At 39.6% G+C, this 102,768-nt stretch overlaps 1 protein-coding gene across 1 annotated transcript; it reads right to left on the minus strand.

Annotated features, from left to right (window-relative positions):
- Nucleotides 1–14,415: 14,415 nt before the first annotated feature.
- On the minus strand, nt 14,416–85,473 carry elfn2b (extracellular leucine-rich repeat and fibronectin type III domain containing 2b). Its single transcript, XM_075454359.1, has 4 exons — nt 85,364–85,473; nt 60,296–60,500; nt 24,741–25,408; nt 14,416–24,396 (listed from the first exon to the last, which is right to left on the minus strand). The coding sequence occupies exons 3-4, from the start codon at nt 25,080–25,082 to the stop codon at nt 21,886–21,888; spliced, it is 2,853 nt and encodes a 950-aa protein (XP_075310474.1). The 5' UTR covers nt 25,083–25,408; nt 60,296–60,500; nt 85,364–85,473; the 3' UTR covers nt 14,416–21,885.
- Between the last annotated feature and the right edge of the window lie 17,295 nt (nt 85,474–102,768).

Below are 102,768 nucleotides of genomic sequence, written 5' to 3' on the forward strand. Positions count from 1 at the left end.
AGTGGACACATGCTAAACTACCTAGTTTTAATCTTGTTGTTTCTTCAGAGTCTGAGAGTCAGACATGGCATTGTTGATGAAGCGTCTCGCTGGCACAGTCATGTACTTTCCTTTGCTAATGACCTCAGTGTGCATAGCTTAGACAAGAGGAACTGCCACTGGGTAAATGTACACAGGGATTGGAGCAAAGCTCTTGGGTATGTGAATGCCTGCTGGTGATTACTCGGGGCATGGTGTTCAGAAGCCTAGGTTTCTGTGGAGGCTGATCTGAGGTCTAACATTGCTATGCTTCAGTTAACAGCTCCGAATCCCTGACGCATGTTTTTGTTCTTTTTAGGTGCTGAGATTGCATGGCTGCAACAAAATGACTGTGTTGGTTTTGATGAGTGTGACTGCAGTTGTTTGGACTCAGAATCTGATGGATCACTGAAAACAAACGAAGCTGGGGGTGTACATGTCTTTAACCTCACATAAAAACACAACACCAATAACATGCTGAATCATACCATTGTCATCTTTCCTGCATTTATTCCTTTTGTTATCGTCATCTACAAACACATCATTTTGAATTACCCCCACGGGGGATTCTATCTATCATATCCACCAGGGATTGTGTCACCAACTGTTATTTGCTGTGACAAGAGCAGCAGCTACTTGATAAACATATCAAAAGAACCAGGGATTTCATAGGGCCTGGTGCTTCTATTCTTCTTAAGTGTAATTTGAGTCTGAATGTAATGGTCCTTATACAGTAAATAGAGTACCTGTATATGCTTCCTCTTGCCACCAGAGCAACCTTTGCAAAAGTTAAATGCAGGAACTTGCAGAGACAGTTACATGAAAGGCTCAAGCTCACTATATCTGAACATGGCAGCAGCAGTATCATGAGCGGGAATAACTTGTTGTGTTCCAGTCAAATTTGACTGATTTATAAATATTAATTCCAGTTTTAACCGACTAGTGTCCAACTTCACACTGTCTTTCGCCGAGATCACGCAAAATCGTGACAGTTATCATTAAGTAACCAGGATTTAGGAGAAGAATGAGCAAAGGCTAAAACTGAATTTAATTCAGGAAGATGACAAACCATTCACAGACCCTCGTACAAGTGTGGCCTCACTCTTTAAGGAGCCCTTTAAGGATCACATGTGTTGACTCTGTGTGGGGCTCTTGATAATGAACAGTGAAGGTGCATTAGTAGAAGATGAAACAGAGTGAAAGTCATTTTCTAGAGTCAAACTGACTGATCCATTGCATTTGTAAATGATATCAGGTCAAAAACACATTCATTCACATTTAATGTGAATTCCAGTCTAAACAATACCTACTTTATAGTCTTATTTCCAGAAAGAAGGACAGCGACAGATCATTTTGTTTTAAGCAAATACAGTAGTAGATAATTAAGTTAAGTTAAGTTCATTTCCAAGGGTCTCAATAAAATATCTGTGATGTTAATGAGCTTTTGACAAAATGCCACTGAGACAAAGTAATACACAGCTGAATGTAAACTAGTCATTCCAAACTCAAAAACCTGGTGGTCAGGTTTATATCGAGTCTCCCACTTGGCAGTCGGTCGTGTAGCTCCGTCTTCTGACTGCCAATCGCAGACACTGTGGCTCATTAAACGTCACAGTCAAAATGTTACAATTTGACGAAATGCTGTGACACTGTGTAAATCTATGTTGTTATTTTTTGTGTTCAGTGGAACGAAAAAGCAGCTGGAGTTGTGTCTGTGGACACAAACAAATATATATTTACGCGATTGCATCACATTTTTCGCCTGAGACTGTGTTGGGAAGTTGGCCACACATTACACTCAATAAACAAAGAGCTTACCGTAAGAGAGGATGTAAAGTACCTAACGTAGGAGATCGGATATAGATGATAAATACATAACTTGCAGTTTCACTTGCAATTTCATTCTTAAAAAGAAAGGTAGTGTTCTCTGTAATCATTTCAGCACTGACAGGTAAAATACATACAGTAAGTAACCCATAAACTGCAAAACATGCAGGATGATAGAATTAGAGTGTAGATTTTATTACTAAATCATTAACATGTTAAGAGTTACTGAAAATTGCCCTCATTTGCAAATTCTATAAACTGAGCTCTTTTATCCTTAGAGTCTGAGGGCCAATGTAATGATGGGTGCTGTTCTGTGCAGCTGACAACTAGGCAATTTGCGTGTGACACTGATTTCATTGTGATAGCTCAACGGTGATGTCTGAGCTGTCTGGAAATCTGAACAGTTCACTGAATGAATATATTCAGACCAACGTGGTCACAAACAAAGCGACAAGGTTGTGCTATGTCTAATTTGTTGAGTCACTTGTAGTACCAAATATATACACTCAAGCACAGAAAAAAAAAACATTATTTCACAAGGTTTTTCTTTGAAAGGTTACATATTAAGGTTACCCTCCATAGAATTAAAAAAAAGAATCTTTGCTGAATCTCTCGGGTGCACTGGCAGTCTTAACTCCAAATGAATGAAAGTCAAATCCAATGAAAAACTGACACAGAGACACATGAAAGTACAAGCTTGCACAGCAGGCTACTGTGATTTCTCCTCGCGTCCTTCTTTCATTATATTGATTCCATGTATCTAATCATCGTTTGCAAAAACACGGTATTTACCTCACACGCGCAATCAACTGACTCAAATTTTGCAAAGAATACACACGCTTGCATAATCAAGTAGAATTATGAACAAATGTGTCCAAAACACATTCAATATTCACCACATGCCATTTATATTCAAGCACAATGAATAAAACATCTGGCAGAATCTTGAATGCATCACTCTGCATTAAAAATGCAGAGGATCCTTCCAACAGGTTTTTAATGAGCCTGATTGGCTGGAGGAGGCATGTGAGTGAGTGCTCATTAGAGCCATCTTATTAGAAGGCCTAAGCTGTATTTCATGAAGTCTTTATATTCAAGCACTGCCATCATTGAACAATCAACATCTCTATTGTGCTGTTGTTGACAGCCAAAGGACCCCATGTGATCATCAGTCGTAGTAAGAACAAAGAAAATACGTGACAATTAAATTCACTATAGAGGACAGCTGCATAATTAAAGCAAGCAGTCTTTTTTTATTATTATTTCAAGACAAAAGACAAAACATTAATAGGAAATCATTAGGATTTCCTATTTTTTCCTCTTTAAATTGCTGCTTTATGCTGTTCTTTTAAATGCCTTGTCTTTATGTAAAGCACATTGAGTTACCTGTGGTATGAAATGCGCTATTTACATAAATAAAGATGCCTTTCCTTGCCTTGCCTAGGAAACTGAACTGCGGTTGCATGGAAATAAAAGAAAACATTACATGTGGGTAGCATAATCAATTACTGCATATAAACTTTATTTCACTTTACATTAAAAATGTCCATTAAAACTGCCCCCGTGTTACATGAAACTGCCCCCCCCCCACCCCACACACATTGTATTGGGTGTCACTTTCCTTTATATTAGACACCTTAGGATTCCATTTCTTGATAGATTTAATCTACACATAAATTACATACGGCTCCTCATTAGAGCATAAATGAACGACAATATTAAATTATAATGCAAGGTTAGTAGGTCCGACATGATGTCATGGCACACTTGCAGTGAACCAGGATCATCATTTGTTATTAACTCAAGGATGTTTAATCACTACTGTGCCGTATTGCTGACCTAACTGCAAGCCATCACGTATTCTAAACAAGCTTGTCAATAGAGCAATGAAGACAGGCCTTATTTAATACTCAGAGGAGAATTTGCCCAGTTTCCCTCCATTGCTCTATTGTTCCCTTGACTACATGCTCAGGAGGTCTGCTTGATAAAATCTGCTCTGGTCCCCGTCTCATCTGAACACCTCAGAACAAAAATTACACTGATTACAGGTAATCTGAGTTGACAGGCACTGAAGGAAACAAAGACGAAGTGCTTCAGGGCAACTTCACACATAACCTGACGTGAAGAGCCAGTAGCGACAGAAGTCTGCTCATGTCACCAGCGCTTGGCCAAAAAAACAGGCCTCAAATACACCGCAAAGACCACGTACAACTCCCAAGAAGGACGTACCATTCGCACCTAAACAAGAAGACGAAACTCCTTAGTGCAGAGGGAGACCAAAGTCAATTTATGGTATTCAACAAGAAAAAACAGAAGATTGCACAAAAGATGAAAATAGAGCTCTGTTTGCTTATCATTACACCACTGTGGTTTTTCCACCATAGAAGTTTGCGTATATTTCGAGGATATTGGCTAGATAGAGTGGCGTTAGCAGGACTTGGCCTGTTGGTTGTGGAAGAAGACAGGAAGAAGCAGAAATGAAAAATGAGGAGAAAACAACAGTGAATGGGTAGGAATAATGGGTTCTCCACTTACGGTGAACAGCAAATCAAAATGATCTCTCTCTCACTGACAGCTCTAATGCAGATTCAATAAGCTGAAATGGCTGAAAAATAGAGGCAGAGGAAATGGTGCATTACACACCAAAAAGACGAGAGGGACAAACCTTCAGTGATGTTCCAGAGGGATGCCGACATAGCTTGGAACCAGAAAAACTGACTGCTGGTATAGCTTCCACATTTCCAGCTCTTTGCTAAACACCCGAACGCATATGAGAAGAGACCATGTAAGGAGTGATGAACATAGGAGAGATAAGTAAGGATTAAGGGATGGGGAGGTTTAAAATGTGAAAGAGGGTAAAAGAAAAGGGATGAGGAGACGTTTTAATGAGCATTAATAGTTTTATAATCACAAAGTGATTCCTGACATGGTTTTTATGTGGGAGCTTGGATGACACATAATATTCTTAGTAATTATATAGGTGCCATGGAAGATTTTTAAATCCTTACCAGCAGTGTCTGACAGAGTTGTAATTTTGTTAGAAAGAACACTGCAGACAGAAACTGTTCATGCACTTGCTGGAATATTGTAAGAGAATGTTGGTGTGTATCTACATTATTTCAAAAGTGCAACTTGAAGCATGAATGCTAATCCCTTATGTCATGAGGTCCAGTTGCTCAGCAGCAAAAATCTGGGTCACCAAACCCCACGGAGCTCCCTTTGTGTTTTATGTAAAAGTAACTGTAACAAAGTGTAGACTAATGCATATTGAGGTAATCAGTTCTAAACTTGCTCAAATGCATTTTTGCTTTCTGCAATCTAAGTGCGTTTTCTGCCCAGTCTTCTCAACACTCCATGAATGCCGATGTGGACAACCTGCAAACCTAAGTTGGATTTATGGTCGAAACTACACGTCAGATGGTCAAATCGTATCGAATCCCACTCCTCCGACACCTTTTCAAGTTGGACAGGAGGTGTCTTTTTCACTCATAATCAGTGGCTTTTTGAAACTGACAATTTGACAGTCACACCCACTTCACAGCGTTAAGTGAGAAAGGAACTCTACTGCACTTCAATCATATTTGTGGCAATTTTCCACCATGAAATCCAAAGCAACACTTTCAGTATCTCCCTAGAGAGATTTGCTGAATGTTGTGTGGTTATTCCTGTATGTAAATTATATTACACCAACTCCTCCATCTGTGGTCTGCTTTTCATACCATAATTAGATAGCTTGTCTTAAGAAACAGTGATGTTAATGTTGGATATAGTTTTTTAAATTCAGATATCCTCAAGCTGCAGCACAGGTTTCAGTGGTTTGCAGCCAAGGTGAGGTTGCTCCCATAAAGCAGTTATATGAAGCATTTAGTGACCAGTGGCAGCAGTTTCAGCAGAATCAATTTACTATATAGCATTCAATCTCCTAACTTAAAGACATTGAGTAATGCCCACACAAATCTATCTTCTCTTATGACTTACCACTTTATGATAGAAAAGGAAAATTAAAGGGGACATATTATGGGAAAAAAATCGCTTTTTTTTCTGTTCTTGGGAGCATATATTTGGGTGTCTGAACTCCTCCCAGAAAACAACTGTGGCATTGTTTTCAGTGCCCCTTTGTTTGAAAGTTCCTCATTTAGGGAGCCATTCTGATTTTCATTAAAAAAAAATATGACACTTGTCAAGAATTAGAAAATTGTGCCATATTGAAATAAGAAACATATACATAATGTATAGAAAAACAAACATTTACAAAAGAAAAATTAGCAAAATTATGTCCAGTAATGTGCAAATGGACAGTGTAAATATAACTATTAAATACTCAATGATTAAGGGGGAATTATGGTTTGATAGTAAGGACAGCTATACATGTTAATCAGAAAGCAGTAGGCTATGTCTAGTCAAACTTGCATGTTTTCTCCAGTCGGAAGTCTCAATCGATCTGGAGAAGAAGCCAAAGGTTAAATGTTAAGTCAGGCAAACTAATACTGGGCCAAGTTTAAGTTGGAAAAAAAAACAAACAAAAAAAAAACACAACTGTCCCTAATTTCTTTTCGTGTGCTCTGATTTAAGCATTTTTATTACTTTTTTGCATACACAGATGTATCTGCATAACATGTACCGGTAAGTGGTGGAGTTTTTCCATCACAAGGAACGCTATGGTTTTGGTGGTTCGACTCAGCACAGCACAGAGGATTACACACAAGTTCCTTTGGAGAAGGATGAGGTTGAAGCTGTTGAAACAGACATGACTTAGAAAAACCCATTAGAGTAGTCTTTAATTTTTTAAGGTTTGCCATGTAAAGTAAGGGAATACCAAACACTTGTGCTCGCCTTTTGTTAAATTAGCAGCCTTGTCTGCTTGCACTTCTTAAAGGTGGGGTCTAAAATCTTGGAAAAACGGTTCCTGCAAGCTATATTTTTGAAAATACACAACCTTGCCTCTCCCTTCAGCCCACCCCTCGAAACCACGCCTTCAAAACACATGAACGAGTCACGAGTCTGTGAACGCGCAGGGGGGGGGGGGGGGGGGGGTGAGGGGGGCTGACGGTTGATTGGCATGTCAGAATCCAATAGAAGTAACTCTCATCATTACTTCTATTGGTCAGACATTTCCTCTTGCTACACCCTCTACAATGGACTAAAAGATTTCGTTTTTTTTTCCAAACATTCTATTTTAGTGGGTGCAATGGGGTCGTGAGGAGGTTTTCAGACAATATGATAAAAAATGCTCCAGAAAACATCACAGACCCCACCATTAAGTTTGTTCCACAAGCCTCCTACTGCGGGGTGTTCTGTCCTTAGGAGCAGGAATCTGCTACAAAATCCATCGCCCAGGTGATTTTACTTGCTCACCCAACTTACATCTTGCCAGATTAGATGTTGGAGGGTGGGATGGGGGGGATTAAAATCAATACTGTTCTCCCAAAATACTGCCAGTGTACCAGTGTATTTGACACTCCTATGTTGAGATAAAAAAAGTTATTTAATATCACGTTAATAGAGTTCTCTTTTATACATCTGATGTTTAAAGAAGACATTCTGTGCCCTTTTATTCGCACGCTGACACAATTTCCTGAGGTGTTTATGAAATGTCAGTGACATACTTTTGTGAAAATAATACAGTACAGCAACTAATTTTCCAACCATTAAGTTAAAGAAATTTGGAACAGAGCAGTTATTTGAAATGCATTGACTGGCCGTGAGAAATCCCCCAAATGTTGTAGGAGACAGCTTAGAGAGGAACATGTGCAGTCCCTCCAACTAAGATTATTGTTCATATCTGCAGAAAGGTCTCAGAGGAAGGCCTACCTAAAATCTGATTTAGTCAGATTTCTTGCCCATAGGGAAATTAAAAGAAGAAAAATGCAAAGAAACATCTGTCCATTCCCTTTTTCTTAGTTTTTATGCACTGGAAAAATCGTCAAGTCATGATGTACAGTATTGCTTAATTTTAACCATCACACATCATATCATGCTGAAAATGTTAAAAAAATAGCATTTAGCAAAAAAAAAACATTTAACATTTCGCTATAATACATTCAACAAAAAATTTGGCATTTGAACAAGAGGAAGTAGCTATCCACCTTTTTCTCCAATTTCCTTCACCATCTCCCCAGAATAAACTCTTTCAGACTCCGAAGAGTTTCAAGGGAGAATGGAATAGAATATCATTCATGAATTACAAAGTGCTGTTGATGAATATTAATGTGACCTTTTCCCCCGTGAATACGCCTGATAAATTGTTTACTGTACACGTACCACGCATTAAAATTTAAAAGTCAGTTTGAGCAGAAAAGTGTGGATGTGACACATCATTCTCACAAGTCTTCAGTAATGTAACTTAAAGCGGTACTATGCAACTTTCAGTAATACGGGGTTTGTTTACCATGCAATACACACCCCAAAGCTGTAGGGGGAGCTCCGTAGAAAATAAGGCGACAGTCTAGCCATATTATATATTACTACTCTAGAAGCTAACCGCATTCAATTTAGCCGTCGACAGCTAATGGAGAGAGGTGTGTCTTATCAGGCTCCCTGGCTCGGCTCAGAGCCCTTTAGACCTGCCGTGAAGCAGTAGTTCTCGGCTCTCGTGTGTCGCGAGACTTCCAGAGGTAAACAAAGCACGCGGCGCCACAGGCAAAGTTGCAAGCGCTGTTTCGGGCTAGGGCCACCAGATGGAGATGGAAATGTCACCGTTTTCATCAGAACGGGTCAGCCAAGCAATCTGATGATTGCCAAGCAATTTTATGACCATGAAAAAGTTGCATAGTGCCGCTTTAAATAAATATCTTTGGTTGCTTTACCTCTGGACTCAAGAAGTATTGTCATCTGTTTTTCCTCATTTCAGAACAGAAGATTTGCTGTAGAATGACCCGAAGCCAATAACCCAATGGCTCTACTTAGTACAAAAGACTTAGTTTTTAAAGATCAATGATAAATTTCGCTGGATACTAACATTAATAACCTATTAACCATGCTATGGGACAGCATGAATTATATAAAAAAAATAACTACTGACACTCATTGCTTTATTTAGTGAAGGGAGTCATAAAACTCCAAAGTCTCTGCGACCCGTCCGAGTTTGGCTTGTGGAGGCAACAGGTTCAGGAGGGAAACCCAGACATCCCTCTCCCCAGCCACTCTCTCCAACTCCTGCCGGGGGAATCCGAGGCATTCCCAAACCTAATGGGATATATAATCACTCCAGGGTGTTCTGGGTCTGGCCTTGGCCTCCTAACAATTAGACATGCCCATTAAAGCCTCCAAATGGAGGTGATCAGGAGGCGCCCTAATTAGATACCCGTATCACTCTACCCTTAACTTCTTCTGGATGGTCGAGCTCCTCACGCTATCTGAGCCCAATCACCCTCTGAAGGAAGCTAATTTCAGTCGCTTGTATTCACGACCTCATTCTTTTGGTCACACCCAGATCTCACAACCATAGGTAAGGGTTGGAACGAAGATGAACAAGTAAATTGAAAGCTTAGAATTTTGGCTAAGCTCCCTCTTCACAACAACAGACCGGCAAATCCGTCTCCATCTCCCACTCCATCAAAGCTAATTTTCATCAGCAACTTCATGACTTACTCTTTTCCCAAGAGTGATACAACTGCTGATGGAAATTTGCTATCAGAGAACAAGAGTTTTGACTCCTGAATTTGATGTTGTGTGGAGATAAACATGAAGAGAGGCGAGATGATCCCACACTGAGCTGGGCCAGTGACGTAAGACAACCCTGCAAATCTTAATGGCTTACTTGAAATTTTTCAGACCAAGTTGGCCCCAAACAAAGTAACAGTTGAAAGTTGTGGTTTTCCAAGTTTTTGAATTGGGTTGCACTTCAAACACCCAAATAAATGCTCTAAAATGTGGAAAAAGTGATGTCATTTTTGTACAGCAACTGCGGTAATCTAAACATTTTTAGTCTTCTTAATGCAAAATACACACACACACACACACACATTCATATAATGTTGCAATGCTACTCATATAATTTTCTCTTTGAAAAGGATGAAATTTAAATGTGTATGGCTCAGTTAATAGCAACAAATGCACATGTATTTACTAATAAACACAAGTCCAGATTTGATTAGTGTGTGTACTAAAGAAAGTTGTGGTCAAACTGAGAAGAATACTGTAGTTCTCACATTCTCTGGTCAACAGAAAAATGGTGAGTTTTAGGTCCTCCCTGTTCTATCTTTGTCATTATAGTTTGATCAGTTTTTCTGACTTTTTAGACATGCACATTGTATGCACATGAGAAATACACTCTCACATTGTAGTACCACAATGACAAATATTATAGAACAGGATAAAATGTTAGTAAAATGAGAATGGATAGGTCAGGGTTAATCCATCCCCCTAATCCTGAGGCGATAAAGGGCTCAACATGTATGCTTTGGAGTTATGGATATTTAGAAATATGGACTGTTTCTAAAGCTGCCAAGTTTGGCTTAAACAGTCCTCAGTAGGGAGGTTAAAGCAACAATGACTAGAGGATAAAAAAGGGGGGGGGGTATTCATAGAGAGAAAGAAATGAAGAGGGTGAGTGATGAAAAACAGGAGGAAAGGGACAATGTGAAAGAGCAATTTTGGCAGACACAGAAAGGGAAATTATTTTCTTTCATAATAGAAGGATAGAAAAAAACAATGAGGGCAAGGGATAGAGAGAAAAAAGGGAGGAGTAGGATAAAGGGGGAAAAGATGATAAATGATGTCATGCAGTCAGAAACAGACAGAGACAGATAGCTCGACTGTACAGGCAGATCTTGCAGCCTTCAGCCACAACATTTGAGATGATGTAAAGGTTTTTTTGCACCTTGTGCATTAGGATTTATTTTACCGGGCTAACCGGGCCAGAAACTGAAAAGTCAAACATTATGACCATCCCTGACTAACGCGCTGCTGGTCCTCTGTGTGCTGCACATAAACAGTTATGATGCAGACTTCAGGCACAGCCTTTTCTCATGCCTCATCTGATTTGTGCAATGAAGCTCTGACATCCCCATTCGGCTGTATGGTAGTGAAAGGTGGCAAACTTTTAAATCACTTTCTTACGTTCAAATGGAATGAAATAACATAAAATAATAAAAAGTATTATTATTGATGTCTAAGAAAAGCCATCTCTATGTTTATAAATCCAATGAAAACCATATTTGAGATTTGTAATAAAAAAACTCAGTAATCGAAGCTCTTATCCACTGAATCGGAATGGGGAGGCTGGTCTGAATTCATCTCTTATTAACTTTAGTAGAAGAGCAAAGTTATTGAGAAGTTCCTCCTCTTATCAGATAGCTTCAGTATTTTCCACATTTCATATTGATCCCCATCCGTCAGGGAAGAAGACTAAATGTCCACATCACAGTTTTCCATCCCTCCTTCTATCCTGTGTTGTGGACATTTATACAGCTAATGTGCAAATCTGCAACCCCCTCTTTAGCCATTCTGTGAAAGATCAGCAGGGGATCCTTCAGCAATACCCACAGATGCTGTCGGTAAACAGAGGGGTAGGTGTTGCATCACCAGATCCACACTGATAAATAAAGAGACTTTCCTGGTCAGACTCTGGTCCTTTAAATGAAAACAAATGTATTCTGGGATGAAGGATAAGACTTTAGACAAAGCACAGAGTTGGCTTAAACGTCACTTCCTTATTGTCGTGTCAAAAAGAGGGGTGTGTAAACCTTAGTCTATGGTCACCCTTGTCACCTTTGTTGGCATGAACCAAAAGTGATATCCCAACCGCACGTGCTCTGTGTTCTTTGGTGTCGTTTCAGCCGGTCATACACCTCCACGTTGTTAAAACCTGGCACTCATGGGACTGCAGGCACGTTTCCAGAGTGAATGAGGTAGATACACAAGTGTGTGAGTATGTCTGTCTCTACAAGGACCTCTTCAATCCATCAGTGCGGGGTATGGGAATTCCCAAAGCCACAGGAATTGTGGAGACTGCGGAATTGTTAGAACAGATGAGAAGTTCTGCAGCACACTGTGGAAAAACTGTCACTGTTACCTTGTACTTCTGTACCTCTGCTGCTATTGCAGCGGGATTGCAATGAATTCTGCTCGGTGGTTACGTCTGTTGTTTGTGTTGACATCACAGTTCCTGTGTGCAATAAGGCCTGCATCGAAAGCGCAAATGTTTGTGTAAGGTTCTGTAAGTTATCACACATTTCTAATGTAAAAGAAACATTCTAAAAAATATCTTGATTTTAGTGTTTGCCAGTAGTTTTAATGTCTCTTGTCAGTTCTACGGGAGATGATACCGCAATATTAAAGTGTTTCTTGAAAAATACAAGCATTAACAAATGCTGCTTGCATTAGCTACAATTTTGCATAGGCCTAAATGACCTCAAATATATTCAGATTTTTACACAAAGAACTAGATAAAAATTACACGAACCACACACTTTCTTTAGAGGACTTTAGGTCTTTTTGAAGAGCAGTGGCTTTCTTTTTGCAGCAATGCCATGCATGCTATGTTGTTTAGTACATAAGGAAAATAGCAATGGTGACAATTGGGAATTTTCATCCGATAGAACACAGTCTGGCTGACTTTGGACAGGCTGAGTCCAAGCCTTACATAGATTATTTTGTAATGTTTTCCAGCCCGATCAGCGGCATTAGCTCATTCTGAGGTCATTACAATTCTCCTTTGCTCATAGGTTGCAGTTGAAGAGGAGCCAAATTCAAACTGTAGGCAGGGGGCTGGCAAATTTAGATCAAAGAGAGCTTTAATGAAACTTATAAACAAAGATGCTGTGGAGGAGGGAATCAAAAACTGAAAAATATGCAACATAATTCGAACAAGAAGCAAGCAGAATTAGTTTTAGGGAAAAAAAAGGGGAAAGAAAAGAAGCTATAGCAAACCAGCAGAGGAACAAACTATCAGGGATGACGAGGACCATGGGCAAAGGAAACCGAGTTATATAAACTCTGGACAAGATAATGACTAATGTACACAACACAGGTGTAACACAAACACGTACGGTACACAGGAGCTTGCAAAACAATAGAAGAACAAAAAAAACAAGACTAAAACGAATAAAACCAGGAGAACTTAGCAAAAGTAAGCGACAGACACCATAGAATATGAGAGGCACACTCCCACAAGCATGATGTGAAAATCAAACTTTGATAGATCCCTGTTCTTTTAACAAGGTACGTGGCCCACTCACACCTGATAGCCACCCCAGCACAGTGACTCCACTGTTATTTTACCTTTCAATTAGCTATTTTTCCTCTCACAGAAATGTATGTAGGATATACAGTATATATAAATAGATAGATATATATCTATACATATATATATATTCTATTGAATTATTTTCCTCACAAAAAAAGTTTTGGTTCAATTTATGCAGAAATATATTCACTTTTCAAGCAGCAATGTATCTTTCAGTGATTCACGTTTATAATCATGCAGCTCAGGTTCTAAAGTTCTCATTATGTCTGTTACAGAAATGTATCAGACATCTCTTGTTCAGAATTTCCCTGGTCTGAATCTTGGCTGGTGCCTTTCTGTGGTAAGTTTGCATGTTCTGCCCATGCATGAGTGGATTCTCTCTCAGTACTCCAGGTTCTTCCTCCCACCGTCCAATAAGATGTGAATTAGGATAATTGGTGATTCTAAACTGACCCTAGGAGTGAGTGTGGACGTGCATGGTTGTTTGTCTCCAGGGTGTACATCACAACCCTGAATTGGATGAAGTGGGTGAAAAAAACGGAAATGGATGTATGGATGACCTCTTGTTCAATATTGTGCAACGTTCCTTTATGTGTTACACCACAGAAAACTCCTGCCTTGAATGTTATTAATAATTCACAACATTATCGATTAAACAACGAGGGTGTCCTCTTTAAAAGCCTTTCGATAAAATCTTCTTCTTTATACTTGTGTTTACAGATTTTGTATGTGGCTTATGAATATAGTTTGTGGAGTTCATAGTTTTGCTCATTAACTTGATTAAGAGTGTCTTTTTTCCCAACTGACTGTACTGTTGTGTTGCTGTTTTCCTGTCTTTAGACATCAAACTTGGCACAAATACAATCCATTCTGTTCACAAAAGGTAATCAACCAGCATTTTGAGTGCTAGCAAACCACACATTCCCAGGTGTCTTTGCCTTTGGGTTCAGAAGAATTCTCTAATTAAATTTGTGTGCTCACCAAAGTGTTGCTCATAATAAACCAAGACGGCTAACTCTCAATGGTAATGCGGCTGAGGAGGACGTCCCTTTTATCTTCCTGAGTCATCAAGCTTCACCTTTTTCTGCTTTTTGAGTGGCCATTTGCACCTGTGGGCCTTCAATACCGAAGGGATTTAGGAGAGAGCTGGCGGCTCAGATTTTTTGCAGGAACGACTGAATGAGATGGCCTGTCCAATGGATGCAGTAGCACATTTGCAGAATAGCATATGCACAAACAAAACTCTTTCACCCATTACATTCACACATACATATCAGCATCATCCATTTTAGAAAATTAAAGATACCTTAAACATATCCGTTTTTGGATTATTTTTTTATAACAAATTTATTGCAAATATATAAATAGATCTTTTGTACAGAAAATGCAAAGGGAAAAATGTCAATATCAGCAACAGATAAATAAATAAAAGCAGGAAGCCAAGATTTGTGTCTATTTAAACCATTGTCTTGTTCGTCCCTTTTGGTCTCTAAACACTAACAGAGATGAAACCAGAGGGGCAAGTGCCATTCGATTTGAATAGAACACAAGTACAGGACTTTTGACTTGATACACTTCAACTCTTGTTTTTTTAAAGACAAAAAAAATTGCAAATGTCACAAAAATGTCCAAATAGGAACCAAAATCCCACGATAACGATATAAGAATTTGATCCGGCTCTCTAGGTTTGATTCAGACACCTCGTGTTAGCACCTCTGTGATTACTCAGTATATTACTTGGTTTTGATCATAAATACTACCATGAAGGGGCTCTTGGTGCTTTTTCTATCCATATTTAGCTGGCGTAACCTTTTAAACCACCTGAAGCGTCTAATCTCAAAATGCTTTTCGAAATGGAAATAACACGAGTTGATACAATCAAAACAAAATTTGCCAGCATGGCAAAAGGAATGCAAAGGAGTAACAACTTAAACACTGTATATATTTCAAATTAGCACTTGACTTTACATAACTTTATCTTCTGGCTTTTGTAACACAGTGCTCATTAACAAATGGAAAATTGTATCACCAGCATCTGAGGAATTAGAGCTCAGCAAAGGTCTAATCCCTGATTACTTACTGAGGAGCTTTTAACAACCGCAATCATGACTTAGTAACTGCAAGACTGACTTAGGGTTCTGTGATCATATCATTCTAATAGTTGAAGCTGAATCGTGTTCTAAAAAATGAAAGTTGAATGCTTGTGTTGCTGCAAGAACAAGATACTATTATCTCATGAACAGATTTGTCAGACATCTACTTTCCTCAGCAAGTCGAGAGTGCCTTGTCTTCTCTGCCATCTGTGTGCCAACTGACAGACATGTTTGGAAGCTGCAGAGTTCTAAATCTCTGGCACTTGCATGGCCAATCATTTTGCTCCAAGGCTACAGAACTGGATTGTGTGTTTGGAATAAAAATGAATGCCCCGCCACTGCTATCTGTGAGATCAGAAAAGATGAACAGCCATCTAGCCGATTGGCCTCTGACGCTGAGAGTCATCTGGTCTTGCCACAGTGGGACCTTTTAGCAAGTTTCACTGCACTGGAGCTAGGGTTGGAGTAATGGGAGCTCAGAATTTAAAATCAGCTTCCAGCAATAATAAAGAACATTTGCCTTATCTGATTACAGTGCAGTTTTACATAGTTAGAAATAAATTATTCCAGAAACTGGCTGCTTAATAAAGCATGGCAAAGTTGACAAGCTGATGACCAGAATTTGCCCAGAGGTCAATGCATTTGAGTTTCTCTGTGTAATTGACACGGGGAGACCAGTTCTTTAGGTTTTGATTATGGCTGGGCCACAAATATCTCAGTTGGTGAGTGTCAATATTTTTGCTGCAGGACGTAAAACATGGCTTGGTCCTTATAGTATATATACTGCATGAACCAAAACGCAATAACTGATGTATCAATCGAGCAGCAGTAGGTGTTACAAACAAGTTATGGGATGTACGTTTGTCTCGCTTTCTCCTCCCTCCCTGGCTGTGCTCTGTCTGCTGTGTGTGTTGAATAAAAAATTTAATTGTCACTATTTTCATGCGGTCACAAGGCCCACACACAGCCCAGTCATCTCTTGTTTTCCAATCAAGTGCAGTCAAAACACTGAATAATAAAAGATGGAGGATAAAAGACTGCTCTTCAGAAGCGGCCAAATATGAGATGACTTCAATTAAGTGGCTGGAAAAAGAGGCCAGCAGGCTCTAAGACCAGGAAAGGAGGAATAAAAATCACTTATTTGGCTAACAGTGAGAGGTCCGACGCTGAGAGACGAGCTGCTGATGCTGGATTAATTATCTACTGACTGACTGATGGATTGAGATTAGGTTCAAACCACTAGGGTAACCACTGTGCGTGAGCCTGTGTCACTTTAGCACGTCCCTCTGATGTTTTGATATGTTTTGATCAGGATAAAATGGCCGAATTTACAGGAAGAAAAGAGCCACAAACTGTGATATGGCCCCTGCCTCAAGCTAAAAAGACGGCTTCTCATTTCTGCCACAGAGAACAATCTGTGTAAACTGGTGTGCAGATGGATGTAAGTGACCACCAGCTTCAAATATGTTTGCTTCTTCTTTGCACTGCACACTTCCTCAGCCTGTGGCTGAAAGATATTGATACAATCATCCAAATGAAAATCTGTTGGCAAGAATGTAAATATAAAACATCACAGATAGAAAGAGAAAAAAAAACAAACAGCAAAAAACTAGTTGTTCAAATCAAAGGTACTTGAAAAAACTGTACCTCAGCCCCTACAGTTTTTTTGTTTTGTTTTCAATATACGTCCACTCATTGTACACAACAATATATTTTTGTCTCTCAAAAAATACAGGGGATCATGCAAATATAACAGCTTTTCTTTTATGTAGTACACTAAGTTAAGCTTTCTCAGTTCTTAAACCTTTATAACATACATTACTGCAAGTACTTTAAGTCAATCCCTTGATTCCCAGTAATCACCCCCACCCTCAAAAAACCCAAACAAATCAAACAAAGACAAACCAAAAATAGAAAAGCACACAGACATATCAAGAGATCAGGCTGAGTATAAAACATCCATAGAAGCTTGTTTTACCTTAGAATTTTTTTTTTTTTTCTTTTGACTAGTATACAAAATTCACAGATATTTCACAGATTAAGTCCTTTGTCCCATCTTTGGAAACTGGGTCCAATCAGGTGGCAAACCTTCGCCCAACTTGGCTCACTGGAGGGATTTTCAAATGCTCTTCTGCTCAGAAACCCTGATTTGGAGGTAACTTGCAGAGCCCAATGCCTTTTGATAACGAGGTTTAACTGCTCCCAACATAAACAAACTGTTAGATTTTGCCTACGAGTTCTTGGCAGTCAGCAGGGAAACTCTGGCAGTGCTGGGCAAGTCAGAGCTGTATGAAGAACGACCGAGAAATCAGTCACACCACGGCATGTTTCATTTGTCTCAACTGACTTCTTTTTTCATTACTGAGATAAATAGAGCTTCCTATTAGAGCAACACAAACAAAAAAAGGCATCATTCTATCCCACAAGCCCTTCTGTGGCTATTATGAAAAGACACACAGTTTCCATTAATCAAATTTGGCACATTACCCACACAGGCTAATCTCCCACACAGTCCGCTAATAGACTTAACAGACTATTAGACAAAAGGTCTGAAGATACCAAATGAAAGGCTTTGTAGCCCATTGTCAGCGCAATACCTGCTAGTCACCTACCCTTACAGGAAGTGTAAATGAAATACTTTAAACTATGTTTTATCTAAGGGAATGCATCATTTCATCCATAGTATGTTTAACTTTGCCCATGATTTCACATTTTTCATCACAGCTGTCCGCCTGTATTCAGCCAGAACTCCACTTATTGCTCTTTTTCCTGAGGACTGTGCTCATTACCTGCCCAAGAGGAGAAGAGTCACTTTAGTTTGGTCAGTGTCTGACTCACTCTGACTCACATTTGCATACTCCGCTTTAATCTTCTACTCTAGCTGGATGTGTGCTTGTGTTTTGTGAAGTGGAATAGAAGAAGAATTTGTACAAGTTCTCTAACATGCCACACTTTTATGTGTGTGGACACATTCTTAGGTTACAATTAAAAGATGGAGATGGCTTTTCTACAATCAGTCACTTTTAGTCAAAGTGCACGGTGTCTAATTGAAGCATTTGACTTGAGGTACTGATTATGTGAGACCTCAGCAACTGTTTTAACCTGGCCCAGACTGAACACAACGTCTATGGGTTACAGTGACATGGAAGAAACTGAAAAAAATGACTTGTGATTCTTAGTAATATACCAACATAGCCAGCCACTGACAAAAGGATTAAATATTTATAGCACAGTAGATGGCTTTCTTGTGTCTCGCTTTCCTGTGGCTCTCAGACAAACAAGAGGGATGGCGCTCCAAAAAGGTCCATCCATCTCTGAGCAAGCCAACCTTCAAGGGCCTCAGTGAGAGTGAAGGCAGAGAAGGAAGAGTTTTTTTCATTGTTTTTTTTCTTTTCCATATGGGTGATACAAATTCCTAAAAAATGTTTTAGCGAGAACCCGAAAAGTGACAATTGCAGATAGCTGTATAAGTTGCATCCTTAATCATCGAGCAACAGAAAAGCACCCCTTATGTATTAAGACTAATTAACACCGCAGTTTAGTTTGAAACAGCAATTAGGGTATTGCAAGCAGTAATAACACATCAGAGTATAATTTGAGTCCTTCTTGCGTTAATGTTTATATTGTACTGTTTTATTCTGTATATTCTTTTAGAAAATGCATGCAAGTAAATTGTGTAAACTAGTTCTTAACTATTTCTTTTTTTGCCTTTTTTTTTTGCTTTAAAATTAAGTGATGAGACACAAGTACAGCAGTAGCTCTGACGTGGTGAATTATCAGAATGACACGTTGATTTATACCGATAAATATCTCACCCTCACTTTGTCCATTCAAACAAAAGCTTTCAATGAATTCTGAGCAGAAGAGCAGCTGAGCATCACCTGAAAGTCTGTTTCCTGAAAAACACACTGATGTGTTGAAAATGTTAATAAAAATAGAAAATGTATGAGATTAAAGTCAGTCTTGAATATAGTGACAAACAGTATTTTCTGTCACATTATATTTTGTCAGGTAGATGAACATGAATGGCTGTTGAAGTGATGACCATGTAGACATTACTGAACGTTTGCTGTTGTATTTCATTTCAGTGTCCACCTCTGTAAAGTTGTCATGGCAGTTGAGAGTGTGGGGAGTGGGACGCACCAAGTTCTTTCCATGGGATTATTCTCTTAAAGTACAAAGAAAAAGTACTTTTTTTTTTTTCATTTCATCCGATTTGGTCAAAGTCTTGCATGATCCTTTGGAAACTTTGTAATTTCAGATGACTGGAGTGCAGTGGATGAGTTAAATGTTCCAAGACTGTATTCCAGGTTTACCACATGCTGACCTATCAGAGAAAGAAGGCGGATGAGGCGGCACATCGCAGATAAGCTTTGACTAAAAGACTACAGCAAAGATCTGTATTTTTATTTATTTATTCATTTATTTTTTTTTTTTGTTGTTGACCTAATTCTCACAACTGAACACTGAACAAAGAGATGACAACTCTAACCTCAACTGTAACCACACATCTTAATAAAAGTGGGGTAAAAAAAAAGGTAGAAGTAAACATAAAAAATCAAATAAAAACAGGGATGAAGAAATACATAGATCAGTGTAGAAATACATAAAACATACTTTGCATATTTCTTGTTCAACTTGCATTTCTTCACGAGAATGAATAACACTAAAAATCTGTCTAAAAAAAGAAAAAAACGAACAAAAAGTAAGAAGGGTTTATATGTGTAATACAGACCCATGTGCTGCCTGCAAGACAAATCATTTCTAATGCTCCTCACTGAATGAAACAGAGCAGATTTTTTTTCAGTACCCTGCTCACAACAGAACTTCAACACATTAGTCCTGTGAGAGCAGCAGAGGTGGTGGAAAGTGCATGAAAGTGTGGATCAGAAGAGAGTTTCATTTGTCCCTCACATTAAACAAGATGGCCGTAAACTAAAGATACGAAGCAATGGCAACGATTTCAATTTTCACATTTTTAGGGAAAAATTCCACTGCGGCCAAAATGCTGGCCAATGACACTTTCATTTAGGTATATGACAAGTCGATCATTTTAATAGAGAGGGTGAAAAGAGTCCAGATAATTTCATATAGTAGAGATCATGTGATGGCTGTTAGCAAGAAGCATTACAGAGTTCTTCAATCATGTGATGTCCAGACTGTGAGGACAATACAATAAACATCATGAACACGTATGACATCTGTACATTTGTACATGCCATTAATAATCTACTATTGTTCAGACTCAGACAACCAATTCATTTAAGTTAATTTGGCCATATACAATATAATCTGACAAGGCATGCCAACACCTGCTTACAATGACCACTGTGTACCAGACGCCACAAAAACAGTCATGAGGCATTAAGTGCAAGCGGACATGCCTGTCACAAGTTGATTAATTAAGTTATCAATTATAGACAACAGTAGCATTTCCAGAGCAGAAGAGACACATTGGCAGTAATCAGAATTGTCCTTTCGCACTGTGCCTCATTCGGTTTAAATGTTGGAGAAAGGATTTGGAATGTACTTCGGTACTTCTAATGAATGAAGACAATGGAATTCCCCACAGCTGGCTTGTAAGGTTTGCTCTGGCTGTAAATAACTATTTGTATCCCCATGAGCGCTTTTTCTTTTATACCTGCTCCCCAGGCTTTTCTATTCATTTTCATTGTTGTTTTTTCTTCTTTGATTTCTGTCACCTGGCTTTTTTAGTGAGGACATAAAATAAACTAATCCTTCACCTTATTTCGTATAAAATCAATGATATTATCACACACTTTCTGGTAAGTGGCACTTGAGGGATGATTCAGTTGCCCTCTGTAGTGCATCACACTGTGATCTCAGTTCTGATCAGTATCTAGGCAAATGTTGTTTAGGACTGTTTGGTTTATTTGAAGGACCACCTTCTTCACTCACTTCAGTCACTGAACCATACAAATGTGTTCATGTGTTTAACATCTTGGATTAAATCACAGCTATGTCCCATCTCAATCTCTCACCTATAATTTCCTTATGCTCCATAATCTAAAACCCCCCTGAACTGTTTTATCATTGTTACTTTCTCTACAATTTTTACCTTTCTTTCTCTGTAACAAATACTTTTGAGTGGCAAAAAGCTCAGCCTCAAGGACGGTGTAAGGTAAGAGGAGAACATACACACTGTTCTGTAAATCACTGTTGTCATTCATAACAGAGCACTGATCCCATCGTGTCATAGATGCCCATCACTTGAAAGCCAAACAGATCCCAGTGGACACTGCAGAAGGATGCAGAACCCAACTGAAAACAGAAAACCTCTTGGATCAAACAAGTTTCAAGCTTGAGGTGAAACATGGCACTGATAAAAACGGTCCTTAGGATCACTAAAAATGATCGTTTAAAAGAGTACTGAATTAAACAGTTGGCATTTGTATAATAAGTGAAAGCCACAAACACAAAATAAGAATGAGAAAAGTCATACCATGAAGTGTAAAATAAAACACCGTAATGACACTCCAATCCCAGGCACAGTTACACAGAGTTTGCTTTTAGCACAATATTCTGTACACCTAGCATGCCAAAAAACAGAAGAGAAAAACAAAAGAAAAAATTCAAAAGAAAAACAATAGACAAAAACAAAGAGAACCCAAAGGCAATAATTTGTCCTACATTTTTTTTTTTTCCTATGTACTTAAATTGGTTTATCTGGCCTCAAAGCCAATCAGGAAAAGAAGGAGCTAAACTTTTTTTCCTTCATTGCTCAGTTTTGGTCCCAAGTCACAGCTTCTGCTGAGCAGACACACCTTTCCAGTAATCAAGAATGTCATGCAGGTCCTCACCTTTAGCAAACTGCACCTTTTTTCGAAGGGCATTTCCAGCTGTAACATAACAGGCCTCGTCACGCGGGCCTTTCCGATATGGACGGAAACGCTCCCAGATCCGCAGTGAGCTCTCCGAGGAGTACTCCGGGCTAGAGGAGTATCCAGAGTAACTGGAGTGTTGGCGGGCAGGCGAAAGCTGGGAATAAGACGCTGCATCCCTGCGGGAGCGTGTCAGGGGTTTTAGGAAAGATACTCTCTGGGCTGGGGAGCCCTGGTGGGACCCTTCGTAGTAGAGAGCTGGGACGGAGTGGCGGTGCTCCGAGCAGTGGTAGTCTTGCTGCACCTCCAGCTGCTGCTGCTGCTGCTGCTGTTGTTGTATTTGTTGTTGTTGATGATAGTGATGTGACTTCTGGGCGTCCTGATGTTGAGCACCAACACCACCACTGTCGCAACCACCACCACCCCCTCCACCACAGCTTCCACTCCCCACTAAAGGGAGCCTCTCCAGAGGCTCCCCACAGCCCACGGGACTGGCTCGGTCCGCGTACTGCTGCTGATTGCAGGCATCTGGGCTTCTTGGTTCTGGAACATCGAGACTATACACTCTAGCTCCTCCGCGTTCCCTGTCTCGGCCCATAGAGCTACACGATGTGGTGCTGCTTTGTTTCTTGACAGCATTTACCATAACCACAGCTGCATCTGCACTCATCTGTCGCTGAATGGGACGCACAGCGGTGGCTGGAGGAGGGTGCCTGTAGGGGGGAGTAACAACAAAACCACCACCACTGATCCCTGGACGCTCAGAGAGAGGGGCATTTAAGGCAGGAAGTGGGGGAGGAGGGGGTATTTTGTTTGGAACAATGACCTGACATGTCTCTGTCACCCCTGGGGAAAGCGGGATTAGGCCTCGAGTAAGGGAGGATGTGATGGTGGGAGGAGGGGAGGTAGGATTGGAGGATGCTGTGGGGTTAGTTGAGGCGCCAGAGGCAGCAACTGCTGCTGCATCCAGTTTCAGTGCATCAATGCAGTTGTTAATGATCTGGTTAACCTTGTCCACCTCCATGGCAATGGTGGAGATCTCTGAAGCAGAGCCATGTCCATCATCATCTGAGTCATCACCGAGATCAGTTTCATCATCATCTCTCAAGTTTTCCCCCCTCATGCCTCCATGTCCACCATCTCCCACTCTCTCCATTCCTCCTCCGCCAGTTCTCACATCCATATAGTTTCCTTTACTTGCAGCCATGGCTTCTGAGAAGGCAGTGGCCATCTTTTCCACTTGAGGAATAGAAGAAAGTCTTGAGGAGGTGGTGTTAGCTGAGTGGAGCATTCCCGAGCTTGAAGATGTGGAAAGTTTTCCTCCATGGTGGTGCTGATACTGGTGATGTTCTCTGGACTGCTCCTGAAGTTTGTGGACTGCTGATGGATCATTTGCTACTGCTGCTGCCACCTCTGGCCCATAGCGCATTTCCAGGATAGTTTTCTTAACGCAGATGGACTTCTTCTTCTCATCATGCATCCGCTTCTTACGTAGACAATAGTAGACAATTCCTAAAACAATGAGCATGCCAAAAAGGCAGCCCACAATGGTCATTATGTAGTGAGTAGTGGTGGAGGGTGTGGGGAGCATATCATCCTGATTTTGACCCCGAGTTGAAAACTGGAGGCAGGTGTGGTTATAACGTTGAGAATTGCGTATAGAAGCTACACAGAAGGTGTAATTGTTGTGAGGTTTGAGCATGTTGAGAGTGATCATCTCTTTCTTATTCTTCAAATTCATGATATCAGACACATATGTGTGATTGTACTGTGTTAAAATGTACATTTTGCTGTAAGGACTTGGAATCTTCACAAGGAGAGAAGCCGTTGACAAAGAGACATGATGAAGCTTGATGCTGGGACTGTAGCTGTCTTCACTAGATGAGGAAGAGGTGGTGGCGTGGTGGTATGGAACAACACCACCAAACATGTCTGGTCCAATCCCAGAAGGTCCGTCCAGATCTGGTGGGAGAGAGGTCATTCCTGGAATCATCACGCCGTCCCGGCAGTGATGGTACAGAATGGTTTTGGCATTTCGACCAGCATGGCCAGCTGCAACAGGACTCAGTAAGGGGTAGCCAAACATTTCCCGGGGCGTCTCACACTGCAGGCGGTCATAAGTCTGTGAGACGTTGTTGAAGAACTCCAACCAGGTTAAGAAGCTATAAAGATCACAGCCGCAGTGGAACGGATTTGCAGCCAGTTCACACACCATTAAGCGATTGAGAACTGTGAATGTAGATGGGTCTATGCGCGTAAGTTTGTTGGATGACAGGTCAATGCTGCTCAGGCTGGGGCACTCCCAGAATGCATTGCTAGCAATAACCTCAATGAGGTTGTGCTGCAGGAAGAGGCACTGCATGCGACCGAGCCCTCTCATCATACCCTCAGTTAAATTTGTCAACTTGTTGTAACCCAACTGAAGAACCTGTGAGAAACACAAAGCAGTATTATGATAATTTGATCTTTTTTCTTTTACACTTCAAACCTTGACTCATATAACTCATGATTTACACATCTGCTTGTACAATTTGAATTCACCTTAATGGCTGATAGTTACTGTATGTCATGCTGCATCAGATTTTTTCTCTTTTTAATGAACATTTCACAAGTTAATAAAAATGAACAAGATATTATTTACGAATGCATACTTAATTTACCTTTCATCTAGTTCACAGGGAAAAACTACAAGTTGTTTGTGATAAAAAATAGTCTTAATTTGCTATATTCTTGTGTGTAACAAATAGCTTCAAGGATCAATTTCCTCATCACCTGTAGATTGGCTTGTCCTGCAAAGGCTCCATCTTCGATATAGCTGATTTCATTCTTGGTAAGATTAAGGTCGGTCAAGTTGGTGAAGCGGTACATTGAACTGAAAAGCACAGCTTTCAGCTTGTTCTCATTCAATCTCAAGTCATGGACCGTGTTGTTGATGTGTTGCGGAATGGTCTCATAGGGCGGCTGGTTCTGACTGCATATAGCCAGCCAAACGTAGCCTTTGTCTCCTTCAATGAGCCAGCAGTCTCCATTGACCGTGTCAGAGAAATAGGAGAAGAATAGGAGGGAGGGAAGAATAAGAGGGAGGAGAGTAGAGGTGGAGTAAGCACCCTGCATGATGCCAGTGGAAAGAAAAGACAGGAAAGGGGGGGGGCTATTGGGAAAGATGTTGGAGCAGTATGAGAAGGAGGGTGTGTTTTCAGCAGAAAGGGAAGCAACAAAAGTTGCGAGGAAAAATTTCCAAAGAGGAAATGGGTCTGGGTTGGGTGTTGAAAAAGGGCTAAGGCTTCACAATGCCAGTCTCAGCATCATGGTTATTAGCAGGGGAGCCATGTTAAGTCATATCCTGTTGAACTGCAAGGGAAGGGAACAATTTGTCTTCATACTCTTTCTGTAGGCTCCCCTTGTGTCTGAGGATGGACCCTTGGAATGGTCTGTAGGATCTGTAAAAGAAACAGAATGAAAGAAATGTAAGACAAAATGTCTTATGACAGTTATGCCATATATTGTTTGAAAAAAGGCAAATTTAGGAATTAACTTTAAAAGTAATCTCAGAAAATCTTGATTCATGCAGGAATGACTTTTATAAAGTTCAGGTCAACACTATATCACCTTAGAATGCAGTCACTTTTCCCAAAAAAAGTCCTCCCTCGAGCCTATTCCATGACACTTAATTCATTCTCCATTCCTTTACCTCATAAGACTATGAAATCAAGCTTCAACTGATGCCTACAGTTTAGATTTTGGACCTATCAAAACATCCTCAGTCCTGAGAGGGCCTTTATATTCTGAAGATACAAAGTGCAGCATGAGTCACCCAAATCCACAGTTATTCTTTCTCACGACACCATCATGCCAAAACCTAAGCTCTCTAGCCCATCTGCATGTCATTTCAATAGCAGTCAAGCATTTACATACATATGAAAGGGATTAGTTGCCTGTTGCATCATGACAAACATTATACGCTTGCCTGCACCTTTGCAGGGAAACACATACTTATAATTACACGCACAGCACAAAAAATTGCACATTCAAATGGACATTCTGTATGTTCTCAGACAAAACCGTGCATGAGTACACATAAACGATAAATCACAAGTTTGTCCCTGTCTTACAGTATGCAAGCATGCACTCAGGTGCATCTATAGGTGAAGTGAACACGCTAGTGTATCTTTATGATGCTACACAAAGCAGTTTGTCGATCTAGTCTCTCATCTCGTGTTTTTCATCCCACACCTCCTCTACTGCACAACCTCTCGATGTCCCTCACCATTCCATGAAATGCAACAGAGAAAATACATCCCTGTTTCTCTGAAGAACAGGCCTAATATCTTCCCCGCGCTCCAGATTCAGACTTCTCTCTAATTCCAGCAAAGAATTGAACTCATTATAGCTTATTCTGGTCTGTGTTCCCCAGAGGTGAAAGCAAAGAATCAGGTCCAACTTCTTTTTCATTGGGCTTATTACTTCTGGAAAATAATATGTGAATCTTGTGTAAAATGCTACATTATCCTGCATCCATCAAACTTAGACATGTGCACATGGGATGTGACACAGAAGCATATAGAGAAATAGAACATATTCAGTTCTGATTGTCCTTGCCACCCTTTGCCCGTGATGAATGAACTACATTATATGGCCATACATGTAAGGTATGTAGAAAACAAACATTTCTATTAGACAATTTAAAGGAGAGCTTACTTTGGCAAGCTGTAGATAAACATCAGCCATGGTTGTTTTTTCTATGCTATTTATTTGATATACGGACCATGTAACTTTTTTTTAATTCTGCGGGTTATAGGGCAATAAAAAAACGATGTGAATCACAATTTAATTCTGATCACTTTTGCGAGTCTACAAATTTCCAAAGTCATTTGCTGTTTTAACAACAGGTGGTCTAGTAAACAGAGGGCCAGCATCTTTTATCATTCGCCTCTGGTGTGCTAACTCTTATCACACAATACAAATCACTCAGAGAAACTCTTTTGCAATTTTCCACAACATCTGCCTTAACTGCAGTCAGTTCAGTTTGCAAAGAACACAAAGTCTTTGTGGGTACAGTTCAGTTGTGACTGACATACTTGGAAAATCTACCAGTTGCACACACTGTCTTTCACTGACAGACAATAAGTTCTGCTTTTCATCTGTTCCACTGCTCTCTAGTGGAAGAAAAGCGGCCCGTCACGAGTCTGTTTTGGGACACCCTCTTGCAATTCACTGTCTTGCTCTCTCGTCTGAGGTTTATCCCCTCCACGTGAGACATGATCCCATTTGGTGCTCTACATAGTGAAACCCAAAGGGTTCGCATGGGGGAGGCAGGAGACACATGAGTGCGTGTTTAGGAATGTGATTACATAATTAGGAAAACGGGACATGCTGCAATACCTGCCTCAAAGGGACAACACATACTCTTAACAGTGATCCATTTGTAACTGTGAAAATGTAGGACTCAGCATCAGGCTTTCACTTCCTTTGCTGTGTCCTGACATTGAAAGACATGATTTTGAAGTAATTTGATAATCCCTACAATGCTACTTTCTGGGCATTGGAAAATGTTACAGTCATTCATGTAAATTATAAAGTAATTCATGAAATTCAAAAAACACAAAGGTTTTTGCTTGAAGACATGTTGATAAGCTCCAGTACACACAGTATAGTCTGCCACATCTTGCATCTAAACATGGGGTCTGATTGTAGGTCACATTCACAGAGGCACTCCAATTCTAGGAACAAGGAAACAGGTACTACAAGCTCGAGATAGTAAGTGATTCATTATCTTTAAACTTCAGGGGTGGTCCAGAGGGAGAATCCCTATTTCCACACTACCAAGGAATTGAAACATATTTATTATTTTTGCGCATGGGGAAGTTTTGCTTTAAGCTCTCATTTCTGACCAAACATCCTTTGTGATGCTTTCACGCTTTCTTTTTCCCATATTTGTGTTCCTTTACATGAGAGGGAGTAAGACACAAATCCAGACAGTAGTTTGGAACAGCTGCCATGATTATTCTGTAGGCTAAGGCTTATTCTTTGCTGTTACAGTTGCAGTCATAATTTAGATTTCATGGAATCTTGTAATCCAAGTACGCTACATACTTTGTGCCTTTTTTTTTTTCACCGGATGTCATCTTTCATTATATTAAGTACTTTAATCAGTTGTCTTTTCTTAACACTCCATAGTTTGGACAGCATATATACTATAATTACTGTAGCAGCTAAGCTCAGCAGGTTAATTTCCTTAGCTGCATTATCCACTGCCAGGCTCCACCACACAGCTTTAGTAAAAATGACATCATGTACACCCCCTCAATATACTGCTATAGAGTTGTGTTTGAGAAGCACTGTATGATAAGTGAAAAATCAAATCAATATAAAGGTTCTACTACAAGAGGTAGAGTGTCTCAATTATGCTATTTTGTGACCATATGTCTCTACGTGTTACTTTGATAACAAACGTGACATTTCTCTATAAAGAGTTTAATATTAACATTAAGCTAAATATTTAGAAATTAGAATGGATAGGTCATGACAAAACTGATGAAAGGGGAGGAGTGAGAGGAAAGACTTTAGAGCCATAGTTGGACCCAACAACCCTAATAGAGCAACCTCAGTCATATAAAGACTCTGCGGCTCAGGTACATAACTTTTCTGCCCTTGACCTCGCCAACATAATATGGGATAGAAAAGAGGGGTGGTAGGTTCCCTTTTGGTCAGTTTGCTAACAAGAGGGATGGCATTCCCCTCCCCCACTAAAACTGTGTCCTGACTGTAGGTGTGTGAACCACTTTCACCTCAAAATACATGAGAGGAAACAGATATAATCAAATTTCAATACTGTAGCCTTATCCAGTTACATGTTCTACCTTACACAAAGAGGATACAAGAGGAGGTTCAGACTGTTAATCAGACTAGATGAAATGAAACAGACCAGATCCAGAACTATGCAAATCTTTGTCTCGTGTACACTGGAACTTAATGCTTTAAATATAACCTAAAGTTTAAACCACAATATATAACTAAATGTCCTACAAACATTATAGTAACCAGCTATTGCATGTTGTGTGATCCCTTTGGTGGATTTAAGCTCGGAAGTCTGTCAACATGCTAATTTGGTTCACTTAAAAACTTCATGAGTTGTGTGAACTTTGTGCAGTAGCTTTAAAGTTAGAACTGCTCCAGTTTATAGACTCTGAAGTGGTCTAAAAACCGTGGAACTCCCTTGTAGCTATAAAACTTCAAACGGTCTATGGTTTATATCTGTGTGGAAAACGTGCCTCATAAATCGTAGGTACTAAAAAAACATTTCACTACATGTGTTTTCCTAACCCATTCTTAGAAAATGCATAACAGAACATATAAACCAAAACTCGGTAATTGCACTAATTCAGATCCTTGTTCAAATAAAACAGTTGCACAAGTTGTTCAATGTCAACTTTGTAAATCTTTTTGATTTTGCGAGGTACACATTACACATGGACATACACACCGCAGCCCCATTCTTTTATGCGACACAGATCTGGGTTACTCGGTGTTAAAGCGCCTATTGATGCTCTTTGTTGCCATAGAAACACTTCTAGGATTGACAGTGCCAATTTGATCTAAAGCTAAAAGAATAGAATGTTGTTGCTATTTGCATCAAATCAGTATGTCTCTTCTGCTCCATTACCCACAACTATAAATCTCTCCTCCATGAATTCTAATAGCATTCAATGAACACTGACTGTGACAGGTGCTCGATTTGGAGGGGTTCCATATCTAATCTGAACTATTACCAAAAGGACTTTTGGACCCAGGCCACTGTCAGCCTGAATGTAACTTCATTGGCTGTGACCTCTTGCGCCTCTGGCTGCGTACAGTGCTGTCACTTTAAATTGTATCACCTGTGGATTATTTGTGCTCATCTGTGTGACATGCTAAAACAAGCAAAGAAGCACAATTGTTCATGTGAAACATGCAGGGCAAACGCGCACAGTGCCTCTAATTTAATTTGCCCTCAAAACCTGTGTGTGATCAGTGGGTGATTTACTCGGGCAGGAACTCATCACACAATCAGACAGGGAGCCTCTGCATTGTACATGTTTTCCAAGGGCTAAGAGAGCACTAAAGCATTATCTAAGACCAGAAAAAGTCAAAAATAGGAATCAATTTGAAAGTATTTCTTGGATGACTCATTTGATAATAATGAACTCGTTTATAAGCAGCTTGTAAAATAAACGATATTGAACTGTATTGCATCATTTAGTTTGCTTTTTTCGAAATGTTTTGCTGAAGGCAGATTTGAAATCAGTGGAACCTTCGCACATTTTTTTGGCTTAACGAAATAATGTGAAGTAGCAAATATCTATGATGGAAAAATAAATTTTTTCTTTAAACCAAAAACGGCTTCATTTAGTATATAATCTCTTTGTTAAATGATTGTTACATTTTCATTGCATTAGATCTGTTTATATCTGTTTGGCCAGTGGCTCCTTCAGCATGAAAAAAAGTCCATATTACTGCCATGAAAGGCCCACAGAAGAAGAGTACGACTCAGAGCAACAAGTCCTCCACCTGCAATGGTCTTATAGGCCGTAGAATCCTCATATGGAGGAGGGATGATTGGATGGAGGAGCTAAGCACTGCGCTCTCAGCCATGAAAATTGCATGACATGAGTTGGAGACCGGTATACATTCTGTCAATAACACAACACTTTAGTAAAACACTGATTTCATAGGGTTAGAAAACAATCATGGTTAGGGCTGATAGGTATTTCTTTTACAACCCAACCATTGCCCTCTTGGATGAGATTTTGCTTGTTACCATGGTTACATGTAAGTACAGCGTGCTATGACAAAGAGTTGTCACTTTCTGGTTGACTTTAGAAAATAGCATCACTTAGCAAGGGTTAGAAATCAAAACTACTTGGGTACTGTTAGAAAATGGTTTGACTCATGAACACTAAAAGTTGCGTTTTTTTTTTTTTTAAATGGACCGTCAGTATTACTGTAGCTGTATCTGCCCGCAGAGGAAATGCCAAATGGGGTAGGGAAGGAGTACAGTCTTGTTCAGAGGGCAACAGAGAAAAAAGTGGACTAATCGGCAGCAGTTGAGGATACACATTTTGAGAAGTGATGGATTGCCCTAATCATATTATGCAAGAACATGCAACACCATACAAATCAAAGAAGTGACAAGGACAAGAGGCAAAGTAATTTCAGGATAGGCAAAGCCACAAAACAAGAATAAACACTGCTGTAGCTTTTCACGGATGGAAATCAGCGATTAAAAACCAAGGTATACATGTTATATGTTGCTAGATAGAGGATGGACAGTTTTCAAAATGTTGTATAATACCCACATATTTCTATAAAGTGGATGAGACTATTTTTCTTTTTTTGTGTTCACATCCATGTGGAGCTCCTTTAGGCCACTAAATATTGTCAATATGTAATCTAGAAATAGAACAAAACATAAAAGTATAAGCACGGACGGAATCTAGATAGAGTTGACACCTGTTGGTAAGTGAAAAAAAAAATAAAATAAGGGAACTCATTCACTGGCTCCCGACCTAAGCACCCAATCACATGTCCTGCCAGGCACTCGACAGGGTTTCAAATAAGGTTTGACAGTCTCATTGGGTAAAATGCCAATAATATATCTGTTGAGGTTGGAGCTGTTGGTGATCCATGCCAATACTTGATTATTTTGGCAGGTGCAGAGAATTCTGCCCGTCAGCAGCTTATTTCCCAACCAACACTGTCTTAAATGACCGTAGAAGGATGTGTTTGTATAAACTGTGATTACCGTACAGAAAGCAGCCATTCACAAAGTGGTTTTAGAGAGAGCACAAAGCATTAAATTCTGTCAAGCAAATAAACACAATAGTGTTGGATACATAGTGGCTTGATTAGCTGAAAATATTTTTTCCCCATTATATTTACCATGTTTTGCCACAACTTGTTTTTTTTTTTGAGAGCAAACCAAACACCTCCTCATTTTTCCACCATTTTCATCAAACTGAATTGCTTTTATTCGTTCCACCATGAGTCAGAAGACCTTAGACAGACATAAAAGACTAATTTCAAGTGGGTGTACCAAAGAATTTGTGTGTTGATTTTTAAGAAAGGCAACAAAGAAAAGAGAGATAGAAAGTAAACAAAAGAGGGGGTGAAGACACCTAAACTAATTTACTCTTTATTTTAGTGTGTTTCTATTCTTAGGCCAAATTTGTTCCTTATTTCCTTATCCACCTGAACCTTAATCCCATAACCCTCATGAGTGCCCACAGGCTCACGCCATGGCTTTGAATACATTTTTATTTACTACAGTCATTTAGTTCTGACTCACGTCACCATGGTAACCATTCCAAAGTGGCCTGATGGGGTGTTTAGTATGTTACTGAGTGACTTAAGATGGCAAAAGAATACTGGAGCTCTCAACAGATTAAAAACACTGACACCTTCATTTCACCTAACTCTCTCTGATGCTATTCAGTATCAAATCTTTGCTTTATCCATATATATTTTAATTACAGCTCTTTTAGATCAGACTTATAGGATAGTGTACACCATCATAGGCTGCACTCACACAAACACACACAAAGACTAAGATGTGTGCGTACCTTACCGCAGTGGATACGTGAATATAGCAGAAAGAGTTTCAGTCACAGGAGTTAACATTAATCTGAAGACGTGTGTGTTCGGTGTGGCCTTGAAGACTTGTATAACCCCAAGAGTTTTATTGTCTAAAGACAATAATCTACTGAAACCCCTCACTCTCTGTGCACCTTCCTTTTTCTCTATATCTACATCCTTCTATCCTCCCACTTTTACTCTTCTTCAACTGGTTTTTATCTGTCAACTCCTCTAATCCCTCCACAACCCTTGATATCTGTTCCTGTCTCCTATGTTCCTTTGGTATGTTGCTTTCTCAGAATTCTTGTATCACTTTTCTTTCCATCAGTTTGCACTGATGTTGTACTTCGCTTTTGTCCAGGCCAGTTCCCAGGAGTGCAGTCAGTGTAGTGTGGAGAGGTTGGGGAAGTGAGCAAAACCCTCTTTCCTCTCCACTTCACACAGGGCTTAGGTATGAGACAAACACAACTACAGGCACGGACGAGGCTCCTCTGAGAGCTTAACCTTGTGTAAGTCTGAGTGGAACAGATGATTTCTCAGTGGCCATAGGAAGAACCTTCTAAAAGCAGCAGTGCAACTTTGCTAAGCCCTGTTCAACAAAATGCTGCTGGTTCAGTCCTGGCAGAATTTAAAGATATGGATTTACTGTCCAAATTGTGCTCCCACAGATACATTTTTCTATACATATGAAACAGCAAAAATAGGAATTTAGGTGATCTCCCCTTCATTTCTAAGTCTTGAGCAGCTATTTGTTGCTCAAGTAGGGCAGAGAAATGTAGAAAGATATAAATAAATTAGGAAGCTGAGACAGGCAAAGCAGAAAGAGAGGAGAAGAAGTGAGAAAGGGCAATGGAAGAGACAGCTAGAACAGAAATGATGAGGGGCTGCGTTTGATCAGTGATTCCCTCACAATCTCCTTATTCACATCCACAAAGAGCAGAGACAAAGTCACTGCTGCAACATAAATCATGAAGCACTTTAAAATTATGTGGAGGATCCAGGCTGAAAAAAAAAAAAAAAAAAAGACAGCCTTGAAGAAATGAATGAAAATGTGGAGGAAAAATGGTATAACTACCTCTCTCAGGTTTGATCTATAATTCATATTTTTTACCATTGTGTGCTATCAAGATCTTTTCAACATCTCACCTTTTTTATGTCAATCTCACTTTTCAACATCCCTTATGACCATAACGCTGTGTTTGTATCTGTAACTGTTTGTCAGTGTGCGATGTTTAGCCCACTGTCATCTGTAGCTGCTCATGCATGACATCATATCCATTTCTTGAATGCCTCGCAGGAAGAAGTAGTGATGCAGTGAAGCATGGAGGAGGGGTCCAAAGGTCTCGGGACTAAATGGTGCAGAGCACCTTAGTAGCCCTCCAACTGACCGCTATATTACAGCTACTGACATACTTTTTTTTCTGTATCTAGAATGACCCGGGGGCAGGCCTAGGGATGTGGCTCCATGGTGTGACTTGGACCTGTAAGATGAGGGGGTGGTTGGAAAGTTTTCAGCAGAAGAAGCAGGGTAGATACCACCCAGAGACTGGGTTAAAGCCAGGGGGATGCATGTTCAAATTCAAGCACAGTTATGGCAACCATGTGGAAAGAAGAAGATTATTTCCCTGCTCGAGGCTAGGATTTGGAGAAAAGCTGCAGTGAGAAGGAGAACATGTGTGGCTGGAACTGGAGCCGGGGGAAAACAGAAGCTTGTGGATGTGCACTAGATGAGGGCAGTGGAGATAATTCTGTGATTGGGTCAGTGAAATGTCAAAGATTACAGCCTGGACAATTATGCCATGGAGTGCATTTCTTTGATCAGTTTACGGATTAACAAAACTAACAAAAGCTGTCAGTTAAAGTGCGCAGGGCTTACAGTACAGCTCAATAGACCCGATTTTGGCCAAATGAAAATTATTTCGGGGAATAGATAAAACAAAACTCCAATCTGGTAGGATTTATAGCACTCTGGATAATTTCAAAATTGCATGGCAGGGTGTAAGATACAAATGGATATGGCATACAAGGAACTTTATAACCAATTGGCTTGGTCATCATCATCAAATGGCAAGTATGGTTTGGGACTGGGAGATCTAGACCTATAAATTGGCTAAAGCCAACCAACAGGACATAAAGGTGTTCAATAACCTGCCAAAAGTCTGTTATCGTAGGCCTGGATGTGGAAATCGCAGATGAGAGCAACATCAAGAAGGAACACTAGATGCTCAAAAAATGCCAAGGGCTGAAAGTGAAGGTTTAAAAGATGTGGGAAGTTCCGACAACAGTGGCAACAGTGGTAATCAGAGCACTCAGGAATGAGTCTGTGATGAAATCTGAGCCATACTCGTAGAAAACACTTCATCAGGAAGAGCCTGATTACAGCAGACGACAGCCTTATGCTAATAATGCTAACACGTCCTCATTTTCAACCATCTTTCAAATATCCAATAGGGAAAAAAATTGAATTATTTAATTTAATTTTAATTGAATTGTTTCCACGTGCCAAACTGAATTTATGCTTGCAACACAAACAAATTTACTTCATCATATAAATGTGCATATTCTTTTTCTGTGCACAACAATGTATATTACATCACTGATTTTCTTCCCCGGTAAACTATTACCCGGTGTTGAAATCTGAAACAAGGTTTATCAAATCTGTATGTAAGCCCTGCGTACTAGTTACAAAATTCCAGTTTCAGACTTAGAGTAAAAGAACACAACTTAAGCCAAAGTGCAGATCAAAACCCAGCACATTTGCTGCGATCAGCGTATCTGTTATCCTGCGGCCTATCCATTTGCACAAGTGCTGCCATAGCAACAATTTATCAGCGTTTGAAGTGACAGCACATTAATTTTTTGATCACAGAGGAGCACGAGGTCTAATGATGCATAAAATGATGGTATAGTAGAGATAGAGAAGCAGAGAGTCAGAATGAGAGTGATATGGAGAGCAAAGGAAACTCTGATTGGTGGAATAAATGAACTCTTGGGAATCATTGACTATCGACCATTTCTGTTATTTAAGGAATGAAGACATTTGGATGTTGTACTAAATGAACAAACTTTTACACAAAAATTGTAAGACTGACTACAAATCTACTTTGAAAAGCAAAGTCCATTACTCAGAGGTTATGGGAGTCATGAATATTAACGGTTAACTGTATCTTTGAACTCGAATGTTAGTAGGTCTTCATTTGACAAAAAGGTCAAAATGAAGATAAGACATGTTTCTAGATTTGTTTTTGTTTTTTCTTGGCTTACTTATTTAGCTCTGTGGGTTGGGGTTCTAATTTTGACCAATTGTTATGCCATCAGTGAGTTCTCAGATTGAAATAGCACATTTACCAAATGGACACACCGGGATCGCTTCATAATCAAAAGAAATAAACAGGAGTAAATGCATTGAAAGTGCAAATATCTCTCTTTTTTCTAGTGTGTCTCTCTCTGATTACATTTTCATGTTGCAGTCAAACTCACTCCATATCAACAGTCAGCCTATAATAGTTGGACATTTTGGCAAAGCTTTAGCTCTGAAATATTTCAACAGCAAGAAGAAGTTTGGAAACACGTAACTCCCACAAAAACAAGCTCATCCACTGTAGTATGCACAGATAAGGGGAGACGATACCTGATCTCGGCAAAGTCAACAACAAAAATGAACACAAAGGCAGAGGTGCATGTATGAGACGTGAAAATTCAAGGAAGACGGACTAAATAATAAATCTGTACTAATTAAACCTGCATTATGGATATTCAGTTGTGCTTATAATCACCACTTTCTATGTTAGATCACCAAATATTCCCGCTGCCACTATATGTTACTGCCTTTTAATGCATTTCTGTACATGCACGCACACTTTGTAACAGTTTATTCACCAAAAGTGCAAATACAGAAAGAACAAAAGGAGCTGCAATGTGTTAAGGTGGTGCAACTTCACTCCCAGCTTCAGACCTCATAGGCTTTATTTGACTGAACAATAGGATGAAAGATTAGAACAGAGCAAAACTGGTTGAAACATATTAATGTGGCTTTTATGTAGGGATGTTTATTGAAGATTAACGTTTTCATTTTTCACATTAAGAAGAAATCTTGAATCAAAAAGGTAGTTCATCGTTCTTTTCAAATACAAAGAAGGGGGCAAGGAAGATGTAATGTTACGAAGCCCCTGCCTTAAAACATGCAGTACATGTCCTGGCTGGTATTTTGCGTCATCTATTTTTCAGCACCACACTGCAAAGCATGAAGGGAAATTTCTGCACTGTACAGTAAGTCTCTCACTTGAACACATTTACTGTCAGACCCCGGGTTTTCATAAGAGGCACTGAGAACACAAGATAGTTATTCCCTTCAATATTGAACTTGACAATGCCTGGAACAGTGCTCTGCCTTATTTTTCTTCATTCATCATACTCCTGCCAAGTTCAGGGAGCACATGAAGTTTTTTTGTTCTTTTGTTTTTTTGCAGAAAAAAAAGATAAAACATGTGCTCCATTTCCTCACTCTTTTTCTTCAGAGGAACTGGCTTTTTCAGCTTCCTCACTGAGACTTAGATAAGAAGATCAATACCACTCTCATGTCTGCACAAGTAAATATGAGGGCACAGCCTCAAGCCGGTTAGCTTAGCTTTGCAGAAAAACACCCAAAACTGACAGAGTTAGGCTGATTGTATCCAAAACTAAAAGAGAATAATACCTCTCAGCAACCAAAAAAACTCACCAATTATAGAGCCCTGCTCACGCTCGGCTTACTGTATGGCTGAGACCCCTTGGTGTAACAGTTAGCATAATTTCTTAAATAAGCTGGATAAAGACTGGGAAAGGGTTAAGTCAGTGCAGTGGTTTCTGATCCAAATGGTGGCATTTTGTGCAGCTTTTTTAACCAAGGTACTTCAGTTTGGAACCAAGATGTTTCCAATCCCAGGTTATATTCAGACAATGAAACAACACGAATTTTAATGAAACATTTTTGTCAATTCTTGGTTGAGTTTTTGCAAATAAAAACTACTTTGTTATGGTAAGAAATAAATCATGGCTGAGGCTAAAACGTATCCTTTCTACCCCCGCCCTCCCCTCCATCATGATACTTAGCAGCTGCTTTCAATGCCTCTTGGAACATGAACATGATGACATCTAAATCATAAGCAAAAACAGGAGTGGTACTTGGGGAGATGGATAAGCATAATCTTGAAAAACAATTCCTGCCAGTCATTCGGTGCGTTGGATGATGGGTCGTGTAACTGTGCTCCACACAAACTGGATGAAAAGTGAATGCTCCAGATTTAGAAACAGTTAAATTTTTAATGTCGTAATTTTCAAGAACAGCCATTTCATTTTTTCTTTTATTCCTTTTTATTTGGACAGCTATTTCAACTTGCCGACAGCTATCCTACCAAGTAGTAGGGTATACAGTATTTAAAAAAAAAAATTCCCAGCTACTGATTCACATTATCATCAAATAAGTCGGCAGTGAATCTAAGCAGTGACTCATGGTTAATGATAATGGAGATGGCACTAACTGTCTGTGGCCCCAGATGGATGGCTTTTCATACAGAAGCACATGGGTCAGCTGAAGCAAACACTGGTTTAGACAACTGAGTGATACATGCTGCCACGTGCAAAGATAAAAAGAATACATTGTTTTATTCATTTATGTTCTCTTCTTACTGGCCAGGTAATGATTTTATGCACAAATGTGAGGCACTGACGTCGACAGTGTGATGGAAGGACTGCCTTCAGGTCCTTTCATTTTATGAATAAAATCATTTCATCCCAGTTTCGACTTTTCTGCTTTCATTTGCCAGTTTGAAGTTTTAATCTCGAGTTTTTTGTTTTTTTTACAGTGCCATTGCAAAATTACAAGTATAGTGCCCTTTTCTAGAAAGGAAAAAAGATTCCAACGAAGCCATTTCCAGCAAAAATAAAATAAATGGGTAGGTACTTTTTGATACAATATTCCCATAAATGTCCTTGCACATGTACACAAGAGCATTCTTTCTGTCAGGAAGCAGGTGTGCATTCCTCAAGGCAAAATATTAGATGCTCCAAAGAGATCAAACTGACAGTAATGAAACGATGCAAGCAAACTAGATTGTATATGTGTGTGGGTGTGTGTACGCTTGCTTTTGAGCATCTCCTTGTGCTCCAACAGTATGCACAGTACACAGCTCGTATAAGAACATCTGAGCCTCTGCAGAGCGTTTAAATGCAGCCGCGCGCAGTACAGTGTGTAGGTGCTCATATATGCGAGTGTAGATTTTCCATGCACAGATTTTGAGCTGCACTGTGTTTTGCCATGATTCCACTATGATTGTTTTCATAGGGGGTGAGGCTAACAAACCGTCTGCAGAGCTAAACTAGGCCACTGCCTGGCTCCGGGCAAATAAGAGATGGAGAGACACAGAGGGGGAGAAGTGAAGAGAGTGAGATTGAGGGAAGACAAGGAGGTAACAAAGATATTGCATAACAATATAATATAACAGAAGGGGCACCTTACATGTTATTGTGACTCACAGATTGATCGTAATATCATGTCACATCAGACAGGTTGAGGCGTCCTTGGGAGAGACGGAGCCAGCGCATTGCCCCAAATATGGTCATCGGTGTGTGAATGTAAACAAAAGATCACTGTGTATACCTTGTGCAAATATATAATAATAAGAAGAAGGGCTGCGTTTGTGTGAATGAGTGTCAGAGCTTTATAACTTTGAAACTTTAGGTGTGCACATTCAACTTTTTCCCTTATATTTCCCTAGTTTATTCTCAATGAGGCCCAAATGTAGTATCACTGTGCTATCACTGATCACTGTGTGATACCCAGTGAGGTGATAATGACTCATGGTATTGGATGTTGCCTGGTTTTGTGTGTGTTTTTTTTTTCCAGCACTAAGGAATATTTTTTGATAATTGATGGTGGATGATTGCAAAATCAGCATAACATTAAGTCATTTCCTTCTGTAAATGATGTTCTCACAAACCCTAATGATGAACTGGACCCTCTCTTGTTGTGCTTTTTTCTTGTTTTGTTTTAGTGTGCAACATTTAGAAGGATCCTATTGTATACAAGATAATATATTTCTTATAATCATTTTGTGTAAAGTCAAAAGAAAGCCAGATTGCTGTTTTGTCACCTTGTAGTGGCCCCTTAAAATCTACAGATGGTGCGCGTCCTCCTCCACAGAGTCTGGCATGGAGCACAACCATATTTTTTATAGTGCTGAGCAGATAAACCAAACTCTGGCTCTAGAAATAACCACATTTCTTTGTTTGTCTATTCATTTTTCCAACCTTTTTTGGTGGCCACCACAGGTTCCCCCACATGCTTACAAGGGCCATTACGTACGATTATTTGTGAAGATGCTGTATATTCACTGCAATGGGATACTATGCATGAAGCTAACTCCTTATGTTCTACCACAAGACAAACCAAAAGAACAATGTGTCATAACTTGCAATAATTGTACTTTTGATCTTACTTTTGAGTATTTAACAAACTGTAATGCTAACTCATTTAGCGCATTCGCTATTTAGTTGCCAACTTCCAAAAACAGCAAATGCAAAAATGAAGATCCCATATTTTTTGTTATAAAAACAGATTTCAAGTTTCAATAAATTGTCATGCTATTAAGTTAGGATGTGAATGTGGTAGGACATACAGAAGGGAAATATGGAGGCATGGGAAAATGGAGATACGGGGATGAGAACAGAGAACCGGGCTTGATAGAGAGAGAACAAAGGGAACCAGAAATATAATGAACCGAGATAGATAATGTTATGAAATGCCCTGTTGCCTGTTAAATCTCTTTGACACATAGAGAAATGGTGAGAGAGAAAGAATTACTGTGTGTAAGAAACATGGACAGTGAGAAAAAAACTTTCTGTTCTGTTGTCAGGAACATTCGTCCTCATCAGCAACCCAGAGACTGAGTCAATAACAAGAAACAAGTCAGACCGGGATGCAGTCTTTAAGGGAGTAAAAGCATCCAGTGGAGAGTTGGAGACTACTAGAGAGTGATTACTTAAAGAAATGTCTCATAAAATTATGATTTAGTAGTCAATTTATATGAATAAGAAAACAAAAAACATACCAATCGCAGGCTGGTCGTACGACCACATTTTATGCCAATGATTAGAACCTCATTTGGGAGTAACTCTTTAAACCTCTGTCACCTCCCTGCTATTGAAAGCAGACATCATACCAAGATACAAAAAGCTCACTAAGAAACGTGTGTGTTTAAGCTGTGCCAGGTTGCTGCTGACAGGTTGACATACTTGGGTCAAACCACAAATATCTTTTCAGGAAAAAGGAAAAACAACACATGCTACTTCTGAAACGCCATGGTGGAACAGTTATGGTTTGCTTTTTCCATGCCGCCTGAAGTTTAGATTCTGCTTGGAGCTTTCAACAGGACAATACAACTGCACGTCTCAAAAACAAGGAATGGAGTGCCCATGTCCAAGATTTGAATCCCACTATATATATATATATATATATATATATATATATATATATATAAAATAAATAATAATATATATAAGAAATAAACCTTTGTCATCATTTTCGATTCTGAATAAAACAATCTTTTTATCTATTAAGACAATGAAATTCTTTTTTTTCTGAATTGAAAAACCGAATAGCAAGAACTCTTCAGAGCTCTGATTTTTCTTTTGAGCGAGGCTGCGTATGCGATGCTATTGGACCTTAAACGAGTAACGGCGTCGGATCTGTGTAGAATTTCTTTGAGCCTTTTGGTGAGTTGACTTCCCCACTTAGAAATATGTATGTTACGTCTAAATAATCATGGAATTGAAAGAAAGTTTTATGTAGGTGTAATCAAAGACTTTAATCAGTAGTCAGATGCTGGAGAGCAGCAGTGTAAAACACCTACATGCAAATTATTTTGGCTAATAGAGAGGCATGGTAGCTTCTAAAGGCCATGGGTGTGCTAAATAAATAGAAATATATATACACATATTATGTAAATACAAATTATACATATATAAACACAATCTAAATAAATCACAAATGTAAAAAAAATTGATGAAAAGAGGGGCTAAATATGCGAAAGATAACAAGTTAGTAAAAAAGGAGAGGGAGAGATAAGAGGGAGCTTTTGGTTCTTGCTTCTTTCCTCCTTATTTTCTCACTAATGTCATACTCTTAACTCCATTTTCATAGATTGGATCTCTTAGAAGTCACAAAACAAAGGGGGGAAAGCAGAGAAGCCAACTGCAGAGAACAAAAGTGGAGGGTGTGGAGACGGAGATAAGTGCATGTCGAAAGCAGCAACACTGTTGGTTAACCGTCAAACATGCAAGCATTTACAAACAACTCTGGAGAGGAGAGGGATAAAAAAGACACATTCTTATTATGGTCTTTGTGTTCTTGTGAAAGTCGAGGGGTGGGGAATCAGACACATACAACACTCTAAGCTCGTCTGGCCCTATTTAATGTGCTCCACATAAAACAGTAAGGAGCTCTTTAATAAACACACACACACACACACACACACACACACACACACACACACACACACACACAGATTCTCAGATTTACAGACAGGCAGAGGCTTAAACACCCAGTGCAGAATTTATAGTCAAATCAACATGATGACTTTCCAAATGAATACATAAGTAAGTTTACTCTTGTTGACATGTTCAATAAATTAATTCTTTCACACAGGCAATCAGCCTCACCTTAAACCTAAAGCGCCAGCTTATACTGCCAGGAACAATGAATCACAGAATGTCTAATGACAATTGCTGTCTGTTAATGTGTGCTCACAATCTGTATTTTTACATCCGCACACCCACACAGATGTGGCTAGCAGCCTTGCAGTTATTCAACTGTGAAAGACAATGAGGACGGTTTAAATCAGACCAGGGTTAGTGAAGCAGGGGCGTTCAGGTGCTGACGCTTGTACAGAAAGGAAGAGCTGGGTGGGTACATGAGGTTGATGCAAATACTGCAAAACAGAAATTGTCAATCAAATGAGAAACAAACAGCATATCTAATCATTTTCCATCCACCACAGATGTCACAGATGGCTTGAGCCTTTCAAAGCCCAGTCTCACAAAAAAAATGTATAATAGCTATGTATATCCACATGTCCAAAATGTAATAGCAGCACAACTAAGGCTCAGAAACTGAGAGCTGAAAACACTTTTTATTAGATGTTGATTTGCAAAAGCACTGACGTGAACCCGTAACCATTTATTCATTGATAATTAGGCCTAATCATTTATCTTTTTAACCTTGACCTAAACTATCAATTCATATCTAAACCTATCCATGTTTTTTTTAATGCCTAACCTTAAACAACCATCACTGAGAATGAAGCCAAAAAGTGAAAAGTTGTTGGACAATATTGGATCAGGCGAGTCTCGAACTTGGTTCTGCTGCATGTGTATTGCCAATATCAACCACCTCCTACTACCTCAACATGTAAAAGTTGTTCAATTCTACTGTTTCATCCATCTATCCATCAAACCATTTTCTGCACTTAATCCATTTCAGTGTCGCGGGGGGCTGGAGCCGAGCCCAGCTGCCACTGGGCGAGAGGAAGGGTACATCCAGTCCATCGCCATTATGCTAAATGTAAGTATGTTACAAGTTGCAAAGAAAAACCTAGGCATTGAATGTTCATGGGGCCTTGGAAATTAGGTAAATGTATACTTTTTGAGCAGGCTTAACAGTTTAACATACAGCACAATGTACAGATTGTCAAAACGCACACAGGTATTTAAAGATTTTGTAGGCCTTTATTGAGAAACTGCTACATTTTGCCCTGTGGTGCAACTGAATGTACAGATCCTGCCTTTCATCAACATGTAGTCACCAGTAACTCTAAACTGTCTTGAATAGGACTTAAAGCAGCAATAGAATGCTGACTTTTTAGACCACAGCTGTTGATTGTCACTTCAATATATGTAAATCATAGGTGATAAAAAGAGTAAGAAAGAAGAGGGGAAGCACAGGTGATTACAGTGCACTGCATCTGTTTTAACATGAGCTTGGTATACACAATACTGCAATGCACTTTTAAGGTTAAAACTCTCTTGAACTGCAGATGCCTTTTGCAAAGTTAACAGTGTCACATTTGTGTCCTCATCCCAGAAACTCTGCTTGCTCTTTTTCCTGCTGTCCTTCCCAATGTCCCCAAAGGACAACTCCCCGCAGCTAAGTGTATTATCTCGCACTGCTGGAGTTTTAACTAAGTGCCACTTCCTCCAATTAGCATTCTTAAAACGACAACATTTGTCAACTGCGATTGCAGAGTTTGGAAGATCGCAGGCATGGACTACACCGCAACCAAGATTACATGCATTTGAGAGTCAGAATGCATCAGTGCTCTTTCAGCACCTGTCTTCCCCCAAGGAGCAACAAGCACTGCTTCATTTTCTCTATCATGTCGAGAGCCAAGACCGCTCAACACTCTACACAGACAATCAAGTAGCACTCGTAGCTTTTCTTCAGGGTCAGTTTGTGAACACAAAGAGCCTAACACTGAAGCATTATGACATTTTCTGCATTCCTAAACACAGATATACCGTGCTGTCACAACAAACCCTCTTCCGCTTCCTGGGAACTATCACGAACATCTAGCTGAACATCAGCTCCCTCATCAAGAAAGCCCAGCAGAGGATGTACTTCCTGCGGCAGGACAATGGTGGCGCACTTCTACTCCTCCATCATTGAGTCCATCCTCACCTCTTCCATCACCATCTGGTACGCAGCTGCCACCGCCAAGGACAAGGGCAGACTGGAGCGTGTCAATCGGTCTGCAGAGAAGGTGATTGGCTGCAATCTTACATCTCTCCAGGACCTGAACGCCTCCAAGACTTTGAGGCGGACAGGGAAGATTGTGGCTGATCCCTCGCACCCCAGTCACAAACTCTTTCAGACACTCCCCTCTGGCAGGAGGCTGCGGTCAATCAGGACCAAAACCTCACGCCACAAGAACAGTTTCTTCCCATCCGCTACTAGCCTTGTCAACAAGGCCCGGAGCCCTCCTTGACACTGACTCTCTCCTTCTCCCCTTTCAGACCTACAAGCTACATTAACGTAGCATCTTAAGACTTTCTGCGTTACATTAACGCACAGTCTCTATTTGTATATATTTCTAGATTCTGTATATATATCTATATTGTCTGCACCAACTACAACGAGCCAAATTCCTTGTAAGTGCAAACCTACTTGGCAATAAACTCGATTCTGATTATATCCTCACTTCAGCTCAACAGACAGACCTTGAGCTTGGTGTCAGTTTCTGCTGTTAAGTATGTTAATTATGAAGCGTATTTTATAGATTGTTTATCAATAAGGTTAGTAGTTTTTTTTTATTTTAGTTATTTAGTTATTTTTTTTCCGATTTATTTGTGTTTGTGAACTATTTCAAACTGTGGTGGGCAGAAATGTGTAAAAATGTGCGACTCAAACCTGACTCTCCAAGGTAAGAGTCTTTAGAGGTTACATTAGTATCAGGAATGAATGAAATCTTTTGTCCGGAAACGAACCGTACTGTGAAAAAGAGCACTGTGTGAAAGCACTTGTTCTGCTATATCTGAGACTGAAAACTTGCAATCACTGTCAGTCTACTGTGAGGAGTGAAACACTACGGTAATCTGACACATCTGCGCTGATCAGTTCAGAGCACTGTGACAGTGATTGGAAGTTTTCAGCCCCGGATACAGCAGATACAGCCGAACAAATGCTATTTTTCTTATTTTTATTCCAGAACATGGCTTGTATCTGACGATTGAACAAGAATTTCACGTATCCAGATCCTGAGGTTTTCATGCAATGTTACTCCATTCACCAACTAAGTCTTCTTTTTATGACGGCTTGTTTGGTCTTGACCTGACCTCACTTGGTTTGGTCTGAGAAGATCTGTGAATGCGAATGAAAGATCTATACGCCTACATTTTCCAAAGTTTGATTAAAGAGTCTTGAGACGGTGCAAATAAATAGTTTTCTCTCAGTCTTTCTGAATTAAACTGTCCTGAAGGATTTAACCCCCCCGCTCCAATTAATCTATAAAAATCACTGTCTGCAGCAGCTTTAAATCTAAACAAGAGGGGGAAATTAAAGAATGTGGGTGGGATTATTGATTTATAGAAAATAAAAAAAATGTTGCACTTTATGTTCGTCAATGCATTTTATAATATTCTATGTAAATATTCCACAGATTATTTCAGAGATGTATGCAGACACAAAACATATACTGTATATATTTACTGTAAAAATCAGTAACAGACACATACACAGAGAGCTGAACTTTACCTTGTCCACAACACCTTTTGATAGGTTGTCAGACTGCGGGTGCACCACCTGTTGCTGGGTTGAAAGGTCAAGTTTCCCTGTTGTGAGATGGAAGAGATGCCGGCTGCGTGGAAGCAGCACACACCTGTGATTTAAGCCTTAGCTTTAGTGAAAACAATAGACTGGCATGTGAAGCACTGGGCATTGTCCCTGCCGCATGGCAACGCTTAGTCTTGTGCTGGAAATAAATTTTAATTGAATATTAATGAAAATATCTAATTTGATATTTATTTTCTATGTCTGTATTAAGATGTAATAGGCATGGTGTCTTTCATTAAGCACACTGTAAGGTTTCAGATACAAAATAGAAATTATTCAGGCTTCTTATCATAGAGCAGAATAAACATTTCTACATTATACATCTTAATTACAGCTATTGAATGACCAAAATTATAAAATAATCTTGCTGCAGAGTCCAAAGAGAAATCCTAACAGCTAGACAAAGTTCCAGAGAATGGACACCTCCCAGGTTTGTTGATCAATCTGCTTAATCAGGCGTAAGATTCACTGAACCGGCCTGTAATTTTTCACCTTATCATTTAGTGATGCATTTGTCTCAGAGGATTGAGTTCATTAGTTAATTAGAACCTCACTGCATGTGAAAATGAATTAACTATTGCTTTGACTGAAGTTGTGGGTCAGCTGACTTTCCAACAGCCGGGGTCTTGATCTACAAGCCAACAGAGGAGCAGCACTCATCTCATCACAGCTGCAGATGCTGCTCGTTTTTTAATTCATGAGTGTAGCATGTGAGGTCAAAGGCCAAAAAGTTACATTCTTAGCCGGTCACCCTGAATCTGCTTTGCACTACAGAGGAGGTACTGGCGTGCTAAAACCATTGCTGCAAAGGGTTGTTTTTGAAAGGTAATACAGATGACCAAAAACTTACATACTTAGTTGCATATTTTGCATTAAGACAATGCTGCTGATGTAATTGCAGCTGCACTACTCTCCGTTTAGATCTGGATTGTGCCCAAGTTTCAAAGTAATAGGAAAGTGGAGACTGTCAACCATCTAAAGCATGTTTCTTTTTGTTTGTTGTAATTATTGCAATGCCTTGAATTCATTGCTTATTTGCCGGCATTGATGCACCTAATTAAGTTCAATGGTAACCTATAATAACACTATAAACCTGTGCTAGTAGTGGAAAGCACTATATTGTTCAGATGATTATAAAATCTAAAACCCACATTGTTAAATTGCCTTACTATGTCATCACATTATTTACAAATTAAAGAGTGAAAGTTATGCAACAAAAGATATAGTGTCAGCACACTGCACGCACAAACACAAAACTAAACTGGAATTTATAGATAGTGAAATGCATTTTATAATATTGCTATAATGTATGCTTCTGGAAATAAACAGAATCTATAGATATGAGATGGTGTTTCAATAGCCTCATTGTTCCTCAGCGGGCTGGAGATATTCAGAGCGCAAGATCTGCTGAAGACAAAAACATATGGCTAAACATACTCAAACAAAGACACAGTTCTCCTGAGTGCCAAGAATTTCCTTTCCCTTGCATGTTCCATTATTATCTTTGCATGATTTACTGCGCTGTAAAAAAAAAAGTTCTGTACACATCTTACAGCTCTGCCACAGTGTGCGTATTTCAACTGCTCAGCTGGTCATCTGATCTATTTCAGACTCGCCAAAAGCTGCCGACCAAAGTAAGTCAAGTTTCAAATCTGTGTCCCAATAGGGGGGGGTGGTCTCATTTTGGGAGTCTCCTTTTTTTCTGTGGATTAGAGACAGGGCAGAGTGTGTTGTCTTTGATGTCGGGCATAATCATCTATGATCGGGCAGATGATGTGATATTCTCCTTTATCTCCCCAACTCTTTCCATTCCATGGCTGAAGCTCCCTTGCATACATCCTGCATGCACCCTGAGTGTCTGATCAATGCTTTTGTTAATGTTGTTGGTTTGATGTAGCTCTGAGGTGAAAATGCTCAGAAATGGTCCTAAAAGCTTGATAAGTTAGCCTGCTTTACCTGCTTTAGAAGTTCTCAGTAATTTACAGAGATTTATCTGTATAATGGAAAATCCGGCTATGACTGAGAACAAAGTTTATACAAGAGACCCCACCCCCAATAAGGGTGTTGTATCACTGCAATGTCATTTCTGAAACACGGTGTGTGATTTCTTACACATATGTTTACTAAAACAGGACATTGTTGACAGTCAGAAAGCAGGAGCATGAAATAAACACTAAAGAGAGACTGAAACTGTAGTGTATACAGGTGTGCAAACCCAAACAATTGGTGTTATGATGTATTATAGATTGTAGTGAATAGGAAGTAGTTGAACTCCCAGATCTACCTTGCATCAGAAAGGTGATGGGGTGAAAACTAGGCTATGGGAAAGAAAACAGAAGCTTTGAAAGGATAAAAAGAAAGTGGAAACCAGAGCAAACGAGCAGAATATAGAAAAAGCCTGTGATTAAAAGAAAAAAAAAGTGCCATGAGGGAAGAGGGACAGAGAGATGTGGTTCATAAAGAAAGAGAGAAAAAGGAGGAAGGAGAGGCGAGAAGAGTCAGGCGACAAAGGAGGGATGTTGTGGAAAGCAAATAGCTGTTTTCAAGATGACACTGGAGGACAGATGACAAAAACAAGCCTCATTATAGCTTGCGTTATCCCCTATGCTGCGTTGGAAGTTTTAGAGGCTGTCATCATCACTTTACCTGCCTTCCTGTCAGCGTGGTGAGGGTAAACTATACTCCAGTAATTAGGTCTGTTTTTATCCTGTCTTTCTCTTTTCTCCTCGACATCCTCTGGCGACCTATTGCAGGGGAACCAACTGACTATCTATCCCTATCTATCTATCTATCTATCTATCTATCTATCTATCTATCTATCTGTCTCACTATTTCTCTACCTCTATCAGTGGGCGCCAGTATTTTTTTGTTATGTGCATGTAGGCATATCATCAGCATATGGTCTGTGATCAGGCCGACTCAGAAGACGGCTGAAAGAACAATGCCTTTGGAGTGGAGAACAATGGTTTCATACATTGCTGGCTGCAACAGTAATGATCACTGCCACATTCCCGCTGTTCTGTAAGCCAAGTGTGCCTCACACACATAAATAGAAGTGAAATTCACAGCTTTTACCAGAAGTGCGCTGTAACGAAAGAAACACATTTGGTCTAATGGAGGTGGCTGCATTTCACAGATTTAATATGAAAGAAAAATGTAAGTGTCCCCCGAAGTTCCTCAGTATTCTCCCCTAAAATCAAATCAAGAATTGACAATTTCTCAACCTGTGCTCATCTAATTCAGAAAAAAACCTCCGTATTTTGCATGAATGTATTACTTATGAACCACTTTATTTACCTCTTAAGGATCCAAATAGATCAAACCTTTGAGAAGTATTCTATGGGCCTCGGTCTACCAGAAATGATAGAATAATAACCTTTTTCCACATGTCCAAAATGACATAGTTTGACAATCCAAAATTGTGAGATGACGTTTTTTTGGGGGGCGTTTCTTTTGCACTTTGCTACAGCTTCTTTTTCAGTGTCATTGCTTCGGAGGCAACCATTACTGTAGCAAGCAGCAACTATTTACTAACTATGTACTATGCTAGGTGGAAAGGCTGCTCTCATTCCAGGCTACCTACATAGTATAACCCTGACATGGTTCCCAAGTTTAAAATAACACAAGGCTAAGTCTCAGACGACACACCATTCCTCATTTAGTGCTCCAGTTTCATCTTCTTGGCAATGTGTGTGTGTGTGTGTGTGTGTGTGTGTGTGTGTGTGCGTGTGTGCGCGCGTGTGTGTGTGTGTGTGTGTGTGTGTGTGTGTGTGTGTGTGTGTGTGTGTGTGTGTGTGTGTGCTGATAGGTGGTGTGCATCTTAATTGAGACCCCGCCACAGAATTTATGACCCAGTAAAAACTTATCCCACTGTACTAAAAATAATGTTTATCCAAACTTTTTTTAAAGGCACATTTGCTTACTTGAGTGGAAGGCTGCAGCAGTGAGTGACATGAAAAACAGCCCAGAGAAAAAGCATCACTCAGAAGCAGAACTCAATAAGCGGTGCCTCAGTTTAGTTCTTCACAGAGCTCGACATTTTCTCGTCAGCACATTCGAGGCTGGCACTTGTACCCTGAGCTGAAATGCTTGTTTGTTTACTGAGCACAGCAAACCTGCTTCTTGTATTATTTAAGATTTTGCAAGTAACAAGCTTACAAGTAACAAGCCTCCCTAAATGAAACGGACATCAGTATGGAGGAGTTTTTGCAGCTTGAATCGGAAACTGTTTTCTAAACTCATCTAATTGTAAGTTTTAGATTAAGCTGCTTTTTGTTTATTAAAAATGGGTCAGATAAACCAGCAGTGCATCAAATATCTGAATCCCAGCATGAACACCCTTTCATTGCAGTTTCACATGCATATGGATACATCATAGTGCAGACACTATAGTGCAAAAGAGGCTGAACACTGGCTTGGCATTTTTGGGATGCAGAGGTTTGAAAAAGGAGAAATTATGTAAAAGTTGCTCAATTACTGGTGGAATGAGTGACAATAGGTATCCATGCAACACAATTTCATCATTCATCTCACATAAATTTGGGTTAAATTTGTCCAATGAATAAAATTTGAAGACATCTAGGCTTAGCCAAAGCATTCACATTTAGCCAATATATTTCACTGTGACTAGCATATTATCTCTTTAACTTTAATTCAAATTGATATTTCACGAAATGAGACCTTATTAACACTTATTAGAGAATGTAATTACAAAAATAGAAAATGAATACATCTTATTATATCATAAATCAATGGTTTCAAATGTACGATGTGATCGGCAATCGACTGATCCTCCAACAATCTGTGTTCGGCCTTCTTTGGGTCTGACTTGACTGATATGATGAAAACCAACAGTAATTATAGCAGAGAAGCCCAGAGGTGCAGTCTGTTTTGTCAAGCCCTTCTGATTCCTATAGAGGATTTAAATGTCATGAAAGCAGATCAGAACAGTCTTGCTACTGTTCTGCAAAATCCCTCTATGTGGGCCGTTCATTTTCTGAGTGCGCAAGAAGTCAGTGGGCCTTTATGGTCGTGCTCACCGAGATCTCCAAGCGCACACCCACATCTCCCACCTACCTTCCTTCTTTTTTTCCTGACAGGAGTGTATATTAAAGTTTACATGGACCAAGAAATATCATAGCACTCATAAAATATACATGGGAGACTCAAAGTAAAAACACAAACGTACACGCATGTGTAATTCCCTGCTGCCACGTACCGTATCTGCCCGAGATACAAAATGAATTCCGAAGAAAACCCAAGCTGAGTGTGGAAGCACCAACTCTCCATGGCATAGTTGTCTGACTGGTACTTTATGTTGTCTTTGATCATGTTTCTTTTTCTTCCTTTGCTTCAAACTGTTATTTACTGCACTTTTTTGCTGAACTGTTTTTTGTTTAGTAGTTGCCTCTGGATTAAGTTTTCACAATCTGTTTATATAGTACTATATAAATTGTCTTACGCAACATACATGGCTCACTGCAAGGGGGAATGTCTCACCCTCTCTAATACACTCCTACGATTTCTTCTCATATGTTCTCCCACTCTCTTTGTTCCGCGGTCATTTTACTGGCTCTGTGAAACATGAATAACGCAGGCAGTTGTTTAATACAAATTTAAAAAAAAAAAAAGATTTTCTTTGTTTGAAATTTGTGAATGTTACGGATGGTCTGACCTGAGTGAATGAATGCTTGCCACACTGAGATAAACACAAAATGGATCAGGCAATGCCTTCCTCGGAGCTCTCAGAAAAAGCATGAAAAATACAAAAACACAATCATCTTTCTCTTACCCTCGAAAATGTTCTCTACATCTGGAGTGCGGTGTCCTAATGGGAATGTCAGCATAAATCAGCATGGATGAAAAAGGGCAAGTGCAAACTCCTTCTCTCAGACAAATACACAGTCTTGCCCTTCCTTTCTTGAACTGAAATGTTTTGCACAAGAATACCACAGACAAAAGCAGTTATGTCTCTTCATGTCTTGTCTTCTCCCTTATTCTGTATTTCTCCTATCAGATCATGTCTTTTCCCATTTTTTCCAACCCCAGCATGTCTATTCTCTTCGCTTCTCTTTTCTAATTGAAGCTACAGGGCACATGTGTGAATGTGTGTGTGCAGTATGATAAGGTCCACTGCTGCAGCAGCAGCCGCTGCTGGGCAAAGGAGGCTTACCTCATGGAATTTCAGTGTGCTAAAAACACAGTGTGACTTTAAAACCATATTGAACCGTCTCACACACATATGTAAACGATATCTATAATTACGGTTGCAATTACAGCGATAAATGGAGTTCTTTTCCTGTGACTGGTACCTTTGCATGCAAGGTACTGATAGTTACTTCAAGGCTGCAGCTTCATTAGCCAGCAGGCCTGGCAAACACATTGCCACTTCAAAGACCAAGAGAGAACGGATAAGGATGTTGGTACCCATGAAATATGAGGTAGATTTAAAAAGTTGAGCAGATGCGGCAGCGAGGATTGGACTGAGACAAACCACAACATAACTGTGACTTTTTTAATGCGTGTAGGGCTGTGCGCTAGTCTGTCACAATGTGAATGAATGCGTGTGCGTGAACTGTCTGTTCTGTGTTTCCAAATGAACTGACGCAAATATTAATGAGTTGCAGGAGGGGATGAAATCACAGTACTATCGAGAAACTAATAGAGACTAGGCAGAACTAAGAGAAACTGGGAAAAAATATATATATATTAACAATGCAGATACTTTTTTCATGCTTTCTCTCCTTTTGTTCTCTATTTCTTTCTGTCTCGTTTTTGGGCAGTGAGCAGAAGCCGGAGTACTCGCAGAGAACCGCGCATACATGGGGAGAACATGTAGCCTGATTAACATCGACTTTCAAATCTCTTCGAGATTCTAGTCCGACCAAGACAATAACGAATACGATTCGAAATGGCCTGGTCAACCCGCCTCCCTCGGGTTGCTACTGGTTGAGGCCAGAAAAGGCTGTGCCTAAGCTTAAGCCAATCACACCACTCTTTCCTCTGACGTATGATTTAGCTACCAGCGGGGCTAACTGGTAGATTAAACTCTTACCAAAGCCAGTAGGGAGCAAGGCGAAAACGTCTTTCCTGTCAAGAAATGATTCAAGGGCTGTTCTTTGCTCGATTTTTAACGAGAATCTCCCGTCGAACACTTTCATTACAGCATCTACAGCAGTGTCAAAAGCTTGACGCTGCTCCATGTTGATATTGAATGAAGCGCTTCCGTGTACAATCCATGGGTTGAGTGGCAGTTCAACCACGTCACTACCTTGAACACGCCTCTACCCTGGACCGTTGCCGCTGCTCAAAGTTGATTGCTTCCCGACAAAGTGGGTGGAGTTCCCACTTTGTCGGGAACTCGAATCAACCTGAACGAGCAGTTTGCCTGAGGTAGTGCAGCAGAGCCGAAGGTGTTGCGTCACTGCGAGGGCGGAGCCTGGGTAGAGAACATGCAGAGTCCACAGAGAAAGAACCCAGCCAGGATTCAAACCTGGAACCCTCTTGCTGTGAGGCGACAACCTAACTAAAGCAGGATTATTACACGATAGATACAGTGTAGTGGTGAGGTGAGGTGAGAGAAATTGAAAGAATCTGTAGAAAACTACACTTTTTTCTCCACTCTTATTGTGAGTGTCACTAACACATGTAAGGGAGGGATTGCAGCCTAATAACAAGTAAGCACAAAAGAGGTAATAGAACCCGAGGAAGCAGTACAGGTGACAAAAGAATACAGAAGTGTGAGAACAGAAAGGTGTTTAAATGCTTATAAATAGCATCTCTATGCAGTGCTACCTGTGTTGTTCTCCTCCCTGTTCACCGGTAATCTTTCAATGCATAGATCTTAGAATGTATACAGTACCTGTTGATCAGTTGACCTAACATTTCTAAAATACTGATAAAGCAATATGTCAAAATAACACAATATGTTATTGCTTTTTAGAGCACAGTATTTGAAACAGAAAAATAAAAAATAAATGCACATTTATCCGTTAATGTTGTAGAATGTGTTTTAATATAAATTCATTCATTTTTCACAATCTCAATCTATATATTTTAGGTCAGTGCTTTTATTTTGCACATTCGGAAATAAAACAACCTTAATCTGCCTAGCTATCAGTATTCACAGTCACATGCTTGTGGTTAATGTTTTGCTTTGAGAATTGTGTAACATTTTACTGTTCTGAGGTGGACAGCATATAAAAGATGTGAAACCACTTTGCATTTCCCCAATGGTGCCGAAAGCATCTGAATGTCACCTTCCAGTGGATTACTAAGCTTGGAATATGTTTTGAAGTTGGAAATTTAGCCAGGAGATCTTCCTGAGCAGTCCAGTTTCACCAGAACATATGAAACAGGATTGTGTGTCCACACATTTAGTTCCTTGTGGTTTTAAAATCCAAGATCGTGAGATGACGATGCTTTCCGTCTTTCCTTTGAACAGCTACAGTCACCAAAACAGAAAATGCTGTCATAAATTTAACCTGTGACGAAGATGCAGCTCATTACTGTGTTAAAAGCCAAATATTGTCTCTGTGTTAATCCTGTGTAATGGGAAGATGAATATTACTCAACTTGTGAGATCATTTTATGCTTCCTTCATTCCTTCACTGGCAGTAGCACCCACATTCGTAGAAAAGACTCAGAACATTTCTAACACACGATCACACACACCAAGCATCTTTCCATTTTTCAGTTTGACACGGCTCAGTGATCACTCACACACAGAAATACATGCATGCAAGAAAAAGGTGGCACACACACACACACACATAGCCTGACAAAAACGTGGCCCACACATAGTCTCAGTTCTAGACTGCCACCCAATCGATAATCCCATTACAGCTGGAAAGGCTCTTTTATTTGTTCTTATTGAGTTTTGGGGAGGAAGAGGCATGGCTCATAATTAAACCAGGATTTGCTAGATTGATGGTTAAATGGGGTGGATCGGAATTTAAGGAGACACTGGGACTGCGGCACCTGTTAAAAAAACAGGATGATAAAGTATCCATTTCCCAAAGTCCTAGGCTTAACTTTTGCCTCTTATTTTCTCTTTGTCTCTGCCACCCAACACTCAGTCCATCCCACTTTACATTGACAGTATAAGATATCTTTCAGCCCAGATGGCTGCGTTGAAGGTGTTGGTGTGTGAGCAACGCTATGGGTGAATGCAACGCCAGCAGAATCCACTAAAGAGTCCACTGTAAATCTTTAGAGGTGTGAAAGAGACACTGAGCTTATGTCTTTGTTCACGGATATGCAAATTAATGCGGGTGTGAACAGGCCAAACACACAAGGATGTACTTTATAGCACTATGAATACCCCTCAAACTCACATTAGGCTATATCAAATATAGACCTCCACTGGACTAAGCTTATAAGTGTGTGGTAAGCATTTATGCAACACTGTATCCCTGCGCAAAAGCTTCCTCGGGGTGTTGCTGTTACAATCTCGTCATCATTGGCATTCACATCACTGGCAACCACAGTATGGTATGGCTGCACATGGAGTATACGACAGCACTGAAAGAAAACCATCAGCTAAGGTTCAAACGTTTCAGAGGAGTTCAATCACTTTCAGCCTCTAAACATTCTCTATGTCGATGCATGATTTTTAGCCAGCTGGAAAAAGGTTTACAGCACAGAGTTTTAAGAATTGCTTTCATGTCTAATTAAGTGTAGGAAAAGTTGTAGGAGAAAACAGGAGTGGCCACAGATGACAAACATGTTCACACAGCTTAAATGACCCCATTACTGCATCCCATTTTGTAGACACAGCACTGTCTTAACCCACTTTGACAGTAATGGGGAAACAAGAACACTGGCATTTTGAATAAAAATGGATAAGATCCTAAAAAAAAAAAAAAAAAAACACAATAAGAGTGCAATGGAAAAGATTGTATAAAAGACATGGGTTAAATATTATAAAAAAAATACATTAATAGTACAAAAATATAGATGTGTTCAATAAGTAATTCATGAATAAATTGGTAAAACACAAACAGAAAATGATAAAACTAGTTTTTATATAAGAGACTGAGAAGGAAATAAATTAAAGTAAAATATCGACGATGAATACTAATAAAATATATTCAATTAAAAGCTTTACAAGTCTGTATCCATCATTAAAGCTGCAGTCGGCAGGTTTTCAAAAAACAGTCTAAAGTCGGAAAATTCGAATTGATACAACTTTCAGGTCCCTCCCCCAACCTCTAACAAGCTCCGAATCGCCCCCCCAAACCCCTCCCCCTCTGTGGACGAGGTTGTGCACGTGAGTTCACACCAGTGTGAGCGCACACAAGCTGGGGCAGACTCACGCTCAGCAGCGTGTGCACAAGCTGTGATTGACAGGTAGGATTCCTCCACCCTAACTTGATTGGTTAAAAACAGCCGGGAGCGCTCGGTTTTTGCAAGCATGATTACAGGCTTCAGAGGGAGCTACAGATTTCGTTATTTTTCCTAAACAGCCTATTTAATATTCTACTTCCAGAATCCCATGACAGTTCAACCTAATATGACTAAAAAAAAGTTGCCGACCGAAGCTTTAATTGGATTTCAAGCTGAACTTATTTTTGCACTTAATACATGACTGACACTGGAACGCATCATCAACAGACATGATGTTAATCCATTCTGCAAGAGGCTATACCTTATCCATCTGCCATGGACATTACTGATTCTGAAAATGCCAGAAAAAGCCCCTTTGATAGCCATGAAGCCTGCATCATTCAAAATGCTTTGTGCTTTCTATGGATTTTTCCAATTCCTCAGCAATATTTGGGCTTTAATTTGGCACATGCATAATTCTAACCAATCCATCTGAAAAGAAAAAAGAAAACAGACTACCTATAGACGTTTTTCTCGAAAAAATGTTCAGTTCTAATGGTTTTTAAGTCCTCTTCAGGGCTTTTGTTTTCATGTAGAAACTCTTTGTTTCTAAGAGTCAAGCGTTACAGCCCTATAGCCTACTACAGCCTCTGTCTACACTATGCTGAACGCATCCTAGATCACCTACTTCAAAGAGTTTAGCTGAAACCAGCATAATTTGCATTCTTTGTTCCCAGTTTCCATGGGATGTATCTTTTTTTTTGTTCATGTGAAAGTTTATACAAAGTCCTCACACTGGAAAGAATGCTCTCTGGAATACAGAACGTGTAATATCTGCAAATGCTCCTCATCAGATGAAGGAACACCTGGAGGTGTCCCTTACAAGTACATGCAGCTCACCTGACAAGACGGATATATTTCACAAATAATACAATCTATTCAAATATCAACATTTGACCACAGTATATACATCAAGCCAATGATATCTGGCAATTTACAGAGCTCAAAATAAATACAACAAGCACAAAACATGTGCAAACAAAAATTCTATAAACATTTCAAAAAAAGTTTTCAGGCTAGATTTCTTATTTTGAATAATGCATTCTCCTTTCCAAATTTCTATGGATTGTTACTTTTTTCTTTTTTTTCTCCTCTGACTGTACATACAAACTCTGAAATGTTAACATTTTCGTAATGCAGATAATAACGCAAATCTTCAACTGTCAGACTTAATGTCATTAGGAGTCTCATCACGTAACAGACTAACTGATTCCCTTAATAGCCTATAATGTAAGATGAATTATTTATCTGCTGGTTAACTGAGACAATTTAATATCTAAATGTCTCTTTACAAAGACTGATGTTCGTGCCATTCACTCACTACCATCATCCCTACTGCAGTACGCTTACAATAAATGCACCCTGTTTCTGAGACACTGCAGTAAGACAAGATTCCTTGAATGTTCTGAGTACCTCTCTCCCTCTTAAGGAATGATTGGTATGCAAAAGGAGGTCAGTTTCATCCTCTGAGCTAATCAGCCAATTAAATAAACAAGAAAGATGGTGATGTTTGTTGCTGTGCGCGGGGCATAAAGTGCGTCTCCAGTCACTGTTGTTGGTTTATGAACCAGGAATGACTTTATGTTGCTGCTCTGCTTTGTCCCCCAGCGTATCAGAAATTTCTATTGGTTATGTCAAACTCAAAAGCCCCTATTAGGGTCCCCAGGAGGCTATTCTGCTGCCGTACTCATCTGGACCTATTGTGATTTGAAAAGACTGACCAAATGGGAGTGTCATCCTTCGGGCCCAACACTTGATTGATGGGGATTTACTCATATTGGCAATTATTTTACCTGCGGGTGTAGCTCACAACTCAAGCTGTAGACATTTTCTGACTGAAATTTTTCACAGGGTCACAGTCACAGATTAAGTAAGTCACTGCTGATTATACAGAAAATGTGTCATAAGAAATCAGACACTTACTTCTGATTTTTCACATTCAAGCATAAATTTGTTACTCTACATTCACAAACATTTATGTTTCAATAAAAGAGGTGCTATTAAATCATAGCTGATCTAAATGCTTTTCTTACTTAATTTTGGATGTGGTTTTCAGTACATCACTTAATTACATCAAATGCTAGGCATTTGTTTTTCAGCTAACACGTTTTAATACCTTGTTTTGTACCGCACTTTCAGCTTTATTCTATTGTTGCCCACGTTCCAGTGGCTCAAGCCTCCATGCTGTGGATTTTTTCCATTACAAGACGACAACGAAACACGAGCTGCTTCCGTGTTTCAGGGGATTCCCTGGGATGAGTCGGCAATACTGGCTCCCACAGAGAAAGCTACAACTCACACCGACTGGTGGTGTATGTAACGGCACTAGTCATGCCAAGTGAGTTTATTCTGAAATGAATGCACACCACATGCAGTCTTTGCTTGAAACAGTTTCTGACACTGTGGAACGAGGGGTCCATGTGTGCACACGTTAATGGACTGTTTGTGTTCAAAATCAATGCTCACCGTCCCAGTGCACCTGAGCCAGAAAAAAGGGAGACTTCCTTAAACTGCTAAAAGCACTTCAGCTGACCTCACAGTGCCGACCCAAAGGCCCTGTTTACAGTAATTTGAATCAAGATTATGCTAAACCAGCACCCAGTGGGGGTGCTCGAGGTTTTTTAGTTGCCCACAATAACTTCTATCAAAGCTGAGACCAAACCCGAAGCCACTAGAATAACTAGAAAAAGCAATGGTAAACCACAGAATACATATGTGGCATTAAAGTCTTGCCCATGTCCCACGATGCCTCTTTTGCAGCCTCGGCCGCTTCACAAGAAAACCTCGTATCTCTCAAGGAGGAGGCATCTCACACAAATGAACTTAATAATACAAAATCGCTCCCCCAGAACAGTATCATCTCACCAGAATATTTGCAGACACCAACACGCAAAAGAAAATAATTGATCAGTTCCAATGCAAAATCCTCAAAAATCAGACAACAGGAGCTGTCCGTGTACAAACCAATCAGCTTTTATTTCACAGCAGATGCATCTGCGGTGTACCCTGCCCAGAGCTGCGTCAGACAGTCATCAGAGAAACAGTCCTGGTGTGAAGGAGACACATCTCCTCTCTCATTTGTCATTGTTCAAGAGACATGACGTTTTTGCAAAAAACACAACCCAAAAGTGTGACTATATAAAACTGTTCCAGGTCGATTTGAAAATCAAACATTCCAGAAAGTTTTGGTTGATCACTAAGAATATACACCCTTTCCAATCTTAATTGAACTTCCCTAAAGTTTTAAATAAAATATTTTTGCTGGCTTTTGCTTGTTTATTTATATGTTTATCTATTATTTGTTTTTCTTTACATTTAAAATTAATCAGCTATTACATGACAAGACAGGTTTCCCAAACCGTGTGAATGCTTCAAACATTAATGTCACCCCTTCATACCCAAATGTGTGTGACTATTTTTTTAGAATTATATTTTTTCTTGTGTCATGAACGCAAAAGTGATTCGAATGCGCAGAGTTACTCTGGATTAGATTCCTCTTGGAATAGTGAGAATCTGTCCAATTCCTAGCACAGCCGGCAGGAAAAGATCGGAGAAGAAATAATTACAACAATTACTTTTTTAACTTTATGTCTGCCTGACACACATGGCACACTCGCACATGCACACAAAGAATATAATAGCTGTGGTTAGTGAAGTACTGTCGGCACTAATGACAGTGTTGCCAGTAAAACAGATGCAATGAAAGTAGAAACGATGGCATAATATGCGCTTATGAAGACACTAACAAATGCTTTACACTCTGCACTGAACTGCATGCCAAAAGTACCGTACACAAGCGCACACTCTGAACGTGAACATCTGTGCACACATGTGTGCAAAGTTTCAGAAAAGCAGAGGAAATGTGTTTAAAAGTTTAATTAGGAGACTTTTCTTTAAAGATCACTGTAAGTGTTTGCGTAGAGGTGAGAGAGTGTGTACCCTTACAAAACACGTGAAATGAATGGCTTACCTGTTTGCTATATTTTCTATCTATCCCTTCGCTTCACTTTTGTTCATGCAGTGCTCCTTGCCTTCTGTGATGTGTGTTGTTCAGGAAGATTTCCTCAAGGTTGGGATCTGAGCTTTCACAAGAAAATCTTGAGTGTTTTGCTTTGACTTTCTCTCGGCCCTCAGTGGCTCTGTTCCAGTTACGGGAAACAAAATTGGGTCAGGACCTGAGAAAATATGAAAAGAATAGAAACTAAATCATAACAATAAAAAACAGGAGTTCATTACAAACATTTCTACTAACTTTTCAGAGGAATGACAGGCAACACATGTAATTCATGCTCTTAACTGGGATTGTCTGCCTGCTTTGCATCAGAATCAGGGTTGTTAGGTGTGTGTGTGTTGGAGGGAGCAAAACCTTTTCCAGCCACTTGGCGAGAGGCAAAGTACATCCTGGACAGGTCAGCGGATCATCACACCAATGGCCAGTTTCAGAATCTAGCCAAATTTAAACTAACCTGATGCCTTCTGGCCTGACAAACTGGAGCACCTGCAGAACGTTCACACATCGCACAGGAAGACTCCAGTTAGAGGTCAGTCCACTGTTGTGCTGCACCTACACATTTCTAAAAGTGTTCTTTATATCAATCGTGACTGTTATTCTCCTTGATCTGCACTTGTATTTCACGCACTGCGATAGGCTAAGTGAAACCATTGCGCAGTGTGATTAGTTCATTCAATTTCCCAGTAATTTGTAAAATGGTGAATTAAATATGCTTTCCATTTTTTCCTTTCTTTAAGCAACGACATTTTCTGGCAGCTCCTCCAGTAAATCCAGCTTTGTGCTGTAGAGCTTTATAGCTCCTTCAGAGTTACTTTTGGCATTTACAATATGTTACCACTTAGTTTAATAACTTGGAGTGCCTTTTCTTGTCATTAGGTTTACTCGAATGCCAAATTCTTTCGATTTAAAGAGAAAAAAATTATTCATCCTCCAAGTGATATTCTAAGTTTCTTATTCTTCTTTTCATTATTTCTATAGACTTTGTATGTTGCCCTGTACGCATGGGCCCCCTCTGGGTACTCCTCCCACCATCCAAAAACATGCATCAGGTTAATCTGCGATTTAATTAACTGTAAGAGTAAGTGTGAGCATGTGTGCTTAGTTTTCTCTGTGTTGGCTCAGTGATAGACTGGCAACCTGTCCAAGATGTACCGTGGACCTCGCCTGATGGCAGCTGCAATAGGCTTCAGCGGTTTGGAAAATATGTGAAATCAAATTTAAAAACAGGTTGTAATACAGAAAAACGTAAGAAAAAAATCAATCGGGATGAATACAGATTGATTTTTAGGTAGTTTTTTCGTCTCTCATTCATTAATTGAGTGTGACAACCAGTAACAACAGAACTGCTATTAGGAGCAATACTAAGGTTTCACAGTCTTGCCCAAGGAGACTCTGGCATGTGGAGGAACACAATGCTTTTTCTACATGAGCCACAGCTGCCTTTTTACAGTTTGTGAATCTACTCATGGGTAAGGCCTATATGGAGTAAATTCCACCATCAGCACCAATTTGTGTCCAACGGGTCCCTCTGCAGATGACCCAAATATTTGTAATTGTATGGGCCGAATGGACCACCATTCAGAAAAGGACCATACAGCACAAAAAAAAACCCAAAGAAACAAAAAAGAAAAAAACAAGGAGCAGTAGGTCTGTGCTACAACATAGACGTTTGTTTTAACAAGAGATTTTGTAGGAGAATGACCACGTCCACATGCCCATGCATAGGAACCCTCGGCTCTGCAGATATTCACACCAATGGCCAGTTTCAGAATCTAAAAGCTGGACTCTAGAGCTGCTTGTGCATCTGAACACAGACAGAGCCAACATATTCCTTGCAGAGATGAAACAAATATACTTGGTGTTCAAACTAAAATGTCATCTGGTAAAATGTAATTATCTTTAATGTGGAAGAATAGAAAAATAAGGTTAAATCATGCATCCCTCAGGAGGATTTCAAAGGAAATTTTCACAGCAGGGGAGTGGATAGGCAGATAATTAGAGCTGAGTTGAGACTACAGTCTGACAGAAAAGAAAAACATGAGCAACTTTAAGTGGGCAGAAGACTTGTAGAAAGATGCTGACTTTTCACTACAACAAGAAATGCACAGTAGACTCATGGCAAGCATAATAAATAACACAACTGAGGCTACAAGAAACTAAAAAAGCAACAGGGAGTCTATCTATCTATCTATCTATCTATCTATCTATCTATCTATCTATCTATCTATCTCACAAGATAATTTATGTTCTTTTTATTTCTCTACTCAGTTGTACTCACTGTTCAGCTGCTGTAATTTATTCAAACTAAAACCTCTTGGCAAAAAAAACAAAAGATAATGATGACAATTTTTCCTGATAATGTATCAGAAGAGTGTTCGATCTGCAAGTGGTACAATATACACCGAGGTGCTAACTATGCTCTGTTTCAGTCACATAGCAGAATACCTGTTACAAAATCCCTTCAGCCGTCAGCACACAACACATTTGCCATGAACAATTTCTGCAAATAACCATCAGAGTAAGTGACATACACAATCTCCTTCTTTCTCAGTCTATCCCTGCTGGCCTCAGCTGTTCCTCTCTGCCTCTCTGTATCTGTCTCTTTCTGTCTTTCTCTCTCTCTCTCTCTCTCTCTCTCTCTCTCTCTCTCTCTCCCTCCCTCCCATCAGAACCTTGTACCTCTCAAATCAGTTAGGAAGAGCTGAGCATGACATCTCATTTTTAGCAATAATCTTGGGCTGATCCTGTCATTCTTCCTTGCGATGAATGGAAAATTATTTCTGTATAAGATCATTACAAGTAACAGCAACAACAAAAAAAATCACAGACATCACTTCCTATCAGCTCTCATTCACTGTACAAATATACATCCAAGTGACAGCGATTCAGTCAAAGAGCATTATACATGCATCCTGCAGACACCAAAAACACGTGCACTAATAGTGCAGATTTTATCTCGCAAAAATGTGACTAACGAATCAGTATTGTTGTAACCATGTAATCTGATAATCAACTATGAAATGTATTGTATTAATCATTATTTATACATCCATAATGTATGTATACATATACATATTATAAGGTAATGTCTGATTCCTGTTTTGTTGTGGTCAGACCTCACTGATCATGGATCTAAGTTGTATCTTCACTCAGTAAGAAAACTGAGATCAAATTGTTTATGATGTGATTTAAACCAAAATAGGGTCAAATAGGGTCAGATTGGGGTCCAGCTTGGGTCAAACGTAGTGAAGAAAAGGTCTTTTTCCAATGCCATATTTTTGGACTTGATCAGAAAATGGTAACAGAGAATTATTAGGGAACACGTGTTTGAGATGTATGATACCTTTATCAGTCCATGAAGAGACACAGAATGTTGTGTTATTTATCAAGAAATCTGGATTGTTCCAGACAGGTGAACATTTATTCGGAGACATTGTTGTGTTCGTGATCTGGTGAAAGTCCCACCAGGTTCTCAGAGTTGGAGCTGTGATCGGGTTTTTGAAGCATGGGTGTTGTATAATGGAACGGGTTATAAAGGGTAAGTCTTTGATATTCCTTTCTTTTGGCATAATGTTTGTTCCAAGTCTATCCAGATCTCATCAGACTAATTAGGGTGGATCCATTTATGGATGTATCGAAGTAGAAGGGGGATGAAATAACATAGAAAGTTTGGAGCTTCCAAGTCTTCTGTGTTTTGTTTGTTATGTAAATTGCTTAATTTGATACAGGGTGTTTTGTTTTTCCAGTAAAACTTAGGAAATAATAGAGTCTAAAGATTTTAACCATAAAGGCGGAGGTTTGATGGGGATCATAGAAAATAGTGGGTTGCATATGGTTGCAGGCAGAGATGACGATGGATCCTGTAGGTAAAGTAAGAAATCATCTGCATATAGACTTATCTTTTGATGTATGCTCTGGGATTGGATTCCAGTTATGTTAATGTTTTGATGGATAGCTGTAGCAAGTGGTTCAATGAGAATGGCGAATGAAGATGGCGAGAGTGGGCAACCTTGACTTGGGCCTCTGTACAAAGTGAAGCGTTATGATGTTAGTCCATTAACCAGGATTGTGGCCATTACTGATGTGTATAAAACCCTCACCTTGTGAAAAACTGATTCACCGAAACCAATTTTTTTTTCTATTTTGAAAATAGGAATTGACAATACTTTATCAAATGCTTTTTCTAAAACAATTTCTGTTGTTTGGTTAGAATACAGTGCATAAGCAATTATGTTGAATAGTTTTCATAAGTTCTAAGATGAGTGCCCTCCCTTTATAAAACTAGTTTGATCTGAATGTATAATAAATTAAGTAATTTAGTTTAAGTTTAAAGTGCCACTATGCAACTTTCAGTAATACGGGGTTTGTTTACCATGCAATACACACCCCAAAGCTGTAGGGGGAGCTCCGTAGAAAATAAGGCGACAGTCTAGCCATATTATATATTACTACTCTAGAAGCTAACCACATTCAATTTAGCCGTCGACAGCTAATGGAGAGAGGTGTGTCTTATCAGGCTCCCTGGCTCGGCTCAGAGCCCTTTAGACCTGCCGTGAAGCAGTAGTTCTCGGCTCTCGTGTGTCGCGAGACTTCCAGAGGTAAACAAAGCACGCGGCGCCACAGGCAAAGTTGCAAGCGCTGTTTCGGGCTAGGGCCACCAGATGGAGATGGAAATGTCACCGTTTTCATCAGAACGGGTCAGCCAAGCAATCTGATGATTGCCAAGCAATTTTATGACCATGAAAAAGTTGCATAGTGTCGCTTTAAAGCTGCCGTCGGCAGGTTTTCAAAATTGCGAGTCTAAAGTCGGAAAATTCGAACTGATACAACTTTCAGGTCCCTCCCCCAACCTCTACCAAGCTCCGAATCACCCCCCAAACCCCTCCCCCTCTGTGGACGAGGTTGTGCACGTGAGTTCACACCAGTGTGCGCGCACACAAGCTGGGGGCAGACTCACGCTCAGCATGGAAGACGTGGTTGGTGACTGTTCTGCTCAGATAATAGATAAATAATAAACCTAACGTGATTGGTTAAAAACAGCCGGGAGCGCTCGATTTTTGCAAGCACGATTACAGGCTTCAGAGGGAGCTACAGAATTCGGGATTTTTCCTAAACAGCCTATTTAATATTCTCCTTTCAGAATCCCATGACAGTTCAAGCTAATATGACTAAAAAAAAAGTTGCCGACGGCAGCTTTAAGTGTATAAAGTTCAGATATTCTAAGTGATTTGTGAACTTGCCTATTTGGTCTTGGGAGAGTTGTGGTAAATCAATTTTTCCTAAAGAGTCATCAGCATCCTGTTAGTTAGGGCTGCTTGTTTGTGTATAAAAATTATCATAGAACTCTTACAGAATTCGAATTATTTTTTCATATAGGTTTTCCTTTCTGTGTTTCTTATCATTGAAGTTGTTTTTTCTTTGTTTCGTTTGATTTGGTTGCCTAAGTATTTTCCACATTTATTGCTATGTTCAAATTGTTCGCCTCTAAGCCTTTGGAGGAGAAATATTGTTCTTTCGTTTAATCTGTAATCCTGCAGCTCATTTGAAATCGGTTTGTTTGGATTACGGTAGTTGTGTCGGATTAGCTGTTCCTTTTCATTTTCTCTTTCTTATTCTTGTGTATGGAGTAAGAGATGATTTTTCTCTTTATTACCCCTATTTTTGTGTCCCAAAGAAGTGAAGGTGTTGACTCTGGGCAATCATTCAATTCAAGAAAGGATGCCCACTCTTTTTTTATGTATATGTCAAAGTTAGGATATTTAAGAAGGGAGGTATTAAATGGCCACCTGGTAATTGTTTTATGAGGGGGATTGATGTTTCAGGTAAGGATCTAGTGATGGGTCATGCGCACAAGCATCGGCTTTGAGAGCCGGCTCTTTGTAGTGAATCAGAAGAGCCGGCTTGCATCAAGTGAGAGCCGACTCCAAGTTTTTTACCATTCGCTGCTTAGGTTTCACTTTCAGTGCTCAGTCCCAGCTCTGACAGAGCTTTGTTATGATTGGCCAGCATGGCGACCAGCATGCGGTATTCACGTGAGAATTAAGGAGTTTGGTTCTGGTTTTGGTTCTGTTCTGTGGATTTGTTTGAAATTTTTTGGTTCATTTGTCCAATAAAAAAGTTTATTGAGGACATTATTAATGTTAGCTTGAGTTTGGTTGTGTTCTGTGGATTTGTTTGAAGTTTATTTTTAATTTGTGCAATAAAAAAGTTCAATTGAGGACATTATTAATGTTAGCTTGAGTTTGGTTCTGTTCTGTGGATGTGTTTGAAGTTTATTGTTAATTTGAGCAATAAAAAAGTTTAATTGAGGACATTATTAATGTTAGCTTGAGTTTGGTTCTGTTCTGTGGATGTGTTTGAAGTTTATTGTTAATTTGTGCAATAAAAAAGTTTAATTGAAATTAACAAATATAAAAGTTGTTTTGTCACAGAATAAATGCAAAGAATTAGGCAATTATAAGGTCTCTCATAAAAACACTGAAAGCAAAAGGGTTTTCAACACATAAACCATGATTTTTTTTTGCAAAGTTAAGGTAAAATAAAGGCTACAAAAGATCCTAAATAAAGAGCCGTTCGGGAGTCGAAAGAGCCGGCTCTTCTTTGGGAGCCGAGTCAAAAGAGCCGGCTCTCGGAAAAGAGCCAAACTTCCCATCAATAACTTGTATGGTGTATTTCTGTATTTGATATTTTAGAAAAGATTGAGTTATTGGTGAGAAAGAAGTCGCTATGGGAGAAGGAGTATTGAACTTTTGAGAAAAAAAGAGAATGGATGGATGTTTTAGACGCCAATCACCGAAATCATTCATATGCTGTTTAATTATTTCTGTGGATTGTGAGTTATGCTGTTGGATCTGTCTGGTGATGGGTTGATAACTGTATTAAAATCTCCTCCAGTGACTATTGGAGAATCACATAAAGTAGAAATTGAATCAAAGAAGTTATGCAAGAAGGATATGTCATCATTATTTGGGCCATTAACGGATGTGAGTAATTGGTTTGTTGTTTATTGTTATATTATTTATGATAAATGTGCCTTCCGAATCAGTGATGGTGCTATTATGCGTGAAAACAATAGACTTGTGTTGTAATATAGCTTCAATTGAAATGAGCAGAGAATGTATGGTTAAAGTCTTCTTGTATCAGCTTTGAGTTTATTCATGTGACTCAAAACTCTGAGTATCTTTGACTGTGTGCCAATTCCAAGTAACAAACCTTCAGGATGTCATGATGGGAGACTGCTATTCGCCTGATCTGTGAAAAAAAAAAAAAAAAAAAGTTGCTGTCGAATTAGTGTTTGTCCATGTATGAATGCGTGTGTTTGTGTGTCCGAAAGTGTGTGTGTTTGATGCGGGAATTAAGGTAAAGGATGCTGGAAATGAAAGTAGTTCAGGAAAGAGAGAAAGATAAGGACAGGACAGGGTGCGTGGGAGTGAAAGTAGACAATAACAGTGACAAAGAGAGCAATAAGGGAGAATGAAGGGAAAAATATACACAACTGCAAATGACATGGCAAGACCAAGGGGCTTTTAAATATTTACATATACACAAATTCATATTTGCCAATCCATATCAGTTAAGTAAAGGTAGTGATGATAAGGGAAATTCAGAATAGCCTGGGGGTTATTTTCACATCTCGGAAAAGGTTTGCAATCATTGTACAGTTTGTCAACAGTAATTTTTTTCCCCGCTTCTTTTATGTTCCGTCATCTGATCTGATATTATTATATCCTGTGTCTGTCTAATACGTCTTGTGGGAATTGATCGGTGATGCCGTAATCGGTTCCTCTGAGGTGTCTGCCGTGATGCCGTGCAAGTTTTTTCTGTTTATCGTGTTCGAATTTTGCAAAGCTAGGTCGTGGGTGCTTGTTTGTTGGGTTTGTTTCTGTCCGATGCGGTGTACTTGGTGGAAAGCGAACTTGTGAACAGTGATTTGGAGGTGAGTGGTCATAAATTCTTTGATTAACTGTTCATCGTTTTCATTGGGTGTTGTCTCTGCGAGTATGGATAAAAACAAGGTTGTCTCATGCAGCGTGTTTGTAAGTCAAGTATTGTTTCTTACGTTACCTTGTTTTTCTTTAATGACGGAGGTGAGTTGGTCTGTAAACGTGGAGACTGAGTTTTGGAGTGATTTGAATTCCTGCGGACATTTGTTCTAGGCTAAAGTCCATACTGTCACGGAGCTGTTGACGTTCTTTATGAAGCACTTTGACTAGAGCGATTCTTAAGTCAAGTTCAGAAAGGTTTTTGTTTGTGGCAATTAAAATGAGAGTTTTGGGGAGAGATGGACTAACGGGATCTCTTACTGGTTGGTGTGGAGATGTTGTTTCTGGGCCCTCGTTAATGTATGATTCCAAATCATCCAGGATGGAGATTTACCGAGATTTGCATCGCGTTTTTAAAGCCAATATGTAAATCACATGTATGAAACTGTTTAGTCAAAACAGACCAATCGTGATGTAGGAAACACAATTTGACCCCCAAGTGTCTATATTTCGGCAGAAGGAGGGGATGCGCTAGCCTGGGTGCCAGCCGAACTTAGCCCCGCCCATAAAAGTTTTGGTCGGGAAGTTCGGTCTGGCTCTGCTCAGTTGGGAAATCATTATGCCCGACCAAGAATCGGTCGACCCAATCAGATTGCCAGGGCAGGCTTTATACGATAATGGACAGATGATCAACAGGGACATTATCGAGTACGTCACTAAAGAGCTGAACACGGCTGCTGCTGGAGAGCTGGGGTGTGCAGATTCTGCCATCGAGTCTGTTCTACAGGATCTCCACATTGCATTCATTTTGAAAGACGAACAGAGGAACGCGATAAAGGCTTTTATCGATAGAAAAGATGTTTTTGCCGTCTTTCCTACAACAAGTGTGTGTTGCTTAATCTACGTCACATACTACGTTGCTCTGATTGGTTGTAGGTCTATCCAATTGAGCGAAGAGGCATTTTTTCTCCTGGTTCGGTTGAAACACGCCCCATACTCAAATCTCTATTGAGCGGTATCAGACTCACATTCTGACTAGAATCGTGAGTATGACGTAGTCAGGCTAGGGATGCGCTACTCTGCAGTGGAAATTTTTATGGGTATTCTAAATTAATACTACCACTAATAAAAGTCACGAGAGTGTGGGTAATTGTGGAGACTGCAAACTGACTCGAAAAAAAATGAACAAACTGATAAAGAAAGCCAGCTCTGTGCTGGAAACTGCTATGGATCCCCTGGAGCAGAATGTGCAAAGAGGAATGCTCCTGGGATGATAAACATAAAGAACAATACTGCACATATCACAACACAGCGATTACACAATAAGATGTGTTCAGGGCTTCTTCAGCTCTACTGCAACACATAACAGCACCAACAACCATATGTAATGGCTTTTCATTTAGAAAATGAAAAAGAGAAATTACTGCAACATTGTAATTTCCCTTTTAGATTAATGAAGTACTTTTTATTTTATTTCATGAAAGCCACAGTAAATAATAATCAAGAGATCTTGTGGGAAACACATTACACATATTTGAATTTCTTTGCTTAAATAATGTTAAAAGACTGAGAACTACTTTGTTTTGAAGTGTGGGGTTAGACTAGGAAAAAGTTTTTCATGTTGAGAATTTTTTTGGGTGAGTCAAGACGATGCTGCTCCTCGCATTTTAAGTCTAGAAACTGCTCCCTAAAATGGATTTGGCCTGACCAAGCCAACCATGTCACCCAGCTTGGTATCTGACAACTATTGCTAGCTGTTGCTTTGTCACAGAAATGCCTCTGCCCTGAATGCCAGAATTTGAAAATGAACTTGAGCTGCTATTTCATATTGCCTAAATATAATGACATGAGATAGAAGTTGATTCATTTTGTGATTTTGAGCCAAAGCATGAGGATGAACAAAAATATTAGTATATTTCAAGCAATTGATTTTACCGTGCACTTCCCAAAGTCAAAACTCTTGCAGTTTGTTTGGCTTATTTTGCACTTTGGTTTCTTAGATTTTAATGCTAATTTATCTTTTTTTATCTTAAATTTGTTTCTTTTAATTTTTTTATCTGTAATAGAGTTTTTTAGGGTTGATGCAATACTCATCTTAGGTTTAGACTCCATCTGTGTCTGGCATGACATGTCCTGGTGTGCTGACTCTTGTCAGCACTGTAAAACTGGATGAACTACATGAAATATTGAAATGAGATGTAGGTACAGCGGTACAGACAACAACGGATTGAGGGGATCTTCCGAGGATTTTTGGAAGGTTTTGCTCCCTTCTCAGCTGGTTACAGCATCAACGTATCAAAAATTATCGTGATCATTTTGATAACTTGTTCAGCTGTGGTTTGATACTGAAATACTGATAATGGTATTTCTAAAAAGTCATTTCGCACTTTAAGAAAACTTAAGTTAACACAGTTTAAACAAATAAAAGCTGTAAGCTCCTGGAACTGGAAGCTTTCAGAAAATTGCAATGAAGACATTTTATTGACTTGGTATAATTTATCACTTGCGAGCTAAAGACCTAAATGTTTTTGTTTTTCTCTCCATTTTGCACCGCCATGTAAAAAACACATATAGATTTCGTTATATCGTATTAATCATCACAGATACATCCCCTTTTACACGCTGTTGTTTACAACAGGAAGCAGCGAGGAAATCATGGTGAGAGCAGTTGCACACACGTATTAATTTAACAACTGCCATCTTCATACATAAGAATAGAAAAGGAGAAAGGCTAAGCCTAACACTCTCCCGATTAGTGTCAAGTTTTTCTATTCTAATCACAGTTAATGGCATGGCATAATCATATCAGTACTAACCTTTAAATCAGGATGTTTTTTCCTGCTACTACATTTTTATTTTTACAAACAGTGAGTAAGGTATTAGTTGAAATGGGGGAGTGGCACAAAGGTTTCTGATGGACACTGTTGGTTTACATTGGAGTCAGATTCTGCTGGTTTAGTGCATTACACCTTTAATCGTCTGGTTTGGCTGGGTGGTGGATAACAGATTTTTTCTGTGACGTGACAAACTCGTGTCTATTTCCATGTTATTCAAAGTTTGCGTTCTGCTGGTTTCCAGTGAGCCAAGCTCAGAGGTGCCTCTCGGATCAATGACAATCAGCCCTAGTCCAAAGAGTTCTGCACACTTTGGGTTTAAATTTAGGAACTGTTCCACACGTGAAGTGCATTGAGGGAGATAAAATATCAAAACGTTTTGAGAGTACATAGCCTGATGACCCATGGTTATGAATAAGTGAGTGACATATACACAAGATTGATTACATTTGGTACTAACCCAGGAAAGCATGTTTTTAAAAGGCTAAATTACAGCTTGGCGTCCCCACATCGAGAAACTTTACTCAGACCAAAGATGTAAAACTAATCCATAATGTTTCCATCTAAATTTCATCATCCAACAATACAGAGGGTGGTTGTTGTCTGTCGCTCCCAAACAAGCCAGTATGGTTGTGTGTTTCCTAACTTTTCTCAATGGAATTCTCAATAATGGATGGGCACCATGCCAGAATCCTCTCTCAGCTTCCACTGTGTACTTTGAAAAGACGAAATGCTGCATATACAAGACACATAAATATCTGAAAAAGTCAAACATGTTGAGATTGCTCATGCAACTTCAGTCAGACATAAACAGAGGGACTCAGAGGGACTTGAAGCTGGTTCGTTAGGATCACATCTACCAACAAGTTTATGTTGTGGGTTTGGTTGGTCTGTTTGTTAGTAAGGTTACTCAGAAAGTTATTGACGCAGCTTTGCAAAAGAACGTTTGCTGATGAGAGGAATGGACCAACTTAAATCCATTAGCTCCTAATGCTCATCTTTATCTTCAATGTTTTGTCTTTCTTTTACAAATGAACACTTGGTGGAGCTGTTCAGTAGCCTGCCTTTGTTGCCAAAATGTCTTGAGTTGAGACACGCGCAGCAGTTTACATCTTAAAATTTTACTCTCACTCTGTACGTTGTGTGTCTCTCTTCTCTCCAGTCCTGCTCTCCTTCACCCACTCATAATCAAATCAAAGTGAAACAGCTGCTGACACAATAAAAAGGTCTGAAATGAATCAGTCACAAATGGCCTTACTCATAGTCAGGTGCGGTCAGCAGTTTCATAGCCTCCACGTGCTCTACCGGGTCGGTTACACAAATGGGTAAAACAGAAAATGTACGCAGATTTTAGAAAATCATAGCCTTCTTGCCGTGGTAGTGGGAGGGAAAGGAGGAGTGATCATAAGCAGATCAACTGTTGTTGGCATGATTGTACAGCGGAAGGAAGCAAAAAGAGGAGGTAGATAGACGTAGCTGGAGATGGAAGGACGGCCGTGGGCATGCACATTCACGCCATGTTAGTTCCACATCATGTTGTGTCAAAACCACATGAAGCACTTCATTTGCGTGCCGTCATCTATTAAAGGCAGGCGTGTTTGGAAGGTGTAAACATTTAGCTGTTGGTTGTTTTCAAAATGGCACAACTCAGCAGCAGTTGGAGTTTATTTTGTTCTGTCTTAATTTCCTGCTTGTCAACCAAAAATGGTTGTTCAAAGCAGCCCAGGAACATTAAGTAGCCTCATGAGCAAGAGTCTCATCCTGGTGAAAACCGGAGGACATGCATGTCCTCTCAACTAAGACAATTTAGGAGCAGAAAAGCAAGGAAAGCATTGGCTTCCAATGACTGATGATGAATAATTACTTCAGCACCATTCTATGAACATTGGAAATTCTCTGATTAACACTACCACTCATCTATCCCATATGCTGCAGTTTCCACTCTCTTCTTCACTCTCCAATTTTCTTTGCATGGAGGATATCATTGTGGGTGGGGTGACTTGATGTAATCATGAAAGCCTAATTTATTAATTGTTAAGCTAAAACTTGTGTTTTTTATATGTAGTCCTAACAATATTCTTATCAATACCTCCCCCTCACCATGTATAAACCTAACAAGAGGAAAAAGTGAAAAGCAGCTGGAATGCAGTAGGTCAGATGGGAGAAAAACTTGATTCTCTTCCACGACGGTCTTTGGAGCAACGCCAATATCCGTCCTCACCCTCAACTCAACTCAACTCAACTTTATTTATAAAGCCCTTTAAAACAGCCGTGGCTGAAACAAAGTGCTGTACATGAAAAACAACACGAAATATAAGGCATAAAACATAAGAACAATGTAAAAACAATAATAAACAATAACAATGTTAAAACAATAAAAATAAATAAATAAAATAAAATAAAAACATCTCCTCCTCAACAGGTAGTTCATACAAGTTGTGCAATATCACATCATTTTCACATAATCCGAAATGTAAGCGTGTTACAATTTACCATGGGAAACGTGCATTGTTTTTTGAGCTTTGAAATCGTAGTAATTCTACAATGGAGCATGCATAACAGGTTGACATAATATTTAGGAATGTTACTAGTCTGAAAGGTAGACATAGGTATTAAATGAGTGTGTGCCCTAAAAAGTGAAGTCATTTGATGTTTTTTGAGCCTTTATCGTGAAACTGCTAAATTTTACCTGCGCACCGAAGTGGATGTGAGACATTGTGGTGTGAGTACGCTCACTCCATTAATCAAGGGAACTTGTGTGTACGTAACATAAAAAGCTTCTAACTGCATCTCTGTTGTTTGAAAGGTTTTGGCATGTTATTTCAAGACATTATGAGACTCCACTACGTAATGTTGTGTTTAAAAAAGCCACAGTCATTTCAAGTCCTTATCTGGGAACAAACCGAGACAGGAAATTATGCAAAGAATTTGTCACAGAAATTCTGTTCAGAGCACATCCAGGATGGCGGACAAGGCTTCTGATTTTTTTTGTAATTATGTTTTTTTGTTGCCGTTGCATTAATACATTTGAACCCAGGAGTGGAAAAAAAATATATCAGAAGAAAACGATCATCAGAAAGCAGACACGCTTCAGTGAAGTTTCTGGACAATGACCTGCTAATGGGCTCAACTGTCAGTTTGACTGTGGGAGTTTTCTGGGTAAAAGTCCCCACAATATCAACCGTGACGGATTTGGACATTTGTGTTCTCAAGCCGTAATCGTCTAAAAAGATGTCATGGCTGCAGTTTATGTGTGGCATTGACTATGACACAACACCGTGAAATAAATTCGCACTCAGAGGGGGGATTTTTCGAATTTGCTTGGAGTAAGGGGATGGGATGTTGTCAGTGTTCCCACTATTTCTTACTTAACCGCACCGATGATAGATGGAAAAGATCAGAAATTAAGAAAGACTGAGCTGATAAAAAATACTATCTGTATGTCCACCATCAATTTGTTTGTCTTTCTTTCATGACACCTCTGCCCTTTGTACTGCTGGGTAAAATTAGCCACGGAGTTTCTCATATGGATGAGAAAGAATATGTGGGAGAAAGAGAAAGAATTGGAGGACAAGAACTGATGTTCAAAGCTTGACAGAAATTGCAGTTGACCCTAGTTTTTGAACGTTTCTTATAAACGGGCTTGCTTACTGTGTGTGGTGGGCTAAGATGGCTGAACTTAGATACTATGAGCACAGCTTTACCACCAAGAGTGGCTGGTAGGATTTCTGATATGAGATCATAGCTATTTAGAGTGCAGTATGTAGGGCAGAAAACAGTTAATCATTTCCATACAAGCTGAGTGACATTATTATATGACAGTGACAGCCCTAACACAGTGACAGTGTTGGATGTTTTTAAAATAAGCCACTTGACTGCATAGCGACGGAATTGTCAAAAAACGGCTTGATATGTGATACACATATAAGTCCAGCCCATGCATGTGTTTGCACATAAAAGGCAAAGAGTTCAAAACATAAGGATGGAAAAAGTGGTTTGATTAAAGATTTTACATACTTGCAGTAGTTACTCTATTAGAACGGGTAAGCTTCTTAGCTGTGGAATAAAAAACAGCGTTTTTCTCAAAATAGGCATTTGAAAAATAACAGCAGGGAGAAATAATGGCCTCACTGCCTGAGATGTACTGATGAAAACAGGAGCAAATGTATCAATACAGACTGTGAGAAATCAGAAAAAAAATGGCAGGTCTGTTGTGTTATGGGACCCTGCTCTACGGAGTGATCAGACAAAACTAAAACTGTCAGGAGTCATGGACATGCAGTATAACTGGTGTGATAAGGGCAAGGTCAAGCATGGAGGTGGCCCTCTCCTGTTGTGAGGGGCTTTCACGCAGGGGTTTCACAGTTAAAGGTAGCTGTATGACTGGCATATTTTCTGCACTGGAATTTACCAGGTTACCAATCATCTCTACCAATCGCACTTCTTTTTCACGAGTGACTTTGTAGCGACTGGCTGTTCATCTGTAAACATCATGCATGGGTTTTTCTATTCTGACAAAAGCCATAATGCAAGGGGTGTGTTGTAGCAGTGTTTTTCCATCTTTAAGTCTCAATTTCTAAATGCATTTTGCCAGAGGGAGAAGTCTGCCTGCACAATCAGAGACAAGATACTAGAATAAGGACGAGGAGAATTTAAACTGATAATACAGTAGATGTATTCCTGAGTCAAGCAAATGATTTACTCTAAATAGTAATCATAAAAAAACTTATAAACTTAACATTCCATATTAAATTGATTGGTTACAGGTTGCGGATTTAGGCTTTTAAGTTTTCTTCATTTAAATTTTTCGCTACAATCTGTCCAACAGTCATGATTGTAGGTCAACAATACATTTGTTAAGTCACAATTCTGTGCTACTAAGTGAGGTTATACAGTCAGTTATCAAAGGATTAAAGGTTAGAGTTGAGTGTCAACTCCACCATGAGTTTATAATTAGGGGATGGGAGCTGTAATTTACCATATGTTACTTATGTAGTTGTATGCATCCAAACATGGAAACTGGCCAAAAATGAGCCATGTGGTAAAGGATTAATGAAACCACGTGTCTCTGGCAAATCTGAAACATTAGGGCAATTGTTTGTCACAACTGGATCAGGAACCCAGCAGGAGAAACTTTGGCTCCGTTTTCAAGCATTTGAGACATTTCTTTGTGCCTGAAAGGATCAAAATTCTGCTTCCACATCCATGTCTTGCAAAGTTATTTTTCCTCCAACAAAAGTTTAATTTAAGGCACGTGGGTGTTGTGTGTGTAGGCTGTTTTGCCTAAAATGCTCCTGGTAGGGTTGTGAGCTTTTGATGTACTGTACACTATAGATTATGTAGTGTGATGCTAAACCCTAACCCTTTTTAATGATAATACAAATATATGTAAATATATATATTATTTATTTTTTCACTTACCAATTGCCTTAGTCCAGACTTGAACATTAAAACTTCTCAACAAGTATGCTCACTGTCATCATCAACCCAAGCATGCAGTGGTTCGTTTATGTCGATTAAAACAACAACACCTGGACTTTTTAAGAATCATGATCACAGAGAGCTCTTGAATAAGAAACAAAGGAAGAAAGAAAAATGCATCTTCACGCCTCAGAAGACTGTGCCGTCCCCACTCTCAGTGTCTGTCAATTGCAAAACCTTCTCCTTTCAGTAAAAGAATCCCATTCTTTGTTAGCTCTTTACAAAAAGTCTTGTACTGTGAGGAAATAATCTTTTTTTTTTATTTTTACTAATTAAAGAGTACGCTAGTCTTTGCCTTCAAAGCATTGTGTCACATGCACTTACAAATTACGCATTCACACACACTTGAGGGTATGGCTGGAGATGGTAGTATGAACATTTATAGAAAAGAATCCCTTCAGGTGGAGGAGTGTGTAAAGAGTACACTGCACATATGTGTCACTGCGTTTATGTGCAATGTGGTGTGTTTGGCTCAGGCTTGTGCACATATTAGAAGCCTATGTCTTCTTGTGTTTGGGCCCTAAATTATATCTGTATGATTCAGCTCTGACATGATAACACACCTGCATGACAAAAAGAGAGAGCGAAGTTTTGGACAATGAATAAGAACAAATTCTCTTCTCTGGCTTTGTTTTATCAGAGGATGTACCACAGTCAATATTATTATTGACTGAGGACAGAGGTAGTATTTGTTGGTCTATTGATTGCTTGAAGTAAACAGTTTTCTTTCTTTCTTTCTTTTTTTTTAGAGTTTGGTCTTTCTGGCTACGGACTCTCAGCCTCGAAACCTGACCAAAAAATCAAGAGGTCTGTCAAACATAAGCTATTCAGATATGAATGAAGATGCCATGCACATAGATGCACACACCGTCAGTGTTTTGTCATATTAGAAAATCAATGGGAGAAGTGAAAGCAGCCAAAAGCTCTGCATGTAGACTGCAGGTTAGGTCTGCAAATCTAATATCTAATACCCTGGCATAAACCATAAACCACTGTTCTGGCCCGAGTCACGCATAGGTGATTTATCCAGACACAGCCTGGAAATACCTCATCCTACAAGGTAAACATGTGCGAATCTAAATTTTCACTGCAATCATACAGCTGTGTATTATGGGAATTTTGTCACATATGTGAGCTTTGTCATGTCAGTTTTCCTCACCATATGTGTATTGAATTTTAACAGCCTTAGGTCACCGCTATGTTTTCTTTAACAACGTCCTTAGGGCCCACTGGACACCTCAGTGACCCACCGACCAATCCGAAAATACAAATGTTTTACAAGAAAGTTTCCAGCTAACCCCGGTAGATATCTGAGCAAACCAATAAATGTCTTTCACATAAAGCCATGTTGTTTGTATACATTTGACTTACTAATCAATGTTTTCAAGCTCGCATTATTCAACCATCAGTTCAACCTTCTTTTTCTTGTGAATTGAATATTTAGTCTGGAATTATGAATTTATGAAATTTATGATAGAAGGTAGTTCCTTTTGGTGAGTACAGCAATTAACACAACACTATTATGTAATAAAAAAGTAACAAAGTAGACAATGAAAAAAATGAGATTAGATTTGGATTGTGAACATCTTGGCAAAGAGATTTCAATTATCAGTTTCTGTTGGCCATGGCCTTAACTATAAAACAAACAGATGCTTTAGCAGAACACAGCAGCGTGTATTCATCGAGCTGTAAATACACACAGGCACACACACTGCCAGTAGATGTACAGCGTTGACTCTCGCAGATGCAGAGTGGGCTACAGCTAAAATATTCATACCCAGATCTTAGTAGTCAGTTCAAAGAGAAGGAAGGAGAAAAAGAGCAATAGATAAAGAGTAGGAAAGGAAGGCTACAAGAGAGAAGGCAATGAAAAGTGTCAGCGTGTGTGTGTAAGAGGCAAAGCTAAGTGATAAAACAGAGAGAGATGAGTGTGTGGCACAGATGCTAAATAAATCTAGGGCAAGTCAGAAAAAAAAGGCATTATTCCAAAATCCATTTGGTACGCATGTGCAAGTATGTGTGTGAATATTTCAAAATGTTTTTTCGCTCCAAGTGCGTGACATACTGGAGAAGACAGTATGTTTAGTATCCAATTAAAGTGAGAGTAACAAGGTCAGAGGTTAAACATTCAGGCAGAAATACCACAGCTTTCTTTTCATTCGTTAACCTCTGACAGTCACTGCTCGTTGCATCACTCCCAGTCTTCTTAGCGTATCCTCTGCCTCGCTTTCACAAACCATGCATCCACAAAGACTTCATTTCTCCTCATCAAAGTCAAACACTGAAGGATTTAGTGTATGTGGGTGTGGGTTAACGGCAGTGGGGGGTTGGCACAGACTAAAGATCATGGCAGATGGCGTCCCTTACTTAACACACATACAGTACACAAACACACACACTAAACACTAAACAAATACATACAAAAATGAACACATAGCATATGTAACATGCATTGATCAACACACCTGCAGACTACTACAGTACAAAAGCTTCATCATCTGCCAGTGGGTCAGCTCTGTGTATGTTTATCATTTACGAATGTTGACACTGTCTGCATTTTGGAGATCATGTGACTAGATATATGGGATTCACCTAGAATTTGGAGTTTACAGTCATCACATTTATATATTTAAGTGGCTCCAGTTTAGTTTAAAAACTGCCCTCTGACACACGTTTATCTCCTCCCGAACAAGTTTTCATGAAGTCAGCTTAGTTTAAACAACTTTGCATTGCTGTTCACTGACAAATGTGAGTAAGAGCCAAGGTGTAGCGGCTTCATGTTGTGTGAGTCGTGTTCAGCTCCTCATTGCTCAGGTGATTTAGTGAATCAGTCACTAAATGCACAAAATAATTCTTGCATCAAGCTCTTCTTATCACCGACATACTGCATATAAGGTTCTGATGCTTAAAGGCAGGCACGCTGCTCAGGACTGGAATAAAAGCAGGCTACAGTCACTCTCTGATCTCATCACTCCTGGTAGGAAACGTTTGCACAGAGACATTAGGGAGTGATTATATCATACCATCAGTCAGAGCCTGCAGGTGGATGAAGAGGTGGTGTTAGGGCTGAGCAGGCGGTGATATAGTGTTGCAGAGCAGCACCTACACCGGCAGAGCAGGACAGAGACGGGAAGTTTTGCTGCTCAAATTGGTCGCCATATTGCCAGGTTGGTCAAAGAGGTGGAGGGTAAGGCATGTCATCTGGGTTTGTTTTAGTGCAAAAAAAAACTGACTGATCTATACAATATAGTTCACTCAGTAAAATTCCTAACACAGATTTTGGAGAAAGCAGGATTCAAACATTCAACGCAGCAAAACAAAGTAGTGCGAGCCTATATAAATATGATTATGATTTTTTTTTGCCAGCGTTGACAAATAACCGTATGCGTGTGTCTGTGAGTGTGTGTGTGTGTGTGTGTCTGTGAGTGTGTGTGTGCGTGTGTGTGTGTGAGTGTGTATTAATGTGGAATTTTTTAGACATACCCCAAAAAGATGAGATGCATATATTTATATCCTGAAGGGGGATGTAGTTGTTTGTTCACACATCAACTTGTGCGAGTTTGTCAGCGTGGAGGAATCAAAATCTTCCCTCAAACAGACGTGTACCCTCTTTCCTCTCAACAGCTATTCCCTGTCAAAAGCATTTAGTTAACGTCAGGCCACATTGCACCATTTTGTCACTACACTTGTCAAACAGCCCTAAGTTACGAATGTAGTAGCAACACTGGATGACTGTGCTTGAAATTGCTGTGGGTTTATTTAATTCATGAATTTGGATTTAGCTCTTTGACAAGCTTGTTCACCTTATTTAGGGGCCACAGACTTGCCATGGAACGATACTAGCGACTCGAACTCCTTGCAGAACGTACAATCAACAAATAAGGCACAATGCACTAAATGTCATGATAAAGCCTTATAAAGTCCCTCTGCCACATTTCCCCTCCCTCAACTATTTGCTGCAGTACAGCTTCCGTTAAGCTACTGATGATGTTTCAACTCCTGATAGCTGACGTTGGCCCTCATGGTGCAATGATGTCAACAGTTGACATTGTTTAATAGTATCAAAACTGAAAAAGAACAAACAATTTATTAGAGAGCAGGAGGGGCTTTTTGAATTGTGCTAAACCCCTGACCTTCAAGCAGGAGCTTGCAAGATCGAATCCTATCTTGCACTATATTTTCAGCACTTTTTTACTTAGCTCCCACCCACAATAGGAAAGGGTTATAAGTTAAAAGCACAGTTAGGATTACAATTAATCTACATGGTTAGGATTAGAAAAAAAACTATTGTTAGGGAGTACAAAGTTGAACACTCATTGGTTCTCATCGACACAATCCCGCCCGACACATAACAAGTACCCACCAAAAGTTGTTATCTCAAAATTTATAGCCCCGACTACAGTCACATTTTCACACATTTTGAAGGCTCAAAAATGATACCGTGACAACATTTTCCACACTCTTATCTCTTTGCTTATAAGGGGAAGAACCATGCGATGTCCGAGAAGCTCTGGGCGCACCCATTTTCACCTGCCACAGGTTGGGGTTAGGTTCGGGAGGACGCTGTCCACCTGCGATGCTTTACATGACAACATACACACATTGCATGTTGTTGATTTGGTTGTTTATCAGAAGGAGAAGGGGTGGATGAGATAAGCTACAGAATTTCATATCAGAAATCATGCGGTTTAGACTCATCTGACAATCTGGACTCTCCCCTACACAAAACAAAAGCCTACAGATTTCTTGCCGTGTCATGGTTTCACCCCTAGATTTGTGACATTATCATGATTTCGACATCTGGACTAACATATCTATTACACATTTTCTTGTGAGACTGGGGCCTACATGTGGCTGTGAAAGTAATAAGAGCATTCCACATATGCGACCCACTGATTAGGCTGAAATTAAAGACATGTTGCTTTTAAAGTTGGACTGAAGCTGGACTATAGTTGCTCATGTTCGACCACCTGCCACTCTGCACCCGGCACACCAACTGCCACTCACTGCACACAACACACACCTACACAACTCACTACACCTAGCACCTCGCTGGCAGTACTTAGGGACAAGATTTTGTGATGATTTCCTAACACCTTTCTAGTTATAATACAGTTAGCTTGTCAGGTGTGAGACTTGGCAGGCTGTCAGGAAAGATGGCGAAGAGCTTCTCACAAACTTCTCATTATTTGCTCCTTATTCTTTTCTTTTTTCCCACATTTTTTAATAAGAACGTAATGCTGTATCATGCTTGTTTCACTTATTTCCCTGTTCTCATACAGGTCCTCCCCCTCTGCACTCCTTTCACATCTCATCTTTGCATGCATAGCGAAACAGAGGTCTACCCTTGTTAATGCATTCAGATCTGCTGAGGTACAGCTAATGAAACTACACCCAGATTCCTCAAATCTGTCAATGCTGTTTCATGTCTGAAACCTTGTCAGCAAATAAGTGTCTGCGGTGTCTCTCAGTTTCGTGCCCAAGGGGACCTCCCACAAGTTGCTGGCAGTGAAGGAGTGACGGTTGTTGTGAAACACGACTGTCGTATTGATTGCACAGAGCACTGCAACAGCTGGTAAGCTGAAAGAGCACAGTGTGCGGCGGCCAAGAATGCGATGTGGAGGAGTGAGCAAGTGTGAATGACTCCCAAGGGTTACCCCTCTCAGGATCTTTGCATAATCCCGGCTGATGGATGCAGAAATCGATTTGAAGGGCGTGGCTTGGAAATTGAGGCCAGGCAAGGTGGAGCTCCTGCGGAGGGTTACAGATCTAAGATTGCCAACTGTGTGCCAGCAAGCTGGCCCTGAATGCCTGAAATATATACTTTGGTTGGGAATATCACAAGCACACATGTATATCTAACATATCCAATTTAGGACAGCCTGATACTGGACATTTGTGTGTGTGTGTGATGGGTCAACCACTGCAGCGAATTGCAAATGTTTTATACTTTTATAATTATAAATATTATAAAAAGGTATTTCACAAAACATTGAGCTTGAGAAAAATAACTGCCAACCAATGGCTACATAAAGAAAACAAACTCCATTCAGCGAATTTATCTTTACTTACATGTACGATGAAAGAAAGTTAGATGTGGCATAGAAGTGTCCTCAACTCAATTTCACTTCTGTGTATGTATACGGGGACAAGGACGATGGTCTACTCAACAGGCCAAGTCAAACTGTAACTCGATTAAACTGTGCATGTAACCAAAAATAACCTTTCTTCGTCATATTTTATGTCAGTCTATCCGTCACTTCGGAATAGAAGAGTTCAGTCTTGTGTTTTTGGTATTTGCAGTGGGGGAACAAAAATATTATTACTCCAATGTTCATTGGGAGACCACTGTTGTATTTTTACATAATACAAAGTCAGTGAGATACAGCAGCAACTAATTAAAGGACGCTAAGCCATCAGTAACCTTCCCAACAATCTGTTTTCTTATTCCATCTGTAATCAAAAACAACAATTTTCTTAGCCATTGCCCTTTTCAGTTACTTTTTTTCTTTCATCATTTTGCCATTTGTGCTGTCACAAAATCTCAGCTGAAAGGCACTTAACATGGTAGTAAAATCCAATCCGGAAACCAGAACTATAATTCTTTAGGAGCCAAGTGTGTGGTGAATTAATTAGGTCAATCGACCTGAAAGCGTCTTGGTCTCTGAGCACTGGGGTCAAGCAAATATAATAGCACTATTGGTTTTTGCCATTAACTTCTCTTTGGTTGCAGAAGCTACTAACCATCTGGGTCTACTCCAATCCGCCATCGGTCGTGCTGTTATCATTTTACTCTTTTTTTGCACATTAAACTCCACCACATCAGCTCACACTGTTTTCTCACAAACCCAAGTAAGTAGGAAGAAAATTGCACTTCAGGTTTCTGCCGACATAACATTCATCACCTCTCAAGCTCAACCTAAAAGGCGATGCTATGGATTCTTGGAATTATGGCTCATGCAGCTCAACGGTATTTTGATGAAGTGAAGATTGCACAGCAACCAGGTACCGGCTTTGGTTGGAAGCTGGTTGTTATTTAGATCTGCCAGGCCTGCCCTCTGTACTGATTACCTCTTTCTTGTTTCACCGGTATAGCACTGATATGTGATTACAATCGATTAGAGATGCTCATCATTCCTCCTGGGGCAACACCAGGAGTCATGGCATAAATTAAAAATTGGGTGGGTGAAGAATGAATCGTGTCAAAGGCAAATGAGTGTCATAAAAGAAGGAAATGATGTAGAACATATAGTTTGACAGGTAACCGGTCTTGCGCATTTCTCTTTAATTTAAGTTGGATCGATTGGGCCAATGGCACAGGTGAGAATGGGAGAGGTTCTCCTCATTGACTGGAGCAAAAGCTCATTTACAATAAGAGGGAATCCACTTAACAAACTGATGCCTATTTTTAGGACTATTGGTCATACAAACTAAATATCTGCAGTATGACCAAACAAACCTGACACACAAACCCACCAGAAACACCCAAACTAAGCTCTCTTGTTTTAAACTGTTGCATCTTTAGTAAGAATTCCCTTAATTTAGGATTCTGCATCACCCAATTCCTCAAATGTGCTGCGTTTTTACATCATGTACTTACATTCTGCATACAGATCAGGTTCAAGCACACAGTCAGCATGTCTTAACCATCTGGTCTACGCGACATGTGGAGCTCACGACCCACGACAACCCATTTTGATCAGCACAATTCGCTGCCCATGGTGCTGAAGCACTGCACTCTGTCCGCTGTCGTCTGCGTTCTCAGAGACAAATGTGACTTGAAAGACGCGCAAAGCTTTTCACCGTCTATAGGTACCGATGCAGCCAACGACAGATCGTTTTAAAATGTTGTTCAATGCTGCTACGCGTTATCGTGCCTGGGAGTCCAGAATGTGTGGGCGTCGGAATTTGTGTGGTCCATCGGTCAGCAGTCGGACACTGTTGCTGCTACTGGCATGAGACCTCCCTCTCTTTCCTCTCTCATCCTACATACTCGCACACACACACACGCACGCACACACAATCACAGACAAGCATTTGCTCAATCTCTCACGCATGCAGAAAAACTAAAGGAAGCCTACACCAAAGCCCTCTATGCAGGGAAAGTCTGGCGCTTTTCGTGTGCCAGAGTAGTCAGCATTGATGGAAAGCAGGGGCATTTAACCTAAAAAAAAAAAAAACAAGCCAGAACACACACGCGCGCGCATGCATCACCAGTTTTTATCCCCCGCGTGATTCCTCCCTCGACACTAAATCCTCTCTCTCACATCTGTCCATGGCGCGTAGCCTACTCTGCCCCACCGTCCATATCTCGGCAGAATCCAGCGTAAATACCAGCCTGCATTCATGTGACACTTTAAATCTATGACCACCAATTTAATCACTTCTTGTGAGCGTTCAAAAGCAAACCTGCTGGAATACGTGCGTTGTAGAATCAAATCCAATACACTACTTTACCACCACAAGTAAGCGGGGGGGAAAAAGAAGAAGATAAAAAAAATGACAGGCAGCATAAAACACTAATAGAGAGAGCGGCTTTCGCGTCCTGGTAAAATCAGCCCTGTGAGGCTCTGTTGCACCAAGCGCGTTGGTCTCGGTGTAGGGGCAGGTGCGTTCTCGCCTTGCCGCCGCTCAGAACCACTGCATGTGATTTATCACAGCGACAGTGCAAACCGAAACTACCGACAAAATTATTTTTGAGGTATCTAAAAACATTTGTTGCACATTACCTTCACTTATTTCTCTTCCAAGCGATGCGTCCGAGGGAGATTTTTTTTCTTTTTTTTTTCCCATCCAACGTCGCAGGCTAAGCACCACGGCGCGAGAGGATGACTGAGAGAGAGAGACAGCGAGAGAGAGCGAGAGAGAGAGAGAGAGAGAGAGAGGAAGCCACAGAAAGAAAGACAGATAGATGGTGGGGGAGGAGGGGGGTGAGGAGGCTTAGACCTCTGCGTAGAGGAATATAGTTTAACTGCAGTAAGCAACCGCCTCTAACCGTCCTTTCATTTTCTTCTTCCTTCTTTGCCAATGTATACCTGCAGATACACTTGGGTCCTTTGTTAACAGGTGTGGTGATATAAAGAGGAAATAGCGTTGATAATATACTAAATAAAACATAAAGAAGAAATATGCCTGGCATACGTTATATGGGAGGTTGGCAGAGATAGGCATCATGCACATCAGTGATTCCCTCAACTTTATTCAGATCAGACACTTCACAAACTTGCAAGGCACAGTTTCAATCAGTTGGATTAGCCTTTGTAAATCGTGACTGGACCTTACCACAAGGGCCAGGAAGATGCAGAGTAAGAGGCAAGGAAGATGGGGGGGGGGGATCAGAACATTTTTATGAAAACTTTGTGACAGATGTTAATTATTCAACATTTTAACATGCATGCAAAGAGCAACCACCTGCATGAGGACGCTGCATTGAATTGTTAAATTGTTTCTCTTCACAACAGGGGACAATAAAAAATGTATCCATGGCAGAATAGCTATATGGATACTTGAAATGGCTCTGCTTGCACTGTTGCATCGACAATACTACCCAAATAAAGTAGCCTATTGTAAATGGCATTCCAGTGACCAGTAATAGAGTAGGATACACATGGTTAACATTTGCAATTCCCCTCCTCTGTATCAAATTCAGTAAAAACAAACCAAAACGTCATTAGTTTTATGTCAAAATAAGATTAAACCATGCTTATATCTATTTTGAGACAATTTCTATAACCCTATGATCTTTATCGCTACACTGATCAGTTGTCACGTTTCTTGTTCCCTCTTTATTTTGTAATAGGCAGCATTTATGCAATGTTATGACATTTTTCAATAGGCAATGTGGAAAAGAGAAAGCACTTTAGAAAATAGTGGTCCCTAATCGAGTGTACTGCTTGACAGTCCACAGAGCAACAGACAAATATTTTCATGGATATTAAAAGTGGAAAACATGAATTTTTAATTTTTGTAATGCAAACTGTATATGTTGTCATTTTCCAAGGCGAAAGTAGGCATGTAACAATTTTGGAGCTTTGAAATGATGCTTATTCCAATTAAACATTGTGTTATCACAGAAGTTTATGGGTACAGAGGACAAAGTGTGCAGAAGAGCAGACAGGTTCTGAACTTGAAATGGCACATTGTGACTGTGGAGGTTTCCTCAAATCCATTGCTTCTCTGAACTGCTCAAGCCAGTGACTTGAAATATCCAAATCAGTAAAATCAGACTTTCTCCTGATTTTATCTTGCCCCTGGATAACGTCATGATACACCCATAGGAGAATAAATGGTAAATGAACTGGAATTGGATAGCGCTTCTCTAGTCTTTCCACTCAAAGCGCTTAAACACGATATGCCACATTCACCCACACACTCATACAGCATGTCTTAGTCAGTGCTGTATTCTACACCTATGGATGCATCGTTAGGCAACGATCTTCAGTATCTTGCCCAAGGACGCTTTGACGAGCCAGTGGTCGAACCACCATCTTTCCAATTAGTAGGCCACTGCTCTGCCCCCTGAGCTACAGCCCCGAATGTAGCCCCCGAATAGAGACGAATGGAGCTTTAGTGTGCTAAAGATGGTTCTTGCTTCCTTCTCCTTTCTCCCGGCCTGTATAAAGCTTTCAGTTATCAGGTTTGTTTATATTGCTGTTATGTCCAAACACACTGATATCAGTTTAAAAAATGATCATCATTAAAGATACATTTCTAAGAGCTTCCTTTTTGCATCATGTGCTGCCTCCTGTGTGCAGGAGTGTGTCCTGTAGTGAGCACCAGTATCACATGAATAATATCCCGCTGTTTGGGACATTTGTGAAAAACAAATATGCGGACAGTACCATACCGAAAACTGTTCAAAGGTAGAAATGATGCGTGGGTCCACAGAATGTGAATAGTGCAAGCACAGCGAGAGCAAAAAGGCTCTTTGTGTGATGGTAAAACCTGTGAGAGTGTTTGTGTGTGCATGTTGTCCAGAGAGAGAAGCTGGGAGGAAAGCTGGAAGAAATAATAAAATCTTTTTAGAATGGGACGGTGCGGGTTGGCGAGAGTGTAGGAACACAAACAAAGACACACACTTTCACAGCAGGCCCATAACAGATGAGGATGGACCCGGAAAAGCTGGGGTCAAACTAACCAGAACAGCACAGTGTAAGCATGTCGAGTACGCAGTGTACACGCAGCTGAAACATGTTCTTAAGCCAAAGAAACGAAGCCAAAGCCAACGAGTCTGCAGATAAAAAGATGCCTTTGTCACCCAATATTACGGATAGTTTGAGAAGTGTTTTTTTTTTTTTTTTTTAAAGGAAAAGATTGATATTGTACTTGTGGATGCAGTGCCACACTGTGTTCATAAATGAAGCTTTTCAGAAGTGTTCCAGAGCCCTCGGAGTGAGTTCCAAAATAAAACCAGTGTGTCTTTAATGGACTGAGGGCCTGAAGATCAGTGACTTCCTTTCGTCATTCTCTTCTCTGTGCAAAAGTTTCACCCACTTTTTTTCTGTTTTTTTGTTGTTAATTTGTGTCTGGCATGAAATTTAAAATGATACCTCATATTTTTGGAAACAACATAAACTTAAAAATAAAATCCTTAGTCAGATCAACTTATATGGATCGCTCTCCTTTAAATCTATTGACTTAGGTGAGGATACCGCATGGTAATGTCAACTTTTTTTCATGTTTGACACTTTCCAAACGTGTCGGCTGGGATGTGTATTTCTCAGCACTCTGTGAATTGAGCCGTGGGAAAATCCAGCCATGACACCTTAGAAGACCCCGACGATGTTTTGCATGTGTGGACATCTCCGCTCATTTCACATGAAGGACTGTGTTGAAGGTGTGATCGTACTCAATTAACACTCTTCCCCTCCTCATTACTCACTTCTTTTCTTTGTCTCTTTGACTTTCTCGCTCATAAAAGCAAACCCACACAGACACATGCAAACACACGTGTATAATTCGGCTCATTAACTTTCTCTCTCTCTCAATCTCTGTTTTTTTTCTCTGTCACAGGAGGACTGTTAGCTCTGGAGACTGCTGTTGTCTGGAGAGACTCATTCATTTTTTCTCTATATCAGTGCTAGTGCTGTTAAGAAGTAACTCAATGGCTTGTCTTGGCGTGATGATTGACAAATCACTTGTCTGTTGCTGGAATAATGTGTAGTTCTTTGTGGTGAGAAAGCTATCGCATGCGCTTCCACACACAGCAGACATTATTTTACACTAGAAACAAGAAACAAAGCTATGTCAGTGTACCAGTTAAGGTTAAAGACTTTTTTTTTAATCTTTATCCAAAAAGTCACAGTAGTATTTTGTGTGGAACTCTCACTGCCATTTTATTACCACTCCTTTGAAGGAAGTGACTGGGAAAGTCCTGTTGGACTCTGCGTTAGCTTAATTCTGGTCCTCTAAATATCCCAAGAACGCATGTAGCTTAAAGAAATAAGTAGATCATTGGAAGGAATGACAAGAACAGAAGGCAGAAACTGGAGCGAGTGTGGGGCAAAAAAGAGGAGAAGAGTCCGCCATTGATTCTATCAAAGACCTTTTCCTTCCATCTTTACCTTTACAGATCGGATCCAATTAAAAGCCTTGAGTCAACTAAGGCTGGGCTGTGACAGTGGGCTTCTGATGGACTATTTTTTTTCCAATAGACCAGGGCTATATGATCTCAGAGTCTCATTATTCTGCTTAATGATTAAATGAAATATGAATCATGACTTATATTAACACGCTTTTGTGTAATTTGTAATGTCTATGGTCCAATCTATTTCTCACTGTTCCCCTTTTAGATGCTGATCTAACTTTGAAACCTTAATTCTCATATTTAAAGCCTTAATTGGCCTTGTTCCTGAATGCCCTTTAAACTTACTTGCCTGGTATGTGCCCTTTTGACTATTGAGATCCACAGAAAAATGATCCCAAGGCAAGATTTTGCACTTAACCACGTAACAGTTTGGTGAAAGTCGGCGTCCTTCAGAAGATATTTAGATTATTCGAGATCAGCGTATATCCATATAACAGGAGAGAACAGGGCATAGACAATACAGCCTCTAAATAAGGCATTATCTATCTAGTGAAATATCTAAAGTATTCCACCAATACTTTAAGACGAGTGAATGAATGAACGCGTACTATTGCACTATTAGCTCACAGCTGCTGTGTTGTTGTTATCTGGGGCTATCGGGGGGCTTATAGGAAGCTTTCTACACACGCATCTAGTGGGATGACTTCATCGACGCGCGCCGCTGCAGCTCGGCTTATTTACTCCGTGCTCTGTGACAGTCGGCTAACTTCACACGGAGTTTGCTACTGCTAGTTTTGTGCAGACCCTGTGAACTTGATCAAAGTTTTCACGTTGTTTTTCAAGAGATAAAAAGGGAGGGTTAAGTAAGCTGGTGTTGAATGGACTAAAAATGAAAAGTGTGCTATCAGCCAATATTTCAGTGAAAAAGCATGTTTGATGAGCCCTTTCTTGACATCAAGCGACAGCTCAGACAAGTGTTTGTAGTCTGCCAAAGCTAGCTGACAATACATTTTCAAAAACTATGACATGATACAACGGGAAGGTACAAATTAATTCTGACATTTTAATACAGATCGTGGACAAGTCAGGTTTTCTCATCAAACCTGTAATTCAGCCTTAATTGCTGCCTTTTCAGTTGACCTTGAACATGTTCGGGTTAAGTCAATAGCATTCTGTTCAAATGGTATTAGCAAATGCAATCTGTTGGGCTATTAAGATATAGGCTACTGTTTGCCTTCAAAAAATGGCTTGTTGTCCCTCCAGATTTTCATTATCCAACATCTTTTCAGCTTCAGAGCAATCTGAAAGAGAAGACTAGAATAGCGCAACATTATTCTTTTGATGACAACATCTGGGTTTCACGCCATTCTGAGAATAGAGGCCAAGCAAAGGCATGATAAAGACGAGGAGAGTGAGACAGACAGAACTAAGGACAAACCTAGACTGGACTGAGTAAAGACTGCAAAACAGGCAGAAAAGAAGAAATGGAAAGCTGGAACAAAAGAGTCTTTTTTTATTTTTTGCAAGACAGCAAAGTTTCCTCTCAGACGGGGAGAACAACTGCTGCTGAGCACAGAATAGTGAATTATTACTTGCATTTTCTACTGACCAGACTCGTTTCATAATACTCCGTCAGCACTGCCATGGCGTTTAAAGAATGGTGGACAAAGAGCCAAAACGTCTGCCACAACTTAAAGGACAAGCCAAGAGGAAGTTTCATGTCGAGGAGGAGGAGGGGCAGTAGTGTGCAGCAGCACTGAACAGACTCATTAGCAATGATTTGCTTTGTTGCTTTGTTATTCATCGCTGTATAGTTACTGAAAAAAAAATACGATGGTAAAACTGCTGCTATTAATATGCTTCAGCTCATTCAGCCCAACTAAATATCAGTGACGTCAAACGTTCTCAAAGTTTAATGTTGTCACATCGGCTTTCTTAGCTCCATCCCTGGTCCTCTCACCTTTCCAGCACCCCTGACCTTTGGCTTACGTCTACAGGATCTGACAAACTCTGACACACACTACATTTTCTTTTCAGATAGCAGGATTGTTTACCAGACGCGGCATCTCAGCTAACTGGCGTCACGACTTAAGCACCGCAAGTGTGTTTCCATGGTAACCATGTATAGTATTGAGAAAAAAAAGAGCAAAGAGAATGAGAGGGGGAGAAACACTGAAGCTGAGAACTGTAATATCTCGTGATTTTTCACCTCGTTTCGCTTATTATTTCATCCACAGGTAGCAGCAGCTTAAATATCACATCAGAGCAATGGAAGGAGGGTTAGATGGAGCTTTTGTTATAGTCATTAAAGTATATCTTGACAATATTCATACTCGCACAACTCTGTTCTCAATCCATTCAGTCTTTTTACAGGTCTAACTCTGAAAAGATGCCCTGATTAATGACGTATATTCAAGAGAAATACAAAACTGGAAACTCTTCCACTGCCTTATTTAAGAATGTACAGTCCCTGACAAAAGTCTTGTCACTTATCCATTTTGTAGAAACAACAGCTTATAACCTGACTTTTAATTAATCCATTGGTTTTAGAAATGGCTCATATGAAAGCTAAAACCCTCCCAAATAATGTTTAATATACTAAAATAAATTTACTTCACTGAAGAAAGATTGATCATTTAATGAACACAGAAAGGTCAGATTTTGACAAGACAAAAGTTTTGTCGCCTACAGATAGTAATGTGAAAATTGAACAAATAATTTACTTCAAATACAAAAATATGTTGCATAACATCAGTGAATTAAGTAGTGGTGCTGTGAGATCCATATTCAATATCTTGTATGACTTCCATGAGCTTGAAGGACTGCGTCCATGCGGTTCGACAAGGATTCATACAATTTATTGATGAAGTCATCAGGAATAGCAAAGAATGCAGTCTTACATGCCTCCCAGAGTTCATCAAGATTCTTTGGTTTGGTCTTCCATGCTTCTTCTTTCATTCTACCCCAGACATGCTCAATAATGTTCATGTCTGGTGACTGGGCTGGCCAGTCTTGGAGCACCTTGATCTTCTTCGCCTTGAGTAACCTTGATGTAGAGATGGAAGTATGCGATGGAGCACCATCCTGCTGCAAAATTTGACCCCTTTTCTGGTTGGGAATGTAAGAGGCAGCTAGTACTTCTTGATATTTTAGGCTATTGATGTTGCCTTCCACCCTGCAAATCTCTCGCACACCCAGACCATGATTTTTCCGCCACCAAACTTAACTGTTTTCTGGGTGAATCTTGGATCCATGCGGGCACCAGTAGGTCTCCTGCAATATTTGCGGCGGCTGTGATGTAATTCAACCGAAGATTCATCTGAGAAATCCACCTTCTGCCACTTTTCCAGCGTCCATCCTTTTAGCAGGCTGTGGGCCTTGGCAAAGGCCACACGTTTTTTTAATTGCCTTTTGTTTAGTGCTGGTTTCTGGACACTGACTCGACCATGGAGGCCATTTCGAGACAGAATTCTACAAACTGTTCTGGTTGACACAGGGACTTGAGGTGACCAGGCCTGGTGGAGCTCTGCTGCAGTGGAAAAGGGGCTGGCCTTGGATTTTCGAACCAACAAACGGTCCTCCCGAGCAGTTGTCTTGCGGGGTCTGCCGGAGCTGGACTTGTCAAAAACATCTCCAGTCTTTTCAAATCTTTTTCTTATTCTTTGTACTTGACGCTGAGACACATTGAAGGTGTCAGCCACCTCAGCAGTGGATCTGGTCTTCAGCCTCTTGATAATCAACGCTTTGGTCTCAGGGTGAATCTTAGGCATGTTGTCAGAGGTCAAGTTGCAGTTGATGTGAAGGTCTGGTGTGCTGGGGTTCTTTTTATACACACCCACTAATTGATTGATCAATTATTGATCACAGGTGTGGCTGTAATCTAGGATTGGGGACATCATATGACAAGGTGACAAGACTTTTGTCTTTGCAAAAACTGACTCAGTGGACTTTACCAAGCTGTAAACGTTAGAATGCTTTTCAGCAGTTTCATTTGGCTCCAAAACATTATTTCAAAAGCTGTTGGGATTGAAATTAGACATTTTTTGTAAAAAAAATTGATTAGACATATATTTGAGGGGCACTTAAGGTCAACTTGTACCTAAGCGACAAGACTTTTGTCAGAGACTGTATAAGCAGTGAAGGGAATTTACAAGACTTATTTACCCCCCCAAATAGAGCCGACAACTTCATAAAATATTTGAATCTTTCATATGTAATGTCATTCGCAGTGATACTGAATTTGGATTCACTAAGGCCGTTTCCTCTGTGGCAACATTCACAGAGACATAAGATGTTGTTCTGCATGTTTGTGGAGAAAAGAAAAATGGACTCAGTGTTTATGACACAAAAAATGTATATGAAGAGGGATGAGAGTTTTTCAAGTGTGAATGTTGGCTGTGTCATCAGCATCCTCGTGCTTGGACAAAGTAAGAGGGCAGCCAGACCATGGGAAATGCAACTGGGATGCAATCAGCACTCAGGCAGACAGAACATGGAGTTCCAGCCGATCCTGACAGATGCTGCGCATCATTAAAAGGGAATCAAAAAGAGGAATCGTGTTCCATCACGAATCCACACATTTGAATGTACATTTCAGAATAATAAAAGACCATAAATGTCTGCTTGTTTAAATTTGGCTCATTATCCCACACAAGTTAACATGCACACCCAACCTCACAGAGAAAATCTATTCAGTCATTTTACCTCACAAATGCTTGTGCACAAAGCAATTGATTGAACTTTTATTTGTTTGCCGACTTGCTCCTAAAAGGACTGTTAGCATGTTTATGGGAGAAGTGCAAGGTAATGGCATATGATAGCTCAACCCCTGTTTTTTCTGGTTTTGGTAACAAAGCTTCTTAAAACCAGCCAAGTTTCAATATGCACGCAGCCACGAAGGGCTGTTCAGGTTTTACACCAGAGGGAACCGTTTGAGGAACATTAGAGCCCAAAGCAGAGTTCAGGAATGATAGATGGCCTTTTGGCAACATCTAGTGGCAGCCATTGAAAACACAAGTGTGTCTCATGCTCAGGAATTTGTCTTACAAATTTCAGTTCAGCCCTGTGATATTGTTGATCTACTCCTCGTGAAGCATCAATTAAGCTTATTCCACTCTTATCTTTTTCATCGAAGAATATCAACAAATACTGAGGCAACAGATGAATGATTGCTTAAAGATACTTATAAACACCACCCTGAAAGACAAGTTATTTTTGTCAACTGAATATTGAGCATAAAGAGTGTGTGTTGTGCTGCAATAAATGTCAGTTTTAAAGTTACAGTGAGTACGGTGAGTGTATTTCAGGAGCTTCAAAGTTGGAGCCCAATGAGGGTGTTATAGGAGGAGTTAACTTAAGAGGGATTCCAGCCTCTTCTTAGATCTACAACTCCAATCACTCCCCTGTAGGGTCAATGTTGCCCTATCATTTTCCACAGTGGAGATATGTACACACGTAGCCGGGTATTTTTAAAACCGAATGTTTCCCCCTCCGTTTATAAAATAATCTGTATCCACATTACCTCGTTTTCGAAAAAAAACTCCTTCCACACATAACCGAACATCTGCGTTTTCACCTGTCTTGACAACCCAAATGCTGTTTTGCGCAATCTGCCCTCGTCCGCTAAATAATAAAGTGTGCACGCAACTTTTTTGAGCACACTGACAGGTGATCGCATGACAGTGGACTGCCCCTCGATATGAGGACGTAATAATTCCGACAGCGAGAGGACTGAGGACCGGGACATGCGAAATTGTCACGCCATTCCTCTGGGAGTACGACTTGGGCGTGTAAAATCAAGGCAGTAAACAGCGCCTGCACAATGATAACCACCACAGTTCTCAAGGCATCCATGCTTCTTCAGTAAACAAAGGTCGCACTTTAGACTTTAAAGCAGATTTGTTGTTGTTTTGGCGCATATTGTGACGTTCGAAAACGCAAAACTCCGGTTATCTCTGTCTACACGCAGCTGCATAAACGGAGTTTTCAAAAATCTTCACTTTGCCCGTAGTTTTTAAAAACATTCGTTTACGATGCGTTTTTATGCGTTTTCATGTGGATGACAGGTCCAAACGTAGAAAAATATATTCGTTTTAGCAGATACCCGGCTACGTGTGGATGGGGCGCGTGCCGGATTTTTAACCGTTTGCGATTTTCCACGATTGTGGCTCTCCTTTGGCAGCTGACAAACAGATGGTGCCAAGAAGGTTGTAATTCTTAAAACAGATGCAACAGGAGCAGATTTTTTTTTTTTTATCTCTGTGGGAACTAGCACTGCTGTCCTTTGCATTACTGCAATGGATTTGTTTTGCTTTTGATATTTAGAAGAAAGAGAAATGGAAAAAAGGTATAATTTTCCCCAATCAGAACAGCCAGGTCTACCTATGACAGTGAGCAGAAATGATCAGATGTCTTAAAAAAATGTATTTTCTATTGTATGTATTTTCTAACAATCTATTTTACAGAAAATGTTGATACTAAACTCTTTTGTCAAGCCTCTTTTCAATTTTGGCTAAACTTAAAATTAATTCTGGACACAACAAAACTATTGGTAATTCATTTTAAACCTCTGTTGTGAAAGATATAAGCAGAGAAATGCATCATTCACTCTGTAATTTAATTTTCTTATGCAACAGGCAAACAGCAGCACATTAAAAAAAAAATATATTAAAAACTCACTATTTGAGCAGTACAGCATGATGAATATTGTTTAATGTGCTGTGCTTTTTTTTTAACAAATACACTTAAAATAAAATATTTATAACAAATGTACTATATGCTTAAAATGTCAGACTCAACAATAATCTCACAGCAGATCCTGTCCCAGGAAGAACAGCATAATCATTGTGTATACCTGGTGTCTTTGGACTGAGAGACATCACTTTTCATGTTGGCCAAGGTGGGTCGCAGGCTCCATGGTGTAGCACTGAACAAGATCCAATTGATCTTAATGATGATAGAAACAGAGGCTGACCTCAGATTATAAAGGATTTACGGTGAAGAAAAAAACAATATGAATATCCACAACACAAATCTGCAATATCATTTGAACACGTGATTTCTGAAATATGACTGAAAAGGATCCTGATACAAACTTTACCAAAAGTGGGAGCATAAGTCAAGTGTGGCTTCATAAATGACCCAGTCAATATTCTTTTAGTGAAAAAGTTTTTTTTTGGTTTTTTTTTTACAAATGATGAAAAGGTGTTTTTCACAGTTTAATTAAGACAATTAAACATGTACATTAGCCAATGTTTTGGTGGGACTAGCTATAAGAAAACTACATAACTGTGACTATAACATCAATAAATACAGTTTCTTATTTTACATTCCAATTTCAATGCCCTGAATGTCTACATATTTCTATATTAATGGCATATTATATTAGATATTAGATGTGTTGAAAAAACTATTTGGTCTACATGTGAAATATGTCTGTTATGAAACTTAAACCTGAGCAAATTATAGAAAAGATCAAAGAAAATGTAAAAAAAAAAAAAAAAAAAAAATCAAGCTTTGGGACATATTGATGAATTTAGATGGCTAAAAAGAGAGCAAAAAGGAGCATATTCCAGACCTCATATTATCCATTCCTCATCTGGGGATACATTTTTAAAATCCTGGCTGGTGATCATTGGGTAATGTAACATGGGTTGCAACTAATATATCACAGAGAGAGTAGTATATATCCAGGAGAATATATTTAGCGTGGATTGAGGCAGGGCTGCACAGTGGTGTGGTGGTTAGCACGGTCACCTCACAGCAAGATGGTTCATTTGAGTTTTATCAGGGTACTAAATCCAAAAACATCTAAGTTGGGTTAATTGGAGATTCTAAAATTGAGTGAGTGTGCATAGTTTTTTGTCTTGTTTTTTTCTCTGTGTTGGCACTGTGATGGACTGGCCATCCATTGAGCGTGTACTCCACCTCTCATCCAATGGTAGCTCGGACAGACTCCCTGGCCCACAGTTGTATGATAGTTTTTTTTTGTTTGTCTGCTTGCTTGGTAATTTAACAAATAACTATTAAGCATCCTGGCATGTTTTGATCTCATATGCATTGACACATTTCCATTCACTCACATTTTCTTACAATCTTTTCCTGCCATTCCACAATGCTTTCAAACCGGAATCGGCCCATTGAAGATGACTAAGATGATGGATTGTTAAAGTCCTGAAAACTTCAGCATTTTTTCACTGTTTTACTTTTGACATACTTTTATAAAAGTCCATTTCTTAGTCCTTTTAATAAATCAAACATGATTTTTATTCATGTTAAGATTTTTATGTTCAGTTTTGAAACTTATACACCAAGTTAAAAATGTATTCAAAAAGTTTATTTCCAAGTGCCGTTAAGGCAGCACTATTATCTCTTTGAAATGGATACAAAAGCACAATTAAGCCTTTGAAAATGCAGTGTGGAGATTTGTACTCAGTATGTTTCACAGATAAGCATAAGTCTTCCTCTGGGAAAAAAAATCAGTTGAAATACATTTTAAAAAAAGCAAAGAAAAACATCCTGACAAGTAATCTGACAAACTATCTTTGAATTACTCACACTGCATGTATATGAATAAGATTAAATAACTTACCAAAGAGAAGAAACAAAGCACAGTATTTCATTGTAAGAGACTTTAAGTTGAGGCCGATGATCAGTCTGGACCAGTCAAGATAAACAGTGTAAAATTTGCACAGCACCCAAAATGAGTTTTTCTTTTCTTGGATATGCAGAGAAAGCATGCAAATCCAATCAAAGATGAGGGGGGAATCCAGTCACTGAGCTCCATCTATTAAAATGTGGGCCTGGACAACGGCTGTAATACCAGTGATTCAAATCCGTGTTTCAGTGTCGCTTACATATTTCATTACTTTGTTCAATAAGTTAGATTTGTAATCCCTAGTTTCTGTTCATGCAAAAGTTTACTTAAAGTTTCTTAAAGGACTGTAGTTACTGTTCTTCCTTGCTTAAGGAACCATTGATGTGCTGCTCTTGTGTTTTTTGACAAGGCATAAAAGTAACAGTCTCCATGTGCAAAAATCCACACTAACATGTTCTGTGTTAATGTTGCAACTCCCCCTCAGGTTCTTCTCTGGGATGTGGTCTCACTTGTGTCATATCCCTTCTTTCTCGCTTTGTCCAGATGGTTCATAAAGCTCCCTTTCTCCGTCCTCCTCCTGCATTCTACTCCTCTTTCCATCAACATCCAAATAAACACAATGTAATTAACTATGGCCTTCATCAAATCATATCATTTGTAACATTTTTTCAATGCTTTGCCTAGTCTATTATTGAATCCTGCATTAATGTGGGTGAAACAGAAGCTGCCTTACCAGTCTAACTACTCATTCTAACCAAATAGATAACGTCACTTGAACCTTCCTGTCTTAATGTTAAAATGTTAGGCTATACAGTAATACAAACATTATATATAGGCTGCACAGTAAGGCCCAGCTTTATCTCTATTAGTTAGTGTACAGTGGCAATTTTAGACCCATTTTAGATCTAATACATCAAGTCGCAACACCAGCTGAGCCACCTCTTTCTGGCATGATTAGATTACCAAAAAGGAACAGCAAGTAAGCCTCAATCTTTGTGAAAAGGTCATTTTCATAATTCATTCACATCTTTTTCTTTTTCTTGGAATCATTTTCAACACTTTAGTGCAGCAGTCAGCAACCATCGACCACTGAACAGCCACCAGTGGTCTAGTGACTGTTCGCTGACTGTTCCACAAACAAGTTTCAAGACTCCCAAACATCCCCAAACAGCTGAATGGGGATGTTTGATGGCTCGGTGTGTCACAACCTTTTGCCCTGTAAAATGATGTTAGGAAGCATGAGCCAACTGCTGGTAGTATTGGTCAGAATGACACACAAACTGTGTTATAAAAAGAAAAAGAAATATGACTGAATCAAAGAATTTAGCAGTGACAGAGGAACAAGCCGTAAAGAGTCTTCCCCCTTGTTGGGCAGACAGCGGCCAAAGTAGAGAAAGGTGCCATGCTTAGAGTTTACGAGGCTAAAAATGACCTGAAGCAGACACAGCAGCATACAGTTTGAGATGAACACTGGGAAAACTATATATTCTGCTCACATACAATTGATACAGTTTCCAAAGTTTTGCCAATGAAATGTTTTCTAATACATGATTTCAACTGCTCAACAGTTCAGGACCTCTTTTGTTGCAGTTTTCATTTCATAAAGCTCCACATGTTTTTCATGGATGACTGTTTTAAACTGCAGACGGAACAATTTAATGAAAGATTTCCCAAATGACTCCAAATCCAGGACTGTAGGGGATAGTGATTATTTACTGTAGATCTAGCCAAGACATACAGTGTTTTCAAAAACAAAGACATTTTCATGAATGAACTTTTGACCCTTTGCTCATATGATAAAAGGTTATGAGAGGACCTATTCATATTATGCAAATGTTGTTGTAAATTGAAACTTCTTTCAATTGAAATTAACTTCTCTGAAATGTGTTGTTACCAAATTTAAATGTGTGAGCATGATTTAAAAAAGCCTAATTTCTAATACTGGCATCTAACATCTGACAATAAAGGATGCTTGCAAACAATTAGCTTCACTTATTTCATACTATAGACACTGGATATCAGGTCATATACTCCGTTTTCACCTAAACTTGTTGTCTGTACTATTTCCCTCTGACTCAGAATTTCTGCAAGACTGGCTAAGATATAAATGAGCTCCAGTTATCATTCTTCATCGTTATCAAATACACACACCTGCTTTTTGCCGTTGAACATCACGGGGTCACTTTTCATGCAAGATAAGGTGGGTCTCTGACTACATAACGTAGCACAGAAAAAGATGCAATTAAGCTGACAGAAAGAACACATTAAATAAGAGTTACGAGATTATCTACTGATCTCTTTAAAGGGATAATCCGGCGTAAAATGCACTTTAGATCAATTTACGGGATGTTGGGAGTACATACGTTGAGTTGACATCAAAATCATGTCATTCGGATGTGTTTTGAGAATTTCGATTTGACCGTTTTTAGCCAAAAGTCGTTAGCCTGGAAGTGATGAGGGCATCGAGTATCGCCGCTACAAAACGCTATTTGTATACCTCTTCTACAGCTCCAAACAACATAACACTTACGTGGTAGTGAGTAGAGGGTCCCTAAAGCCAAACCGAAGTGTCCCGATGTCTTCATGTGGTCGGATATAGAGTCCAGAATTAATTTAATCAAGCCAGTACCTTTCCGGAAATGTTGCTGCTGCAGCTGCCGCTACAGACCGTGGTGAAGTTGGTTTGATATTGGATATTCGACAGATATTCACAATAAGGAAATAAGGTGTCTTTTTTTTTCAAACCAATATCAAACCAACTTCACTACGGTCTTAAGCGGCAGCTGCAGCAGCAACATTTCCGGAAAGGTACTGGCTTGATTAAATTAATTCTGGACTCTATATCCGACCACATGAAGACCTCGGGACACTTCGGTTTGGCTTTAGGGACCCTCTACTAACTACCACGTAAGTGTTATGTTGTTTGGAGCTGTAGAAGAGGTATAAAAATAGCGTTTTGTAGCGGCGATAATCGATGCCCTCATCACTTCCAGGCTAACGACTTTTGGCTAAAAACGGTCAAATCAAAATTCTCAAAACACATCCGAATGACATGATTTTGATGTCAACTCAACGTATGTACTCCCAACATCCCGTAAATTGATCTAAAGTGCATTTTACGCCGGATTATCCCTTTAAGGAAATTTTAAAAACTTTAAAAAAATACCTCCGACAGAACCAGACTCAGGAAGGGCGGACATTTGCCTCGACCTGATGGGGGTTGAGAGAGAAAGAGGGGACAACAAGCATCATAACACCAGGTCAGGGATACCTGCTGAGAAAGAGAAACACAAATTAACGACAACAATAATGTCACATGCACAGAGAGTAAAAAAAAGAACAGAGTGAGGAAAGGTCCATCATGGGAGGTCCCCCAGCAGCCTAGGCCTATAGCAGCACAACTGTGAGATGTTTTGGGGTCACCTGAGCCATTCCTAACTATAAGCTTTATCTAAAAGGAAGTTTTTAAGCCTAATCTTAAAGGTAGAGAGGGTGTCTGCTTCCAGATGTAGACTAGCAGCTGGTTCCACAAGAGAGAAGCCTGATAACTGAAGGTTCTGCCTCCCATTCTACATTTAGCAAACTCTAGGAACTGCAAGTATATCTGCAGCCTTTGCACTGTTTGCAAAATATCCAACTATGAGATCTTTACGATATGATGGAGTTGTTCATTAAGAGCTTTATATCTGAGAGGAAGTTTAAATTCTATGCCGAATTTATTAGAGAGCCAATGAAGAGAAGATCACTTCACACAGCCCTTGATGGAAAAACAGCGTTTGGGGTTGTATAACTATGCTCCATTTCAGGTTTGGGGAAATCAGATGAAAGATTAGAAAACATTGAGAGACAGCATGGAGCTAAAAGAGTCTAAACTCAGGGATATTACAAAAGGATGTCGATGTCTTCAGTCATCTGGAGTTATAATGTGTGTGTTCAAACATTTTTTTCTTTGTACAATAGTGCCACCTTGAGGTAAAGATTTAACATACACCGAGGGAAGTTAGAAAGCTTTATAGGTGCTCCTGGCCCAGCTGCCAGTGGAACCAATTTCATGCTGTCAGGGCTGATGAAATATCAATGCAACAAGAAAGCAGTTCTCAATCAATCAAAGGGACAACCTATTTTATCAAACATCAATATCACTGCTCCACAAAGGGGAGTTGTTGATGTTTTATGTATGCATTTCAAGTATAATCAAAAAGAAAAAAACAATGAAGACTTTATTCAGACTTGTTAGAATGATTATTTTTCAAATGTTTCTGGAAGTCAAACTCTAATAAGATGGAAAGAACTTATATAGACCAAGAATGTGCCAAAATGCTCAAAACAGTGCTGGCTGTCTGATTTGCCCATATATCTACCTCCCCATTAAAGTGAAAAAAAAGAAAACCATTGAGGTTGTGATACAGGCCTATCTAAAAGTATATTGAGACAACCCATCGTACATTACAGCACTGGACATTCATTTTGGTGGTGCTGCACCCATCAAATAAGTTGAAGAAAAGCGCAATGAAAGCTGTGTCTGGAACCCACATGTAGTCTGCGGAGTTCTCACCAAATCCCAAATTAGATGACATAGTCCTTGTTTCACAGCACAGCTGCATCATATCTTTTTTTTTTTTTTTTTTTTTTTTACTCATAAAGGATATGAAGCAATAATGTTTGATGCCTTTTCTAGAATTTCTTTCTTAACTCTTGATGTAATTGGTCAAAATTTAACCCATGGCTTCATATATTGTTGTTGTAAAACTTCACGAAGGGGATATTCGTTTTCCAAAATGTAATAAGTTTAATTTTCTCTCTTGGTTATGTTTGCTACTTTTGATCTCTTTCCACAGGTCTCGAGAAAGAAAGCGGACTATTGATTGCATTTCATTAAACAACTTTTAAAACTGAAAAGCAAGCAGATTTTTACTTGAGATTCAAAGCAACAAAAGATGCAACCCCCCCCTCCAAAAAAAAATTTAAAAAATGTATTACTGAGTTCACCAAATACAATGAATATAAAATGC

This window comes from Odontesthes bonariensis, chromosome 21 (genome assembly GCF_027942865.1).
Source record: "Odontesthes bonariensis isolate fOdoBon6 chromosome 21, fOdoBon6.hap1, whole genome shotgun sequence".
NCBI classification, from domain to species: Eukaryota; Metazoa; Chordata; class Actinopteri; order Atheriniformes; family Atherinopsidae; genus Odontesthes; species Odontesthes bonariensis.

Excerpts from the sequence above, each read along its gene's own strand:
- elfn2b (XM_075454359.1), bottom strand. The coding sequence starts at position 25,082 with ATGCAGGGTGCTTACTCCACCTCTACTCTCCTCCCTCTTATTCTTCCC. Across the intron at positions 24,397-24,740 it reads CAGGACAAGCCAATCTACAG|GTTCTTCAGTTGGGTTACAA; the intron begins GTGATGAGGAAA and ends TGTTTCTCACAG.